The sequence below is a fragment of the Cynocephalus volans genome, chromosome 2, assembly GCF_027409185.1.
Source record: "Cynocephalus volans isolate mCynVol1 chromosome 2, mCynVol1.pri, whole genome shotgun sequence".
Lineage (NCBI taxonomy): Eukaryota > Metazoa > Chordata > Mammalia > Dermoptera > Cynocephalidae > Cynocephalus > Cynocephalus volans.
The window spans coordinates 177,147,270-177,288,869 of NC_084461.1; the positions used below are offsets into that span (position 1 = coordinate 177,147,270).

General features: G+C 56.3%; 1 protein-coding gene across 14 annotated transcripts; it reads right to left on the bottom strand.

Annotated features, from left to right (window-relative positions):
- Window positions 1-20,906: 20,906 nt before the first annotated feature.
- On the bottom strand, window positions 20,907-113,761 carry FBRSL1 (fibrosin like 1). Of its 14 annotated transcripts, XR_010022441.1 has the most exons (21): window positions 113,382-113,761; window positions 95,529-95,729; window positions 77,316-77,420; window positions 75,011-75,046; window positions 55,317-55,346; window positions 35,576-35,621; window positions 34,620-34,950; window positions 34,244-34,464; window positions 33,401-33,469; window positions 33,004-33,230; window positions 32,089-32,139; window positions 31,750-31,845; window positions 30,311-30,379; window positions 30,166-30,195; window positions 29,962-30,033; window positions 28,358-28,577; window positions 25,540-25,617; window positions 25,214-25,297; window positions 24,790-24,994; window positions 21,780-23,145; window positions 20,907-21,549 (listed from the first exon to the last, which is right to left on the bottom strand). XR_010022441.1 is itself a non-coding variant. In XM_063084773.1 (20 exons), exons 1-20 carry the CDS (start codon window positions 113,670-113,672, stop codon window positions 22,305-22,307), a joined length of 3,300 nt encoding a protein of 1,099 aa, XP_062940843.1. In that variant the 5' UTR covers window positions 113,673-113,761; the 3' UTR covers window positions 20,907-22,304. The 14 variants fall into 14 exon arrangements, 13 of the variants coding, with proteins under 13 accessions (XP_062940843.1, XP_062940888.1, XP_062940836.1 ...); XM_063084773.1 differs by having other exon boundaries at window positions 20,907-23,145; window positions 34,244-34,461; XM_063084818.1 differs by having other exon boundaries at window positions 20,907-23,145; window positions 28,358-28,487; window positions 29,962-30,030.
- Between the last annotated feature and the right edge of the window lie 27,839 nt (window positions 113,762-141,600).

The following is a 141,600-nucleotide window of genomic DNA, read 5'->3' on the forward strand; positions in this document are numbered from 1 at the left end:
TACACAGACCAGGCATCCATCAGCACAGTTTTAGAACATTTTCATCACTCCAAAAAGAAACCCTGCCACCCCCAACCCCCCACACGCCCGTCCTCTGCGAGCACTAACCTGCTTTCTGTCTCTATGGATTTGCCTGTTCTGGACATTTCACATGAATGGAATCATCCCATATGTGGCCTTTGTGTTGGCTTCTGTCACTCAGCATGTTTTCAAGGTCCACCCATATTGTAGCCCATATCAGTGCTTCTTTCCTTTTCCTGGCTACATAATATTCCACTGTACAGATGAAACACGCTGTGCTAGTCTTCCCCAGTGAATGGTCACCTGGCTGTTCCCGCCTTTGGCCCCTATGAATCATGCTGCCATGGACATTGGTGTGCATGCTTTTATGTGGACACAGATTTTCAATTTTCTTGGGTTTATACCCAGCAGTGAAATTGTTGAGTAATTCTAAATTTTCTAGTAGTCACATTTAAAAAGTAAAAAGAAACAGATAAAACTAATTTTTGCAATATATTTTACTTAACCTAATATATCCAAAATAGTATCACTTCAACATGGAGTCAATATAAAAATTATTAATGAGGTAGTTTACATTTTTTTGGTAGTAAATCTTTGAAACCTGGTGTATGTTTTATATTCAATTCAGATGCTTAATTTTCATCAGAAATATTTGATCTATATTTAGGTTTCATAAAATGCACAGTTGAAAAGTGAATTTATGTACTCAAGTTGTTCCATATATACTTAAAAGTATTACAATAATTGAATGGCAGCTTTTAAATTTAAATTTAAATTTAAATGAATTAGAAGCAAATAAATTGAGGAAACCTAGTTCCTCAGGTGCACTGACCATGTTTCAAGAGCTCATAGCCATATGGGGTGATGAATTCCTCTTCTGGGTGGGCCTTAGGGTGGGCAGAACATGGGGCCAGTGTGAGGTCCCAGGTGGAACCCCCCCCCCAGCTCCTCATCCAGCCCTGATAGGAAAGGAGTCGTGGCCAGGAGCTGGGGGGCCTGTGGACATGCCTCCTTGCATCGGAAGTCCCAGGACAGACATGGCCCTGGGAACAGGAAGAGCCAGGGATTCATTACCCCCTGTGCAGCCATAACAAAGTCCCACAGATGGGGACTTAACAAATCTATTTTCCCCCAGTTCTGGAGGCTGGAAGTCCAAGGTCATGGTGTGGTAGGGTTGGTTTCTCTCCTTGGCTTGCAGATGGCATCTTCTCCCTGTGTCCTCACATGGTTGTCCTCTGTGTGCGTCTGTGTCCTTGTATGACTCCGTTTTTGTTGCTTATAACAAAGTACACTGAACTAGGTGATTTTTAAAGAAAATGAAATTTATTGCTTCCTGTTTCTGAGGCGGGGAAGTCCAAAGTCCATCTGGTGGTGGTGACAGTGACCCAGGGGACTGACATTGCAAGATGGTGGAAGGAGGGAGGGAGGGGAAGAGAGAGAAAGAGAGAGGAGACGTACTCTCTCTTCTCTTAAAACCCTCAGAACCACGCCCCTGATGACCATTTTTAACCCATTCACTACTGCATGGTCCTACAATCCAATCACCTCTTCAAGGCCCCACCTTTCAATTACCATAATAGGATTTCTCACCCTCTTAACAGTCACAGTGGCGGCTAAATTCTAATACATAAAACTTGGGGGGATACAGCTCAAGCTTCAATGACTTTTGGGGGGACATAATTCAATCCACTACAGTCCTGATCTCCTCTTTTTATAAGGACAACAGTCCTGTTGGATTAGGCCCACCCTAATGTCCTCATTTTAACTTGATCACCTTTTTTTAAAAAATTTTTTTTTAAAAAAGATGACTGGTAAGGGGATCTTAACCCTTGACTTGGTGTTGTCAGCACCACGCTCTCCCACATGAGCTAACCGGTCATCCCTATATAGGGATCTGAGCCCATGGCCTTGGTGTTATCAGCACCACACTCTCCCGAGTGAGCAACGGGCCGGCCCTTGCACTGAGAGCTTCTTACGGGAGGAGGCCCAGTGGGTCTGATCCCCCTAGTGCCTGGACCTGACCCAGAGCTGGAGGAGGTGACTGCTGGATGGGTGGATTGCAGGACAAGGCTGTGGCGTGGCTCCATCTGTGTAGACTCGGTGGCTTTCCGAGGGTTTCTTCCTCGTGTGCGTCACCAGTCCACGTCACTGGACATAGCTCTGTTCCGCATGGCTTTGCTGAGTCCTAGGCCCGTGGAACGGCTGCTGTGGGGACGTTGCTGCTGTGCCAGAGGCAGGGAGGAGGTGCGTACCACACTGGCTTGGGAATTTCTGCTCAGAATTGACACATGTCGATTTTGCCCATGTGTCTTTGCTGGTGCCATCTGAGAGGGACAGAAATTCCCCTCTACTGAGGCTTCCAGTGTTGTGAGAATAATATGACCTGCCAGGACACAGAGATCCACAAATGCGTACAGAGCCATGCTAGCCCCAAAGTTAAGATCTCTCAGCCCTTGAATGCCCAGGAATCCCTGACTGTGTGCAGAAAGTTTATGTGTCCTTTTGCCTTTTGGGGAAAGAAACCTACAATTTTCCTGAATTTTTTTTTTTTGCAAAACTGCATTTTATTTTGTAGTCATAGCATGGGATTTTTAAAAATTCTGGTAAAATACACATAGTATGAAGTGTACCACTTTAGCCATCTTTAAGTTGTACAGTTCGATGGCATTCCGCACATCCACGTTGTTGGGCAACTGTCATGTTGTCCATCTCAGGACATTTTCCTCATCCCTGCTGTGCTGAGTCCTCACCCCCAAGGTGACGTGTTAGGAGGCGGGGCCTCTGAGAGGTGATTAGGTCAGCGCCCTTATAAAAGGATGTCGGAGAGGTCTGCCCCTTCCACCAGGTAAGGACACAGTGAGAAGGCGCCATCTGTGAACCAGAAAGTCCTCACCAGACACCACAGCTGCCGCATCTTGATCCTGGACTTGCAGCCTCCAGATCCCCAGGCTGTGATATTTGTGTTGTAGTGGCCTAAATGGACTAAGACCATCCCAAACTGAAACTCTGTACGCACTGAACTCCTGATATTTGCAAAGGGTTCCAGGATAAGAACCACTACTCTGTGGTGGCCTTGGCCCAGGCCCGCTGCAGGGACGTGGCACCTGTTTCTGTGACAAAATCAAAGTGGGGAGGGGCGAGGACACTGCTGCGCTTGGGGCATGGTCTCCTTGGCTGGAGGTCTGCTTGATGCCCTGTTGGTTTTCTGTGCCAAGCAGCTGCGGCTGAAGCCCGGGGATGAGAAAACACACCCAGTTCTCCAGGATGTGAAGCTGAGATGGAAGGGCTTGGCAGGGGAGAGGAGGCAGGGACAGGGACGACCCCAGACGGGGCCCATCAGCCCTGCTTTGGGGCACCCCACTCATCGGCCCCCAGCATGGGAGCCCCCACTTCCTCTGGACCCCTGAGGTCAGAGCCTGGGGGGTGGGGGGCTCTCACGTGGCTGTCACTGTAGGAACTTAGCCCACGAAGTCTTTTCCCCGTCCCCCCAAAGGACAATCTAATAAGAAATAAAGCAACAGGAAAGGTTAGTTTCCTGTTTTTTTGAGATGTGACCTCTCAATGCTGCTGCTCCCCGGAGGTGCCACTGGCGCTGTGCCCATGCCTCTGAAAGTGCTTTATGGCTTTAATAACGCGGCCGTGGGTGTCGCCGCGGAAGACGAACGTTTGCAGCTGGAGGAGGCGGCCACAGCTTCGGCAGAGCCGCCTGGTCCAGCTCGTCCTGGGGTTCCATCCGCTGTCTTCTTGAAGGCCCCTGTTGCAGCTGGACAGCGAAGCAACTGCAGGGTCACAGCCCCCACAGCAGCGGCAGAGGGAGCCCGTGTCACCAGAGAGGTTTTCCTCAGAGCCTGGAGGATAAAACGGAGCAAGAAGCCAGGCAGCACTTTCTGATTCCTGACTGTGGGGGGGACACGGCACAGAGTGAGGTGCTTTAGTGGACGCTGAGGGGTGGGGGGTGGACAGGGACACAGAGAGAGAGACAGAGACAGAGAGACAGAGACAGAGAGAGAGACAGAAAGAGAACAGAAATCCAAAAGTTTGGTTTTTTTTTGCAAAAAGATTACAGAACAGACAAAAGAGATGAGTCTGATTGACAAAAGGGGAAATACCAATAAGCATTGGAAATGTAACAAAATCACAGATAAAAAATGGGTTTTATTAATTTTTTTCCAAATTCTAGTTTTTTATTAGCATACTTTTGATATTAATGCCTAATTTTTAGGAAAAAAATATTTTTTCAATTTTTAAAAAAAATAAAACATCTTTGGGCCGGCCCGTGGCTCACTGGGGAGAGTGTGGTGCTGATAACACCAAGGCCACGGGTTCGGATCCCATATAGGGATGGCCAGTTGCTCACTGGGTGAGCGTGGTGCTGACAACACCAAGTCAAGGGTTAAGATCCCCTTACCGGTCATCTTTAAAAAACAAAAACAAAAAAAACCCCCAACATCTTTTATATAAGCTTTACTTACCAAAACTTGTCTTAATTTTCTCACAAAAAAGTGATTTTAATGATCATATATTAATAATAATAATAATTATTATTATTTATTTATTTTTTTAAAAGATGACCAGTAAGGGGATCTTAATCCTTGACTTGGTGTTGTCAGCACCACGCTCTCCCAAGTGAGCCATGGGTCGGCCCTAGAATTATTTTTAAATTAAATCTTTTTTATCTTAACACTTACTTGTACAATTTTGTGGGGTAGAGTGTGTTGTTTCAATACATGCATATGCTGCACAGTGACTCAGGGTAGACAGCACAGTTTTGTGCCATGAGACCACCACTTCTCGTACAAGGGTTTTAAGAATTACAAGAAGAGCATTGTAGCTTACTTACTTCTGGTAATGCATTTAAATATTTTGGAAAGCAGATCGTTTCCCAGGAAGCTATAAATTGCTCAAATTGTCTCTAAAACCAGGTAGTAATGCTGAAGGGTCTGGCTACCTCTGAAAATTAAAGAACCAGTGGCTGGTACTGGAAATGGGCCCTGTGCTGTGGTGGGTGTGCTGGGCTTCCCGCCTCACAAGTGTGCCCAGAGCACAGAAGAGGGTGCACGGCTTTCAAACCCTCCCTCGAAGGGGCATTTTTGTGGTGTCAACACCAGACCAGGAAATCACAAAACGGACGTGCCATAGGCCAATCTCACATGCACGGATGCAAAGTCCTTAAAAGATGCAAGCCAGATTCAGGTCCATGTAGGCTTGGGAGAACTAAGTCTCAATGTTCCCACTCAGGATTAAGAGAAGTGTAATAAAATTTGGTTAAAGGGGTCAAGTGCGCAACTTCAAAAAATAGCTTTTAAACTAAGGGCGCCTAAATCGAGGCTGTGATTGAAACGCGTGAGTGGACTGCACTTTGCTGAGAGCAGACGTGAATAATTTGATAAAACTCTAAGGAATGAATGGAGAGATGGGTTGACACTGGAAGATCTGTTTATATAGTTGGCGATAGCAGCAGACTGAAGGAGAAAAACCACACATCAACTCCATAGATATTGAAAATGTCATAAGATGAAACACCCATGCCTGACTTAAGAGTTAAAAATGGCAGAAAGCCTAGTAATCAAGTATCAAACCATTCACCATACACTTACGGCAATCATTGTACTTAATTGGGAACATCGAATCAGTCCCTATCAAAAGCAGGAGCAAAGAGAGACATGCAGTCCCTCCAGGACTCACCATCATCCCGGAGTTCCCGGCTAGAGCAGCGACACAAGCAAACACAGCGGGGTGTAAACACTGCTGCTGTTTGAAGATTATTCCATGGTCTGCCTAGAAAATAAGAGAATCAACTGAAAACCGGTTGGCACTCGGAAGAGGGTTCGGTAGCTCTACCTGTCAGGAGACACTGTATGTAATCAGCAAGCCCTGACTCTCAGGGGCTCACCTCTCACCGCGCTACGTAGGGGCTTGTTGGATTCTCTGCTCTGTTCCCTCATCCAGAGCCAGACTGACAGAGTAGCCACCCTTGGAATATCCCTGGTGGCTCCGGCAGAAAAAATTAGAGGCTCTGGAGGATATCGCACCAGCAACGATATGCTCCAGCTCAGAAGCAATCACTTCTCCTTAATAACTGATCGACCAGAACGAGTCACGGAGCCCAGCCGACCATAAAGGGCCGGGAAGCGCCACTCCACAGTGTGCCTGGCAGTGTGAAGAGCTGGAAACACCCAGCAAATAGCATGAGTGGCTCCCAAAGTCAAGGAGCAAGATACAATCAGGCAGATATATAAAAACCAGGAGCTGTTCTGTACAATGATAATAACCAGTGAGAACACACAACCTCATTAAAAGTTTAAAACACATAAACATAACAAGAATCTCCAAGACTTAAAGGGGAAGAAAATTAAGGCGATTACCAAACGACAGAAAGGGAAACCTAAATAAACTGTGAGCGTCGTGTGGTGGAACCAATACTGTGAAATGTTCCTCCCCAAATTAATCTATAAATCCAGTGCTATCCCAACATTAAGGTCACAGCAAAAAAATGTAACAAGCTAATTCTAAAGCTCATATGAAGAGAAAAATCTGCAAAAACAGCCTTGAACTTCATGCTGCATAATTTCCCCACCGTCTTCCCTGGGCGCGCAGTTCTGTCCCGTGGGAACAGTTCCTCTTCTAGCCACCAGGCGGCAGTCGCCTGGAGCGTCTCTTTTCAGTTCTTATTGGTTTACATTCTTATTTTGCTTAAATGTTTCCTCTAGTTCTTTCCAAGGAAAAGATGCCGAGAATAAACTTGTGTCTAATCCTTGCTCTCCTGACAATGTCTTTATTCCTATTTGGCTAGGATTTTTTTTTTTTAATCTCACTTCTTTAAAATGTTCCCACTTCCATTTAGTTTTCTTTTTTACTGAAAATTCTATTCATCGGATGATGGACATCTGGGAAACATTCTGTAAGTCTCTCACCTTTTCTCAATTTTCAAAAAAAAAATTATTTTGTTTACTCTGTCCCCAATGTAAACTTCACAAGAGCAGGGATTTTTGTTATAAGGTATCCTGGGACCTCATAACAGTGCCTGGCACATAACATCCTAGGGGTTCAATAAGTGTTTGCTAATGAATGAATGTTGGGTGTGTGAGGCCTGGGTGGGCTGCATCAACAGTCCCCACTGCAGCGAATCCTCGTCACACCCCCCAGGAAGCGCTGCTCACATCGTTACCCTGTTTTACAGATGAGGTAACAGAGGCTCGGAGAGGTTGAGCCATAGTGAGTAAGATGTGGGGACAGGATTGGAATCCAGGTCTCTGGCTTCAGGGCTGTGTGCTTTTCTCCCAAGCACATAGCACCAGGAGAGTCCTGTCTTCAAGGCAGGCTGCAAGTGAGATCAGATGGGGAGGGACTCTGTTTTGTGTTGATCTGTGCCCCACAACAGGTCTTAGGAGATCTTGGTGGTGAACAGGGCCCTAGAATAGGACCCAGGACATAGTAGGTTCTCAATAAACATCTGGATGGATAGATGGGCAGACAGATGAATGGATGTGGATGAATGGTTGGGTAGATGGATATAGGTGGATAGATGGATGGATGGATGGATAGATGTGAATGAATGAATGGGTAATTGGATATGGATGGATGAATGACAGATAGATGGATGAATGAATGGGTGGATGGGTGGATGGGCAGATGGACAGATAGATGATGGATGGAGGAACAGGTGAATGGATGAAAAGTGGATGGACAGGTGCATATGGATGGATGGATGGGTGGATGACTATGTGGATGGACAATGGGTAGGTGGTTGGCAGATGAGTGAATGGATAGATGGACAGATGGACAGACAAGAGGGTGGACAGGAGCATGCATGGTGGGTGGTGCAGAACCAAGCCTGAGAGGAGAAAAGGTGCCGGCCCAGCCTTCCCTGCTGCCCTGAGAAGCACAGCACAGGGGCCACAGCCTCTCCTGTGTAACGGTGGCATGGCCTGCAGTTTGGCTCCGACAGCAGGAGTGCTGTGGGCACTGCCCCGAGGCAAGGGGCAGGCCCAGGTGGGGGTGGGGACATGAGGCAGGAGCGTGGGTGGGGGCTGGCATGTCCACCTGCCCCAGAGAGAGACGGACACTCGGGAGCTTCCAGCCACAAGTGGCCAGAAACTTTGGTTTGTGTTTGTTTTCAAGTTTCTGTCCCCAAGGAAGCTTCCCAGAAAGGGAGACCATGGGGCTGCTTCCTGAGGGAGCAGAGCAGCTGGGGCTAGGGGCCAGGAGGAGCGACGCCAACCAGAGATAATGCCCGGGTCCCGGTACTGCAACCTCACCAGCTCCAGTGCCACCAGTGGGAATGCGCTGGGAGGTGCGGACTGGAACGGGTCCCTCCTGCCCCAGAGCCCAATCCCAGGACCCCTCCCAATCCGTCAGGAGGGAGCAGCACAAAGGGGGGGGCCCACAGATGGGAGAGAGACAGAGAGAAAAAGATGCAGAGAGAGGCAGAGGTAGCCCGGATGCTGTCACCCACTGTCACTGTGGGGGGATGGTAAGGGCCAGTTCTGAGCCCCGTCCCATCCCGGGAGGAGACCACCCAGACCAGAAAGAACAGGGCACATTCAGATCCCAGATCAGGGTACAGCAGGGGGCAGCATCCCCCAGCCGGGGGTAAGGCGGGAATCGGGGTGGCAGCGGGTGGGGGTGGCCCCTCTGGGGTCAGCAGGGGCTAAGGCAGCTGAGCAGGGGTGAACTCAGTCCCATGAGACCTCAATGGGTGAGAACCTCCAGAGGTCAGGCTGGCCCAGGGGCAGCAGACTGCTGAAGGGCGAGGTGCTGCACTGGAACCGGGGCAGCTGATCCCACATGGGGCCACTGGCTGCCAGCAGGCTCAGGGCCTTGGCCAGTGACATGCTGGTCACCTTCAGGTCAATGCCCCCATGGGAGCACTGGTGCAGGGCCTGGAAAGGGTAGGAGCCATCAGAGAGGTTGAGGTCAGATGACATTCTCCCCATTGGGGTGGGGGTTGCAGGGTTTGCAGAGTGATAGGGGGACCTGGAGGAAGTCACTGTATCTTGCCAGCTGCACCATGGAGTCGATGTCATGCACTAGTGACTGCTTCTGCTGGAAGATCTGCCCTGGGGATTTCCATTGTTTTGTGGCACCAAATAACTAAATTAATTAATTAATAAAAAAAGATAATCACTGCAGCTTTTTAAAATTATTATTGTTTGCGTGGTATATCTCTTTCTGTCCTTTCACTTCTAACTTACTCGTGTCTTTACATTTAAAGTGCTTTTCTAGCAGGCAGTTCCTATCGGGCACAGCTATCTCACGCGGTCTGACGGTCCCTGCCTGCGGGTTGTGGAGTGCAGACTGTCCAGCTTTAACGTGACTGTCGTCGTCTCACCGTTTGCTTCTGTTGGTCTCCTCTCCTCCCCCCTCCCCCTTTCTTCCTTCCTTTGCATTGAGGTGGGTTTTTTTCAGAGGCCGGTACAGGGATCGAACCCTAGACCTTGGTGTTATCAGCACCACGGAGAGTGTTTTTACGCTTCCCATTTTATCTCACTTGTTGGCCCATCAGCTATAACTTTCTGCTTTGTTACTTTGGAGGCTGCCTGGGGGTTTACATTAAGCGCTGTCACAATGGACCTGCCAGTGACGTCTTACCGCTTCACCCATGGCAGAAGAGCCGGGTACACGTCCCTCTCCTCTCGGCCTTTATGCTACTGATGTAATATGCTTTACTGATAAACGTGCTACGAACTCCACACTACATTGCTATTATTTTGGTTTAAGCGGTCAGTCACCTGTTAAACACATCCACACAGCAGGAACAAATGTCACTCCTCTGCTCTCGCGGTCGCCCTTCCCTCCCCGTGGAGAACCTCGTTTCACCTGGTGTGAGCCGCCTCCTGCCATGAGGTTTCTTGCAGTGTGGCTTTGCTGGTGACAATATTTCTCAGCTTTCATACATTTGAAAACGTCTTTGTTTTGTCCTTGTTTCTCAGACCTCGTTCCCTTCATCTCTCAGCAGCGTTTGACGACACTGATCACCACTTCCCTGGGGACCCCTTTCTCCACTGGGTTTCAGGAGCCACGTGCTCCTCATTTTTCTTCGTGCTCATGTGCCCCAAAAAGTCAGACTGGCTCGGGGCTGAGTGCTGGGACCCATCTCTACCCACACCACCTTCTGGGTGATGCCACCCAGTCCACAGCTTATGTGGTGACATCATTCACACACACGTCCCCTGCTCAGATCTCTAGCTGGGACCGCTCCTCAAACACCTTAGACTCAGATCCCCGGTTCTTGCTCAACTTCCCCCCCGGGCATCTCAACTGTGATGTATCAAAAGCTAAGTTCCTGACCCGACCCCTCAGCTCTGAAGTCACCCATCTCAGCATATGGATCTACCTTCAAGGCACACAGTGACCCCATCCTCTGAGTGGTCACTGAAGTGACAATGGGGGCACTGGCAGCCTCTGGGCTCTAAGGAGGGGTGGGGTGGGGACACAGGGGCTTCCCAGAGCGGGTTTGTCCCTTTTAGTCCATGTTTCCACCTCCCTCAGCACAGTCACTCAGTTGACGCGTTGGTGGACACCTTCCACAGAAAACCTGTCTACTGGAGATATGAGTGTCCCCTCAAAGAGTTGGGAGGAAGTGAAGATACGGCTGGCAGGGGGCTGAGGCCACCCATTTAGTGAGGTCATGGAAAAACAGCTCTGCTTTTATCTCTGAGCGTCTTGGACGAGCGGTGAGGAAGGGCAAGCACCTGCCGGCCAGGCAGGCTCAACCACCTGCTGTGCCCGAGGCTGAGGCTGGGGAGAAAGGACCTGCTCTGCAGTTAAGAGAAGGGCGGCCGAGGATGGACGGGGCCAGCATGACAATGCACAGACTGGGCTGCCCTGAGTCCCGGGGCTGCGGGGCGAGGGTGTCCTCTCTCCACAAGACACACGCTCCTGTGCCCTATGGATGACATGCCAGCCCTCTGCATGGCCTGCGGTGTGCTCTCAACCCTGAAGCGACGGCCTTCAGTCATATAGGTAGCCCTGCACCCCAGGACTGGGCACTGGTGGGGACGACCAGGCCCTAACACGAGTGGGAAGAAGTGGTCTGACCCTTTCATTAACTGGCCCTGCAGACGTGTAGACCCGTGGAGAGATCCAGTAGAACTGTCTTTTTGTTTTTGCTGTCTGAGTATAGATTGCCAAGATTCCCCCTAATTTCTTGATTTGGGGAGGCAAATGTGTCAGAATGGGAGCAGGCGTGTAGGACTTCCACAGAGAGGAGCTTTGGCTCGGTGGGATCTGCAGCCCGTGTGCCCAGGAGGCACGGGCAAGCTCTGTTGCTTCCGAAGTGCCGCTTGGTCTCAGCTGTTTCCAGGAGGGCGAAGGCCGGTGTCCCAGCCCTGGGGGCCTCCTCGGGCCCTGAGCGGCTGACCCTGAAGGGGCATCTCAGAGCCACGCCAGACCCGAAAGTGGAGAGCAGGCTGGAGTAAGGCTGTGTTCTTGGGCATCTGGCCCCAAGATTCCACTCCTGGGACACACCTGAGAGAGGCGGGAACAGCGTGCACACAAATACCGGGAACTAACGCTCACACTTTGCACCACTGCTCTCATGCCCACCAGCCAACGCGCAGATCAACACAACATGGTCCATCCACATGGTGGACCGTGGTTCAGCCACAGGAAGGAAGGAGGCTCTGACACACCACAACGCAGAGGCACCGTGACACATGGCGCTCCGTGAAAGACACCAGGCACAAAAGGCCACATCTTGTGTGGTTTCGTTTATAAGAAATGTCCAGAACAGGCAGAAAGGAGATTCGTGGTTGCAGGGGATAGGGTGTGGGGAGTGACTGGGATGGGGTTTTTTTTTTGAGGTGGAAATGTTTGGAATCAGAAAGAGGCGGTGGGTTGCACAACGTTGCAGATGCACTAAACGCCACCGAATTGTACACTTTAACATAGCTCATTTTACGTGATGCAAATTTCATCTCATAAAGGAAAATAATTTATTTATTTTTTCATGCCATATTATCTTTCATTAAGTGCACAGACATTTCTAACACGTTGCCCGGAGACATGTCACCCTGCTCTGCCTGGCTGCCAGCCTCCTATCTCTCCCTTCAGCAATGGTAAGGCGGATACCTTTTCCTTGGGGAAGAGAAATCTATGGTTTGTTGCCTTTGCCAATAACAAAAATGTTGCAGAGCCGGGAGGTAAATCTGTTGCCATTGGCATCTTTCACATGAAGCACGTCTAGAGAGCAAGGATGTCTCTCCGTTGGTGATCATGCCAGTCCTTCCCAGGTTAGCACCTCTGGCCACCATACACAGGTTACCAGTGTCGAACTTGATGAAATCTGTGATCTTGCCAGTCTCCAAATCAATCTGAACGGTGTCATACACTTTGATGAGGGGACCAGGGTAGCAGATGGGGGGAGCATCACGGGTCACCAGGTGAGGGATTCCTTTTGTGCCTACAAAGATCCTTCTCACTTTGCACAACTTGTACTTGGCCCCCTCTGGCGCCATACGACGAGCAGCATAACCACCCTTGGTGTCACAGATCAGACAGAAATTCTCTCCAGTGTTATCAACGCTGATGACATCCATAAACCAGCAGGGCAGGTGACATCAGTTCGGACCTTGCCATCTATCTTAGTGAATCGCTGCACGCAAATCTTCTTTACTTCATCTCCTGTCAGAGTAGACTTAAGTCTGTTCCTTAGGAAAATGATGGGAGGAAGACAGCTCAGCTTGCAGGGACCGGCGGATGGACGAGGGGCAAACACACCGGTCAATTTATCCAGTGTCCAAGGCTTTGGATCTGCTGCCCACTTCAATGTTTCTTGGGACCATGAGCCACGGCTGTGCTAGGCATGGAAAGAGGAAGAAAAAGAATTTAAATGTGTCCTCTGGAGCCCTGAGTGTCCACACCAGGGAAGATTTCTGTCGTGATGTCTGAGGGCCATTCTAGGACTGGAAATGGGGCAAGGGTTGGGGGAACACCTTGGAAATAACCATTTTATTTCTGTGACTTAAAACAGTGCTAGGCTTGTCTTACGAACTCAAGAAATGTTCACTTGTGGTGGCAAGACGGCTGCTGTGGTCTGGGGATCACAGCCACTTCCAGGAAGGAGTTGGGAAGAGCTCTGTGGCTGGCTGAATAACGGCCACCAAAGATGCCCATATCCTAACCCTGGGACCTGTGACTGTGCCTCGTGTGATAACAAAAACTGTGCAGGCGTAATTAAGTTTCTAGAGATGGAGAGACTGTCCATCCAGGTGTCCTTATAAGAGGAAGGCAGCGGGAGATTGGACGCACAGAGGGGACCGAAGGCGCTGCCCTGCTAACCTGCTCCGTCCCTTCCTCCCTCTCGCCTTCCCTTATATTTCCTTTTGGAAAGATTTAGTCCTAAAACCTTCAGGTGAGACCAAGCAGAGAGGAGTTGTCTTGAGGGATGGGTGGCCCAGGGAGGGTGTCTGAGCCCAAGTGATGTTGGGGGCCTCCTGCACGGGGACAGGGGTACAGCCGTGATGGGGCTGATTTCTCCTTGTGGAGATGGCAGCAGTGTGGAGGCGGGGGAGCTGAGACGCACCTGTGGTGTCCTGTTGGATGTGGAGGGATGGGTGGGAGCCCGTGGTTTTCAATACACATAATTTTAGAAGTAAAGAAGTATAGATGTAAGTAAATATAGACAAAGTTTCCAAGAATAATAAGCTCACACAGCCCCCAGGAAAAGCATCCAGGGCTCCTTGGAGAAGGGACTGGGGCAGGGAGAGTCCCTGGCAAGTCATGGCATCTTATGGTGCCAGGAAGCAGGTGCCCGAGGATGGTGGGGATGTGGCCACAGTGGGGAGCATGTCGGTCTGCAGCGGGAAGGCTGAGCCCCTCTCATCTCTAAAGAGACCTTTGCACAGGTTCCAAGTGCCTTCCCCACAGCATACTTCTCAATTACAAAGCAGGGAATAACCCCAGCACAGGGCCTGGCGGGCCCCCGAACATTGCCAGAAACCAGACAGTCAGCATCCTGCACTGACAAGGCTGGCAACAGCTCTTCACATTTCCTGCCACAACAAGGCACACGCCCCCAGAGAGAGGGGCGTCCTACCAATCACTGTCCGGACTCTTCCACGGCATCAAGGTCATAAGGATCCAGGAAAGACAGGGGCTCTTCCAGAAGTAAGGAGAATAAAATCTTGAGGCCCCTGCTGCCAACTGCCCTGCAGGACACTGTTGGATGCTGGGACATTAGGGGGCTGGACAGTGGAACTTGTCTGATCTCGTGGTGGCCGCAGCGAAGTCACCTGGAAAACAGCCCTGTCTGTAGCAATGGACACTCAAGGATCCGAGAGTGGAGGGCGGCTGGAAACTTGCTCTCAGATGTTCAGGAAAAAGTTCTTTGAACTGGACTTGCCGCTTTTCTTTAAATTGAGAAAGTTTAAATCAATAAATACAAATTAGAGACAAGGACAGCCTTTGAAGGAGTCCCACGATGGAGAGTCTATCCTACAGAGCGGGAGGCTAAATAGGCAGGGATTGCAGTCGGCCCAAACTGGAGACGGCCAGCAGGTGCGTTACAGGGGCAGCACCACCTTGGGTGGTTCCAGAAGGAGTGAATGGTGGGGATGGGGGGCATGCAGAGGAGGCCACATGCACGCCTGAGCTCAACCCCACCGTGCTGATGGACAAGCTCAGGGGTGTCTGCACCTGCTTGGCTGAGCATGGCAGGGAAGCCCACAGAGTGGGAGGTTAATGACGTTTTCCTGACACACCCATGTATTATTTCATTTGTTACGAGGAGCATGAATCACTTCTGTAATTTCTTTTCCTAAAATCTAATGACAAAAATTTAAAGGGCGGAAATCCCAGCAGATTAGTTGCAATTTCCATTTATAGCCTTGAGCTTGACAGCAAGGCAGGAGAAGTCAGATCTGTTTTGTTTCTGGGAAAAGGTGCTGGGTGTGCCAGGCCCAGGGGCACCTCAGGCTCCAGGTCTCCCAGCTGCACACACCTGGCTCCTGTGGGGTGAAAATGGCCTTTGCTCCTCTTTTTGAATCAGGAAGGCTGTGCCCTGGTGGCCTCATTAGAAGGTAGGGACAGTGGATCACAGCTTGGCAGAAAACAGTTGCAGGATTACGAGAGAGAGGCCTCAGACCCTCCCCATCCCCAGACACCCTGACTGGGCAGCCGCTGAGCCCCTCATGTGGGTGGGGTCAGGATTTCCAGGTGACCACACAGGCTAGGCTGTCTCTGTGAGGCCCCTTTTCCTGTCTGCTGCCATGCCAATGCAGGGAGCTGGCCCATACTCAGTAACACACCGCTCCCCCCCACCCCCATGCAGCTAAGAGGACCTGGTTTAGCTAAGAGCAGCCATGAGCCTACACAGGGAAGAATCAGGATTTGTCCAAGCCAGTGAGTCTAAAACCCTTTATGGCAAATATTTATAATGTCCCCTTTTCTGCTTGGAAATGAGATTCATAGGTATTATGACCTACACATGTAATTTGGGGGAAAAATATATAATGCCCAAACTGGTATAACAGAAAAATGAAACTAATTTATAGCGAAATATTATGTATTTCAAATGTGTAAAGGCTTGGGCCTGCCAGTGCTGGACATAAAGAGGCACCTACAGATTTCCAAAGCACCCCCACCGAGAACTCAGGATCTCAGCCAGCATGCCTGCAATTCCCACCTCCCTTGTTAATGAGGGGTGCCTGTCACCCAGGGTAGCCAATGAGACCTGAGTAGAAATCCTCTGTGGATGAGGAGGACACTCTGGGAAGGTTCTGTCCTTCCAGACAAAAGGAGTAGACAAGGTTGGGGCTGACCCTTTCTCCCTTCACTGTTCTCTCTCCTTTAAATATGGAAGTGATGCCTGGAGCTGCAGCAGCCATTTTCTTATTATGAGGTAACCAGCAAGAAGGAAAGGCTGAGAGAATCACAGAAATGCCAGGCCTGACGTCAAGCCCCTGAACCAACTCAGCACCCCTCTGCCTCCAAAGAGCTTATCTGAGAAAAATTACACATCTGCTGGCAGTGTGTTAAAGGTATTGTGGGCAAGTTTCCTCTCACTTGCAGCCAGACACACTCCTAGTGTCTCACCACAGTCTTCCTCAGCATGTGCAGAGCTCTGTGGGCACAGAAGCACTGGCTGCCTGACCTGTCCTGGCAGCACCATGCTCCCTCGGGCTCTGAGAGGATGGACCCCAGCTAATGGCAGTACATTCTGGGGCCCACATTCCCTTTCCTAAGGCCCCAGAAATCTCTGCATTGTCAGCTGTGAAGATGCACAGCCTGTTGCAAGATCCTTCAAGTTCCAAGTTAATATCAGTGGTCAGCTGAAAATGGCCCCCAAAAGATATCCACAGCCCAATACCTGGAATCTGTGAATACACTACCTTATATGGCAGAGTCTTTGCAGACTTTGTGATTGTTAGGGATCATGAGATGGGGAGGTTATCCTGGATTACCAGGGGAGCCCTGAATGGAATCACAGAGTCTCTAGAAGAGAGAGGTGGAGGGAGATTTGACACACAGAGGAGAAGCCATGTGAAGACGGAGCAGGGAGATTTGGTTCAGGTTTTGGCACCAGGGTGTCCCTTGCTGGTGACGGCTTAGGCATCGGCCAAGAGGAATTCTGCAGGAGACTTCTAGGAAGGGGTCCTCATTCCTTGGTTCTTTTGTTTGTGCAGGAATTATTTGGCTTCGGCTGTGTGCTGTGCGCTAAGGTCTCATAACAAACAAGACAGACTTTCCTCTGCCTCTCCTGGGTTGTTTAGGGATCTCTTCAGCCATCTGACAAATATCACATGTACTGAGTTTTTAAAAACCCTATGCCTATTCTATGAAGGCTTACCTTGAACACACATTAAAACCTTGGGGTGGCAGGTTGCACGGGCTGGGAAAGACTGCTCACCAGCAGGTCAGATGTGACCTCATAATTGGTCACCTCCCTCCGCAGCGTTAGGGCCCAGAGCGTGAGTTGTCATGTTCTTTTTCTCTGCACCCATAAGCCAGCAGTGTCCGAAATGCTCCGTCAGGCTGTGTCTAGTTGTGAAGACACTTGGATGAGACACCCCTGCTGCCTGGGATGTGCACTTGGTGCAAGAGAACATACAGGTTTGTTGGGATGGCCAAAGTGGGGAAGACATACCATGACCCCCTCCGTTCCTGCAGCTGGTGTGGGAAGGGTCCTGTGTCTCTCCTGAGTGTCTGCCACCAGGGCTGGTGTGTGTGCAGGGGTCTGTAAACTCCTAAGACACACAGTGATGAGATGCTCAGACCAGGACAAACATGAGGGATTGAGGCTACGGAAGGAATGAGGGATTCAGGTTTCTCCATCTCAACTCTTTGAAGCAAGCACTTTCTGAGCATATGAACAAACAACCTGAGTAATTTAAACCATTTTCCACTAATAGCTACCCACCCACCCACCCACCCGTCTAAATCCCTTTGGTCAAGCCACTACAGTTGCTTATATATGAGCTATGCATGGGTAAGGCTTTTGGCAGTATTCATCTATTAATCTTTCTTTTTTTTAACCATGATACCTTTTATGTTTTAGGAAGGTTTTCTTACCACTTGCACTAAATGTCAGAGCCACTTTGCGACAACCGTCTAGGCTGCAGCAGACGCTCCTGGACTGTCTGCGCAACCTCTCCCCTGGCCCCTCTCACCCCTCACCCTGGAAAACACACAGCTCCTTGCTTGGGTTGGCCCCATCTCCTGTCCCCTGTTCCTGGCGACCTTTGATGTATCTGACCTCCCAAAGTCCCACAACAAAGGAGAGGTCTTTGCTCCCCAAAGCTGGCCTGTGGCTCATGGCTGGAGTGTGGAGAATCACGGTAGGCAGCAAAGAATTATGCAAAACACCAAACCAAACCAAACCAAAACAAAAAAGGAGCTTGTGAGTTTATCAGGTGCCCAATGAGCCAGGGACAGTTGTAAGTACAGGAAGCTGCCCACAGCATGTCCGCAGAGCAAACTGGGAAATATCTTGGGTCAGACCTCCTGTGTGCTTTGAGGGGCCCTTCTTAGTTAGCCGTAAGCCACCCCTTCTCAGGAGGGTGAGGGGCTGCCCTAACCTGCTGTGTCTCCCATGAGGAGGGTGACTCCACCTGAGCAGACACTGCAGGGCACCCAGGGCCCTCCTACCCCTGGCACCCACTTGTCCTGGTCTGCAGAGCACGTGCCCCGTGGGGGATGCCGGTGCCACAGTCCCTATCCCAGAAGCAGCCTCAGTGACAGCAGGTGCCGGTGGACATGCGCCCAGCCCTGGCTCCTCAAGGAGAACGGCCATGGATGGTCTATGTGCTCTCAGGGGAAGAAGGTGCTGGGCATGTCCAGGTTGGCTGAGGGAGGCCTCTTGCTCATGGGCACCTGGCCCTGGATCCTGCTGTCCACTGGGCTGTGTTGGGTGGTGACTGGCCATTGACAAGGTCCCTTCCCCTGGGGCCATGGCAGGCTGTGCTTCCCAAGATTCTCAGGCAGCATACCTGTCCATTCACCTTCTGGATGTTTCCAGGCCCCGTCAAGAGAAGGCAGCATCCCTGTCCATTCACCTTCTGGATGTTTCCAGGCCCCTTTGACCTGTGTGGGCTTTGACATGCTTGTAAGCACCGAGACTCCGTGGACAAAGCAGAGCAATGCTCACCTGGTTGGCTGGAGTTTTGAACCATGGCCATGGACAGAGCCCCAGGCCACATGTGGGCAAGAAGCCGGGTCATGGGGATCCGCAGGAGGGGCCCAGGCTGGCAGTCCTCCCACGAGTGGGCAAGTAGACACTCAGGTGGCTCAGACTGCCATTGGGGCATGCCCAGCCTTCACATTTCCCCAGTGGAGGCCCAGACACGAGGGCAGAGGCAGCCACCCTGATCCTGGCCCACAGTTCCTGGGTGCAAAGTAAGGCCATGTGCTTGGGTGTTGGTTATGCAGCAGCAGCTGGGCCAGGAGTGTGGAGGGGAGATACCCCACTGCCATCACTACAGCTAGCTCTCTGCCTCCAAGACCTCGTGTATATTGTGGTTCTGTTGGGAAAGCCTTGCCCTGTGTCCTGGCCCACCTGACCCCCAGCATGAGGTTGTGTTCCTTCCTCGAGCTCCTCCTATATAGGAACGTTCTGCAGTGTCATCCCAGCCCACACCCCTGTCTGAGACCGGCCAACCCCCTATAGCCGTAGGGGTGGGGTGCGGAACATCTGTCCACTAGATGACCCCCTGGATGTCATCTAGTTCAGATGGTGGGACTGACCTGTGTCAGTTGTTTGGCCTCCAGCCCCCAGTGCCCTGCATGGGGCCTGGCCCACGGGAGTCCAGTAATGGCAGTGAAGTGGATGAGGAGTCAGTGGAGCCATCAGCAGGGCCTCTCTCGGGCCGACCCTGCAGTGGCTGGTCTGGCAGGTCTCAGGAGCTCCTCTCCTCTGATTCTGAGACGCTTCTCTGGACAGTCCTCCATAGTTTTGTCTCAGGGCCCCTCCTTGTCCACTGAGCTCTCTTGCTCCCAGCCCCAGTCCCTTCCACTCCATCCATCCCACTGTAGGTCCCCCATGGCTGTGATCTTCCTCTGCTGTCCTTGAAGGTGGTGGAAGGGAGGGGTCAGGCCTGTGGCCGGCACTGTTCCTGCAGAGACAGAGACTCCATTGCAGGTCACACTGATGCTTCCTGGACGACTGTGCTCCGCCCCAAATTTGGGTCCTGGAGGATGGTGCTTGTGGCCACCAAACCCTGCAAACCTGCAGGCAGTGTTGTGCTTGCTGCCTGTCCCACGCCAAGGTGGAGTTTATCCCTCCACCTCCTCACAGACTGGCGAGTCTTGTGACTGGATCCGGCCAGCAGAATGTGCTGGAAGGGATCATTGCAGCTGGCACATCAGAGACGGCAGGTGAAAGTCAGAGCCTCCTTCCAGACCTGTGAGGCTGCCTCAGCCCATCAGGCTGGTTGAGTCCCAGATCACACAGTCATGAGCCAGCCTGAGAGGCCAGCCCCACGGTTGTTACTGCAAACCACTAAGTTTGGGGGGCAGTTTGCTGTGCTGCAGCAGATGATTGATACATTGCTCCTGCCAGGGACACCACCCTTCCTGAGGACAGCCACCAGCCCAGGCCACGCTCCTGGGGTGGCGCTGCTTGGTGGACAGTGGAGCTCCCTTGAGTAGGCTTTCTCCAGGATGCGGCTCTGGCACTGTTAACACTTCCACAGGCTGGTGCTCAGTATGGACCTTGGTTCCTAAGAGGTCGGTGCTGCATTTACAGACCATGGTCCCTGTGGGCCACCCTCCCTGAAGGACAGTGCTCTATTGTGGATTATGATCCTTGGTATGTAGGGTTCCCTCACAGGGAATGCTCCCAGGAGGGTGACTCCTCCCAGGAAGGTGATTGCTCCCAGAAGAGGCTCCCAGGAGCGTGATTCCTCCCAGAAGAGTGATTCCTCCCAGAAGAGGCTCCCAGGAGGGTGATTCCTCCCAGGAGTGCTCCCAGGAGGGTGATTCCTCACAGGAGTGCTCCCGAGAGTGTCCCCTCACAGGAGTGCTCCTGTGAAAGCATCCCCTCAGAGTGCTCCCCTTCACAGAGGATGTTCCTGAGAGGGTGAGCCCTCAGAGAGTGCTCTCCATTAGGCAGTTTACTATGGATCTTGCCCTGTCATGGATCATCCCCTGCATGGATGACACCCCATTCAAAAGTGACAGCCTGCTTCAGTGCCAGTACCAACATTACAGCATGGACACAGCCCCCAGGTGACGATCTATCAGAGACCTTGCCTGGGACAGGGCCTTACTTTCTCTCTTCCTTATGGTTCAATATGGGCTGTGTCCCTTGGGTCTCAACTCAGATATTTTACTCCTTCACATGATATCCTGGGGCTCCATAGCCCTCAGGGGAATAAACGTAGAGTGTATGGGGTGTCAGCTTGCATGCACATCACCTGCCTCGATGCCACACAAAAACTCGACCACAGTTTCATCCAAAATCAAGGCTGTATTTATCTTCATTGATTGACATGAGAACAGAATGTTGAAAACAACTGGAGTCCACAGTGGAAAACGGTTGAAAATACAGAACTGAACAAAGCAAATGGCTGCAATGGCTGAATCCACAAGGCACAGAAGCCCGGCAGAGACACAACCCAAACACCAGGACAAACTGACAGCAGCACGCGGTGATGAGCCAGAACCAAAGCCAAAAGGAAACCATGCTGAGGTACTGGGAGGTGGAGGGACAACACCAAGACAAACGTTTGCTGATGGCTTCACACAGGAGAGGAAATGTACAAAAGTTATTAGTTTTTTTGTAATCAACCTTTAGACTTTTGCACTTCTAAAATTCTACTTGTCTGGTATACAGATCCCAAGAACACTGCACGATTAGCACAAGGATCCACAGAATTGTCCTTGCGGCAGGAGCCGGCCAGTCCTGGGAGGACAGGGCCACTGCTGGGAGGACAACCACCCTCCGTGGGCAGCCTCTGCCGCAGGGTTGCAGGGGCTGGGAAATCGCTCATGGAACCTTCTTCCCCCAGACAGCTGAGCGTCCGCCTGCCCCGGAGCGCTTGCATAGTTGAAGGGTAGCTGCTGCAGTTCAACTTCTGAGGGTGTTTGCAACTGACAGCGGGTGGGATTTTGTGACCATGTTAAACAAATAACCAGAGGGGTTTCTGGAAACTGTTTTTATAAAGTCTACCTAAGAATTTAACGTCATATATTTATATCAAGACTATTTACACTTAAAAAAAAAAAAAAACAAAAAAAGAAATCCTTTTACACTTCTGCATAATAGAATAAGGCAAAAACACAATGTTTTATACATTATTATTAATTATTTTAATATATACCTGTAACTTCGGTTCCAAGTACCAACGGAGGGCCAGGCCAGGCCTGCGTGGGGAGCCTCACAGTGCGTTGGACAAAATGACCGTTTTTCCTCTATAAATAAGACAAAGAAACCCTGGGGCTCTGGAGAGGGATCTGAGGCCATTAAATTGCAAAGCCCAACAAAAAATCAAGGAGCAAAAAGTTTCTTTTTTGGTCTTTTAAATGTCTAAAGAGCACAGAGTTAAGAAAAATACAAATCCACTAAAAACGTTTCTCATCTGTGGGGAAAATAGTATAAACTTGAATTTGTTTTTTGCCAGTAGCCTAATCTCAAGCCTGGAAAAGCAAAGATCACTCCCAGAAAAGCTGTATATTGATTCCCCGACTCCGCAGGCTTCCAGTGGAAAAGCAAGGGTCACCCAGGATGTGATGGAACTGTGCTTAGGGTCTAGAAATTTACACTTAAAAAAGTTTACAGCAGTGCATTTGTAAAAGGGTCTCTGTACACAGTTCGAGCCTCCTCCGCCGGGGCGGTCTCGCGGGGACTACCGCGCCTCTACCTCCTGGGGGTTGCGGGATGGGGAGTATTCCCGCGCCTCGCTGGGGGCAAGCGGCGTAGTCCTGCTGCGCGCGGGAGGCGGCGGCCCCGGGGGCGTGGGGGGCCCGCCCGCGGCCACCAGGGGGGGTGGCGCGCCCAGCGCGGCGGCAGCGGGCGGGGTGCGCGCCAGGAGCCCGTTGTGCAGTGTGGCGGCGGCGGGTGCCAGGCGCGGGTAGTGCAGGGAGCCCAGCGCGGGTAGCAGCGCGGCGTCCAGATGCGGGGCCCGCGCACGCTCCAGCTCCTCGCGGCGCGCCTCCCGCAGGCGCTCGGGGCTGTAGTCGTGCGGCTCGCGGTCTCGGTAGGGGCGCTCGGGGGGCTCAAAGAAGGCGGCGGGACCCGGGGCAGGGGCAGTGGCGGGCGGTGCGGCGGTGAAAGCGCGGCGGGGCAGCTCCAGGCTGCGGTAGGCGTCGCGCAGCGGCTCCCATGCAAAGCCCGGTGCGCCCAGGCGATCGCGGCCCAGGCCTAGCTGCAGGGGCGCGGGCAGCACGCGCGGGCGCTCAGTGGCGCCCCCTGGGAGCTCGGGCACCTCGTCCTCCCTGCGCTCCTCCTTGACCTTCACGTCGCCCTGGGCTGCCGTGCTGTAGGGCGACGGCGGGCGCACGGCCAGCTTGGCGCCATCCTCCTTGGCGGGCGAGCAGCTCTCCTTGACCCGGGGCTCGGCCTGCTCTGCAGGGACCCCGGGCCGGCCCAGCTCACCCTGGCTGCGGAGCAGGAAGCTGCTGATGGGGTGGCTGGTGGGGGCGGCCGGTGAGGCCCGGCTCAGCAGGCGCGTCTTCTCCAGGAGGTCCCTGGGAGGACAAGACAGACGCCGTCACCCCACCAAGACTACTTTCCTACCAGGCAGCCCCTAGAAAGCTGTTTGCTCTCATCTCAGCACAGTCCATCACCCGCTGGGACCCCAAGTTCCCTCAGAATGCTACAAGCACTCTGTCAGCACTCTGATGACAACAGAAGCCCACGCACCACACAGGTCTCCAAGCACTGCATGCTTTCCCTTCTCTGTAAACCATCTGCAGCTGAACCACAAAGCTCTCTGCACACACTGAAGCTGCAGAAACCAACCCAGGACAAACCGGCTGGAGGGGCAGTGGTCTCACAGCAGAGGCAGGCTGCCACCCCTCACCTCGCAGGGAATTCCTTCATCAGTGTTTTCAGCCCTGTGTGGAGCCTGGGTGTCCAGCAAATCCTGTAGATGATGTGTCCCCACCCGTCCCAGGCCCGCCCTGCATCTGTAGCCCCCTTTGACTTTGCCCTTGGAGGAAAAGATCTCAGGACATGTAGCCACCCTTGGGCAGAAGTGGGAATTGGTCTGGAGCAGATGAGGGGTCTTGGCAAGGGTGCCCTCCTCCAGGTCTCTGTGCCAGGTGGCAGGGGTCCACTGCTAAGTCTTCATGGGGAGAGGATACTGAAAACATTCATCAGGCACAGTCCCCAGCCCCAACACACATCTGCTGGACCCCTCCCTCTCTGCCCAGCCTTGGGTTGGTGTGAGCACTGCAGGGACCACCCTGAGGAGGGGCTGTGCTAGCAACTGGGCCTGAGCAGGTCGGGATGGAGGAGCTGGCTGTGGCCTCCCGTAGGGCATGTTTGGGCCTTGAGGGTCCACAGTGGTGGTGACAGTGCTCCCATTCCCCCACTGCCAGACTCTCCAGGCTGCCCTGACCCCTCTGCACGTTCAGCGAGCTCAGGCTGTTCACAGCATAGGGCCAGGAGCTCTGCCCACACATCTGTGCTCCTTACCCTGTGCCCACGTGGGACCCCAAGTGGTTCCTGCTCTGGGCCCTTTCTCCTGACAACTGCAGGGCAGGTGGCTTGCTCAGGAGCCTTCCTGACCTGTTGAGTGTTGCCATGAGGACAGTGTCTACCCACCCTGCCATGTGCACCCTGAGGGACGCCAGCAGTGCCCGGCACCCAGTGACACTCATGAGAGCCCATCTGTCGCTCCTGTGAAACACCCCAAATTCATGGAAGAGTGGAGGAAGAGGATGTGGGGTTCTGGCCTAAAGCAGCATGGCGAATGTCCCTCCCACACAGTGTCATGGAGTCCCCAGGCTGGACCTGAGCAGGGCCTGCATCTCCTGGGTAGGCTTGCGGGCAAAATTTGTGAAAGGTTTGGAGGAGGGTTTGCGGCTGCTAACTGCTGGGGGGAAAATAACGTGTGTTGTATTGTTTTTGTAGCTTCTAAATTTCCCAAATACAGACATACAAACCAATGGGAGCCCCAATGACTTGCATGGTCACCAGACTCCAACCACACCCTGGCAACTCCTGCCCACATCCTGGCCCTGGTCACTTGGGGCCCCCCATCAGCAAGGTGTGGGGTCTGACCCACTGATGCCCCCCAGACTCTGCATAAAGCTGGGTAGGAGTGGGGGAAAGGAGAGGGCAGGAGGAAAGATGGACTGGGTGGGAAGTGGGGGTGCTCCACTCACCGCTCCCGTTCCTCCCTGCCCTTGTCTGGCTCCCGGTCATGGTTGGTCAGGGCTGAGACCCGCTCGGCATCCACAGGCTTGGGCCATGGGGGCGGCGTGGGGAAGGAGGGTGGTGCCCGGTGTAGCCGGTTCCAGGCCTCGTGGGGGCTGGGCAGGCTGTGCATCGTGGAGCCCTCCTTGGGGGCAAAGATGCTGCCGCTGGGAGCTGGGGGCAGAGGCCGGCAAGTGTGAGGCCAGGACTCCCCACCGCCAGTTATCTCCTGGCAGAACCACAGGGGCTGCTAGCAGGAGCCCCACAATTCATGGGATCCTGGGCAGTGCCCAGGGAGGCCAGCCCGGAGGGGGAGGGAGGGTCGGCCATGCATTAGTTTGCCCACAGGAGGACGTGGTATATGGGGGGAGGCCGTGTGGCCAGGTCACTCACTCAGCGCGTGGCTGCCCAGGCCTCCGAAGGCGTGGCTGCCCAGGCTCCCCAGGCCCCCGAAGGTGCTTGATCTGCTGAAAGGGTCTGTGGGGGCAACCAGGGCTAAGGGTCTGCATCTCTTGGGCTGGGGCTCCCACCTGACTTCCCTGGCCCAATGGGGTGGCTCGAGGCTTCCAGCCTGGCAGGTGCCACCGATGCAGTCTGTAGGGTGCCCTGGAACTCGGGGTCCCCTTCCCACCCACCTATGTCCCCTGCCCTGAGGAAGTCAGACAGACCACACAGACCTCAGGGGGCACCAGACCGCACAGACCTCAGGGGGCACCTACCTGTCAGGTGACCAGTGGGCAGGAAGCTGCCATGATGGGGTGAGGGTCCGAATGGGTTGGTGGTGGGATGGGCGGCACCTGGGTGTGGGGGAGCCGGGTTGACAGGGGCCTGGAGAGTGCACCTGGGGCTTTCTGTCTGTGGTGCTGTCCACGGGGTGGGGGGCCCTCAATTTCCTTTGGGAACCCCTACCTCCCGTTCTCCCATCTTTGCCCAGTGTGTGGTGAAGGTGTGTACACTCAGACTAAGGGGCGGAATTTACTTTCTTCACCAAAATCTGGAGGGTGTGATTTTGGGCTGCAGTGGCATCCATCCTGGGACCTCAAGCGGGGAGCAGGAGGGGAGGTGCCAGTTGCAGGGGAGCCCCCCAGAGGAAAGAGCCAAGACTTGGGCAGAGACAGAAAAGTTCCAAGGGAGAGAGCCTTGATCAGGCTGCTTCTGAAGCCATTACTTGGAATCTTCAACTGTGACAGCTAATAAATGATCCCTGCAATGGAAGGCGGGGGTGGGTCTTGGGCACTGAATGGACACTGGCCAGTGTCTTAGGTGATGAGCACAGCAGTCCCCCAACCCCCTGTGGTGTCCCTGGGCACAAGGTCTAGCCCACAAGCATCACCTCGACCTCTACCCCAACAACCAACATCCGAGACCCCCAGAACAAAGTGTGGGGAGCAGCTGCATGGGGAACTGGCCTTGAGAAGGGCTGTGGTGGACCCAGTGCTGTGACTGGGTTGGGGGCCCATTCTGCACACACGGTGTGCACATGCCCTCTATTCTAGATGGTGGGCTTTTGATCAAGACCAGAAGGGTGTCCAACTCTTAGTCACTCCAGCTCCCTCTCAGCCTTCACTTGGGGACCCCAACAGTGGGGCGTTTGTGTCCCCCCACCATGGAGGGCAGGGCGCACACACCTCACTCATTCTGAACCAGAGAGAAGAGCCGGCTAAGCTCAGGAGATACAATTTGTCCAGGCATGTGTGGTGGGACTAGAGGGAAGCCCTGCCCTAAATGCACACGCTGTGACAACGCTGTGACGACGGCCGAAGAGCTACTTTCCAAACTTCCTATTCAAGTAAGAAAAAGGACACCAAAGCAGCATAAAGAATGAGGAGAAACACACACTAGAGAGGGCAACAGAATTAAAAACTGTTTCTCTTTAAATGCTGACAACAGACAAACCTCTGGCAAGATTAAGGAAGGAAAAAGAGATGGCAAAGCGAGGAACCTGTAGAATTTCAGCTGTGACAAAAGATCACAAATTAATGTTAATAAATACAGAAAGTTACACCAAATCAACTTATTACTACAAAAATTCAAGTTACCAAAATGGACTCGAGAAGAAACAGAAAACTTGAACAGTCCTACACTCAATTAAAAAAAAAAATCTGTAGTTTAAAACACTTGGCCAGGCAGCTCAAAATTTGAGTCTGCCATGCCAAAGTAATGACGATGGAACCAAGATCTCTTGCAGAGAAGAGGAAAAAGGGAAAACTCCTTAACCCACTGGGGGAGGCAAACACAGCCATCAAGACAAACCCAGATAAAGAAGGTACAAAAAAGAATTACAGTCTGGATTCACTCAGGAAAACACATCTGGAACAAAATACTGGCAAATCAACTCCAGAAATATATTAACAGTTTGTACATCAAAGTAAGTTATCCACATACCGGCCAGCTGCCAAAAAAAAAAAAAAAAAAGATAAGCCATCCAGAGTTTGGCATTAAGAAACAAAACTATCATCATTTAAAGATACAACTTTCTACATAGAAAATGCAAAGGAATCTACAGATAAATTTCTTTGCATTCATAAGAATTTAGCAAGATTGCTAAGTACAAAATCAATAGATAACACACAAAACCTCAAAATCAACAAGCACTTCTATTTTCTAACAACCCATTAAGAAATATAATTTTTAAAATGCTAATCATAGTATTAGTAAAATATAAAGCATCTAGGAATAATGCTAAGACCTAAACAAATGGGAGCTATACCTTGTTCATGGATAGGAAAAGGATGACACAAAGACACAAATTCCTTTCAGGTTGACATACACTTTCAATCTATTCCAGTAAACACCCCGAGATTCTGTGGAACCTAACAGGCAGATTTAAAGATTACATGAAAGAGCAGGAAGAGAAACAGGCATCGTGAGGCTGAGGAAGGATGCAGCATTGGCCCCGAGATAGTGATGAGAGGTGGCGGAGAGCCCCACTTCACCACACAACACCCCAAAACGGGGGGTGGCGACCAGGGGGTGTCTGCAGAGAGGATGGGGGAGCCAAGCAGAGCCAAGCCCCACAATTAGCAGGTGTCCTAGGGGCTCAGGCCAGGCTGCTGACTGGAGGACCTCTACTCTCTGAGGGACCCAGGCCACTGGGAGACCCCATGGCCAGAGGCCATCTGGGCTGGGGACTGCCACCACGTGTGTGGGCCAGCCCTGGGTGTGTAGTCCACACCGTCACCCCACGGTGCTGCTGTGGCCTAGAGAACAGAAGACACACTGCACCCTGCCCTCACAGACTGCACATGTCCACGTGCTACGTGGTGCAACGGGTGGTGAGCAGATGGAAAAGACCGAGCAGGAGCAGAGAGCAAGGGGGCTGACCAGGGTTGGGGTCGGGAGCTCTGAGGAGGTGACGTGCCTTGGGACCTGGTGGCTGCAGAAGAGCATCAGGGGCGTTGCGGGGCTCAGGTTGGCTCTGGGGAAGAGTCTAGGGAGGAGGAGAAGCAGGGGAGCTGCTGGGGCTTTAGTGACGGGGCTCGGCTAAATGGAAAAGGGGCAGAACCAGCCTGTCCTGTGGGGCTGCATGGGTCTTACCTGTGCTGGAGAAGAGGGGCCGGGCGAGATCCTGTGGGTAGTGGAATCCTGCAAACACACCTGGGGCGGGGGGTCTGCTGAACAGGTCCAGCTTTGCGCCCACCTCCAGCTTGTGGGGGTCCAGCTGCATCTGCAGGGAGGACAGAGTGTGTCCAGGGGCTGCCGCCAGGCTGTGTTCTCCGAGGATCCCGCACCCGCGAGCACAGATGAAATCTTGCACCTTGCACAGCCACAGTTGAGGAGAAACAGGTGAAACTGACTTTAGTAACGTGGTATCTAACTCAGGATAGCCAAACATCACAACGTGTGACCAACAGAAAATGCCATTAAGAAGATATTTCACTTCTTTTTATATCAGATCTATAAAACCTGCTGCGTATTTTATACTTAAGGCACATCTTAAAACTTGGATGCTATATTTTCACTAAAAATACTTTACCTGTATTTAGATTTTGTAAAATTCAGTTTAAGAAGTATATTCACATACCTGAGTTGTTCTACGAATGCTTAAGAGTTTTCTAATGACTGAATTTAGGATCACTCTTAAAAGCTAGATTTCTTAAAATTAAATAAAACTAAAATGCCTGCCCCTCATGTGCACCAGCCACACTTCAAGCGCCCCACATCGGGCAGGGCAGTGGCAGGGTGTAAGGCCTGGTCGGATGCAGCAGGGCCACTGTGCCCTTGCCTGGGAGCAGAGGGACCCAGAGCTGAGGAGGATGCTGGTACCTCCTCCCAGCTCTAACCATGGTGTGGCCATGTGGCTAAGTGACCTTCCCACCACCATCCCATCCTGCCACTGACTGGCACTTAGGCCTGATGGCTCCCCTCCCACTGCCTGAAGCGTGTTCTGGCATCGGGGTTCTGTTGTCGGCCATGACGACACTGGGGGTGCTCTGGCATTAGGTGTGGGCAGGGGGAGGGCTGGGCAGACCCTACATGAGCACAGCCACCTGGATCTGTCCTGTCACAGGATCTGACCCCAGGGTGCAACCAGGAGTAATTTGAGATTGCTATGCATCACCTCCCAACCTCACCACCAGCTCTCACTGGAAATCCACGCTGTGGACAGACAGCAAGCCTCCACCCCCACCCCAGGGAGCCGACGGTGGCCCAACTCTCCACTGCCTGTACTCCATGTGGGGCACATCTCTGACTCCTTCGCTGTGTCTCCTAGGAGGTCCCAACCCAAGCATTTACATGTCAAAATACACGGTATTTCGTTATAAATCCTTTCCTGTCAATTTCTCCTTCAAAGTGTGTCTAGGACACAGCGGTTTTTAAGAACTGTACAGGGAAGAGGTCGAGTGCCCCCAACGGGCTGAGGCCACCCTTTCACTGTCCTGGCCTCCTGGAGGAACCCTCCTCTGCCCCCCACCACACCCCCCAGAGCTTCAGGCCCCCACAGGCCCTGTGCTTGCTCCCATACCCCCTTCCTCCTGTCTGTCCCAGAAGCACATTAGCTCATAAGTGTGATCCAGGCACACAGCAGTAAAATGCTTTTTACTGGAAAGGAGGATCGAGGGGAGAGGGAAAGGCAGGGTAGAAGGCCCACTGGGGACGTCGTCCCATATGGGCACACACGGGCAAGAGCTGGGCCTCACCTTCATCTTCTGCTGATGGTGGTAGATCTGCCAGGCGATCTGCACGTGCACTGCACACCACTTCCCTGGCTTCTGTGGCAGGACAGGCATGCTCAGTGCTGGGCCAGGCGCTCGTCCCACCCCTCTGCCCTCCCCAAACCCCAGCTGTCACCCTCCCTGACGTGCTGTCAGGCCTTCTTCCTGGGATACCCGCACACCACTCACCCTGACTGCTGAGCGGTATGGATCAGACACCTGTGGTTACAGAGGAAAGGCAATGTTATAACCAGGCTCTGCAGGAGCAGTCCTTCTGCTGCCCCACCAGCCTACGTGGGGCCATGGGGCAGGGGGTGGATCAGTTGACACCTACCCCAGGGACTTTCTGCAGGAGAGTGTGAACTGCACTGGCCCGGCCTGTGACCTCGATGGGGTTTGAATTCTGAAGGGAGAAAGAGAGAGCTTGCGGGTGAGCCTGAGACCCCAGTAGAGGGGCCCAGGCAGCAGGAGACCCTTGGGGCTTCCTGATGCTGGCGCTCACCTGTGCCCTGCCTTGCCCTGCCCCGAGGACCTGGCATGCTGTCACCCTCAGTCCAGGGGGTTCAGCAAAGGCAGGAAGAGAGGCTCTCAACAACCTAGTGTGTAAGATAGTCCTACTCAGGAGGCGGCAGAGCCAGCCGAATGCTCAGCCCTGGGCCCCATGGGGCTGCCGTGTAGACTTGCCCCTCCTACCCAGCAACCTGGTTCTTCTGCCTTCTTCCCTCCAGGGCAGTGGTGGGTGCCATGTCACGTGGCCACACTTGCTGGGCAAGTCCCCCAGGCCACTTCCCTGCCAGGAGCAGCCTTGCTCAGGATTTGGCCAGCACAGATTCCCTCCCTATTTGACTCAGGGTATCCATGTCCCAGGCTGTTGGCACTGAGGGCCCTGGGGGACCCTGCGTGACATCCATGAACAGGTACACGCATTCCTTCTTAAGGCACCAACTACCTCAACTATGGGTATTTTCGGGGCTCAGAGACCCTCTGGCATCCAGAATAGTCTCGTCTTTGGGAGCCCTACACACCCACCTATGATGTAGGGTGGCTTCTGGTGTGAGCTGGGGGCCCAGGTAAGCATTTTGGGGTTCTGCAGGGGTCAGGGCAGCTGTGGGCAGCAAGTGGTAGGTTGCTGGGATCCTTTGGGATCAGGTAAGGTTCAGGGCTTACATCTGTGTGCCCTCTGTGGCAGTGAAGTCACGACACAAGGCTAGAGATGGTGGGGAAGGGCTCAAAGGACTCCCCTCCCCTCGGCTGAGGTGGTTCACACCTCATGTTGTCACAGGCCTCCTGCAATGTACATGCCCTCTTGGGCTTCCTGCAGTGTGGATGGCCCTGTGCTGCCCCAGATCTCCAGCAGTGTACATGCTTGCTTGGGCTTCCTGCAGTGAGGACGGCTCTGTGCTAGCTGACGGGATTTTCTACAGTGTGGACAGCCCTGTCCTGCCCTAGGTTTCCTGCAGTGTGGATGGCTCGGTGCTGGCTGCTGTCTACAGCAGACGCTCCTGGCAAGGGTTGGGGTGTTCTTCACGGAGGCTGAAGCCCCTCCTGGGAGTGGGCAACCAGTGTGCTCTCCTCTGCACACTGCCCCACTGCTGCAGTGGCCACTCACACCACTGCCCAGATTACGACTCCTACAACCGAGTGGCAGTAGGGCCAGAGCTGCTCTCACAGGCAGAGGACTGGAGAGGGGGCAATCATGCATCCCCTTGCTGCCCCACCCTGAACCCCACCCACCTGCTGTGCCCACCCCCACCTGCCAAGAACATCTGCTACCTTGGGCTGAAAAGCACCCTGCAGGGACCCAAAGGGGCCAGGGTGTGGGAGCAGAGTAGGCAGTCCCGGGATGGCAGGAGGAAAGGATGAGAAGAGCTGCAAGAGAAGGAGAGGGGCTGCAGGGGCTGAGCCCACTGCCCAGCAGGGCCTCGAGTCCCACCTTGCCCCTCCCTCTGCACCCTGTAAGTGGCATGGATCACACAGGGGATGCTGGGAGAGGCCCCTGGCCAGGCCTATCCCCACCCCACCCACCCCAAGGCCTTCTGGGCCAGCTCTGTGGATGGGGGCAGTAGCAGCGGTCCAGAAAGCAGGGCCTGAGCTGGGGATGCTCACACTCACGTTGGAATGTCGGAAGTAGGAGCTGTCCAGCTTGGGAGCGTACTTGTCAAACTAGAAAGGAAGGAAGTGGGGGGTGAGGCCTCCCTGCACGTGCTGATGCCCGCCGCTGGGCCCAGCTCCCACTCACACAGGCCTGTTGGGTAGTGGCCAGGATGGCCGCTGTGCCTCCTGAGGCTGGCAGGCTGTGGCCAGCTGTGCCCACGCTCCTGGTAGGGGCTGGCCCCAAGCAGCCTCTCCCCACTTTAATGGTCCTCCAGCTGGAGGTGGAAACTTGGTCCAACTGGGCATCCTGTGTGTGCTGGGCTGAGGCCCCAGGAGAAGGGGGCTGGGGCTGGGGGAGAGGGGCGTGAAGCCCTGGCTGGTGGGCCAACCTATGGGACATGCCCAGGCTGCTGACGAACTGGCCAGCTTCAAAACAATGTGTGGGAGCCGAGGGAAACCAGCCCCGCACAGCAGATGTCCACGAGACAAGGGCTTGGGCCAGGGAACACAGGAGGGTGCACGCCCCAGTCCCTGTGGCCCTTTCAGTCCTGTATGGGCCTCCAGACCTGGCATCCTGCTGCAAACTGAGACACCGAGTACCAGTGTGGGTGCAGCTGGCCCCAAGGGGGTGTCCCATACATGTGGACATGGGGCAACTGCTCAAGCTCAGGACAACAGCCAGGATAGGGACCTCATGGAATGACTCAAAAAGGAACCAGAGAGTCGGCTGGGGGACAGCCCCCACTGTCCAGCAAGCACAGGCTTCAGGACCAAGTGGGGGGCTGGACGGACAGACAGACATAGACAGAGATGCTGCCAGCCCCGCTGCCTCCTTGGTGTTGACCTATGTGCATGCGGGAGTGTGTCTGTGTGTGCCTGCTGCGTGCCCCCCGTGCCCGCCCCCCCGCCCGGCCAGCACGCGGGCCTACGCACCGGCGGGGGTGCGGCGGGTGGCATGAGCGGCGTCGGGGGCAGCCCCGCGGGGAAGGGGGCGAATGTGTGTTGGTGCTGGTGTGTGTGCTGGTGTGTGTGTTGGTGTGTGTGCTGGTGCTGGTGGAACTCCGCCCGCAGCAGAGCCCCCGGGCCCAGGGAGGCGCCAGGCCGCTCGGCGCTCTGCACCAGAAACCGCGTGTTCAGCTCTTGCCTGAGCAGCTCGTGATCTACAAGAGAAAAAGAGAGAGAGACAGAGAGGCACGTCGGCCGCGGGCTCCCAGCGGGGCGAGGCGGATAGTCACCTGGCACTCCCGGTTTCGGCAGGCCAAGCCGTGGTGGCCGCTCACTACGTGCGGGCCCAAGGGTGGAGGTAAGAGAGGAGCCTGTGACCAAGTACCAATCAGAATCCCCGAATGAGGCTGGCAATACATGATTGGCTGGTTGAATGAGATCAACAGGCTGGCATCTAGAGGCAAGAGAGAACACGGTGAGCCCGGTAGGCGCTGCCGTCAGCCCCAGCCCCTCTGCCCCGCCAGAGACAAGGGGCCCTCCACGGCACAGCTCTTGGGGGAGGGGCTCCCAGAGATGACGCCCTGGGGAGCCTGTGTTCAGCCACCCCAGACCAGTGTCCTGGTCCTATCCCTGGACACTGGGCTGCCCCAACATGGCCTGAGCAAACTCAGAATTTTAGAAAGAATTTGGAAGCCAAGGGAGAAATCCTTCCTGACCTGAGAGGGCACCAGCCAGAAGCAAGGAGGAGAAGCAGAGGACAGGCAGGGGTGGACGAGGCCCTGTTCACTTTGGACCCCTCTACGCCCCAACCAGGTGGTGTCTGGTCATCACAATTCGGCCCTTCCCCCACCCCCAGAGGGTGGCAGCCCTGACACAGCAGGGATGAGAAGGAAGAGAAACCCCATGCAGGCTGCCTGACCAGATGTGGCAAGTGCTCAAGATGGGGCAGGTGAAGGTGGGAGGCCCCAGCCACAGGGTGAGGGGCCGCCTGTGTACGACTGAATGAATGTGTATGCCTGTGTGTGCATGTGTGGCTGTGTGTGTGCCTGCATGCACACAACCCATGGCTGGGCTCAGACTCCTGGGGAAAGACCCTCCTGTTGGAACCACGGAAGCCACTCGGGGACACTGAGGATGGGCCAAGCCCTGGAGCAGGCTGTGCACCCTTCCTGGGAGGCTAGGTTCCCCCACCCAGACCCGGGGGTAAGATCACGGGTCTGACACCTACCTGCGGGGTGTCCTGGGATGACCAGGCTGCTGGCGGGCAGCGCTGGAGGCGGGGGCAGTGTCGGGGGGGCAGCAAACATGGCTGCTGTGTGGTGCTGGTGCTGCGCCTGGGACCGGAGCGCCAGGTGTGAGGTAGACAGGTGGGGGCCTGGCCCAAGCGGGGACAGTGATACGTGCTTCGCCAGGCCGAGGGGGGCACTGCTGCCCGCGCTACTGCTCCTGCTGCAGGACAGGGGGCTCAGTGCCCGCAGCCGGACCTCACCGCCCAGCCCCTGAGGCCTCCTGGGCCATCCCTTGACCCCATCCGAGGCCATGCAGGCTCCTCCCCCCACGCCCACCTGAGAACGTGCAGATCCCGCCCCCTCCCTTGCTCCCACCTGAAAACGTGCAGGCCGTTGGGTGCCGCCTGGCCGGGACCTGGGCCCGTGAAGGCGCCCAGGGACGGAGGCACGTGTGTCGGGAGCGGGCCGTGGGACTGTGGGGGCGCGGGCGGCTGTGGGACGTGGCGGGGCGCAGTGGGGGCTTCCTTCTTCACCAGGGGGCTGGCGCGAGCTCCGGGCTGGGGGCCCGCAGAGGGCGCGGTGGCAGGTGTGGGGCTGGGTGCGGCTGGCAGGAGGGCCTCGGCGCTGAGCTCACGGCTGCGTTCCAGGCCCGACACCTTGGGCACCGCCCCGGCCTTGGCCTCGGACCTGTCGCCACGCACGGGACCTGCGAAGAGATGGCAGGTGTGTTCTTGCGGCCAGGAACTCCAATGTCCAGGCTCACTGAATGCTTTCAGCAACCTATGATCGTGTCCTATCACCCTCATTTCCGATGGGGAGATAGACTCAGAGGTCACACAGCTGGGGTGGACCCCCCTACCTGATGCTCCATGCCCTCCCTGTGCACCTGGTCTCACAGTGCCAGGGGAGGGCGATGGCTGGGGCTGCTGTGCCCACCTGGGTCCCCGGCCCTGCTGACCCCCCTAAGGTCCATCACAGGCAGGGAGTTGTGTGCCCTGCAGTAATCCCATGGAAGGGACTGCTGTGACCCCATTTTACAGACAAAATCAAGGTAGGTGCGTTCCTAATGGGTCTACTTTGAGAGCCACCGCTGCAGACTGCAGCCGAGGCCCCAGCCCCACTCAGCCGCTTCCTAGTATATCACAGCACCCTAAGCCCTGCCCAGGCTCTGCATTCCAGGAGCCCCACCCAAGATGGGACCTAACCTGGGCCCCATGGTCCTATCCATAGCAGGTGCAGTTGCCCGGCCTTCCCACTCTGACTTCAGGGTGTGCCCGTAGCCAAGGCAACATAGAGACCCAGGCGCTAGCTAGCTGAGGGGATGCACTTACCTTTATCAGCTGCTGGAGCAAAAAGCTTCTCAGAGCCCACTGATGCCTGAAGAGAGAGAAGAGGGTAAGAGGCTGGGTCTGGGGATGAGCCTGGCCCTCATAATTCCCTTATTCCTGGTACCCAAAACACAAGACCGGGCAGGATTTGTTCCCATGGGGAGAGCCCACCTGGCCTGACCACACATGCCCTTCTTCAGGTGCCCACTGATATGAGCACACTCAACCCTGGGCTCCAGGGATGCATGCACATGTGTTCATGCCAGCAGCACATGGGCTCCTCTCTGCTCAGAGCTGAGGTCTTCTTCAAAGTGGGGTCCGAGTAAGGACTGCAGGTGGGTGGTCAAGGAACCAAGATGCTGCCTGATCAGCAGGGTGCTGAGTGGCCACTGCTGGGGTGGCCTGGGGGGCGCTGGGATTCTGCAAATCCATGCCCCTCTTGGCGGAACCAGCGCTGGGAGCCTATGGGTGGGCTAGAGGGGGTGACAGAGTTTGGGATGTGCCTCCACCCAGGGCAGTGCACAGGTGCCTGGCTCAGTGCCCTAGCGAGGGTGAAAAAAACCACAACACCTAACAGGTCAGAGAAACATTGATCCATGCGGCCGCACGGCACTGTCTTCCATGCCTGGGACTAACCAATTACAGGTCTAGTAACCTGCGCCATTGTGAGGGGGGTGAGTGTCCCAGGATGCGTGAGCACTCCGAGGGGGTAAATTGCTACCACACTTGACAGATCTACGGCAACTCCTCTTCTTCCTCCTTCCTAGAGAATTGTGCCCTCGTGTGTGCAAAGGAGGGTGCAGGTGGCCAGGGTGAGAACGTGGCCCCTCAGTGTTCACCAATGTGGGCGTGCACAGCAAATGGAGGGTCCTGTGCTCTGCAGGACTTTGCAGAAGTTTAAGGGAATAAGCTTGGTAAGAATGGCCCTAGACAGATTTTTTCCCCTAGTTTTTCTTAAACAGCTTCATTGAATTATGGACTGAACGTTTATGTACCCCTAATTCATATCCTGAAACCCTACCCCCTAATGTGAGGGTGTTAGGAGGTGGGGCCTTTGGGAGGTGATTAAGTCATGAGGGTGGAGCCGTCATGAATGGGTCCTTATAAAAGGCCCCAGAAAGCCCTCTCACCCCTTCCACCATGTGAGGACACAGCAAGAAGGTGCTATCTATGAACCAGGGAGCTGGTTCTCACCAGACACTGAATCTGCCATGCCTTGATCCTGAACTTCCCAGCCTCCAGAACTGCAAGAAATAGATTTCTTTTCTTTCTTTCTTTTCTTTTTTTTTAAAAGATGACTGGTAAGGTGATCTTAACCCTTGACTTGGTGTTGTCAGCAGCACGCTCTCCCAAGTGAGCTAACCAGCCATCCCTATATAGGGATCTGAACCCTTGGCCTTGGTGTTATCAGCACCACATTCTCCCAAGTGAGCCACGGGCCGGGCCAAGAAATAGATTTCTGCCACACAGTCTATGGTATTCTGTTAAAGTAGCTTGAACAGACTAAGATGTTGAGAAATAATTCACATACCATATAATCCACTCATTTAAAGCATACAATTCAATGGTTTTTGGCATACAGTAGTCCCCCCTTATCAGTGGTTTTGCCATCTGGGGTTCTAGTTACCCACTGTCAACTGTGATCCAAAAATATTAAATGGAAGTTTCCAGAAATAAACAAAAAGTTGTAAACTGCATGCCCTTTGAGTAGTGTGAGGAAATTTCACACTGCCTGCTCCATCCTGCCTGGGACATGAACCAACCCTTTGTCCCCAGCATATCCATGCTGTATACCCTACCTGCCCGGTGGTTACTTAGTAGCGGGGCTCCTTGCACTTGTTTATTTCCCCTAATCTTTAATGTAACTCTTAAAAAGAGTTAAAGAAAATGGCAAAAAGATGCAGAAAGTTGGCAGGACACAAGGCAAATATGCAAAGATCTGAAGCTCTCTAACTTGCTAAAACACAAAACGGGGTGGGTAGGGGGCTGCTGTGGGAGGAGCTCCCCAAGGCACCAGGCAGCTGGAAGGAGGGCCTTGCTCAAGAAGATGTGTGCTCCCCACACCACGGTGTAAATTCAGTATCACCACAATCAAAATCCCAACAACATGGTGTCCGGCAGGCTGTGCTCCTGGGCCCACTCCATGTGGACAGCCCAGCCTGAGGGAGGCTGCACTGCTGCCCGGTGCAGAGAGGAAGAGCCTGATGACTGCCCAAGGCCCAGCGTGGGGCTGGGGGCGAAGCCAGGGCTCTGGGACTCCAGGCCCAACCTTCAGTGGGATCAGGCCATCCCACTGTCCATCAATAGGCAACTGGATCAACAGAGTGCATAGCCATGCAGCGGCTGCCTCAGCCACGAACAGGAGAGAGATGGACACATGATGGTGGGTGAGTCTCAAAGACATGAGGAGCAAAAGAAGCCAGACCCAAAAGGGTACCTGCTGCAGGAGGCTGCCCACCTGAGGGCCTGCTAACTGCGCATGCGCCCTGGGGCAAAGCCCCACAGCGCTCTAACCTGTAGCAACAGTAGCAGGTGGTAGGTGCACAGTCCTAAGTATTTGTCAAAACGCATCACACTGTACACTTAAATGAGGCACATTGTTTTGCAAATTAAGTTGGAACACAGAAATCAATGAAAAGATGTGGTACTGATGTACAGATGATATACGGACAAACAGAGGGATGGCAGCACAAGAAACAAGGATCCAAAACAGGGGAAGATGAGCCATTTACACATGGGCGTGACAAGCTAGCAAGACCCCACCTCATTTCCTACATCAAAATAAGTCCAGAGCGGAAAACAGAACCGTGAATGTATGACAAACACCATGGTGAGTAGTCTGCCCTTACTAGTTACAAGAGCCATGAAGAAAATGCCAGCAGATTCAATCCTATAAAACGACAAGTCGTGCAGGACACACAGGGCAGCTGGCAGCGGTGAGTCCTGCCGAACCCAACCTGGACCTGCTCGTTTAACCTGGACCTCGTCCAGTTCAAGGAAAGTGGCTGAATGAGGCTCTGCTTCCTCCTTTCCAACTGGAGAAGCCAGAAACGCTCCAAAAATGAAGGAGAGGACGGCACTGTTCAGGCACGCAGAGCGTCTCTTCAGGTGTGTGTTGTGCGCTGACAGGTGAAAATGACCTGGGGCTGGGGACTCGCATGGCTTACCAGGCCCTCTGGGCCACAGGCGGCTGCAACTTGTTCACGAGTCTCTGTGCTGCTTGTTTTCTCCTGATGTGTTCTACACACTGAACAACTGCTCTGGAGTTGTTTTGGTTTTGGGGGGATGACTGGAGTCCTAGGGTCACCTCTTTTCCTGGAGCTCCCCATGGGGGGCTGCAGCCCCACCTCCAGCTCAAACGCATGAATAGAGTAAGTGCTGCTTTAAGGAGGAGGGGGCTTCTGCCTCAGCCCCAGCTCAGCCATGCCCAAGTGCTCTCAGGGGTCTCTGCAGGTAATGCCGTGATGCCTGGGAGTCCCCAAATCACCCATGTGCGTGAGAGCATCCCTCCCCAGCTTGGTCCTCCTACCATGCACAGGATTCGGCTGGAAGCTGGGGGAACCCAGCCACACCCAGCACCCCACCCTTGTTATAAAGAAAGAAGAACGGCAAGAACCTACCACCCCAGGGAAGCCAGAGCGTCTGGAGGTTGGGAAGAGTGGTTCCCTTCCTGCTGCTCCCCTTGACCTCCCCCACCAGGGGTGTGGCCTCCTGTGGGCCTGACCCCCACCTCCCTTCCCTGCCCTGCCACTGTTGGGCAACTGGACACACAGTGACCATCCCAGGGTCTGCTGGAAACAGGGCTCAGACCTGAGGGCCAATGAGTCGGTGAACAGAAACGCCTCAGAGTGGGGGGCACATCCAAGGAAAAGGAAGGGGTCCTGCTAGGGTGGGAGGGAGACCCCTGCAGGGGAGGTGGAGGAGGGGAGTGAGCAGTGTCGTGGGCGGGGTGGGGGGGACGACGACCAAGGGACTGGTCACTGGGGCTCCCCAGAAAGGGCTGGGCATGTCCTCCCACGTCCCCGGTCGCTCAGCAGTGCCTGTATGCACGTTCCCATGGGCCGACCTCCACTGGTCCCTAAGCCCGGGGTCCTGGGGTGGAAGAGAAAGGCCTGTGGATGCTTCTCCTCTATGGGCGTGTAACAAGGCACCAAGTGGACAGGCCGGCCCACAGCCTTCAGTGCCCACAATCCTCTCTACCTGCCAGGACCTGCCCAAAGCCCCCCAGGTTTCCTGGGCTGCCGGCTGGACCCTCACCATGATCCCAGGAAAGCCCTGTCATCACCCCACAGTGTCAACGCCTGTCACTATAATTGTCACCTCGCCTGGTTTTGGTTCTTACCAGTCAATTCTCCGTTAACAGTTAAGAGTGGCTTTTAAAACCAAATCAGAACAAGTCATCCCGGGACTGACATTCCAGTATCTTCCCATCACCTAAACCGCAGCCTGAACTTGTCCACGGCCCCTTTGACCCCCGCCCCGAGGCTCCTGCATCCAGGGCTCCATTGGTCCCCATCTGTCCCCCCAGAGGCCTGCCCAGTGTCTCCAGTTGAAGCTGCCGCTTTCATCCACACCCCTCCCTGGTCCTCTTCACCTGCTGGCCTTCCTGTTAATGCCTCCTCTGTGCTCAGGCCCTGGGACAGTGGGAGGAGGGCTGGGTGTGCTGTGCTGGGCATCGGTGCCCCCAGCTGCACTATCATCCTCCGTATGAGCTGGCACGATGGCAGCCATCCTCCTCTAAGGAGGCCACGGTAAGGTCTTCATTAGCCGCTGCACTGACAGCCCCTCTGGGCTGCCAGGAGGGCGCTAGCTGCACAAGCAGCCTCGAAGGGCCCAGGGCTACCAAAGGGCTCCATGTCTCAGTGCTGGTGGCAGATTAAATAAACGAGTGGGACCAGGTCCCCATGGCCACCGTCATTACCTTCAGAAGGCCCAGGCAGAGGCTTGAGCTCCTGGTGGCACATCTCCCATGAGACAGCGCAGACTCGGCCGCACCCCACCCCACCTGGACACTGCCTCCTATAACACCGTATCAGCCAAAGAGGGCTGCTGGAGGGGTGCTGCTCTGAGAAAACCGTCTGTTCCCGAGGGGAGCTGATGCGTCTTGGTTCTCGACCTGCTTTGGGAGCCCTGGTGGGGGAGCCACTGGCTCCAAAGCTCTGCACCCCACCCCATCTGGGAGACCCCAACACTCCTGTGGTTTCAGTTCAACACTCTAGCTGAAGCACTGGGCTCCCAGGGCCACGAGGTGGCGCCCCAGATACCACGAAAGTCAGGGGAGCAGAGGGGCAGAGCAGAGTGGAGGGGAGCATTCTCCTGCAACCATGGGGCTCCCGCCCTGCCTTTGGCAAAGGCAGGAGGGCAGGCCACTCTCCTAGGTCCATTCGGTCTCCACACCTGGCAATGCCACAGAAGGCAAGTTGGCTCAGGGACCCTAATTAAACCCTGCCAGGGGTCCTGGGCACGGACCTGGCTGACCTCCAAAGCACAGGGAGGGCCTGAACACCTGGCCGGGCGCTGCCATGTCCACCACGGTAAGTCTCTGAACAGACACCCGAGGAGCCACCAGCTCCTAGGACCTCTGGGGGGACGTGGCACAGGTTCCAGCCCCCTTCCTAGTGCAGGCACGAGAAACGCGCCTTTCTGGACGCTCGAAAGGGTCCCTCAACTCTTTCCCTCCTACAACAGGGCTTCCAGAGCTGACCAGCAGACCCAAGGGAGGGGGGCTGATCCCAGGGAGGTATGGAGCCCCAGAGAGCCCACTAGATTTGAGCTAATAACTTCCTGGGAATTATCTACAGGGACATGACCCAGGCGCGCGCACAGCCACATCCGTCTCCAATCCTGGCACTGAGCCGATGCGGGAGTGGAAGAAAGGGGATCACTCCAGGCCAAGGTACAGGTGGGAGGTCCCCGGGCTGCAGGCTGAGGGTACCGGCAAAGGGACATGCGAGGCAGGAGAGCGTCAGGGTGAACACTACCCCCAGCCCCCAGGTATGCAATCCCGGCCGCAGGCGGAGGTCATGGCGCGCTTTGTCTACGAGGACCCGACCTGCAGCACAGCCTCCCCGAGCCGCGCCCCGCCCCAGACAAAGAACTCCTACTCCGGGCAGGTGAGCGTGGCGCCGGGGACTCGGTGGCTGATTCCGCGCCGGGACGCAGACAAAGGCGCGCGCCTCCCACGAGCCCGGCCCCGCCTCCGCCGTCGGCTTCCAAGCGCCCCAGCCGGGGCCCCGGACCCTCCGCTGGACTACATCCTCGGTCCGCCCGCCTGTTCTGGGTGGGCAGAACGCCCTGGGCCTCTCCGCCGTCCCACTCCTCTAGGAGAGCGGTTGCTCTCCCGCCCTCGGACCCCTTAAGTCCCGATTCCCTCTCCGGAACCCGCAGCGCGCACTCACCTCGCGGGCGCCCTAGTTCCGGCGCGCCCCGCACACGATCGCCTCTAGTCCTGTGGTCGGAGCCGGAGCCAGGCTGCACGGAGGCGGGCGGCGGAGCGCGGGCCCGGCCGGCCCCGGCCCGTCGAGGCGGCCCCTCTCCCGGGGCACCCAGCTTAGCGGGAGCCCGGGCCGGGGGCGCGCATGTCCGCCGCCGCTTGGCGTGCTCCGGGAGGCTCTCGGCGCGCTCTGGACCCCGGCGGCGGCGGCTGTGGCGGGCTCACTGCTGGCGGGCGCGCGGGCACCGGCGAGTGAGCGCGGACGGGCGGGGCGGGGGCGGGGCGCGAGCAGGCCCGACTAATCCAGCCCTGAGGCGCGGATCTGCCCGCGCGGGGCCCCGGCTCGGTCCGAGCGCTCTTGTCCGATCAAGGCCGCCAGGGTCAAGGGGCGCAGTGCCCGCCGCACTGAGCACTTTATGGTCACGACTCCTGCGATTCGCACAGCAACAAGTTATGGACAACCGCTACCCAACTTACAGAGGGGGAAACTGAGTCAGAAACCGCTACCCAACTTACAGAGGGGGAAACTGAGTCAGAGAAGCGCGGTCACTGCCACAGCCGAGGAGCTGGGACGTGAGGGGACGAAGGAACTTCACAGTTGTCCGAGTTCAGAGCCCGGCGCCCGGCGGCAAGCCCGCCCTCCCTAGGCTTCTGCTTCTCTGCGAGACGGATGCAGTTGCTGTGGCTGCAAACCGCCGTGCAGCGCCCCAACCGCGAACACCGCCCGGGAGCCACACGCAACTTGTTTACGCAGGAGGTGGCCGCGGGACGTGAAGCGCCTGGCTTCTCCGTTGGGGGTGATTTCGGATCCAGGCCGAACCATGGCTCCATGCAGACAGTGGTGGAGTTTGTGGGCCACACCGACCCAGCACGCGCACCGGGACCTTCCATCCCAATGCGCCCACAGGCAGAAAACCAGGACGCCAACAGGAGAATTGCCTTTCAAGACGCTGCGAGGAAGAAAACCTCGCCGGGTAAGTAGAGGGGGAAGTCAGGAAGAAGTTCAGAATCGGCGCCCCCCTCCACGATGCTGCAACTGGAGCCCAGGTTCAGGGACAGAGGCCAGGGTGTGGGGCCACACTTCTGTTTCTGGGCTGGAAAGAGCTGGCCCAGGCTGGGCAAATCAGCGTTTCCTCCGTGGGGGAGCAGGACCGTGGGAGCCCGCCTGAGATGCGCCCTCAGGCTGGACCAGCTTTTTCCTTTTCAAAGGCGGCTGAATAGCAGGCACACAGCACTTGCAATCCCACAGGAAGTCTCCAGTGGTACAGAAATCACCAACAGTGCCAGCCTCTAGGTGGGGATTTTAAGCCCCTTTGTTCTGTTTGAGTTATTTACCAAAGTATTCCCTTTACCAAAAAAAAAAAAAAAAAAAAAAAAAAAAAAAAAAAAAATCCCCCAAAGTGCTGCTGTTTTCCTGCCATAAAAAGAGCAAACACTTATGAAACACTTACTACGTGCCCCGCACTATTAAGTCCTTAGCCCAGTCTCTCCTTTGAAGACCACACATAATCCTCATCCCTATTTCACTGCCAATTGTGGATGGGCACCCCTGGTTTGTGGTGGCCTGGCTGCAGGGCCCATGCCTTAGCTAGCCGAGCTCATCCTCAGGGAGGGTGGTGGGGACACTCCTGAGATTTGACCAGGCTCTTCCACTCCAGATGCCTGGAGCCCTCAGGGAGAGGCCAGACCTGGGACTCTGAATCCTCCCAGGAGAACCCTGCCTCTGGGGGCTGGGGAGGGGGATTTGCCTCACGGGTGTTGGTAGGCCTGCCAGCCCCCTCCCTCACTTCCTCCCAGCAGTCTTGAGCTCATCGTGCCCTCGGCCACAGGCTCCAGGCCCCTGGTGGCAGCGGGGTCTCCCAGTCGTGCTTCTCTGTGCCAGCAGCACATCACCCCTACTTCTGGACCCTGGGAATAGTTATCCTGGATGATCCGGGTGGGCCCAGAGTAACCACTAGGTCCTTAGGCGTAGAAGAGGCTGCAAGATGCCACTGCTGGCTTTGAAGATGGAGGAATGCCCCGAGCCTAGGGATTGGCACTTCCAGGTGCTGGAAAAGGCAGGAATGGAGTCTCCCCTTGGGCCTCCAGAGGAACCTGCCCTGCGACACCTTGACTTTGGTCCAGGGAAGCCCATGTCATACTTCTGGCCCCAGGATTTTGAGAGAACTCACTGGAGTTGTTTCAAGCCCCACATTTGTGGTGAAATCACAGCAGCCACGGGAAGCTCGTGCCCTGAGGAGGCCACAGAGTGCAGAAGGACCAGCCATGGCACACACAGATGCCCCCAAGCTTGCAGGGCACAGTGCTCATCAGCAGGCTGGGGTCAGGCTCAGCCCCTAGAATGGCAGGTGACACAGAGGGAAACAGACGAGACATGTCCAGACAGGGCAGGCAGGGGGCCTCTGGATCTGGGCTGAGATCTGAGAAATGAGAAGCGCCAAGCTGCGGGAACACTCCTTCCAGGTGGGGCCAACAGCCAGTGCAAAGGCCCTGAGGCAGAACAGGGCCTCTGGCTATGTTGTGGTCAGGGGGACAGCAGGGCCTCGGGGGCCAGCAGAGGGGCCTGCGCCTCTGTGTGGTGCAACAGGAATAAGAACAGGGGCTGGAGGGCTGGGGGAAACTGGGAGCTGCTGCTGGGAGCCGGGCTGGGGACAGCAAGAAGATGGTGGAAGCTCTCCTGAGATGGAGATGGGGCTGTTCCCACTGTTGATGCCTGGAGCGGTGGGGAGATGTCAGGCTGGCTATAGGAGCTTGGAGCTCTGGGGGGTGGTGATGGGGCAGAGGCTAGCTTGGCTGAGGTTGGGGGTGGGGACAGTGGCCATGGAGGGGCCCTGTGTGGTGGTCATTTTTGCCCAATGGTGAGGTCTGCAGAGAACAGGTGGGGGAGGGGAGAAGAGGACAGGCCTGGGCCCTGGACAGGATGCCATCATTCCTGTCCCCGCCCTCCTTGAGCCCAGTAATGGGGACTCTGCTCAAATTGAGTGACTGAATCTCTGGCCCCTGGAAGTTCTGTTGTCATTGTCTCCTCCAGTTGAGAGATCAGGCATAGAGGTCACATCCAGCAACCCAGGGATACAGCCAAGCTGTGCCCACTCTGCCCCCTTAACTGGAGACCCCTGGCAGTAGTCTGGGTTCCAGGAGCCAGTGGGGGTGGGAACAGGAAGCTCCAGGAACCAGCAGGAGTGGGAGATGCAGGGTCTCAGTGCAGCCCCTCACTCCTCTCTGGTGACCTTGCCCGCCTACAAACCCAAACCACAGGAGAAGCTGTCTTCCTACAACATCATTCCTGAGGCCACCTCGGGCACAGCAGTCCTGGAAGAGGCTGCAGCCCTGGCACCATGTCAAAGAGTCAGGAGACACCACCTCAGAGCCCTGCCCCAAAGCCCTCCACCCTGGCTTGTGGGTAAAATTAGACGTTGAGAACCTGGGTCAGGTCTGTCTTTAATTTTGTTTAGAAAGGAAAGTCCCTGTTATATGAGAGATTTAACGAGGTTAGAAATCTAGAAGGAGATGGAGAGGGAATAGATTATCAAGAGAAATAAAGGCAGCTGGCGGAGAGTACACTGATATTAAATATCAGGCTTCCAAACCAAATATATATAATTCACTTAGGGACTTAATGGTGGTGTTCAGAGGCACATTTATCCAAAGCTTATGGTTCAACAACCAATATTATATCTGCATCTGTCATCGTTATGTGGCAGGAGGGGGGAGATGTCATCGCAGGAGGGTCCCTGGGAGGGGCTCTGACCAGAACTGGGGAACACTGGAGACACGAAGGGTCCTCTTGGTCATGCCCATCCCAGCCCCCCGGGGGCACCTGGACCTCGACATGCCCATGGCTAGTAGCTGGGCACCTCTGTGTGTCCATGTGCCTGGTGCTGGGTTGCAGTGGGACAGGCTGACTCCTCGTGGTTGCCACCCTGTGGGGGACCAGCCGTCAGCAGGCAGATGGGGAGTGCTGCCTGCTAAGCCCCAGGACAGGGAGGGCTTGGAGGGGGAGCCAGCAGCAGGGGCCAGTGTGGCTGGGGGAGCAGACCTCACGGTTCTGCTGGTCTGATGGGTGGACCTCTTAGCTGCAGTGAGGGTGAGGGTGTGATGGGGCTGTGCAGGAACCCGAGGTTGGGTCTCAGGGAGAAGCCTCTTGAGCTATGTATCCACCATCCCTCTCCAGAGTTCTGGGAGAGAAATGAGGGCCAGAAGCACCCAGAGATGCTCACTGAGGAGCCCAAGTGGCAGTCGGCCCTGCCCTCCCTTGCAACGACCAGAAAATGCAAACTCAGTGCAGAGCAGCTACGAGGCAAGAACAGATTGTGCAGAAGATGTGGAATTTTGTGAAATGGAGAAAACCCTATGGGAAGCTTCGGATGATTGAGGACCTAATTGGATGAGAGAACCCCTTGGGGAGAAGGGCTGCCGGACGTGGGGCTGTGGGCCATCAAGGCTGCCCTCAACGCCCCTTGTGGCTTTTGCTGCACATGGGTGGACGTGAGGAGGAAGACAGGCAGCCTGCTGGCCCCAAACCCATGCCCACCCTGGACTTCAGAACACAGCCTTATTAGGAAGTAGGGTCTTTGTAAATGTGATCAAGTTAAGGAGCTCCAGATGAGCTCATCCAGGATTGTCTGAGTGGGGCCTAGATCCAATGACAGGTGTCCTAAGAAAAGGGGAGATGAGAAGACAGAGCAGGAAGCCACATGACAACTGGGCAGAGGCTAGAATGACGTGGCCACAGCCCAGGGACGCCTGGAGCCACCAGGAGCTGGAAGCATCAGGAAGGATCCCCCCCAGTCTTCAGAGGAGTATTTTGGACATCTGGCCTCCAGAACTGGAAGAGCATGAATTCCTGATGTTTGAACCCACTCAGTTTGGGGTTGTTTGCTATGACAGCCACAGGCCACTGATAACACACTACTGTACTGCTTTGTTGGTAAAAGTATGGCCCTTCTACCAAAAATAAGCCACTGCTGCCCCCTTGCCTCTTTGAAAGAGCTTTGCACAGTTACGTATTTGTTAATATTTGTTAAATATTAAATAACAGGAAACATGTACCTCGCTGCGGGCTGTTCTATGCCCATTATACATATAACTTTCCCCTCACAGCCGCCCCAGGGAGGGGCTGTCACTGTTTCCATTTTCTTTTTCTTTTCTTTTTTAAAAGATGACGGGTAAGGGATCTTAACCTTTGACTTGGTGTTATCAGCACCACGCTCTTTCAAGTTAGCCACGGGCTGGCCCTACTGTTTGCATTTTATAGGCAAGAAAACTGGGGCTTGAAAGTCACCTGTAGCCCGAGGTCACCCCGGGGTGCGGGCCCAGAGTCCACATCCTCCAGCCTCTGTTAAAGCAAACTTGCCTTCAGAATTAGTTTCAGATTTCAAGACATGGTTCCAATTGCACATTTTAAAAAAGCATTAAGATCCATATATAACGTCAATTAAATTACATTAATTTAAACATATTCATTAAAATACATTGTAAGAAAAGTGTCTTTTCTGTGGCACCCTGGTCTGCTCTACATGGATTCACTCTGTGCCGCTGGCTTCTGATACCAATTCCTGTCAAATCCAGCAAGAATTTGCTAATTCCTGAGCTGCTGAGCCTTCATTGCTGCTCCCTGAGCAGAAGTGCCGCACTTTGCCTGTGTGTTGGGAGGCAAGAGTGTGTAAGCACGTGTGTACATGTCAGCACGTGTGTGTGTATGCGTGTGAGGGCAGACCTTGCTGGTGCCACCCAGAGTCCTATCTGCTACCCACTTGCCCACTTCCCTGTGGTGACAAAGGCCCTTCCAAAAGCTCTGATGATGGTCCACACCAGGAGACCCCAGCAAGTGTCAGAAGAGCGTAGCCCATGCATGTGGGACCCCTGAGGGTACCCCACAGTGCAGAGGGCTCCTGGCCCTTTCTCTGGATCTGGGCTTCAGCCTACCCTGAATCTTAGGACGCTCGAGGTGCTGTTCTCAGAGCTTCTAAGTGAGGCCTGGCCGTGGAGCGGCTGCCCAGGTGAACTGGGAGCAGGCCTGCCTCTGCACAGTTGCTTTTCAGTGAGGGAGGCCCTGCCCAGCAACCGAGGTCTCCAGGGCAGCGGGGGCCTTCTGGCCCTTTTCGCTTTGCAGGGAGAGGAGCCATCCAGTACATGGAGGAGGTGGGACAGAGGGCAGCACAGTGCTGCCCCTTGGAGGGGGTAGAGTCTGCAGACCTGCAGGGGAGTGGGCAGGCACAGTGCTAGAGAACCTCCCAGGGAGGGGTAGGAGGAACCCCTTCCTATGCAGAGCATCTGCTGAGGCTGGGCTGAGGGGTTCCTGGCCCTGCCCCCACTCCTGGGGCCAGATGCCCTCCTGGTCCAGCAGGGGTGGGGGGGGGCACTTCTGCTTGCCTGGAGCCTGCTATGGAATCTAATTGGCATTTCCAGGGCCCAGGTAGAACTCTCCAACCACTGGAGGCTCTGGCACAGGCAAAAGGCACTGAGATGTGTGGCCCATCAGACCCTGCCTCCTCTAGCCAGGGCTGTTGTAGAGCTCTGTGTCTGAAAGCGTCTTTGTTCTCTGGAGGTTTTGCCCAACTCCCAGGCAAAGAGACTTCCTGGATGACTGGCTTCTGCCCTGCGTCCTAAAGGAGCCCTGGCCCACCATGGTTCACCCCTCTCACCTGCCCTTGGGGGCAGGCCACCCACCCCTGCATGGCTCCATCAGGCCCCGGATGCCCCAGTCCAGGGAGGCCTCCTTGGAGGTCAGCAGGGTGGTGGAGTCTGGAGGTCTGAGAGGGGGCTGGTTAACCCCCTCCAGGCACAGGGGAGTGGACCCCTCCACGATGAACCTAGATGACACAACTATCTGGGAGGAGCTGGGGATGGAACCCCAAGCTGTGCAGCTAGCTCTGGAAAGGCCAGAGACCCACTGAAGCTGCTGGTTTGCCACCTCCTGGGCCACACCAAGGGTGGCGATGTCTGGGAGGAAGGCCAGCAGGGCACAGCCTGGCCTCTTTCTGCTTCCCCAGTTGTTTCTGCTTGGCTCCGTCATTTCCCACTGGCCATGGATGGCCAGGTGCCCCAGCTGGAGCCAGGTGGCCTGGGGGCAGGTTCTGGCTCTGCTCTGGGTGCTGTGTGACCTTGGGCAGGAAGTTAAACTCCCTGGGCCTCAGCTCCCTGCTGTACACAGTAGGTCTCAGGAAAGCAGGGCCTTTGGGTGGGGGTGGGGCACAGCTGAGGCCACACTGCTGGGCCCAGCTGCTGTTTCCAGGCAGTTCCTGCCCTGGACGTCACGCCTGTGCACATCTACACCCCTTGGGACCCTCACTCGGCACCCCTACCTCCTGGGCCCCTCCCTGTCCCCACGCTAATGTATGCCCATGAGGGCTGTGTCATAGCCAGGCCCAGCGGAACCATTGGACAGGCCCTTGCATGGTGGGAGGAAGGCTGGCCTATGCTGGGTGCCTCACTGGGGCCTGTCTAGAGGGGGACCACACTAAGCCGGCAGGGCTCGGTGTGATGCGGCCTCAAGGGAGCCATGTCCCGGGAAACCGCCTGCTCCCTCCGGCAAACCTCCCTAGTCACTGAGGCCATTCTGGGCTGGGCTTTTGTCACTTGCAACCCAAAGCCCCTCGGCCTCCCTCCTCAGCCCCTTCGTCCAGACTGCCTCTCCTTCCAGGCCTTCAACTCAGAAGCACACTGCCCGTCCTGTGGCTGAGACCCATGCATCGGCCCCACCTGTGTTAGGAAAGATGTCCACATCCCAATCCCTGGACCCCGAGCACACGCTCTTGATGTGGCACAAGGGACTCTGCAGATAGGCTGAAGCTGGGGACCCTGAGGTGGGGATTATCCTGGGTCATCTGGGTGGGTGCAGTGCCATCACAAGGGACGAGTCAGAGAGAGGAGGAAGCAGAGGCTGGGGTGATGCAAGGAAGGGACCATGAATCACAGAAGGTGGCAGCTTCTCAAGCTAGGACAGACAGGAAATGGACTCTCCCCTGGAGGTGGCACCTTGATTTCAGCCTGGTGCGACCCTTTTTGGACTGCTGACCTCCAGAGCTGTCATCAGCGTGTGCTGTTGCAGCAGCTGTGGGACACTGATACCACCCCCTGTGCCCCTGCACCTGCGGTGTCACTGACTCAGCCAGGCTCCTGTCTCCTACTGGGACTGGTGCAGTAGCCTGACTGCACCTGACTCTGATCCTCACTGGCTGTGAAACCTTTCTGTCCATCAGATGCCTCACCTGTGAACGGGAACAGATGCCACTTCAGAGGGTTATCAAGGCCCCAGAAAGTTCTTGCTATGTGGTGGTCATGGTCATGGACCTTGCTGAGACCTACATGTCCACGCCAACACCTTCCTGCACCCTTGGACGCTCACACCTGGCTCAAGAGCAGGAGTGCCCAGCTCAGGGTGGGGTCGTCATTCCCTTCCTGCCCCCAAGTCAGGTCAATGCACAGCAGGCTTCCCCCAAAATGCTGAGTCCAACACTTGGCAGCACAGGTCAGCAGGACTCAGAACACGAATCCCCCATCCCCAGGACCCAAATGCCAAAAGCCCCCCTGGGCCAACTCACTAATGATGCTTCTGGGCTCTGCGGCCAGGTCAAAGTGCATGGCTATGGCACAGGAGGGCGATGGCTTGAGTCCCCCACACCCCCTGAGAGTGGGGTTGCTCCCGTGTGGGTGCAGCCAGCATCATGGAGGGGTGGCCCTGGCCAGAGCTCGTCTGCAACAGTTATGTCCAGGAATGCCAGCCCACTGCCCTTTGGGCCAAAGGCAGGACAGGGCAGGCCTACAAAGACCCCAGGAAGATGCTCTCAGGATGGGGTCTGGGTGGTGGCCAGGTGGGCGTGAGTCACATGCACAGAGAAAAACCTCCGTGAGTGGCAGAGACTTGGAAGGCACTTCCTGCAGCAGCTCGCTAGAGCCAAGGAGACAGTCTTTCCTCAGAGCGCTCCATGTGACGGCAGCAGGGAAGAGTGGAGGCACCCAGAACCCACACACTGTGATGCACACCCACAGCTGTTGAAACCTCGCTCTGCCCCAGGACCCCCTGGTGGCCCAGCAACTGAAAGGCTAATGTGACAGCAGGAGGACCCCAGCCCTGGACTGCTGCTCTTTGTGGTCTGGTCTGTCCCTGTAGTTCACAAGAACGAGACCCTAAGAGATGGCCTCATGAGTGTCACTTCAGAGATAAGAAGACAGAGGTTCAGAGAGGACCCTAGTCAGGCACAGAGCTTACTTGGAAGAAGGGCCCAGTGTAGGCGTGGAAGCCCTGAGATAACCAACAGTGTCTGCATCTCCTCCCGGGACCAGTGTCTGCCTGAGCCCCAGGAGCCCTCCCTCTGCCCACGCACCCCTGTTCTGCAGACAGGAAACTGAAGCTGAGGGTGGAGGGCTGCCCAGGGCTGCTCCACTGTCTGTGTCTGGCCTTGTGTTGCTGCCCCAGCTCTCTCTGGCCCTCCCCGGGAGGGGTCCCTCGGTAGCCCTGTCCTGTCCCATCCTGTGGCTACAGACGGACAGATGTACCTGGAGGGCAGGGCTGTGGCCACGGGCAGTCGGCAGCAGTGCTGGCTGGCCCAGCAGGCTGCCTTAATGAGCCCCACACAATTTTTCACCCCATATTTTTCCAATAAAAAAGCAGTTAGACACTGACCGCAGACGTGCGAGGGGCCATCTGGCGGCTCCATTCCTGAGCCTTCTGGCAGTGCTTCTGCCTCCCCGCCAGCTGCCAATGGCGGGCTGCAGGGCTGTGGCGAGTGGCGGGGTCGGAAGCACGGGGGTGGGGAGGGGAAGCGGCACTGGGCAAAGCCAGCCAGAGCCCATGAGGTGCTAGCCCGGACCACAGGGAGGGGTGCAGAGAACTCTTCCTGTCTGTTTCTTCATCTCCTAAAGGAGGAACATCCCCAGTGTCTGCACCTTGACCCACAGCAGGGCTCTAGGTGGTCCCCGAGGGGTGGGTGGACTGGAGGGAGCTGGAGCCTTGGTCTGAGCTCAGAGGCTGGCGGGATTGGGAAGATACCCTGTCAGGAGCCTGGCCCCTTCCCAGCTGCCCACCCTCTGGGCATGCTGCCCACTGCCAGGCTCTGCCAGGACATCAGCTCCTGCAGCAGGGCTGTCCCCAGAGTCCAGCACACTGAGCATCCCGTAGCTTTTCTGTCCCCTGCCTGTCCTCTGGGTCTGGCTGCTGCTCACCACAGGTCTGTCCACCCAGAGCACTCTGGCTGCTTCCAGGCCACGTGTGCCTCTTGCTCAAACTGTGTGTGAAGCACACGATCCCCAGGCCTGAGCAAGAGTCTCGAGGGTCCCCATGGACCTGAGTGGCTCTTCCTCCCTGAGGTTCACAACTAGATGGCTGATGAGGGGCCTGACGGTGAGGCTGTGTTCTCTCCCTCCCGTGTTTTTGCTGGCTAATAAAGTGGGAATTTTGCCATCTTGGAAGTGCTGTGGGGCTCTTGCCTATCCTCCCTCCCCCCACTAGCTCCTCCTGCAGGGTGTGGACAGCCTCACAGGGTCGGTCTGGTTTCTGTTCCCGGTGCTGCCTCTGCCTCTGACCTGCTCTGCTTCTCCAAGGGCTCAGTGCTTGGCCTTGGTCTGGAGAGAGCCACTGATTGCCTGGAACCCAGCACCAGGGAGAGAGAAACAGAAGGGTCCAAGGCCTCCCGCTCTCCAGACACTCCCACTTACTGTCCCAAACTCAGGAACCAAATATCCGAGTACAGCCACCACTGCCGTGGGAGAGCTAAGAGTTCTGGACGAGGCGTTACTCATGGTCAGGATAGCTGCTTCCTGCTCTGAGCTCATGCCCTCCCTCACCCTGGACGTTGTGTTCCTCCTGGGCCATCCCAGGGTCGCCCCACCTCGGCTCATGGGGGCCACTCCACCTGCTCGGGCAGCCATGCTGCAGTGGTCCTCTGCAGGATCTCGCTGGCCCCGGGCCTCTGTCATGAGTTTGCCTGGAATGCAAGCTCCTCTGAACACACTGAAGTGTCACAAAGAGACAGAAAAGGCCAACTTGGGCTAACAGGGAAGAGATCTGTGTGGTTCTCTAGGCTCACCCAGCCCCTGGGGCTTTCTAAGTATAGCCCAGCTCATGGCTCCAGGGAACCCATCTCCCCCAGACAAGAGCAAGCCGGGCAGTGCCTGAGTCTTACTCTGCTGGCCTCTCTGTGCCTCTCGTGTGCACTAATCCACTGGGAAGGGGTGCCACCATCACCACTGACAGTGTCAGGTGGGTACACTGAGGCACGTGGCGGGAGCTGCCTCGCCACCCTCTAGGCCTCTGCTCTCTCCTGCCCTATCCCCATTGAAGTGCGGTGATGGGGAGGCCCAGTGCTCCCACCCTGTCAGTGGCGGGCCGTGACTGAGCCAGGGGCTGTCATGTGGCTGCGCTAGGGCATCGGTGTGTGGAGCAGCTCCCATCAGGTAAGGGCACGACCCCAAGCCCCCTGTGCAAGCCAGCCCAAGGCCCCTTCCCTGGCCCCACCTCCTCACTGCCCAGAGCCACTCACCCAGGGGAAGCCCTGGCAAAGAAGTCACCAAATGCTGCCCCTCCCTCCACACCTGGCCCTTCTGGGCAGAGGGCTCTGGAGCTCACTGAGCCTTGCTAACAACTGTCCAGAGGAGCATCCTTCCCCTGGGCTCTACCCCGACCCCAGTCTAGAGCTCTTGTTTAAGCTCAAGTTCTCCCTGTGGCCCCTCATCCCTCCAGCCCAGGCTGGTTGGGGGGTTGCATTGTGAGGGGTATAGCCCTGGGGCAACCGGTCAGAGCCTGGCAGTGGTAGACCTGTCAGGTCCCAGTGGGCTAGGATTAACCCCTTGGTTGCTGGAGAGTGGTGGAACAGCCATGGGGGGACATCAGCATCTCCTCCCCCGGCACTGTCATCGTGTGAACCTGCCTCTGAGGGGGTCAGCTTTGTTTTTCTCTGGAAGATGGGTGAGCGGCAGGGTGTGGCAGGAGCCCCCAGCAGCCTTCCAGGCTCCAGAAACCCCCGCCCCTATCCTCAGTGCAGCCCTTGGCTGTGGAGATCGTTTTCTCTGAAAATTGGTTTTAAATTAAAGGAGGTGCTGAGGGTATGTGCCGGCTCAGCACTTTCCCAGGTGTCCATAATCTAATTTCATTAACGAGATCAGGACGGATGTTGGCTCCTGTCAGAGCACTGCAGGAGGCTGGGACACCGTGGCTGGAGGCAGACGGTGCAGGCCCACAGGCGGACACCCTCCCTGACCGTCCAGGTCACGGTGCCCTGGGTTTCCATGACAACTCACCTTGGGAGTCTTGGGGCATCATCTTAGCCAACCTGCCCAAGCCCACTCCTCCCCAGGTCACCTCGATGTGGGCTCCCTCACCCTGGCCCCCACCCAGCCTGGGCACTGCCCCATCAGGTGTTCTTTCATCCACCACACAGACCCCCCAGCTGAGCTTCACTCCATTTCACAAAAACCTGACCAAAAACCAAATCCAGCGCTTAGCTACCACCCAGCCCCATGCGAATGCTGGCCTGCCCTGGGCCTTTGCATGTGTGGCCTGCCAGCGGAAGGCCCCTTGCCAGTGCTGTGGCTGCTCTGAGAATCCTGCACCCAGGTGCTCAGTACACAGCAGGTGCTCAACAGAGCTGCTCAGCTCAGTGCTGGGCAGCCTCTTCCCTCCCCTATGCCCACAGCACACACCGGGGTCCCAGCAGATGGCGACAAAAGCTGGCCTTGACCTTGGAGCTGCTGCATGGATGGGGCCCAGGAGACCCCAGGCGGGCTCTGGGATCAGAGAGGAGGCCTGCTGCGGTGGTTATTCCTTTGCTAACTACTAGAGCTGCATAAATCCTGGATTAATGTGGACTTTATCGTTCCTGAAAAGTGGAGGGTAATTGTGATGTGCTAATGAGCTGCTATTAGCGGAGTCTCTACTTTCTGGGGATGTTTACAGCCCAAGCCTGGAGGTTCCCAGCTCCTGCAGCTGCATGGCAAAGCCATTGACGCCCCCTGCCGGTCCATGCTGGGGCAGGGTGGGCCCTGCTCTGCCTGCCATACACTCCCTCAGGGCTGACAGAGCCTGTCTCAGGGCTCAGAGGCGCCCATCCTGGCGAGGGTGTCACAAACGCCCACCAGGCCTGCGATCTGTGGTCAGAGGGAGGCTGGGCGGCACCCATGGTACCAGCGCCCGTCACAGACAGCTCTTCCACTTGGTGTCCCCACACGTGGGGAGGCCACAAACCCCTGTACCCCCGGTAGGCAGAACCCCCACAAATGCCCAACCTTTCTGCCTGCTCAGGTGAAAGTCAGTGGGGGTGGGCAGGGCAGTCCCGGCCCACGTGCAGGAGAGAAGGAAAGAGCTGGGCTTACCTTGTCGTCCACGCCGCTCTCGCTGTCACACTGTGGGACAGAGAGAGAGAGGAGTGAGTCAAGCCCAGCGCCATCTGCCTGGGGCACAGGGTGGGGGAATCCCTGGCCACATGTCAGGTGAGAGCCCCCAGGCCTGAAGCCAGGGGAGAAACAAGACAGGAGGACCAGGCAGCCCAGGCTCAGGACTAGACCCTGATTGGGCCCTTGGGTGGGACAAAGGGCACAACCAGGTGACTCCCTCAGGGGTGAGCAGGACCCTGCACCCCCTAGGACCAGGCCTTGTAGCCCCAGATAGAGGCCGAAACTCCCCTCCCAGGTCAGCGTGGAACCCTCCTCACCCTAGATGATGCGTGGAACAGCCACACCCCCGTCAGGACCCCTATCCTACCGTGTTGAGCTCTCTGGGGGCCCATGGTGAGAGGACAGGGCCCCCCACACAAGGGGCTCTTGCTCCCGGGCAAGGGTCATGACCCCAAATGCTCTGTGAGCTCCCAAAAGGACTGGGGCCCAAGGGTGCTGTATGGGCTAGGAGACCTGGCAGACAAAGCTGCAGAGGCACAGCCCACAAGCACCCAGTCCCTTCCCCTGGTCCAGAATTTCACCAGTGGCCCTGGCACCCCCAGCGCCTCATGGCAGGAGTGGGGCTGGCCCGACCATGCTGTGCCTGTGCTCAGGGCAGAAACAATGTCCTCTGAGGACCCATGTGTTAGATAGCTGTTTGACGAAAGGTTGTGATAATTAAGAAAACAAATCTTTGTTTTCTACCTTCAGTAAGCAGAGCTTTAGAAAGAACACACTGCTCTAGGAACCACAGCAGTTCCCCCTAAAATAAAAAAAAAAAAAAATCCCTTCCTAGCAACTGCAATTATGATACGTTCATGTGAAATGAATTATATTGCTGAAAATAAATCTCTCCAAGACGCACATGAGGGTGATCCGGCTTCAGTCAGATGGGTGCGAGGCAGTTTTATGTGTTGTACTCCACTTGATTAATACAGGTAATCAAATTATACTGCCTTCCACCGTGCCCCCAAATTGAAGGCTATCATGTTTTCAATGACAAAGTTCATAGAGTTGTATAAAAATGTGCCTCATGCCTTTCTAGCCTCTCACTGCAGCTGGAAAGTGCCATTTCCAGCTCAGTGATAAGTGACCTGCAAAGCAGGCTTGACTGGTGAGACCCTGGCCCGGGAGCCTGGAAGACAGTGGGGAGCCCAGCCTGGAGCCTGAGAAATGGTGGGGAGCTCAGCCTGGGACCCTGGGGCGTGGAGAGAAGCCCAGCCTGGGAGCCCAGGGGACAGTGGGAAGCCGGCCTGGAACCCGGGGGACAGTGGGGAGCCGGCCTGGGAGCCTGAGGCACAGTGGGGAGCCCAGCCTGGGAGCCTGGGGGACAGTGGGGAGCCCAGCCTGGAAACCTGGGGGATGATGTGGAGCCCGGCCTGAAGCCTGAGAAACGGCAGGGATCCTGGCCTGGGAGCCTGGGGGATGGTGTGGAGCCCAGCCTGGAGCCTGAGAAATGGTGGGGAGCTCAGCCTAGGACCCCAGGGCGTGGAGAGAAGCCCAGCCTGAGAGCCCAGGGGACAGTGGGAAGCCGGCCTGGAACCCTTAGCTGGGGGACAGTGGGGAGCCCAGCCTGGAAGCCTGGGGGATGCTGTGGAGCCCGGCCTCAAGCCTGAGAAATGGCAGGGATCCTGGCCTGGGATCCTGGGGGATGGAGGGGAGCCTGACCTGGGAGCCTGAGGGATGGTGGGAAGCCCGGCCTGGAGCCTGAGAAATAGTGGGAAGCCTGGCCTGGGAGCCCAGGGGACAGTGGGGAGCCTGGCCTGGGAGTCTGAGGGATAGTGGGGAACTCAGCCTGGGAACCCGGGGGATGGTGGGGAGCCCGACCTGGAATCCTGGGGGATGGAAGGGAGCCTGGCCTGGGATAACAGGTGACAGCGGGGAGCCTGGCCTAGGACAGGTATGGGCAAGGACCTTCTGACAGGCTTTGCATCCCAGCAGCCCAATGGACCTGTCTGCCCTGACATTGCACTACCCCTGGAGGGATGGGCCAAGACTCCCATTTAGGGTGTCCTTTTCCACCCAGCAGGAGGAAGGTAGGATTCTCTCCTGGCTGCAGAGCCGTGGCCAAGCCCCCGTTCCTGGTCCTCAGGATGAGAGGCAGATGGGAAGCACCCCACATGCACCTGCCCCATGGGACCCCGACACACTAGCCAGCCTCATGGCCCTGGGGCCCTTGAGGCCTCAGTCTCCCCCTGCGATATGGGCAGGATGGAGTGAGAAAACATGCGACAGGCATCCATGTTTCATGAGGAAAGTCCTGGGAGGAAAACTGACCAGGCTCAGCTGGGAGAGAAGAAAATGAAGAGGATGTGGGTCTGGGAAGCACAGAGGGAAGGTGATGAGGCTGAGGGCGAGTGACTGGAATGTGTTGGGATCATCAAGGCTGGAAGAGGGAAATCAGGCACTTCAGGATGGCCCCTCTGTGTGCCTAGGACCCAGGAGAGAACGGGAGAGCAGGGGGCCTGGCCTGAGGGGGGCACACTGAAAAATGTTTGTGGGGGGTGGTCAGGTGCCCCCAACCTTGCATCCAGGGCTGCCAGGGCCCCCCAATCAGACCTCTTCCTGCTTAATTAGTGCCGCAGAGCGCTTGAGTTGGAAACTGCAATCCCATCAAACTGTTAGGGTGCCAGTGGGGGGATCAGGCCTTGAGGGCAGCATGCCTGTCACTTGGGGCCATGCAGATGCACCTACAGCCTGGGGCCCACCTGGGACACCCTCCATGCCTAGCCAATACATATGTCCCCATCCCCTAGAGCCCTGCTGTTGCGGGCAGCATGCCTGTCACTTGGGGCCACGCAGATACACCCACGGCCTGGGGACCAGCTGGGACACCGTCCATGCTTAGCCTCTGCACCTGTCCCGATCCTCCAGATCCCTGCTGGGCCTTGGCTGGCACCAGGACCCCAAGGGTTGAGCCAGCAGCTCACACAGGCCCAGGTCTGGTTGCAAATCTCCCCACAGCTTCTGGGTCTGTGGCTAGACCACACAGGCCAGGTGGTGGTTTAATGTACCCCACACCAAGGAGGGAGTGAGGGGTGCTTTCTAGCAAGTGCCTGAGAGGACAGCCATGTGGATACTATAATTAACCCAGCAGCACGGCACCACCAGTGAGTGCAGGCAGGTCGTAACAAATTCACATTATTAAGCCCTACTGAATTAATGTTTAACTGCAGTAGAGTTGGAACTGAACGAGTCAATCAATCAGGACAAGGAGAGAAAGAAGAGCCACATCTGTCTTGTGGGAGCTGCCTGCACGAGGCGAACTTCAATGGATGGGGCTGGGATTGCAGCTCTTGGGAGCATCACCCTGGTGTGGGACTGGGTGGTGTCAGACTCCAGACCCCAAGGGAATGTGCTGGGTATGGCCAGGATGCCAAGACACGGGGTCTGGAGGAGATGTCTGTTCTGACACTGCACTGCCACCTACACTTGACCTCTCAGCCTTGACTTCTCTGTGCCTCAGTTTAGGTTGTTGTGTGGTTTCAATGAATGAATACATGCAAAGCACTAGGACAATGCTGGGTATGTAGTCAGTGCAATATACATGTGTGACAGTATCACCATCATCATCACCGCCACCCCTATCATTACCACCACCATCATCATCACCACCATTGTCACCATCATAATATCACCTTCACCATCACCATCATCACCTTCACCATCATCATCACTATCACCACCATCATCACCATCACTGCCATCATCATCACCATAATCACCTTCACCCACAATCACCATCATCACCATCATCACCACCATCATCACCATTATCATCATCACCATCATAACCATCATGATCATCACCTTCACCACCACCATCATTGCCACCACCATCACCATCACCATCATCACCATCATTATCACCACCATCACCATTATTACCTCCACCATCATCACTGTCACCATCACATCATTATTACTACTGTCCCCTACAAAGGCCAGTACAAGGGGATACCCTCCATCCTGGAATAGTTAGATGCCCAGCCTGAGAATTTTAGGGAGATGTCTTTCAGCCCTGGAAGTACCCACTCTTGTCCATGACTCCGATAGCAAAGGCTGGAAAGGTGAGCACTCCCTTGGCCCCAGTGAGACCCTGACATCAACCCTTTCCTTCCCTCCTCACCCTAAGCTCCTACCCTACCCAGCAGGTAGTACCCTCCCACCCTCCACCATGCTGTCTGCAGGCCTACAAGCTCCTTCTCAGCCTGGCCTTGATCCAACAATGGCTACGAAGACAATGTGTCCACGTCTCCACCAATCCCTCAGTCACACCAGAGGGTCGCAATCCTGAGTGCACATCAGCATCGCCTTGGGGCTTTAAGCCAAACTGAGGTCTGGGACCCCTAGGCCACTTAAACCTGAATGCCTATTAGGGGGCAGTGACTCTCATGAGTGGCCAGGGGAGAGGGCACTGCCCTAAACCACAGGGCTCAGCTCCTCCCTTCTGCCCAGGGCCCCTGCAAATTGAGCATATGCTCTCAAGGCATGGGGTGGCCAGTGTAAGGCACCCTGCGGTGGTGGCTCAAGACCATTTATCAGTAAGAATAGAGGCTGAGTGTGAGCCCCACAACTCAGCCCCCTCTGGGTCCTGTGTGGCTGTATCTGCCCATGAGCTGCCCCAGCCTGCCCAGGCGGGGTGTGAGAGCCATATAGGGCTCAGGACCAAACCCACTTCAGCTCCCAGGAGCCTCGGTTTCTCCCTCTGTGCCACAGTGGGTTCCCCAACCACGCCAGGGTCACTGCATGTCACCTGTGTCCTGAGCCACATGGGGCTCAGGACCAAACCCACTTCAGTTCTCGGGAGCCTCACCTCTGAACCTCAGTTTCCTCATCTGCAGAGGCAGTAGTTCCTTCATACTACGGTGGGTGTTAGGATTAAATGAATCATGTGTGCAGTGTGTAGAACAGCAGCTGTCTGCAGTCAGGGTTCACTCAGTACATGTGAGGCGCTGTCATTGCTGTCACCGTCACCTTCTGCATCACCACCATCCACTCAGCCCCTTCCCTCCTGCCACCTGCCTTGCCCTCGAGCCCCACCCCCCTGGCCCAGCATGAACCCTCTCACCTACCAGTGCCCCCCTGGTTTCCAAGGAGCACCTGCTTAGGCAGTCAGGAGAACTTGGCCTTTACCCACCCAGCCTCCCCACACCCCTCTGGAAACCTGAGCGGCTGCCTGCTGGGGTGGGGGCCGCTCACCACCTCCCATGTGGGGCATTCAAGCAGCAACAGAAACACACTTTTCTTCTCTCAGTGTGATCGTTAATTACCGCTTCACAGCAGTGCTCAGAGGAGGGCCGGCTGTCTCCCATTGCTCAAAGGCATGAAAAATTCATGAGCTGGGAGACCCTGCCACCAAGGTCTGCTGCTCCTACCCAGTATTTCAGTGTCCTGGCCTGAGGTGATGCTGTGCAATCCAGAGAGCCCATTGGGCAGGAGAGGGGCGGGGACCCTGCTCAATGTGGGGCCTCTGTGTGTGACGGAGACAGAGGGGGTCAAGAGACTGTCCTGGGGGGACGTCTGGGCCCCACCCTGGAGGAAGGTGCTAGAAACCCCCTCCAGTCTCTGCTTCTGCCTTCCCAGCTCCCCAATCAGATGACCCCACTTCAGTCCAAGGGTCAGAAAGGGGCTGAGGGCAGGGCTGTGGGCCAGCTCAGGCAGGGCTGGTGTGGGTCAGGTTTCTGCCTGCTGCAGTGCACAAGCCGCACAACTGCCCATGGAGGTCCTGCTTGCAGAGTACCTGGGGCAAGGAGAGGGTCTGACCCCTCCTCACCAGCTGAAAAAACGCTCCTGAATACACTGCCACCTGCAGGGGCCCAAGAAGCTGTGCACTAACGTGATAAAGGAACAAGAACATCAGCAGAATTTATGGCCTGGTGTGAGCAGGAAGGCGATGCTGAAGCCCCATGACATGGCCCAAGGTGTGTACATGTGTGTTCCCCTTGATCCTGCTGGTGTGTTGATACACTTTTCCTGTGCCTGAGGACATGGGGAATTCCATGTGGGTACAAGTCCTTAGGCATGTGCAGCATCTGCTCTAGTGTCTTATGGCACATGTATCTGATGTGTGCACACGTGCCTTAGAGTGTCCTGACGCATGCCTGCATGGCTCTCACACGAGTGCCTGGGCATCCTGCTCAATGGGTGCTTCCACCCTCGGATCTTGCCACATGTCCCCCGCATGTGGTCAGGGGTGCCGCCCACGCTGACTGTGCTCAGGGCTGCTGGACTCCCACGGCTGTGGAAGGACAGAAAGTAACTTAGCTGCTCGACCTATCCTCTTTGCGCTTGCATCTCATAAACTCCAGCTCCCAAAACATGGCACGGTGGGAGCAGGTTTTGGAAGAAACCTAGGGTAGGACAGCCAGTGGCTGGCGGCCCTGCGGGAACCCGTGTTCCTCTGTCCATCGGGGCATGAAGGTGCCACTTTTGTGTGTGCTGTGCCTGCTCCATAGGGATGTAGAACACATTCCAATTAAGTGATTCAGCTAAAATAAGAAGCTGTGAACCAACGTCGCACAGGCGGCCCTGTGGCCAGGGGAGAAGCCTGGGGAGGAGGTAACGCACTGAGTTTAATACTGTGCGAAGTGTTCTCATGATAATCAGATTGTAAGATCATTTTAATATCTAGAGATGTGTTGAAAAGGTCATTTTCTTCCTTTTACGTCCATCTCAGTCATGTAAATTATCCCGCTGCTCCACAGCGCGAGGGTTTCAACCCAGGCTCCTCTTCCCCTCCCCGTCAATGGGCATGGGGAGGTTGGGACTGCGTGTGTCACCCACATAGGGGCTGCCCCCAGGGAGGCAGGTGACCTGCCAGCCTCACCCTCCCCTTAGGGCTGATGTACCCTCATGGGCCAGGGTCCCAGGGGTGGGGGTGCTGGAGCCGTGGGGCCAGGAGAGTCCTGACTCTGCCACTTATTGGTAAGGATCCAACGGAGGCTGGGAGATCAGTGGAGCTGGTTTATGCTGGCTGTGCCAGGGGAGCGCCAGCTCCACAAGCAGCACTGTGAGATAGGGGTGCGTGACACGGCTGGGCACTGTGGCCCCACACTGCACGCATGCTCGCAGTGTCACAAGCCCCTTTCACAGAGGAGAAAGTGGAGGCTCAAGGAAGAAGAGCAAAAGTGGGGCAGGAGAGGGGCCCTCCTGTCCAGCAGGGTGGAGGGAGGAGCATGTGGACAGAAGGGAGTTTGTGGTGGTGGGAGGCAGCCTGGGACTAAGGGGGGCCTGGGGCTGCTGAGAGCTGAGGTGGGAGCAGCAGGATGGCTCTGCGGGGTTTGAGAGCCAAGATCGGGTGCACTGTGTACCCTGAGGTAACCAATAGGGTTTGCTGACTGACTAGAAGTGGGCATACAAGTGAGAGTGGGCGTGATGCTAGGAAATGGGGCTGAGGGGACAGAGTGGGGTGGGCACCTCTGATCACATATGAGGCCTTTGCCTACTTCGGCCAGGGTGGGGGATGGGAGTGGGGAAAGAGCAGGCACCCCACAGGGGGGTGGGGGCACCCAGAGGTGGCTGGGACAGGTGGAGGGAGGCCAAGGGAGGCCAGGGATGCAGCTGGTGCTGGTTCACTCACCAGTGTCTCCATGAACCAAATGTGATGCTCCACACTCCAATCAGTCCCCACCACAGGTCCACCTGCTTGTTGAGGGGAAACTGAGGCGCAGACTGGGTGGGAGTCCACCCCCGGGGACAGCTGGAGGGTGGCCGAGTGGGTCTGAGTCCTGAAACAGGTGCTGGGACCTACAGTGCCAGGCCGGACCCCAGTCTGGGCCACATGCCTGGCCGAGGCCCCAACACACCTCCAAAGGGTCCCTGGGTTGAGTCACAATTGCACCTGATTAATTATGTAAGATAACAGGATGGCAGGTCCTGAAAATCCTATTCTTGTTTACTCGGCTAACTCAGTTTTTATGAGTGTTTAGGCTTTAAAGCAAAACAAAGCACTAATTACCCAATTAACAAGCAATTAAGTTACCCCAGTCTAAGAGCCCGTGCTGAGAGCAGACAGTGAGCGAGGCCCACTTAGTGGACGCACAGCTGGAGCCTGGAGCAGCAGGCAGTGGGCTGCTCCCTCGAGAGGCAGAGCCACTGGACCTGCTTCCTGGGTGTGCACGCTGACACCTGCTAATCCTCACTACAGTGGGGTGATCCTTTCCAGGTGGGGAAAGGGAGGACGGGTTGCCCCGTTGGCCATGTGCCCGGCAGGGAGAGGGTGTGCCTTATGCACTCCACGGCTGTCTCATTCCGGGAGGGATCTGAGCTCTGCAGTCGCCCCTGCAGGCCCATACCCACCCATGCATCTGGCAAGGTCCTCTGCTCACCTTGGTCCTGCAGGAACCCTGGTGGCCCTTGGCTTGCTGTCTAGTGCCCCCCCCCCCACGGGCAGGAATGGGAAGTGGGGTGCCCACAGGCATCAGCATCTGCTGCCTTCCTCTCCAGCCCACTCCGGTGGCCTTGGCAGAGAAGACACAGTTCTGCTGTGGGCGGCAGGCTCTGTGGGCCTTGCAGGGCCAGGGTGGTGGGATGGGGAAGCCCACGGGGATGCGGGGACCGGTCTTCCTGCCTCTGCCCCTGCATCTGCTTGTGGCATTTCTGGACCTGCCTTGAGAGCCTCAAGGGAGCCCATGTGCTCTGGCATGGTGGCAGCTCTGTCGGGGAAAAGCCACTCCCTCTTACCTCACCTTAAATCTCAAGATGACCTAGAACAAAACTCCAGCTCCTCACCACGCCCACCGTGGGACCTGCCCTCAGCTCTCCCCCTTCATCTTGGGGCTTCAGCCCCGCAACACCTGCGGTCACTCTGACAAAAGCTCTTTCTGAGCCCCCCTCCCACCCTTCATGCATGCTCAGAGTCCAACCTCCCCAGCAATGAATTGGATCAGCTCCTCGTTTGTCTATCGTTAGTCTCATCCCATCGAGAACAAGCACCCTGCTCCCGGTACACATGGAGGCCCAGACAGAATCCCTTCAGCTGGAGACACATGAACCCACAAACGCATGATGGGTGACGTGGGCTCTGGCCACCAACCCCTCAGCTGCCCGTACCCCTGCAGTGGTCTTGGGGGCATGGAACTCTCCATGGAAGACTGGGGGCACAAGGTGCTGGAGGCAGTCCTATGCTGAGATGCTGCCCAGCACCTTCTGAGGTTCTGGAACATTTTATCAGATATTCACAGAGCTGAAAACCTGCCGAGTATCACCTGAGCCTTGAACCTAACTCTAATCTACAAAAGACAGAATTAGTTTTAGCTTTCTGATTGCGATTACCACAAACAGCAAAACCAACGTGTACAGGCATTTGGTTGGCAACTCTTCTGAGTTTGCCATCCTGGACAGCATGTCTGGGGCCTGCTGCATGGACACACCCCACAGATCTTCCTGCCTCTGAGGATTCTGTGTTGGGACACCAGCCGCATCGTCCTGTCTCCAGCGGACTCAGGCCCGACATTCACTGAACCCGAATCACATTACTTGGAACAACTTCCTTTTTTCTGTGGATTTCATTGGGGTGTAAACTCTTTTATTTTGGTCTGTTTCACTGGTGACACAATCTATGGACTTCGTCCCCCACAGGAAAGGGCATCACGCAACCCTGCACAAGTAATGGGGCACAAGTTCCCCCAGCCCCTCCATCTGGACATCTAGAGGAGCGTGGCCTTTGGTGGCCTTCTGGCTCTGTTCCCCCAGAGCTGCTGGTCACACACTCCGCTCCAGCCCCTGGGCTTCACCTGCCCCAGTGCCCCCCACCCTGGCCTCATTGTGATTGCAATAATTACACACGTGCACACACACATTGCCACATACATGTTTGCACACCCACACTGTAAGTCACACATACACAGGTATGTGTGCTCCCGCCTGGCCTGAGTCTGCTGCTCCTTGTGGAACACCCTCCCCTCCCAGGTGCTCAAGCCCCTCCTCCAGCTCCCTGCTCAGATGTCACTCTGGGTATCCCCACGCCTGTGGGCCCAGAGTGTCCCCAGCACCCACCCTGCCCACGTTATCTCCTGGCACTTCCTACCTGTAACATGCGCTGTGTGTCCCAGCTCCTGTTCCTCACCTGTCCCCTCCCTCCGACAGTTTCCTTCCCCCTCCGGGCTCAGGGCTGTGCCATTGCCCTACAGGCCTGTGCACTGGCCAGCAGTTGCCCCAACAGGATGGCGTGTGGGTGCTGGCTCCCTCGTCCTACCTGCCCCCGGCACCGTCTGGGCGACCCACTGCCTCTGTCCACGTTCTGGGGCCTTACTGGGGTTTCCTTCCACTTCTTCCTGTAAGTCTCTGCCGCGGACAGTGTGTGGATCTCAAACCCACTCTCCTTTTTCTCATTAGCGTCTCTCCCCGCACAGCCCTAGCTGGGCTGGAATAATTAATGAGCCCATGTCAGATTATGAATAAAAGACGGCCCCCTGGCCCCATCGCGCAGCTGACCTTTCTCAGAGTCGACTGTATTAATATATTCTCGTGTTGTCAGACTCAAAGCGCTAACTGCCTCATGAATTATTTATCAACACAAAAAGTCTTAACCAGAAACAGTGTTAACATTAATTCCCAACCTTCTGTGTCACAGCGGCCAGCCTGTACTGCATAATTGAGTTTCAGTTTCCAAGGGCCCTAGGGCTCCAGCCCACCCTGTCGCCCACCTCAGCTCCCAGCCTGGCCTCTCCCCAGCAGGGCCAGGGCACTGCCACCTTCACTGCGGACACCACCCACCAGTGCACCCCCACCCCGCCTGCCCTACCTTGCCCTGGTGGCTCGCCATGGCTCCAGGGCAGTGGAGTTGTCTCCAACAACCACAGATCACAGCCTGGTCACCGATGGACAGGAGTTGGTCAGCTCAGGCTGCCTGGAGGTGCGTGGGGTGGGGTCGGGGGCTGGTCCAGCAGCTGGGCCTGGACATAGCTCAGCAACACGTGGTCAGGGTGGGACTGGGCCTAGTCAGAGCTTGGCAGGGCTGGGGTGTGACTTTGGGCCTGGAAGAGGGCCTCTCTGGCTGAAGCCTCAAGGAGCCACCTCCTCAGTGACCCATTAACCAGTCTGCAGAGGCTGGAGGGCATGAGCCCTGGGCTGCAGTTCCTGTGATACAGGGTGAGGTCACATGGGTATGAGAGCGCCACCCCCTGCCACACCAGCCCCAAGAGTTCTGCCCCAGGGAAGCTGCACTGTAGGCGAGGGAGGAGCTGGTTCCGCCACATCCAGGGGCAGAAGCCGTTCTGTGGCCTGGAGCTGGTGGTGCCAGAGAGGTTTCTAGGGGCCCAGGATAGGAAGGGAGTGTGGCAGCCCCAAGATGGCCCCATGACCCCTTCCTGGTGTCCAGCCAAGAGGACAATGTGGAGCGACCATGGCTGACGTCTGAGGCTTGGCCACAACAGCCACTGTAACTGCACACTGCACATGCTTGTTCATGCTCTGGAGAGGTCCATGGGAGAGGAGCTGGGCGTCCAGCGCAGGGCATAGGAGCTCATGGAGCCCCCACCTCCTGCTCAGCTGCTCCAACTCCCAACCTACAGACGCTGTGGGTGTTGAGTGCTCATGGCTCTGGGCAGGCGTGCCGGGACCTGCTCCAGAGCAGTGGGCAGGAGTGCAGCAGCCTGGGCTTCCTGGGCCATGTGGCCACCTGCGGTGCCTAGAGAGTGGCAGGAAGCCATTGTGCTGTGGGTTAGGGACAGCAGCACACTCTTGGGCACCCCATATAGAGGCTGGGGCCAACCCCTCCCCTTGACCCTGGCTGTCCTAAGATAGCTCTGACCAGCAGGATGTGGTAGCTGTGACCCTGTGGCTCTAGGAGGGCTGGTGGACCCCTTGGTCTCCAGGAGCCCCAAGCCAACCAACTTACCCCACTGGGGTGACCCCGTGGAAGGCCCTGAGCCATCATGTGGATGGCCCAGTAACCCAGCCCAGCGTCCAGCTGACTGTCCCCAAATGACCCACTGACACCACCTGGAGAAGTCACCACTGGTCGAGCCCTGCTCACGACATGGTGAGAAAATAAAACCCTTGGCAGGGGAGTGAGCCCTCGTGTGAGTGCGTGAGGGGAGGGGGCTCCATGCAGGGAGACAGCAGGAGGGGCTGTCGAGCCTGTCCTGGCAAAGTGTGGTTTCCCAACTCGGCCCTCACAGGTACTTCCCTGCATCCGTGATAACACACTGTGCGCTATGTGCCTCAGTTTCTCCATCTGTAAGTGGGGTGATGCCTCTTCCATGGGACAGTTGCCAGTTTGAAATACAATAATGTGAAAGTAAAAAAATTTTTTTTTTAAAAGTGAAATAAAGGAATGGGGGGAGGATTTTAAAGATGACTGGAACATGCCATTGGGATGGGAGGTGTCCTCACATGCAACACTCTCCTTCAAACTGAACCTGCACAGGGCCAAGGGTCCCACGTGCCACCATGCCCCCACCACAGCTCTGCTCCAGGCACCACCTGCCCCTGCAATGGCACCTTAAAGCTCCCATGAGGGGGATCTGCCCAGGCCCAGAGGTGAGCCATGTGCTGCCGTGCTTGGGCTGCTGGAACAGGACCTGCCTGAAGCCTGCTCCCTTCCAGCCACAAGTCGACCAGTTAACCTGCTGTGGGCAGGTGTGGTGTCTGCGCAGCCCCTCATCACTCCCACAGCCCCCCTCTCCTGCTCCCACCCCCAGCACCCTGCACACTCTGCCCTGCACTCTGCCTGGGGGGCGGCCCTCGCTGACCTCACCTCTGAGACCACCTGCTGCTCACTGGTCACTGCTCTCCCGCCTGTCTCCCCACTGGGGTGGTGAGTTCCTGCGGCCACTGCCCTTAGCCACCCTACTGTGCTGGGATGGATGGTGGGCAGGCCCCTGGACAGGAGGCGGCTGTCACTCCTGCTGTTCTCGCACAGCTGCCGCTTCCCCAGCAGCTGGCCTTACACATCCTCCTGTGTGCAGTGGTCGGGAGGAGAGTGTGGCTCCTGACTCCAGGGAGAGGATGACGGGTTTTTTATTGCTTTTGTACAAATTATGGTTGCTCGGAAGTGGCCCAAGGAGCAGTGTAATGAATATCGTAAACCTGCCTCGTAAAGACAGAGCCTGTGCCGCAGAACTGCTGGTGTGGAGTGGGGGTGGTGTGACCCCCGGCGGGCTGTCTGGCACTAGCAGCTGTCCATTGGCCGGAGCGAGATCCCTCTGCCATTCAAGGGGGGCTGCCAGTGGGTCACTGGCGGGGGGAGCAGGCTGGTTTCAGGATGGCTCAGGGGGTACCCTCAGCTCAGGAATGGGTTAGAGGGAGCCCTCCCTTCACATGCCACTGCCAAGTCAAAGTGTATTGCTGGCCAGGGCTCCACGCCCATGCCCATCCCTCAGTCTGCCCCCACCCATGCAGCACCTGTCTTCAACTACGGCTGTCCCCAGTTTGCAGGGGCACTGTGGGTGAATGCCGAGGTGCGACCCCCTGTTGTGCCCCGTCCTCAGGGAGATGCCTGCTCGGCCTTCCAAGGTAAGAGGTCCCCAAGCACTGGGCCCACCTAGACTCGGTCCCCAATTCTGGGCCCCTCTTCCTACTGCCAGTGTCCTTGAGCACTGAGAACACATGATAGAAACAATGATGATGCTGCTGACCTCTGTACACCATGTATGCTCACAACACCCCTGGAGGCCCCTACTACAGTCCAGCAAACAGGCTCAGAGAGGTTGGATCAAGAGCCCCGGGCCCCCAGCAGGAAAGTGGCAGAGCTAGGTTTGGAGCCTGGCAGCTCAATGCCTGGGTGTGTCCACCCCTCGGTACCCTCCTGCCTGCCCTCCATGTTTCCTGTAGTAGGCAGCTCCTGCACCTTCCAAGTGGAGGCTTCAGATCTGCACCCCAGAAGAGCAGGAAAGCTCTATTGGGTGGGAATGTGGGAGGGAGCCACAAGCTGGGCTTTTCCATGGGGGGTCCCATCCCCTGCAGGACGCCGCTGCACACCCAGCAAATTCTGGAACATAACAGTCACTGGGGGCCTCAGTGTGCACTAAGAGACCAGGAGACAGCTTGGTGGAAGACTGGGCTCCAACAATCCCCACAGCGGGAGCCAGGACCCCGGGAAGGGGCTGACCACAGACCTGGGAAGTTGGATCAGAGGTGCTGCCCACCTGGCAGGAATGAGAAGAAGGGGGGCCCACAGACGCCCCTTCCCTTCCCGGGCCTCAGGGCAAGGCAGAAAGGATGGCCTGGGAGATGATCTTCTCGCAGGCTGGAGGCAGAGGTCCAGACAATAGAGAATGGGGTGAGACAGAAGGGGGGCAGCAAGGGGGAAGTGAAATGGCAAATGACAGCCCCTAGGAGAACCTGAGCGGGGATTGCCCACTCCATGCTGGGCAGCTGGTGAGCCATGTGTGGGGCATGTTCACCCCAGACATCAGCAGGGGGTGGCAGGCCTCCCCTATTCCCCAACCACACAGGGTGGGCATAGGGAATGGCAGGGGCTGCCTGGAGCCTGAAGGATGCTGAGATGGAAGAGCAGGGCCCACGCCATGGGGGGTGAGGCCATGCAGCACACTGCTTCCTCTGGGCCCTTGTGGCCCAGCTTCCATGCCCTGAGGAAGCCCAACCAGCCCATGTGGGGGAAACTGGGGCCCCTGACCAGAAGTTGGCACAGGGCACCACATACAGGTGTGATGAGCTTTCCATGATTCCTGCCCGGGCCTTGGTGCCTCCCCAAGGGTCCAGATGTTGGTGCCACCTGAGTCAAAGCTGAGCCTTGTGAAGGCTGTACAGCCTTGCCAGCATTGGGGCGATTTGTGACACAGCCACACTCACTGCAACACCTTCCTGTGCGGCATGGCTTCCGACATAGGACACGAATGTTTCCACTGGGTAGAAGAGCCCCCACCCGGAACCCTCCAGACTCCCCAGGCTCTGCCCAGAGCAACAGTCTCGCCTGGGACCAAAGGTGCTGCCCTGGTTCCAGGTACAGGAACAGCGACGGGCACCGCAGGCTCAGCCATCCGCCTTGATGGTGCCCCTCTGTGTAAGGCAGATGTGGGAGGTGCTGGGAGATGAGTAGTTTCTTCAGGAAACTAGTGGTTTGCAGCTCAAGCCACAATTGAAGATCAATTTTCAGAAATCCCTCAAAAGCAACTGAGCCTATTAGCTAATTACACCGTGTGCGAGGGGGTCTCCCTGGTGAGCATGGCAGAGGCCGCAGACTGATCCAGGAGAGGCAGGTGGCGTTGCTGAGCCCTCTGCTTCTGGCATTGCCCCTGGCCTGTGGAGGAGCAGGTGCCGTTTCCCCCAATCATGGCCCACCCGGCTGGAAACGCTGTGCCAGCCCCCCTCACACTGCACCAGAGCAAGAGCCTTGCCTGGACCCCTGTCCACTGCCCCTCTCTTCCCTGGACCCCTGTCCACTGCCGCCTCCCCCACCTCGCCTGGACCCCCATCCACTGCCCCCTCCCCCACCTCGCCTAGACCCCCGTACACTGCCCCCTCCCCACCTTCACCTCCCACAGCATCCCAACCACACTCTACCCCGCCTCCCGCCCCCTGCTGTTCCTCAAGCATACCTTGTGTTCTCCTACCCCAGGGCCTTTGCACGGTCGCTCACAGCCACACTGTTTAAGCTTATGCCTGCGTGTACCTTGGCCTTGACCCTTCCCCCTGACTTTTCTCAGGCTGTGGCAGTTACTCCTTTGCTCTATTTATGGTCTCTGTCTGTCTATGAGCCGTGGGCACATTTCCAGCCATGTGACTGGTGCATAGTAGAAACTCAGTGAATACTGGTTGAAGGGAGAAGGAAATGAGAAAGTGGACAGATTTATTTCACACCTCCATCTGTGTGTGGAGAGTGGTGCCCAGACCCTGGGATGGTCAGGTGGTTGGTGGCCTCACTGGAGGAGGCCTGGCCAGTCGGGGGTTGGCAAAGGCTCTTGAAGGCACTGGGCCACAGGGGCACTATTAGGACCAGAGTTGGGCTGTCTAGGCAGGGCCACCATGGATGGAGGCTTCTCCCTGACTGTGACAGGGGTCAGCTGCTGTGTGGAGGATGGTCCAGGGTGGCTGGAACACGTCCAGGGGCGGAAATGGATGGCTAAGGGTCCCAGCCCCAGTCTTGCATCCTCACTAGGCTGAGTGCCCATGGGCAGCCACCAGCCTCCCTGTGCCTCAGTGTCTCCATCAGGAGAACGGGTGATCCTAGCAGCTGACCACCCACTACACGGGATCAGCTACACGGCTACTGTCCTACCTCCCTGCCTAGTCCCAACACCCACCACACCTGCTGGGCACAGCCCCCTTCTGGAACATTCTGCACATTGGGTGGGGGGAGGGTGGGGCCGGCGTCCTTGTCTGCAGGAGCAGCTGCCACCCCAGCAGGTGTTTACAGATTCTCATTTCTGTTTAATAAAGGAAACTCCAAGCTCCCTGCTTCGCGGGAGACGATTGTCATGTCCTTGGTTGCAGGCAGCCAAATTAAGAAAATTACTTTCTAACTAATTTCATGGTGCTAACGAACATCTGATGGCGTGCTGGGGAGGTCGCCGAGCTTCGGGACAAAAGCCGTTGAGGATGAGCAATAATTGGGGATTTGCTGGGGATATATCTTGGCAAAATCAAACCACTTTAAGTGTGGTCTATAAAGGCAGGTCAGATGATAAGCGCCCCTTGCCACTTAGCACAGCAGTCGCTGTCGGGAGAGCCAAGGACAGGCTGTGGCTCCTCAGTGGGGCTCAGGCCCCACCACAGACATGCACAGCAGCAAGGAGTGCTCACAGGCACAGGGGCACACCCACACTCAATGCCACATGGACACACACATGTACTCAGGGTGCCCTGAGAAGCCAGAGGGCACACTGCAGCGCGCGCGCGCGCACACACACACACACACACACACACACACACACACACGACACAGAGACACATGCAGACATACACATAAACGCATAGACAGACACAGAGACACGGACACACACAGACACATGGAAATATACAGACAAAGCACACACAGACACACACAGAGACACACACAAAGAAACACACAGACACAAACAGAGACATGCACACAGAGGCACAGAGAGAAACATGTGGCATGTCTAGACAAGGTGTGCACAGCCCCACACAGGGCTGTACCCATGGACACGCATGTGTGACACAGACGCATATCAACACACAGGTACACACAGAGAGAGCCATACATGAGTTAACACACTCCAGGGCCAGGGCTGGCCATCTGCACCCTGGACCAGGGACCAAGGTACACACCCAAACATAGCAGGGCCCTGGAGGCCTGTCTGTACACACCAGAGTCTGCCACATACACCTGCATGTGCTAGGGCCCAGTGAACACACACAGGACCATTTGCAGACTCAGGGCCCTCCTGGTCTCCTGCGGCTCGGACAGGAACCCTGTGAAGCCCGTGCAGCAGGCTGCCCCCCTTGCCACCATCTGTCGCTCCACGCAGTGGCCATGAGGGGTTAGGTGCAAGCAGCTGGCAAGTTAATTGCAGGTTTTTTCAGAAAACATTCAAAGCAGTGTTTTAAGAAGGCCTGAAAGACGAATGAGGATTTGGAAGGAGGGCAGGGGGACCTCAGTCGTCCTGGGGGTCTCAGAATGGCTGGGTGCCACCCAGGACATCCCTCGGCCCAGCCAGTCTGGCCCTGCCAGGACATGTTCATGCCTCACTGGCTCTGCCCCTCACCCTGACCCTGCAGAGCCACAGGACCCCTGCCTGACACTCAAAATGTCACACAGACCCACACAGTTCAGGCGCCTACTCCTGCCTGGCCTCAGGAGCCCAGGAGGGTTGTGAGGACTTGCTTGTAGAGCACCCCTACCTCCCCCAACATCTGGGGTTTGGAGATAGGGCTCAGGTTGCCACTCCTGCTGCCCAAGTGCCTTCCCTGACGCTGGGCACCAGTTCCGACCACCTCGGCCCATCTAGTGCAGATACCCGTGGAGCTCTTGGCCACTTCCATGCTCTGACAAATGAACGCCACTGACTGCTTTGCTTGGTCCATGGCTGCAGTCCGACGCCTGGCGTGGCTCTGTCAATATTTGTTGAATGAAACATAATCAGAGCTGCGGCGCATCGGGATGCAGCCGACCATACTTCCCAGGACACCACAAGGAGGAGGGAGCCCCACATAGGACGAGGGGCCTGTGGCCATGACGACGGCGCTTCAGGGCATTACAACCACCCTGTGTGGGTTACACAGCTGCAACAGGGACACAAAGTCCTCCTCAGGAAGTGTACCTTGGGCTGCTGCCACCAGGGACCTCCTCCCAGAAGTGGACCACAGCCCCCCAACCCCACCCCTACCTCCACCCCCACTCTCAGAGTCAAAGGCTCAAAGCCACTCCGGCCACACCCAGGGTTAGAGGCTGAGGCAGAGCCCAAGGTCTTAGAGATGAGCCCTGGGCTCAAACAGACCCTGGGTTCAGGAGGCAGTGTCATAGGGGTGGGAGGGGCCACACCAAGCCCTTCCTCCTCGACCCAGGCACCTGGCCCCATTCCTGCCTGGGACTCCTCGAGGGTCCGGAGGTCACAGGGTCCACTCACAGACCGTGAGCTGGCTATCATCACACACACTCACAGACTTCCATTACAGCAACCAGTAGAAGTCTCAGGACGAGAACACGGGGGGCTGTCCCCACCAGGCCATAGTTCCCCCTGGGCCCAGCCATGCTGGATAATTAATGGGTTAATTAAACACCCTATAAAAAGCCACTGTGATTTAGAGAGAAAGGCTGCCAGACCCCGCAATCCACAGTAAATCAGGGGCTGCAGGGATGAGGCGGGCGGAGTCCAAGCCCCAGCCCTCCAATGAGCCGAAACGACTCTAAATCTGCAAAAATGGCTTTTATGGAGCTCTGGGTTTTATGATGTCATTAACATTCCTCCTGGTACTTAAGGGAAAATGAAATAAAGTCATGAGGAGGGGGCAGGGGTTGCTCCTGAGGGAACAGGGAGTGCTGGGAGCCAGGAAGCCTGAGCCCCGCCCCCAAGGTTGTTCCTGCAGTGTCACGTGGGGCGGGGGCGTCAGGCTACAGCATGCCCCAACAGGGTGCCCTGTAGGCACAGGATGACCAGGTGTGTTTACAGGGAGCCCTCAGCCGTGTCCCCTACACCTGTGGGGATGCACCACAGAGACACATGAACCCACCACTTAGGCTGCATGTGGAGCTCCCTGCTCAAGCCTGCCAGGGGTGGTACTGGCTCCCTGGGTGGCGCCCCACAGTGTATAGCCTGAACCCAGGCCTCTCTGGCCAGGCGAGGGCACTGCTCACACCCTAGGCACCTTCTACACCAGATGACTCCCAGGGTCTCAAAAGGACCCCAAGCAGCAGTGGCCCCCCCCATGTCCTGGTGCCCTTGCCCATGTTGGTGTCAGCAGACCACTTCAAGGCTCCTGGCAGAGGTCATGGCTACAGGGCCAGCCCGTCCCCCTGTGGGCAGCATGTCAGCCTTGGGACCCCCAAGGGCATCACTAACAGGACACTCCCTCAGTGTCTCGGCCCAAGTGCATGTCCACCCTTCACCCGCCCCACAGTTGTCGGGCCAGAACCAGTAGGGGGCTCCGAAGAGCCAGGGCGCATGGAGTGGGGGCCCTTCAGGTCGGGGGGCCATGTGGCAAGTGAGGTGGGGACCTAGCCCAGTGGACCAATACAGCAGGGGAGGAGGGGCCAGGAGACTTACGGAGTAGCCTCTCCCTGAGACCGCCTGCGCCGAGCTCTGCAGGAAGGAAGGAAGGAAGGACAGTCAATGGCTGTCACAGCCCTGGCGCCACCCTCTCCTCTGAGGCCCCCCCCAGCCCTGAGCAGTGGCGAGGCACCTTTTCCAGGGTGACAGGTCTAGCTGTGACCCAAGACAGGCCCAGTCAGACTCCCTTGCAGGCAAGAGGAAGATGGCTGAGCTTCGCAGCCTGGACCCTGACCCTGGGGCCTCCTGGGGACCTTCCCCACAGCACCGCGTCCCCTTTGGGATTGGCCAGGTTAAGGATTTCATGCAGCAGTTTTGGGGATGGGCTCGGGAAAGGGTCCAATTGGGGGAGGCACCCCTTTGGCCAGCTCTCAGAGGGCAAGGCCCCCCCAGAAAGGGACTTCACCTGTATGTCACCTGCCAGTGGGTCAGTGGAGTGGAGGGACCAGCCGAGGGCACGAGCCTGGCCAACTTCCCTCTGCTCATCTCCCCAGAGGAGTCTGCAGCTGGAGGACCTTGGGGAGGATGCCCTGGTGGGTCAGGAAAGGCTTCCTGGAGGAGGAGCTGGATGGAGGCCTTGAAGGAGGGGTCGCTGCAGGGGGAGTCCTGCTGGGGACCCCAGCAGACTTGGTGGGACCCCCTCTGGCTCGAATGGGCACTGGAGGCCTGTCAGGACAGACGCCTTAGGGTTGGTGTCATACACCAGGGCTGGCCACCCTGAAGCAGAGGCTGTCAGGAGGGGTGCAGGGGAGGGGCTCAGAGCTGCTACTGACAGATGGGGCTTGGTCACAGCAGGCAGCGTGGGGCACTTGGCGTGGTGGGACCACAGATGAGGGTCTGGAGCACGCTGGATGGTTTCCTAGAGCAGTTGGGGAGGGCGTGGAGTGCAGGAGCTGAGTGGGAACTGGTGGCACCTCTGAGGGGTAGGGTGGAAGAGGGTGGGTGACCCAGGGGAGGGGCTGTGGACCAGTGCAGGGCTGGCAGCTGGTGTGGCTCAGCCGCACCCCCAACCGCTCTTCCCCAAACCAATCCCTGCCCGCATTGGGGGCAGAGACCCCCCCCCTCTGCTTCCTCAGACAGACCCTCACCAGGGCCAGGTCAGTTCCTGGGGGGACTGTGCCAGGCAGAGCCCACCCTGGATGGGTCCCCACCTCAGGGCAGTTTGGAGGACAGAAGACAGAGCCCTCTGGGGCTGCCCAGCCCCAGCTCTGGCCCTGCAGGCTGCATGGGGTGGGGGCCATAATTGCCCCCGGGTTTGCAGCCTCACGGCCTCAGCTGGGCTGTGCTCGGAATACATCTTCATTCATCCAGGGCTGGCAATTAGAGAAGTGCTAACTAGGGCAGCCCCCACAGCCCCAGACAATTACCGGCCTATTTTCCCATCTTGTGGCAACAAGATAGGGAGCTGGGCAATTACACCTCCTGCGCTTCCCTCCCACGCCCAGGATGCCCTCCCCCAGGACCCCATTTAAATGATAACGAATCACACATATTCAATTTAGTTCTTCGGAAAACCCATCTGGCCCTGGGCGACCCCAATCCTGAGCCGTGGCCCCTCAGCCTCCACCCTAGCCCCTTGCCCTGGCTGCTCCCACACCGTGATGAAGGGGATGCAGAAGCCCTGACTGGGGCCTGCCCCCATCACTGGCCAAATTCTGAGTGTGGGGGTACCAGCGCCCTGGCTGCGCCCTGCTGAGCCACCCCCATGATGGGGTTCCGAGGCCACTTCTAACTGACTCCATCACTGATTCCCACAGAGACCCTCCCTTGGGGACACTAAGGTGTGTCCTGGACCCAGGCCCAGGCCAAGCCACCGGACCTTCAGGGGCCCATGGACTCCCCGTCAGTCCCAGACCCCCTGGACTGGAGAAGCACCTTCTGCCGATATTTTAAGAAACACCTCAGCTGCTAAGCACGCCCTCGCCTCCTGACCCTGCAAGGGGGTGTCCCCGTGGTAGACGCTGTGCTCAGGGTGCCCACCCTGAGGCTACGTCAGCTGTCCAGCCTGCCCTCCCCACCACAGCCGCTGGCACATGGGCTGCCACCTGGCAAGTTCAACATTTCAGACAGGCTCCTGCCAGCTCCTAATCGTTCCTCCTTAAATCGCTCCTAATGGGAGGTCCTGATTAGTAAAAAATCATGCTGTGATGAAGGCAAAATGCAGATCACTAGCAAAGCTTTCATGTGAAATTGCCAGGGCCCCAACAAACAGCTTCCCGGACGCCCTTCTGCAGGACGTACTACGGCAGCAGGCAGCCGCCGGGGTGGCTGTGGTGGTGCCCTGGACCGCAGAGGTACTCACGTCACTGAGCTGGTCCCGAGGACTGCTCCTCCGGGAGCTGGTGGCCTCAAGGACGCTGTCGTCGTCACTGTTCCGGTCACCCCCTTTGGACAGGGTGATCTTCATCTGAGGACAGGGAGAGACACTGTCTCAGGCAAACATAGACCAGGTCCCTTTCACATCCAGCCTGTACCCTGACCTGAGCCACCCAGGCCCCAGACCAGGCCTCCATGCAGCTGCTGGGCTCCTCTGGGAGATGATATGCCACTGTGGGTAGATCCTCACTTCTACATGCCCTGAGGACCTGGGGTCTTGAGGGAGGGGTGGAAGGAGGGACAGAGCCCCGCAGAGCCGGGAATCCAGGGAATCTACTGAGCAGACTGCTGGCAAGCCGATGGAACTCACTCACACTAGGGTGGGGAAGAAATACCCAGAAAAGCCAATGGCACAAAGTGACATTAGAGCTGCTGTTAGCTGTGTCCTCATTTCTCGAGCCACTGACTTTAAAGACATCCTGGTAGGATGGGGCGCTCTTCCTGGCCCTGACTTGGGCAGCCGCTCATCCATCGGGATATGAGTCCTCCACCAAGACCCAGCAGCAAGAATCCTGTCCCCTGTCTGTGCCCGTATTGCCTTCTGCAGTTGGCACAACAGTCCTGGAGCAAGCACTTTGGCTGGCAGTGCAGCCTGCTGCTCCCTACGGTGCGCCCTTGGGCCACAACTCAGCCCTCTGTGCCTCAGCTTTGTCACCTGCCAAACGAGTGGACAGGCTGTGAGGACTCCCACTACTGACGTCACCATACACTGTAGGCTGCTATGCCCAGCTCTGCAGGTGCTGAGTGTTTGCGCGCACAAAAGCCCTTAGTAGAAACTGTTCTTGTTACCATTTTACAGATGAAGAAACCGAGGCCCAGAGAGGTTTAAGTGACTGGGTGGTCTGGACCCAAAGTCCTGCAGGTGTTTAATTTTTTATTTGGAAATAATTTCAAACCTGCATAAAGTGGATGGAAGGGAGAAACATGAGCACCTCTGGCCCTGGCTGTGCCTGGCCAGTGTGGGCAGCAGTCTCTCTGGCCTCCTCTGACCTGGAACATCCTGCACCTTGCTGTGATGGCCAGGCCTCGTCTCCTCACGAACACACTGAGGTTACAGTTCTTGGCCAGCACTCGGGACAGCCTGTGGGGGATGCTCACCACCCCCCAGACCTCACATCCCAGAGCCCTTGGTGAAGACTCAGCCAAGTCTTCAGTTATTCCATCACAAGCATGCTCCTGCCTGGAGACCCCTGGTGCTGGCTGTGAGCCCCTTCATCTGCCCCACCTCTCGGCAGCCCCAGCAGAGCCCCCATGGGCCTCCGAGGGTCCAAGGCCCCTTTCCTTGTGTGGCTGACAGTACGAACGACAAGACCCAGAACTGGTGCCAATCAGCACCAGATGACCAGTGGGGGCTCACCCGGGTCCCTGCGGCAAATGTGCAAAGCCCCAGTGAGGTGAGGCTTGCAGGGGCACGGCCCAGGCCACACCCAGGCCCCAAGGAGCTCTGCCCCGCAGTGCCGGTAGGAGGGCAAATGACCTGCTCAGTTGAGTGTGCCCCCCACAGACCCTGCACTGGCTGCTTGGGCCCCAGTGCTGCCTCTTCCTGGCCATGTGGCCTCGGGCAAGTGACTGGCCTTTCCTGAGCCTCAGTTTCCTCATCTGTAAGACAGGTACACTGACTGTACCCCTTGCAGCACGATGAGGGTTTAGATGGCGGTATTGTCTGTGCAGCTGAGCCCAGGGCCGGCACCTAGAAGCCACCAGGGGTCACTGTTGTCACCAGCTGGACCCTGACAGGCCTTCCCAGTCATGCTTGGAGGTCAACTGTGCCTGCTGGTCCCCTTTTGCTGCCTTGCCGGGCAGTCCCATGTCCTGTCGCCCTCTGTAAGGAACCAAGTGCCCTACCTACTCAGTCCATAGGTTCTTAAAGTGGGGCCCCTGGCCAGCAGCCCCAGCACCACCTGGGAGCCTGCTGGGAATGCAAGTTTTCAGTCTCCACTCCATGCCCTGGGAGTTCTGGTGCAGCTGCAGTGGAGGTTGGTGCCCTGACCCTGACCCTGACCGTCTGTCATCACCCTGTGAGCCCTGCCCTTACTGCTGAGGAGAGACATTGAGGGACAGGCAAGGCCTGTGAGAGGGCTGCTGAGTACAGTGGTGCAAGTTGCTCAAGGCACAAGGACATCCAGTGAGGGGGGAGGGAAAGTGGGGGCTGAAACACACCCACACACCACTGAACCGTGTGGAGGCAGGGCACGCTTTCTACTTCATGCTCTCGCACAAAAGACATCGCCTCTCTGAACTGGGTGCCAGAGGGAATGTCTTACCCAATCTTCACCAAAGTGGAGTCTGTTGGGGCTGCTCTGCTTTAGTTTCTCCCTGACCCAGAGGTTCCGAGAGGCAGACCTGAAAGCCCTATTTCCTGGAAAACCCTGAAGACCTGAGTCCCATGTCCTGGGAACCACCCCCATCCCAGACACGCAGAACAGCTGGTCACCAAATTCTGTCCCCAAGCAGAACCCCATAGCCCAAGCTGGCTGCCCCTTAGCTCTGCCTGCTTCTTGGCTGTTCAGAGATGTTGCCCGCCAGCTATGCTGGGGGCCAAGAACGCCATGCCTCCATTTCCAGATCAGAGTCCCTGGACCTCCAAGTCCATGTCTGGAACCAGAGGGTGCCCTGCTTGTCCTGGGGGGGCACCTCTGGGCCATGTATCCCACCTACCTGTCTATCCACCTGCTCACTCACCTGACCATCCATCTGTTCATCCGTCCATCCATCCATCTGTCCATCTACACATCCACCTGCTCACTTACCTGCCTCTGTTCGTCCATCCATTTGTCTGTCTGTCCATTCATCCACCCACCCACCTGCCCACTCACCCAACCATCTGTCCATCCACCCATCCACTTGTCCCTCTGTCCGTCCAACATCCAGCATTATTGAGCTCCTATGAGCTGGGTGTTCTGGGCAGTGAACAAAACAGACTTAAGTCTCTGCTCCCTGGAGCCTACAAGAAAACAATTGTTCCCAGTACATGTAAAAACACACAGGTGCTAAGAATGAAAAACAGGGCAAAGAGCACAGGATCACTACGCAGCCCCTAGGGCTCTGCTCAGTTCAGCAAGGCAGAGCCCTGAGATGCCACCATCACAAAGGACCACTGTCGTTCCACCCAGTCAGCCTCCCATTCTGTCCATGGTCTGCCTGCTGTTCTGCCCACGGTCTGTCTGCTGTTCTGCCCACAGTCTGCTGTTGGCAGCACAGTCTGGGGCAGGCTGTTGGCAGTACAGGCGGCTCATGGGCTGGTCCAGGTGGGAAGTGCTTTTGCAGGGCTAGCATGGAGCTGAGAGGCAGTGGTGGGTTCTAGACATTTTAAGGTTCACCCTTGTAGTGTGCCTGGCTCAGACCACCATCCAGAGGCCAGATTGGCGCCCTGTGCCCCCTCAGATCCTGGGGAGGTTTGTAGGTGGAGATGCGACAGGAAGCCAGGCCCCTGTGGGAGCTCCCAGACTGGTGCTGGGGGGCCGCCCACACCCACAGCCTTGGAGAATGAACAGTGGGGGGAGGGGGAGGCAGGAGTCGTCAACCATGACTAAGGTACTGGTGAACCCAGCAGTGTCATCCTTGGTGTCCTTGTGGGTCTGGATTATTCCTTATCTGAGGGGTCCTCCCAGTGAGCTCCTGGACCAGCAGCTGACCTACCAGGCAGAATCCGTGCTCTTGCAGCCCCAGATCAGGACAGCTAGCTCCACGCTCAGCCCAGGCTTGCCCGTCCCCAGAGGGGCAGAGAAAAGGCCCTGCTGGCCACCAGGGGCTCACCCCTGACCCTGGGCTGTCTGCTACAGAGAGAATGGGGGAATTAGGGGTGAAGGGTCTGGGAGAAGCTTGCAGGGAGATACAGCAGAGCACCAAGAATTCAGGCTGAGGGGGCCACTCTCCTAAGCCTCACAGAACTGATCCCAACAGGCCTTCCTTGCACCAGTCCTGTGCCCGGCCCAGCTGTCCTCACAACGTGTCCTGGCCCATAGAGTGCAGTGAAGTGAGTGGGGACCCAGGACTTGGCCCCGCCACCCCAGCTGCCATGCCCAGGGCGTCCCTGAGCTGCTGCCTCTGCCTGTGGCTCAGCTGACTGGTGGTGCATGTCCTAGGCCACTAGTGTGCCACCCAGGACAAGGACTGGGCGGGGGCACGAGCAGGTGGCCCTGAGGGCCACAGGGGACCCTGGGAGGGAGCGGGACTCAGCTGGTCCTTCCTGACCCGGGAGAGCCTGGCTGGGACACTGGAGAAGGGGTGGAAGGGATATGGGTGTGTGTGTGTGATGAAGATAGCAGCGCTAACAGTGACTAACAGATAGATGCCATAACTGCCACCCAGTTTCTCCAAGCATGTGGCTGGGCAGGGCCGACAGGTGCATAGACAGTGCAGCATGGGACTTGCACCAGGTTATCTGTGGGCACAGGTGATGGGCCTCGGGCACCCATCCCTGCCAGGTGACACCCTCCTGGCAGAGGGGGTAGCTGGGGGAGGCCCAAGGGGTCTTTCTGCCAGATGTGCTCAGATCCAACTGGTTCCTAGGTGGGGAGGGAGGCCAAACTCATCCCAATCAGCAAGGGTGGGGTGTGGAGGTACCCAGCTCCCTGGGGGAGGGGAAAAACCCACCTAGTAGTGCCTGCCAATTCCTGTGGTGCCAACACTCACACCACAGCAGATTCTAGCCCCCAAGAGTTTAACACCCGGCTTAAAATTCCCTAAAACTTCACAATGCTCCTGTGAGCTGGCAAGCTCTGAACACCACCCTCAGACCAGCAGACTAGAGCATCAAATATTCTCAGTGTCCAGCCCTCTTTCCAGACCCCTCTCCCCAGAAGACCGCCCTGAACCTGTACCCCCCAACAGGTCCCCTCTGCACCCCTCCCCCCAGCAGACTCTATCTGCTCCCTACCCCCCAGGGCCTCCCAGTTCCCACTGTTGGCAAGCAGGAAGCATGTGGTTCCACACAGAGGCTCAGACCCTCTGGGTGGGCGTTGGGCACAAGGCTGGCCCTTCCAGGACATAATGAGGCTTGATCCACCTCTCACTCTCAGAAGCAAGCCCACTGGGACATGCAAACCCCAGACCCGCAGGGAAACACAGACCTGCCAGCACAGGCACACACGCCACCCTGGACTCACGTGGACAGGTATGCCACCACACACAACCCAACTTGCCCAGCTGCCTCCTCCACCACGTGCAGACACATGAAACCTATGGACACCACTTCTGGCACCTCACCCTGCCTGCTCCCAAGAAACCTGCCCCAGTGCACACTATCCGGTCTAGACTGCACACCGGAGTGGGGCACACATGAAACCCCCACTCGCCCCCAGAACACCTGTGTGCAAACAGCAGAAATCCCCTTCCCTCAGCACACACAGACTGTCACAGCAGATGCACACACCACTTATAGGGATAGCAGGAATGGTGGTCCTGGAGTGCTGCAGTGCACAGCTTGAACAGCTGTACATGGCAGCCCTGGCAAGTCTCACATAAACTGTCACACCTGTACTGACAGGCCTGGGAAAGAGGGTGGCTTGGGGGTGCTGCCTGTTCCCTGGACTGGGGGTAGGGGTGGGGGGGTCAGCCTACTCCCTGGATTGAGGGTGGGGGGTGGGGGCTCCTGGGCTGCTGTTCTGCTGCAGATCCTGGGAAATCCTGAGAAGGGAGCTGTGGCTTCCTCAGACCCACCAGGCCCAGGACAGACCCCTGGGATGTGGGGTGGAGGTCAGGTCCCCCACACTCCCATCCAGCTGTGCCATGGTCCCTGCAGGAAAAAGGAACCAGTGCCCCCCATGGCCAACTCCAGATGCCTCTGCAGAAACAGAGCACAGGCTCCTAGTAGCCCAGCTCCTGCCATCTTGTGTCCACGTGGAAACACACATGTGCACACACACTGCATCCCTGCTCTGGCCTTCCAGCCTCCACTCCTTCTCTCACAGCAACCCAGTTTCCTCTTAGGGAAACAACTCCCCATGCCCTCAACCATCCAGGACATTGGCTCTTGGCCCTGCTGCAAATGGTGGTCACCTGGGGGGCTTTAAGGACTCTTGAGCTTCCCTCAGGGACTGGACTTCAGGAGTATGGGCTTAGAGACTTTCCTCAGCTCCTCCGGTGACTTTTATGCACACCAAAGGTCAAGATGCCCCTGCCTAGCAGGACTGCAATGGGTGGCTGAGCTTCCTGGTCGAAGGTCCAGTACATGACCCTATGTTGGCTCAGGACCTCTCTGAGCCAGAACTTGAGCTTTGGGTGGATTGAAAAGATGCTGAAGGGGCTGAGCTGTATTTATCCACAAGAGATGCCCTGCTTTCCCATCTCCCACAGCCCTTGCCCATTCCCAGGCCAGCCCCCAATTTCCAGTGTGTCTGTGAACCCCAGAAGCTGCCCAGTGACCCCTGGAGCAGGTGCCTGGAACAGCTAAGTGTGGGCCCTGGCTCCCCTCACTGGAGGGGTCTCTCCTGTACCCCTAAAGCCTTCAGTGCAGGGTCCCAGGCCAGATGGTGGGCGCTCCCACACCCCGGACCTCAGGGCTATCCGGATCTGTCTCAGGGCTCTGCTCGGGAAGCCCCGTGTATGTCTCCAGGCTTGGCCAAGCCCCTGAATCCTGACTACTGGCCTTCCCCACATGTCTAGCTGGCCCCTCCACTTAGCAAGGACAGAACCCACTCTACGTCTCCCTCCACCCCAAACATGTCCCTCCCACAAGCAGGGTGACTTGCTCCCTGCTCCACCTGCTCCCCTTGCCCTGCCCTTAGTAGCGCCACTGCTCCGCTATCAACCACCCAATTTCTGTGGACCCCAAGGGCCACGTGGTCACCTTGCGCTGGGGTCAAGGGTCCTCTGGTCAGGCAGGGGGCCAACAGTGCACACCACCCAGTCTGGAGATCCGCTCCCCTGCAGCTCTTCTTCACAACATGTGGCACTGGCAGACATGTCCTGCACTGGGCGACGTGTCCTGCACTTTGTTTCTGGTTGCTGCCACCCCCCCCAAACCCACCCATGCCCAGCTCAGATGAGTTTTACTCCCAAGTGACCCAGTTCTGTGGTCAACATGGGCAGGGCTGCCTCAGGGAACAGTGTCACCTGCAAAGAAGGGCAACCCTCCCACAGATGCTGCTGGGGTACAAGAAAAGCTGTGTACCTCCTTGTGGGGGCACTGGAGGGGTTCTTGGCTTCCTTGCCACCTCATAATCTGCCTGCATAGCCCCTGGGCTTTCTTCTATGCACACTCAACCTACAACACTTAGAGTGCAGAGAGCTGGGCCACTGCCAGGGCCCTGTGGGCTCAGCTATGGGGAATGTCCAGGCTGGAGTCTTGTTGTGCTGATGGCAGCACCTGCTGGTGGGTCTGGCACTGCAGCCCAGCTGCAGCGGGCGGTCACCACATGACATGTGGGCAGGAGAAAGGCCCTGTCAGAGGCTCTAGAATGAGGGAAAATCAACTGCCTACGAGACCCCAGGGCTCTCTCTCCACTCTCCTCTGGGCCCACACCTACCCAGGGCCTTACTTCTCCCAGAAGCCCTTCTGCACACTCCATGCACTCTCCATGCCAACCAGGCTGGGCAAGGCAGCCCTTCAGTCTCCTGCCATCTTGAGTGTCCCTCTGAAGGTGAAGCAGGGTTGCTGTCTGTCCATCCCCGTGTAAGACTGTGAGTGCTAGCAGGCAGGGGCTGTCTCATCACCACTGCCAAGCACAGGTGGGCACAGTGGAGAGGAGCTCAGGCAGGTCATTTGCAAATGATCCAGAGTTTCTAGAAACCGCAGCCCCCAGTGCTGGTCACTCCCTTAGGCTGTTCCACATTCTTCTGCTGGGGTTCAGATGGTTGGACAGATGGACAGACAGGTGGGTGGACAGATGGATGGATGGATGGACAGATGGGTGGATGTAAGGGTGGATGGGTGGATGGATGGGTGAACAGATGGATGCACAGATGGATGGGTGGACAGGTGGATGGACAAATGGGTGGATGGGCAGATGGATGGACAGATGGGTGGATGTAGGGATGGATGGGTGGATACATGGACAGACGGATGGATGGAGACGCACAACAGATTGTACAGGTGATGCTGGCTACCCTAGGAGACGTGCTGCCAGCAGGCTCTTGGGGATGGGGACTCATGTGAGCGCATGCAGCTGTGCACATGTGTCCGCAAGGCCCTGCATCTGCACTCCTGCTTGCTGGGGAGGGGCAGGATTGGCAGCCCTGTCCTGCCCCCAGAATCAGGCACACACCACCCAGGTCCCGGTGGCTATGCCCTCTGCACAAGGGTTTCTGCTTGGCCCCCTATCTTCCCCTACCCAGGCAGGACTGTGGCCACACTCAATGCAGTCCTCCTAGCCACACTTCACTCCACAAGAGCAGATGGTGATATGCCTCCTTCGTATTGCATCCAGGGCCTGGAACGGGACTGAGAAAAAGCTCAAAGAAGTATGTGCCCAATGACTGCACCATACCATAACTGGCTGGGCCTGAGCCTATGGAAACAGATGGGGCGTGGCACCTGCCAGGCTTGGGTGCCCAGGCTCCCTCCTCCATCCTCACTGAACAGTGCCTTCACTGGCAAGACCCTGGGCCCTCCCAGGATGCCCTTCTCCTGGACCCAGCTCACATGAGGGCCATGTCTGGTGGAAGGCTCCCAGCACTCAGCGACCCAGCCTGCTGCTCCCTAGGATGGCAGACCCAGGCCCAAGAGTCGAAGCCACTGACTGGCATAGTGCTCTGCCTGAAGGCCCCGCCATGACTGCTGCTGCATGAGGGACTTGAGAGCTCCTGATAACAAAAGCAGAAGCCATCACCACAGTGGCAGCCTCGTGAGGGGTACACAGCTGGCACATTAACTCATTTTACCATCTCAACAAACCTGAGAAAAATGTACTATTAATAACATTGCTACTTTATAAATGAGGAAACGGAAGTCCAGAAAGGAGAAGCCACTTTCCCAAGGCCACCCTGGAAGAGGCAGTAGTGGTGAGAAGGGCAGAGCTCAGCTGCAGAGCCCACGCTCCTGACCCCTGCACTGGGCTCCTGATCCTTGCGCTGGGCTCCTGACTCCGTACTAGGCTCCCGACCTCCGTACTGGGCTCCTGACCTCATGCTGGCAGCGGCTCACAGGGCAGGGCCCAGCTACACAAGGGTGGCTGCCTCCGAGCCGACTGGAGCGGGGGAACCGCAGGCCGCGAGGTCCTGTTTGCCAAGTGTGGGATGCAGACCCCACCTCCCTCGGCAACCCCCCATGCCAAACACTCAAGGTCCCGTAAAACCAATGACAGGCATGGCCATATGGAGGACTGCAGCGTGATAGGGGAGTGGCTCCTGGGGTGAGGGAGAAACCACTGGTAACAATGGTGGCCAGGCACTGCCAGGGCTGGCTGTGGACCTAGTGTAGTTCCAACACTCCAGGTCCTCCTCACCCGTGAACAGACAAGGACACCAGGGCATGAAGGCCACACAGCTCCTAAGTGGCAGAGCATGCTCTCCATGAAGCTCAGCTACTAGGAGATGAAGAGTGAATCTTCTGGAAGGACTCTATCCAGGCCAGTCTGGCAACCTTTTAGTTGTTTAAGTGACTAGAAAACCCCAAATGAACAAGCAAATGACAAGGACACAACTGGCATTGTGGCTTGGCATGAGCAGAGCAGCAGGGGGCAGCCACTCAGTGTGGGGGAGCATGAGTGCGGCACAGCGCACAGACAAGAACAGGGGCATCAGAGCTGAGGGAGGGTGAGGGCAGGCCACAGAGGACCTGGGGCGGGGCACATCAAGGAGTCTGGACTTTACTAGAGGGAACATTCCAGACAGCTTTTAGTAGGGGAAGGACATGCTCAAATGGGCTTCTGGGAGGAACCTGCACACAGGCTGGCAGGGAAGGCAGGAGTCTTCCAGGGCATGGCTCCTGGGAAGCTTCCACAACATGCCTGGGTTTCAATCTGGGCTCAGCCACCCACTGTGCTGAACTTGGGCACCTTATTCAGCTCTTTCTTTCCTCCCCTTCAGTATCCTCATCTGAAAGTGGGAATGACAAGAACATGCCACTGCATGGGGTGTGGTAAGGCTACACGAGTTGGTGCATGTTGACCACATGACAAAAGACAAGCTGATGTCAGGCTGGAGAAAGGCGGAGGCAGGTCAGCCTGGGGAGGTGGCGCTGAAGACGGGTAAACTTGGACATCCAGAAATCCAATCTAACATCTAGATACAGGACTATTCATGGTCTATTTCATCTTCTGACAGCCTTGGTAAGTTGTACTTGCCAAGCAATTTGTCCATTTCAACTAAATTATTGATTTTATTGAAATGAAATTGTTTCCATATCATCCTTTTAATGTCAGTAGCACCTGTAATGTTTCCTTTTTCATTCCTGACGTTGGTAATTTGTGTTCTCTTTTTTTCTTAATCAACCTAGCTAGAGATTTCCCAATTTTCTTGATGTTTTCAAAGAAACAACTTTTGGTTTTGTTCATTTTCTCTTTTGTTTCTCATTTCATTAATTTCTGCTCTTATGTGTATCATTTCCCTCCTTCTTTAGGTTTATGTCCCTCTTCTTTTTCCAGCTTCTTAGGGAGAAACCTCAGGGCTTTGATTTCAGACATTTCTTCTCTGACATAAGCACTTAAAGCTAGACATTTTCCTCTAAGCACCACAAAGTTGGATGTATTCATTATTTTCTCATGAAATTCAGTTCAGGGAAACATGGGGGGCAGATGCCAAGCACTTGCCTGGGTGCACAGTGTGTGAGGGTTGGGGGCTGAAGAGTGGAAGGTTCCCAATTTCTGGCCCAATCATCTGGGTAGAGACTAGGTTCATTCCCTGAAATGGGGGAAGAAATTCAGAAGCTCGTGTGTTCTGGTTTGTTCATACTGAGTGAGAGGGAGCCCTATGTCTAGGCTGACACATGTGGGTGCTCAGGCACTGTGTGGGGATGAGCTGCAGAACAAGAGGACCACCCGCAGAAGCCCAGGAGTGACAGCAGGACAAGAGGAGAATGACCACAGAGGACTCATCATTCCAGCGTCCTGCATAGCCCCCCAACAGCTGCCTGCTCCGAGCCACGCACGGCCACTGAGCACGTGCAATGTGGCCACTTTGAAGTGAGCAACACCGTGAATACAAGGCACACACTGCTTCCCAAGACTTAGTGCAAAAAGAACGTAAAATGTCCCACTGATAATTTTCATATTGATTACATGCTGAAAAGATACTATTTTGAATATATGGACTTAAATAAAAACATATTAATTTCATCTGCTTCTTTTTACTTTTTTAGTGTGGCTACTAGGACACTTAAAATTCCACAAGTAGCTCACATGAAATTCCTATCAGTGCTCAGGCCTGCCCACACCCGCAGGGTCACAACCTTCACCTGGACAAGGCCCTGGTGCCCTACGGGAGTGTGCGCCTGCTCCCTCTGTACACGGCCCCACCCAATCCAGCCTTGGCAGGGGCTTCTTGCTAATTCCCCGAGAATTTCCCCACAGCTGTGCAAGCTACTGGGCATGTCCCACCTGTCACTGCAGCTTCTGGCTGGAGGAGGGCCGGCAGCCTCTGCCTGGTCAGTGTCAGTGCAGCCCAGAGCAAGCTTCAGTGTCTGAGGGTCAGGGTCTGCCTGCTCTGGCATGGGATCCTGGCCCACCTTGGAAGATGCCAGGTGGCCAGAGCCAGAGGGATCCCAGGTCAGGCTGCACCCTGCTCAAATCCCTCCAAGACCCTCTCATCTCACGCAAAGCAAAGCCACCATGGCCACAGGCCCTCCCCCAGGCTCTGAGGCCTCCCGTAACTTCTGGACAGGCTCGCACTCTTCCTTGGTCACCTCAGGTGTGGTCCTGCTTCCTTTGCACGGCTGTTCCCTCCACCAGGTGCCCCCGTATTTGCTGGCCCCTCCTTTGTGGTAGCCACCCACCAATCATAGCATCTCTGTTAACCCACTGAGGATGGAGGCGTGGTGCCCAGGGCTCGTGATGTCTCTAGAGGCAGCTCCGTCTGCTGAGCTCCCCGAGGCGTCCACTTTGCCCAGGTGGCGGCTGCGTGGGCAGGTGCTCAGGAAACCTGCCATGTGAGTGAATGGAGAAGGTTCAGACGGTTTTGTCCTCCCAGGTGGCATTTCCACCATGAAGCGCAGGCCTGTGGGAAGCCCAGTGGAACACACTCACACACTTGGCAGAGCTTGGGTGGGCACATTTGTGCACACCAAGACATGGACACTGGATATACCACCCAGACACACTTCAGGGGAGGACGGGGTGCCCTGGTGGCTAGGTGATTGCCCACACTCACATCCCCTCCCCAGGGCCACCCTGGTGACTCAGGACCCCCTGAGGCTTGTCCCACCTCCAACCCCCTCAGTGGGCCTGCCCCGCCTCCCACAAGGCACAATAAATGGCTTCAGTTTGTTGTACAGGAACCCACTCCAACATCCCCTCCTCCACCCCCTCAACAAACCACAAAGATCACCCTTATCCATTAAGGGCTCAGCAGAGACCAGGCACAGCCCATTCTACAGAGGGGGAGAGACCACCATGCCCAGGAGGGGAGCTCTGTGCTGTGCCGTCCAGTGCAGGGTTGGGCACAGGAGGCCCCAAGGGGGGACCAAAGGGTCAGTGGTCACTTGGGCACTGCACCAGATCTGGCCTCCAGAGGGGTCCCTGAAGCAGCAATAGGGTCTTCATAGTTGGGCAGTGGGTGGCCCTCCACACCACCCCATCCACTCACTCCACCCCCTGCCTTCAGGCTGGGCTGGCCCACTGTCTCTCTTCAGCTGCCCAGACCCAAGCCCACCCCCACCAAGCACCAAGCCCCTCCCAGAAAGAACAGGCTGCACCCCTCACACCACTCAGGGCCCAGATCTGCTGCCCATGAGAGGCCCAGAGCCCCACTACAGGAAAGGCAGGGCTCCCACAGCTGTGTCCTTTGGTCAGCAAGGCAAGTCATAAAAACTAGAATTAGCCAACATTTCAAAATTGCAAATCCACTGAAAAACTCATGTTTCTTGCTGCTCAGAAAATTCAAAGATCCAGCCACAAAGAATGGCATTTCCCAGAGACGATACCTGGCAGCAGGATTCCCCAAGAACCCTGGACCCCCAGGACACAGAAGGCGTAGCTGACACATGGTTGGCCCCTCAGGGTCCTGAAGGCTCCAGCTCCACCCTCCCCAGTGGCACCTCAGGCCTAAGGCCAGCTGTGGACATCTCACCCAGGCCAGGTTCCCAGTGGCGTACTCAGCAGGTGTCCCCCACATCCCACCCCATCCCTGGGCCATGGGGACCTGGGTGGGGCCAGCCTAGGTAGCTGCAGTTTCCACCCGCCGCCCCGCAGTCTGCCCACTGTCAGTCTGGTCTCCCCCACTAAGGGGCAGCCAAGCACTTCAGTCAGTACTCCTAGCCCAGAAAGTCTCTGCATCCAGACGGCCTCTTCCCCCATCTCAACAGACATGCACACTCAGAGGGCCCCCCACCCCCCCAGCATGCAGGGATGGACCTGAACTGGAGGGATGGCCCGTTGGAAACAGCAGGTGGGGGGAGTGGCTTAAACCACCACCCCCCTCAGTGTGTAAGCACAGAGAATGCTGCAATGTGACCTCAGCCCTTTCACAAGGCAGAGGAGCCTGCAGGGGCACCTCAGTGATGCAAAGAAGCTGCCAGAGCAACTTCACGGGCAATTATGGCAAGATGGGAACTCCCCTCAACCCCCCGCGAAATGCTGAGTCCAGCTCAGCAGGACTTGGGCCCTAGATTTCCTTCCATGGAGGACAGGAGCGCCCATGGCAGGCGCCCTGCACACGAGCAGTGCCAAGCACTGAGGGTACTGCCCTGCTCCCTCCCTCTGTGCCTGTCTAGTGAGGGGCAGAATCAGAGTGGTTTCAACTCTTGCAGGAGCCCCACACTCCCTGCAGGGAGGTGGATCTCCAGAGCACCCACCCCAGGGTGGATGGCCCCCCACAGGATGAGCCTGATGGGAATCCTGACATATACCCCCTCCCAACCCCCAGACATGCCCTGGGCAGGCCCAGAGGCCCCTGAATTAGGGGTCTGGAGGACAAAGCCCCTGCCATGCTGAGCACAGTCAGGACAGGGAGGGCCAGGGCAGGCAAGAATAGGCTCCCAGGCCTCCCCTCTGTTCAGCCAGAATTTAATAATCGAGAGCCAAGTCCAGATGTATAAAAACCACTTGTTGAAACAAATCACATAAGAGACAAGCTTATCTGTTTAAATTATAAATGGAAATACTAATATAAAAAATAATGCCACGGCACTTTTTATTTTCTTTTATCAGAAAAATAAGCCCGCATTTCCAGGATGGAGGCCCTAGGCGAGCACCAGAGGAGGGGCCTGCACCAGGGTGGGGGGCTCAGATGAGGGTGCTCAGAGCTGCCCTGGCGGGGGTGGGGTGGGGGAGAGGGCCAGGGACATCAGGCTGTGGCTGGTCAGAACTTCCCAGAGCCTGGTCAGGACCCCTGGAGAGCCTGTGGGGGGCTGGGAGCCAGCAGACAGCCTAGGCCTAGAAATCAAGGGTACCTTCCTCCCTCCTGTCCATGAGCAGGTAGTTCGAGTAGTGGCCATTCAGCCAGATGAGACTAAGTGCATAAAGCACTGTGCAGGTACCTGGCCGAGACCTCCTGGCTCCTCAGCCCAGGTGGCCAGCGTTGCTCTCTGGAAATGGCACCTTGATACACAGGGTCCCTGGAGGTCTGGAGACAAAGTCATTGCCAAGGCTCTTCCCCCCTCCCTGGAGACACCTGCTCCTGTGCCTGTGCCTCCAGCAGACTTGAGACCAGGATCTGGGGCGAGGGGTGGGTGACCCCTAACCACAGGGGAGCAAGGGAATGGGTGGAGGTGAGGCCCAGAGGGAGCCCTGTAGTGAGGTCTGACTGGGATGGGGTAGCCAACAGCCAGACAGAATGTGGCCAGGGGCCATGGGGAAAGGGCTTCCCAAGCATGGCCCTGGACACCCAACCCTGAAGCTCTCCTTGTCTGCAGACCCAACAGCCCCCCTTTCAGTACATATCCACAGTGGGTGGAGGCAGAGCCCTAAGAGGTGGGGGTGGGAGCCTCCGCTCACCAGCAGCTCCTAATCCACCAGCTGGCCCTGTCTGTGCTCCTCCTGCAGCTTCAGGACCCTGGAGTGGACACCAGCCTTGCTCGACTGCCAGAGGGGAGAGGCTGGAACCCGAAGTCCAGCCTCGGGGGAACCCACATCTTGACAAATCTGCACTAGGGTATTCTGCCTGGGTGTAGGGGATGTGTGTTGGCCAGATGGGGTGGGGTCCAGGAAGAGCAGGGCCTGGGCCAGCCCTCCCATTCCCCCACAATCAAACATGCCCATGCAGAGGCGCACACATGTCACACACAGTGGCACACGTGCCACATACACTGCATGCACATGTGTACATGCATACCACACAAAGGAGCACATGGCATACACTTGTACATATGTGCACACCACACACAAACACACCCACACATGACAACTGCACAGGTGGTTTGCCTGGGATGGGCGTGATGGAGACTCAGAAATGCAAGGACAGTGTTGGCAATTTAGAGGCACAGAAAGACGCTGAGGGACCCCCCAGCAAGCTCCAAGCCCTTGGGGTAGCTGTGTTCCCTCTCCCAGGGGCATGTACAACACAAAGCAGTACAGGCATGTGGGGGCATGGTGACACCAAGAGGCTGGGACACCAGTGGGGGGGGGCATGGCAGGGTGGGAAGATGCCAGGGTCCGTGTCCTTTCCTCCTGGTGCAGTGGGCCTTGGCCTGATCATGGCACTGCGGGGGCTCCTGCCTCTGGCTGAGCCTCGGTTTCCAACAGCAAACAGCCTGGCCCTGTCTGAAGAAGGTCTCAGCCCAGTCCGGCAAAGCCTCCCAGGCCCAGAAGCGAAGTGGCCTTGGCACTTGGGCCCTGCCAGCCTGCTTCCCACACTGGGGAGGTCTAGAAATTGCATCCAGGGAGGTACCTTCAGGGCATCACGCTCCAGGGCTCACAGACGGGGCATGGCGGGCCACCCCAGGGGCAGAGGATCGGGTCCAACGTGACCTTAGGGGCCGGCAGGGACGGCCCAGGGCCAGAAGTGAAAGCTGGGGTTGACGGGCTGGCACCAAGTCCAACAGGGAACGCCGTGGCTGGCATGGGGGTCCTAGGAGAGGCCGGCGGGGTGGACCCAGCTGTCCCAGGAGTGAAGGGCGATCAGGGATGGGAAGTAATGGCTGGGGTTTGCAGGGCTGGCTTGGGCCCAGAAGTGACCGCAGAGGCTGGCAGGACTGTTCTGGGCCCATGAGTGGTCGCTTTTGTTGGCATGGCTGTCCTGGGCCCAGCCGTGAAGGTTTGGGTTGGACAGGCTGCTCTGGGGCTTCGACTAATTGCTGGGGCTGACTTAGGCCTAGGAGTGACCGCTGGGGGCGACTGGGCTGGCCCAGGAGGGACCTGCGGGGCTGGCTGTGTGGAGCTACAAGTGCCCGCCGGGGGCAGCAGCACTGGCCTGAGAGGGAGCTGGCAGGCCGGCGGCGTGGTCGCAGGGTGAGGAGTGACCGTGGGGGCTGGCACTGCTGGCACTGGGCTAGCAGGGACCGCAGGGGTCGGCGCTGTCCTGAAGAAGCCCTACTGGGCTGGCCACAGAAACATGGGGTGGACCATGACCGCAGGGGACAACAGTGCAGGCACGGGGCCAGGAGGGACCGCAGGGGCCGGCAGTGGTGACATGGGGCCAGGAGGGACCGCAGGGGCCGGCAGCGGTGACATGGGGCCAGGAGGGACCGCAGGGGCCGGCAGCGGTGACATGGGGCCAGGAGGGACCGCAGGGACCGGCAGCGGTAACAAGGGGCAAGGGGAGACCGCAGGGGTCGGCAACGATGACACAGGGCCAGGAGGGACCGTGGGGGCCGGCAGCGGTGACATGGGGCCAGGAGGGACCGCAGGGGCCGGCAGCGGTGACATGGGGCCAGGAGGGACCGCAGGGGCCGGCAGTGGAGGCAGGGGGCCAAGAGGGATCGCAGGCGCCGGCAGCGCTGCTTGGGGCCTGGGAGAGTCCAATGTGGCCGGCAGGGCTGAGCCAGGCGTGACCGCTGGGGCCGGCAGAGCTGATCTGGGGCCGGAGGCAACCGCTGGGGCCGGCAGGGCTGACCAGGGCCCAGAAGTGACCGCCGGGGCTGGCAGGGCTGTCTCAGGCCCAGAAGTGACTGCTGAGGCCAGCTGTGCTGACCCGGGAGTGGCCGCTGGGGCTGGCAGGGCTGCCCGGGGTCCGGGAGTACCGACGGGGCTGGGAGGGACCCCTGGGGCTGGCTGGGCTGGCTGGGCTGGAGCTGCTGCTGGCGTTGGGCCGGGCCGTTCTGGTCCCAGTGGTTGGCTGGGAGCGGCCCCCCTTCTGGGGAGCACACCTGCATGGAAGAAAGAGCACGTGTCCACCTGGGCAGGTGTGCCTGCGGACCCCCCCATCCAGCCCAGGCCCCTGAGACATGCTGCCCCCTCTCCAGCAGCCCACTTCCCAAAGGAGCTGAAAGTGTAGCTTGAAACACCAAGAAGAGCCCCTGTCTGAAAAGAAGGCGCAGACCAGTGGGTCCCCAAGGAGGAAAGCAGCTGATGGGTCAGCCAGGATAGAACGCCACGCTTGGGGGAAGCCTCTGGCGCCAAGCTTCCACCTGCTCTGACCCCATCCAGGCAGGAAGGTCCCCAGGCAGGGCAGGCAGAGCCCTGGACCACCAACCACAAGTCATGTGATTGCGGCCACCATGGGACTGAGTGCTCCCCTCCCCATGTCGCGTGGTATAGCAGACAGTGCTGCATGTGCAGCAGGAGTGCGCTCGGCACTCCTCACGGACACGCTGGACACCCCACGGTCGGCGGAACCTGACAGACGCAGCAGGGAAACGGGGCCAGCCTACCAGCTTGGCATGTCTCCGCCCAGAGCCCAGCACACGCCCCTCACCAGTGTTCCTGTTCCTGGGAGAGGCTCAGCACTAGCCCCAAGCAGGCCTCTCTCCAGCTGCAACTCCGCGGGCAGCCGGCACCTGCCCCTGCTCTGCCCCATACCCCAGCCCAGCAACGATGGAGGGCGTTTGCCAGGCAGGCCACATGGTGATGGGTGGTGTCCAGGTGTTGGTGTGGTCCCTGGGGCGCCTGGGGAGGTGGGTACAGACCCTGTAGCAGAGTTCCCGAGTAGGGGAGGGTCCCATGCTCACCTGCTTGGAGGGCTGCAGCGGGACCTTCTTGGCCCCCCCAGCACAGGCAGGCTCTACGTCCTGCTCAGGGCTGCCTGCCTCCAGGGGCCGCCCATTCTCACTCGGCTCTGCAGATGGGCAGTTTTCTGACTCCCGGGGCTTCTTGGTGAGGCGACGTTCCCACTTCTCCTTCCGCTCATGTGGCTTCAGAGCCATGTCCTTCTGCAGGGAGAGGAAGAGAAAGCCCGTTAATTGGTGGGGACACTCCACAGGACCACACTGCGCTGAGGGCTGGGCCCTGGGCTTATGGCAGTGCCTACATGGAGGTGATCCCCTACCTGAGCAGAATATCAGGCTAGGGCCACACCTCAGTGGGAAAGAGCCTCGAGCCTCCCCTCAAAGAGGAAATGAAGGGAAATAGGTGAGAGATGGCTGGTACAGGCCTGTCACCACTGGGGGACAGGAATGAGTGAGTCTCCCAGGGGCCCAGCCAGTAACAGGGTAGAGGCCAATTCAGCTCAGTGTGGAGCCTCATCAAGTTCTAGCAGAAAGTAGGTGCCAAGCCCTTCCTGGGGCTGCCCTTGAAGCCCTGCTCGGAGACCAGGACTCTCTTTAACACTGAGTGTCCTGGGCTGGGGGCCAGAGACCACAGGAGCCTTCCCCACAGGAAGTGCTTCCCAAAGTGACGCCCTCCACCCCAAAGGAAGTGGTCCCCCAGGTGACACCCTCATACCTCATAGGAAGTGGCCCCTGGGCGACACCTTCACATGCCACAGGAAGTGGCCCCCAGGTGATACCCCATACGAAGTACCCTCCAGATGACACTCTCATACCTCACAGGAAGTAGCCCCCCAGGTGACACCCCACACCCTACAGGAAGTGTCCCCCCTAGGTGACACTCTACACCCTATAGGAAGCGCCCCCCCGAGGTGACACCCTCACACCCTACAGGAAGAGACCCCCAGATGACACTCTCACACCACAAAAGAAGTGGCCCCCAGGTGACACCCTCACACCCCACAGGAAGAGACCCCCCCAGATGATACTCTCACACCACAGGAAGTGTCCCTAAGGTGGCACCCCACACCCCACAGGAAGTGCCCCACAGGTGATATCCTCACACACAGGAAGCACCATACAGGTGACACCCTCCCTGCTTTTACAAGGGCCTGAGGGGATCTGGTCAATGCTCCAGGATGGGCCTATGGGTTTGGGACAGAGACCCTTCTCCACACTCACCCTTCAAACTATCAGACATGCCGCAGGCCACCTGCAATCCCGCTGGTCTCTTTTGGGCCCCTTGATCAGCCCCTTCCCCCATACCAGATCCTTCAGAGGTCCGGCTTGTGCAAGCCTGTGGGCAGCCCCAGATGTCCCAGCCCCCTGCTGTGTTGTGGGCATCAGGGGTTCCAGTCTCTGGGGGTCCCATACCTCTGCATTCAATAAACTGGCAATGAGTACCTACTGTGTGCCAGCTTGGCTCCAGGCACCAGCAACCAGAGCAGAAAGGAGACAAACATGGCACATCAAATTTAGGTTCCACGAGAGGCAGCCGGCCAGTGAGGAGAGCCCACCCAGGGACAGAATCCTCTCAGAGGGGGGAAGAGCTGGGAGAACACCAGCAGGGACGCCCGAGGGAAGGGGCCACTTCAGAGCTGCCGCATCTGCCTCCCTGGAACAGGAGCAGGCCTGGTGGGAAGACCTGCTGCAGTGTAGGGCCATCGGTGTCCCTGGGGAGGAAAACCTTGGCTGTCCATCCAGTGACAATGCAGACAACAGTGACAGGAAAGTTCTAGTGATGCCAGCCACTCCCCACCACACAGAGTCTGAGTCCCTGAGATGACCAGCAGCATTCCCTGATCATCCTACCTGCCAGGGCAGAGCCCGTTGCTCTAACTCCTTGCTGTCTTAGGCTTAACATGCAGCCTCTGGGCTCCTGTCCTGGGTCACGTTGGCAGGGGGGTGGGGAGGTGGGGAGGGCTCGCCTTCCCTTGGGCCCACTCCCCTGCATCTGCTCTCCCCAGACCTAACATGCGACCACCAGAGCCTGTTCCCACACAGGCCCTGAGAGCAGTGAGGCCCTGAAGAGCCCCTACTCGTACCCCCAGAATCCTCCAGGCTGTTTTGGGAGGCTCCAGACCCAATCTGCTGAAGTCAACAGAAACGGTTCCCACTCCTGCCTGGCTATGAGGGTCTGACTTGGGACACATCAAATGCTGCAGCAGAGAAAATGGAGCTGACTGCAGTGCGCAATCAAAAGTAGGAACAAATCAAGGTGCTAACTTTCACTGAAACCACAAAACCACAGCCTGCCACGCAGGACACCCGGCTGAACTGGGATTTGTCTTTCTAATGAGCAGAAAAAGACAGAAGGGGACATACGGAGAGAACAGACATGCAACAAGGCAGACAGTAGAATGTCAGCTGGAGAATCAGGTGGTGGGGGCGGTGAAGCAGACCCTTCCTCCAGGCCCTGTCCCAGCCTCACGAGGCGATTCAGGCAATCTCTCCAGTCACCACATTATTTACATGTGGCTAAAAAGATACATTTGCTAACTGCAAACTGTTTAAATTTACCACATTTCCTGTAAACCTGTTTTGGCTTTTCTTTGCTTTTAAAAAAATAAAGATTGCTCCGGACCCTCCTCCATTTCCACAGACCAACCCTCTGGCCTCACCCCACCTAAAGTCACACCCAGCACAGGGCCGTTTCCTGGTTCAGCATCCATCCCTCCCCTCTGCTCAGCCCCAGGGCAGGGTCCCAGATGCTGCTGAAGAGCAGCAGCCAGGAGAGTCCCACAGGCATCCTGGGCTTCAGCAACAGACCCTGTGTCCACAGGGTCCTGAGTGAGAACAAGGAATTCCCGTGGGGTACCAGTGGGACCATCCTCTACACCCTATTCTGAGTTTCTTGAGGCAAGAGAGCAAGCCAACTGTCTACCTGCAGCCCTTTGAAGACAGGAAAAGCACCTAACCTGGGACAGGGCCAGCTGGTCTTGCCAGCAATGATGAACACAGCCGCGCAGCCGGCCATTCCAGGCTTTCCAGGGCGATGGTGAGCCTGCGGGTTGTATCTGGCTGGTTTCAGAGACCCCATGACCACACCACAGCACTGCCCCACAGGGCCTGACAGCAGGATGCCACACGGCAGGACCCTTGCTGGCCCCATCACTGAACCCAACACACTTGCTCAACCCACCAGGACAGGCCCCTCAGTGCTGCATGCCACGTGGAGCACAGTCACTTCGTCACCACACGTCCACCCTGAGGGATCAGCAATGAAGCTCAGAGAGGCTGTGTAGCCACCCCTCCAAGGCCATGAACAGAGGAGTGGTGTGGTGGTCGTAGCATCCCCAATGCTTGAATGAGGAACTGATCCATTCCCAGAGTATACTGTTGGGTGGGGTTGGGACAGGAATCATGGCCTGAGAGGATGTCCTGGATGGCCTCACCCCTGAACTGGGGCACCTACAGTCCTATCCACACAGGTGGTGCTCAAGCAATTCCAGGGAAGGTGCTGGAATTCCACCACACAAGGGTGCAGGATCCATGAAAGAGCCTGAAAGGTTCACATCAGGGGAGTGAAACTGGAGGTCCAGGCCAGGAACTGAGCCGAGGCAGGGGAGCCGGACATGTGTTCTACGTTCAGCACAGGGAGTGCTGGGTCTATGTCAACTGCCCCGCAAAGCTCCCAACAAACATCTGCTCGTCAGATCCACACACGACCCCATGAAGTCAGTGCTGTGACTACCCCAGAGTCAAATGAGGAAACTGAGGCACTGACAGGCCTCAGTTGTGGTCCAGGATCTGCGTCCTTAGGCACCACTCACCACCCAGCCCGGCCCTGAGGGCCCCCAGCTCCCAACTATCACTACAGGCAATGGAGGTGGCTGTGCAGAGAGGCCGAAGGCAGGGAGTCCTGCAGGGCTGGTGCAGTGGAGGCCCTGAGCCTCATGTTCCCTTCTGTGGTGCACACCTAGGTCAGCGCATGTGTGTGAGTGCCAGACCCCATGCCTGCATGTGCAGGGCCCTGCAGGAAGGAGCCAGGAAGCCCTCTCTGCTCGAGGCGAGGGCTCCACAGTGGTGGTCAACACCTTCCAGCACAGCCAGGCTCCCAAACCTCTCTACTGCCCTCCCAGGATGACCACTGAGGCTGGGTGCTCACTGCCGAGAAATCGCTGACTAGATTTTCCTGTAGCCATTTTACCTGTTTTCAGCTCCCCTAAATGTCATTACTATGCAACACCATCAAAACCTCTAATTGCAGGGGCCGGCTTGTGGCTCACTCGGGAGAGTGCGGTGCTGATAACACCAAGGCCACGGGTTCGGAACCCATATAGGGATGGCCGGTTGGCTCACTGGGTGAGCGTGGTGCTGACAACACCAAGTCAAGGGTTAAGATCCCCTTACCGGTCATCTTTTAAAAAAAAGAAAAAAAAAAACAAAAAAAACCCCTCTAATTGCACCACAGTAAACCAACTACGGAGATAAAACTGTAAGTCAGCAAGAAGATCCCCAGTCTCCCCTCACGGGGCAAGGCTGCTTACTCCCTCCTAGCTTGGCCCACCCCCTTCATCCAGGCTGGCCAGCGCTCCTGGAACCATGTCAGGGCCTCTCCCCCAGAGCCCTTGTCGGGAGCACGAGGCTATCGGGCTACAGGAAGGCCTGGCCCTGCGGATGGGGCACTTGAGATCTCCCCTTCACTTCCTGCCCCATGTGATGACCACATCACCCCCAGGCAAGGTCAGGCCTGGAGCCCCCAAGGGTCCTATCAGGCAGGACAGGAAGCCGGCTCTCCAGCTGACCTGTCTCCCAGGGGCTCATGCAGAGGCTCATGTCTCCCTTACTCCAAGAGCTCAGGCCAAAAACTCAGCCTCTGCTTCTCACGCCCGTGTCAGGTCTGGATGCAAACTCCACAGCTCTCCCTGCAGTGGCCTCCAGGCCTGCTTGCGCCTGCCCGGGCCTAGGCGCAGCCGACCCTCTGCCCTGGCATCCACGTGGCTCACTCCCCAGCCTGCACAGGTCGGCTCAACTTCCCTAACCACCCTAATTAAAAAAGCAGCATTCAGCCCACTCCCTCCCCAGCACTCCTGGCCCTCCCTCCTCACCTGAACCTACTTGTTCACAAGCTGTGGTTGTCCCCACCCCGCCCACTGCACCCACCAAATCCAACCCAGCCCAGCCCAGGGTCTCTGTGCAGGCAGCACCCCAAGTGCCCACCCCACTGGGTCCCTCCGGCCACTTCAGACACCTGCAGCCAACTCAGAGGCCCCCATACTGGCCACTGCTGTCCATCTGCCCCAGGCCACAAGCTGGATGGGAGCTGACAATGGAGACCACTCCCGTGTAGCCCCCACCCCCCACCCTGGCGTGGGGACCCTAACTGCCCCTCCAGCTATGGCCCCTGTGTCTCTCCTGCCCAACACATCTGTCAACTTGACCGCCTGAATTTTTTCTCATGGCCCACCCCACACGAGCCTGAGGTCCTGTCCCCAGCAAGCCGAGCTGCCTGGAAGATGGCTGGCTGCACCCTGGCAAGGCGCGGCACCCGGAATTCGTAGGCCACCACAGGGCTGCCACCAGCATGACGACGTGAAGACCACAGACCTCCTTGGTGCTGGTCAAGGCTCCAAGTGACTGTTGTGTGGGCTGCCACATAAGAACCCAGGAGGCAGGAGGGGCTGCTGGGGTGGGGTGGAGGCTGGGCGCCAGGAGGCCCGGGTGTCACCAACTGACCCAGCTTGGCTTAAACATCCCTGCTTTACTGCCTGGGCAGAGTGCTTTGAACACCTGCTGTGTACCACCCTGGCCCTGTGGGGAGACCTTTGTGGAGCCCCCACTGTGTGACCAGCACTGTCACCTGCGGACAAAGCAGACCCCACCCTGTGGCGTGGACAGCTCACAGGCTTGAGGCAGACCTGGCGGGTGCGGCAGCACTGCCCAGGGAGAAGCCAGTGCCGCGAATAGGCGTGTGGACAGAGGGCCCATGTGAGGGCTGCATTAGGGGAAGAGGGGGCCCCTCACTACCTACCTGACCCACCCTCTGACCAAGCTCAACTAGATTCCACGGTCAACTGCCGGTCTCTGCTGTGCACTGTGGAGCCTAAGTGGTGTCTTCTTCCCTCCAGCTCCAATGTCTTGGAAGGCCAGGAGTCACACTCAGACAAGGCCTGCAGCCTTGCTCCTCCTCCAGCAGGGTTCCTCTGGGCTGCATGAGGACCCAGACCCAGATGCGGCAGGACAAGAGGAGATGGCCCTGGGGCAGCAGTGTGCCAGGAAGGAGGTAATGATGTCCCCAGGCCTCAGCCACCTGGGGGTCTGCTGTGGATTCTAAAAGACTCCTTGGGGACTGGTCGGCACCCACGCCAGCAGGTAGGACGAGGGGCAGGCAGCTAGCTGCCCCTGGTGTTTGTTCCCCAAGGAGTACAAGGACGTGTCACACCACTGCCCATCTGCCCTGGGCCACATGCTGGATGGGAGCAGCCAAGAGAGACCACCCCTGCCCAGCCCCCACCCACCACCCTTGTGCAGGGACTCTAACTGTCCCTCCAGCTCCTGGGCCTGCTGGGGATGTCACATGGGCTCACTCATGGTCAACGCTTTAAAGCAGACGTAGGCTCTACACATTCTGACCACATGATCTTTTTCACAATTAAAAAAAATAATAAACTAGGTCATTTAGATGTAGATGAAAACAACCTAAGGGAGCTCGGTGCTGGGAAACACCCATGCAGGTGACACTGTCTCAGAGGGTCAGGGGCGCAGGACAAAGCAATGCAAGCTGAAAAGGGGAGGAGGCCGTGGGCCTGGGGACTCCAGGACAGGGCCGTGACATCACGGCTGGGGGAGGCATCCAGAGCACTAGCCCCCTCACCTCAGCCTGAGCCGGTCCCTGGGGCTCAGGGCTGGGGAGCCCAAGGCACCTGAGCAGTTGCTGCTCAGCGGCCAAACATGGGCCCGGCCCACCTGAGCCTCTTCTGCAGCCCTGGGTGGCCCAGGGCAAGCCTGGTGCCATGGACATGGGATGTGGGAGGACCCTGGTGCAAGCCATGGTCCAGAGGTATTAGGGCGGGAAGAAGTATGTGAGGGCAGGCACCCGAGTGCCAAGCCTACCCACCTGGCTAGTCCAAGCTGGCCCCTGCCCTCTGTGCATCAGCCACCACCACCGGCCAGCATGGTCTGGACAAAGGACCCAGCAGGACACGGGACGCACCTGGGTGTGAGGGCTCATTCAGAGCAGGACTGCTGGGAGGAGACAGGGATGGCACAGAGGGACCCTCACCCTGGTGCTGGGTGGCTGGGAAGCAGTTGCACTTACCTCAGCACCCCTGCAGATGAGGAAATGGATTGTCAGCCATGTGGTGAGGAAGAAAAGGGAACTGGGACACCTGAGCTGGGGCAAAGGCAGGTGCAAAGGCCCTGAGGCAGATGTGCACAAGTGGAGGAGGGAGGCAGCATGGGCAGGGCTGGGCCACACGGGCTTGTGGGCCTGGGAAGGAAGGGGTTTTATTTCAGGATGACAGACACCCCTGGGGTCTGGCCCAGGCAGCAGATGAGATCTACGAAGCCAAGTTCATCCAGGAGAGCTGGTCTGTGTGTCTCTTGGAGAACAAAGTCTGTCTGACAAATCCCAGCTAGCTCTAGCAGGGGAAGCTGAGCCCTGAGGGTGATCTAGGCTGACACAGCCTTGGCACAGCCGGTCATCAAGGGGTGGATGTGGCCACTGTCCAGCCTCGTCCATGTCAGGGCCACCCCTCCTAGGCAATCACTGTAGGCTGCTTGGGCTCCTTCTCTGCCCAGTTCTCTGCCACAAGGTCCCTGGGGACAGGCAGGGGTAAGGGGCGAGTGAGTGTCTGGCTGAGGAACAACTGCAGTGGGAAAGGTCGGAGAGGTGATGGGGGTCCCATGAGGACCCTGAGCTATCAGCATCCACAGCCCCTGGATGGAGGACAGCCTGCAGGGAGGGTGCTGAGCTCCTCAGCAGCAACTAGCAGCAGGACGTGGCCAAACTCAGGGTGACAGAGGGACTGAGTAGGGAGAGGAGTCAGGATGAAGTACCCTCGACACAGAGCTGGGTTCCAGGGGCTGGTGTGCATACCATGGCAAAGGACAGGAGGGCGGGGAAGCCAGACACATGGGCCCATGCACAGATCTCACCCCACACCTGAGTTCTAATCTTGCTCTGCCATTCGCCAGCAGTGGAGACACTGCCTCAGTGTCCTCATCTGTAGGATGGGGACAGTGCAGCACCCACTGCAGGGGCCACCAGGAAGATGGATGAGCTAATGCACATGAAGCCCTAGGAGATGCCATGGACCGGCCCTGACCACCACATTCCCGTTTCCATATTCGAGCATTATGGTTACAACTGACTTTGCTTTTAAGCAAAAAAGCTATGGGTGATAGGGTTGGGCCCTCGAGCAGGGGCCATCCCATGGAGTCACACTCATGCCTCGGACAGCTGCAGGGCGGACACCAAGTTCTCATGAGAGAGAGCCTGGCCTTGGAGGGACTGGGTCAGTGCGTGTGGCTCCAAGTCTTGGGGCTGCGTCTGCCCCACTGAGCTGGCCGGGCCTGACGCAGCTGCTGCAGATAAGAAGCCAAGAGCTGGGTCACAGAGATGGGCATGGAGCCCACCCAGCCCTCCCTGATGCTGAGCAAAGCACTGGGGATTCCCAGTCAGCTCTCTCCACGCCCAGCTTCCCACAGAAATCAGACAGCTCCTGGTGATCTGAAAAACGCTGGTTAAACTACTTGGGCATAGAAGAGCGCTGGAACATTCTCCCCACTAACGTAGAACCACACACCCCGTGTGCCTGAGTCCTCAAAACCTTGATTTCATGCAGGTCTTGTAATACAGCTCCTGAAGGAGAAGGCACCTAAGATGTCCTTGGGGACCACCCACCATCCCAACCCCTCCTCCTGCTGTCTCTCCCATAACAGCCCCCAAACCTTCTCCAGATGACCCACTGCCTGCGGACTCAAATCCTGCCCCTGGCCAAGCTGCTACCCACTGTGTTTGCCCCCCTCAATGGGCTCCCACTGTGGCATGTGCCTGGGCTGGTCCCAGAACTCACCTGGCCTCCTCATTCTCCTCAGTGATCACCAGAGTCCAATGACAGCCCCTTTATGCTGTCCTGACACTGGTGACCGGGCTCCTGGGCATATCCCCCAGGGCTGCACAAGGCCTGGCACACAGCTGGCACTCAATGTTTGTAGAGCCAGGAAATGAAGGACAGGTCAGATCCCCTCCCTGTTGGCCAGTCTGTCACTTCCAAAGGTCAGCACCCCATGCCTGGGCCAGGCTTGCCCCTGGGGAGGGGTCTGTCCACACACCAGCAAGAGAGCCCACAGAGCAGAGGTCTGGGATGCCAGTAGGAGGCTGCCAAGGGCTGGATGGGGCCTACAACTCTAAATTTACCCAAGGAGGTGGGTCTGGCTGCCCAGGCTCTTGAAGGCCTCACGGAGGCTGCCACAGGGCTGTGTCCTGGCTGGGGAGGGAGGGGTGTAGGCGGTGACCCCAGGCCTGGGTGGTGTCACTGGCCTCTGTGCCCAGCCCCTGGTGGGGTGAGCACAGTGTGGGAGCTTTGGCCCTGTTGCTGACCGCTGCCCTTCAACCCTGTAAGAGGCTGGTGTCTTGGTTTCCCAACCAATCGCACAGGGTGGCCACTGTTGTTGTGACTCTGGGTGTCCCCAGCCCACAATGATGCCAACTCCGACAGTGAGGGTAGTTTTTCAAACTGGGACTTCCTTTCTCCAGAAAGGTGGTCATTGTCTGCCTGGAACTGCACACCCCATCCAGCTGCCAGCTCCCGTCCTTGCTCACACATGTCTACACAATGGGGGGCCTGGGCCCAGCTCTGCACAGTCCACTTGTGTGGTCCACCCCCAGGAAAAAGCACAGGTGATGATCCCATCACAGGGCCTCCCTGCTGACTGTGATGGGGAGGGGGTCACTCTGAGCAGTGCTGTCCACAATAGCCCTCAACACTCCCAGAACCTTCCAGAACACAGAGCACCCACCCAGCCCTGAAAGGCACCGACACCTTTTCCAGCTCCCAGGGATCCTAACATTCCGAGCTGAGAAGCAGACCCCAGACTTACAAGAGCCATGACCCCCACATCAGGGTAGGGGAGGTGGGGGGCGTGACCCAGGACGTGTCTGGACTGCGGGGCTGGCCCTCATCCCACCAGAGTCTCAGACAGCCCACCTCCCCATTTCTCTGGAGAGTCTTGCAGATCCATCAAGCGGGAACCCCACATGATACCCGGCCTGGGGCTATCTGTGGAAGAATGGCAGTGGAAGGGTGGGGCCACCACGCTCCCCTCCCTGAGCCGGATGGGAATGACCTGGGAAGATCTTCTCACCATAGCCTCCAAAGAGATGCAGGCTTGGCCTCCAGGGCTGTAGGCTGCCTTCTTCTTGGGGACCAAAGCAATTCTCAAGACCAGGGAGAAAGGCAGGGGGCAACTGTCAGCACCTCCAGAGGGCAGTAGGGATGGGGCTCGAGGTGCGAAGCCCCACGCAGGTGGCCAGAGGGCTGGGGGTCCTCATAAGCTGGGCACTTGCTGATCCCCACTGGAATGTCCTCACCAACGTCACATCCTCTGTATTTCCTCCCCAGCCATGAATGCCCAGTCCCTGGTCACAGCCCTCAGGACCCCCAAGCCATGGTGTGACTCAGACTCCATGAGTGCATGGCACTGAGCATGCAGTGTGAAAGGGGCCCTGAGCCTGCCAGAGGTAGCTGTGGGGTGCTGAACAGAGGTGGGTGGCCCTAGCCCAGCTCACCCTGACCTCTCCAGGTTCCCAGAGACAAAACTGATAACTTCCCAGAGAAACGAGAAGGCCCTGAAGGCAGGAGGAAGAGGGGCAGGTCAGCGACGGCCCCCTATCTGGTGCCACATGACCTTCTTGGACATTACATGCTCCTGGGTGCTGAGGGCCAAGGGAGGAGCCTCAGGCCCTTGGGGTATCTGGGGGAGGAGCACACTCAGGCACGCGCGCGCACACACACACACACACACACACGAACACACACACACAAACACACATAACAAACCCTGGCCCTTCCTTGGGGACCTGGAGCTGCCTATATGCTGTCCCTGGTTTAGGGACATATGGCTGTGTCATGGCCACGTGTGGGGAGTCAGGGCTGGACCTCAGGTCATGGGGAAGTGGTCGGATCCCCAGGCCAGGGCTGCCCCTGCAGGTGGCAGGGTGCCCTGCATCCCTCCCGGCCAGTCTTGGGGCTCGGGTCCTGGCAGGGGTGACCCACTCAGCTCATCTTGGCAGGGGGCCTGGAGGCAATGAGAGGTGATTGAGTCCTGTGAACTCCTAAAATATGCAGGAGCTTAGGCCAGAGGAGGTCCCAACGGGGTCTGGTTAGAAGGGGTACAGAGGGTGAGCCCAGCCTAGGTCAGGGTGGTCACAGCACCAGGTGGTCCCTAGAGGGACGTGGATGGTCTGGGCTCCTCCTGACTCAGCCGCCAGGCTAGATCCACCTCAGGGCCTTTCCCGCGCCTGGGAGGTTGTCAGCCAGATGCGTCCCTTCTCGTGCTCTTGGGTCTAGCTTGCAGGTCCCCCTCCACAGAGGGACCTCCTGACCCCCACAGTCCAGCCAGGCCCACCCCAGGACTGTCAGCCATGCTCTCCCCAACTCGCGAGTCAGCTCCTTCCTGGCCAGGTGGTCCCCTCGTCTTCTTCCTCATTACCTGTGTCCCCACCCCAAATCATGCTAACGGAGCTGGAATACCAGAGGAAGTAGACGATTCTTATGCCATTTCCAGTGTTCCAGAGTACAAAAACAGACAGAAAAGTTCCCAATCCAAATGTAGCTGAACCTGCAACAACAAGACAACCACAGCCTAATTTTACTAGGAGTTCAGTCGCAAAAATCTCAGCTATCCACAAAGCCACTTGAAATGAAACCCCACCAACACAGCCAGTCAGGGCCCACTCCCAGGATTCAGGACAGTCCTGCAGTGCACAGTATGGACCTCACCAGCCCAGGGAGAAACACAGTCTCTATGGGCAAGGCCCCATCCACCTCTGGTGCTGCACCAGAAAAAGGAAAAGCCTCCCTGCTCAGAGAAGGAGGGATACAGACACAGACAGCACTGTCAAACACACGCTTTGGAAGTGCTAACAAATGCGATAAGACATGAAAAGAAACTGGCAGCAAGAAAAGCAGCAACATCCTGGTTACTTGCAGATGCCACTTCAGCCAAGAAGAAACCCCACAAAAAGCCCTAAGGGAAACGTCAGCAGTGTTGAGGAGTGCAGCAAACACAAACTGTGACAACCAATTACAAAACAACGCTTTTACTCTGAGGGACAAAAACATAAAACAGTGCAAGCAACCGAAACAGGAGACTCCTAGCAGGGAACAGCCCCCCCCCCCCCGCCCCGCACCACCTCCCTGAAGTGGAACTGGCTTGCTACTCATCAAAAGCTTTCGAAAGGCTACAGGCAGACTCAGCACTTCCAGTTCCAGGTGTTTCTGGTGTTTCTCTCAAGGAAACAACCACACGTGTGCAGGAGGTTTGGGTCTGAGTTCTCAGTGGGCGGGGGTGGGGGGGGGATCAAAATGGACACCTCCTGAGTCTCCTGGAGGGGCAAAGACAACCCAAATCAGGGACGAGCTCTGGGGACAAGAGCTGAAAAGAAATAACTCAGTGGGTCAGAGGGGCCCAGCAGCAGGGCTCCTTACTGCAGGATTTCTGAGTGAGTCACTGGGATGCTTGGGGAAAACCTTCCAGGAGGAGGGCAGAGCCCAGGTACAGAGTATGACATATATACAGTGATATGTGGGATCCACAGGGAGGCGGGGTGGCCACAGTAAGGCCTCAGAAGGATCCCAAGAAGCTGGAGGGGCAGGGACGAGGAGGGAGGAGAAAGGGTGACCATTCTGCTGAAGCAGCTCAGACCGCAAAGCCTCCAAACCACAGGGTGGGGGGCTGCAAGGGGCAGGAGGACAGATGAAGGCCCCTAGCCCACAACTTCTGGGAGGAACTGAGGTCAACACAGCCTCTCAGCAGCCCAACACCGTCCTAGAGCAGGTTCCAAGCTCAGCTCTGCACCCTGTCTGGTGACTGTTGGTGAAGCACTTCTCCTCTCTGGGCCTCAGTTTCCCCATCTGAAGACCAGGAGGCAACCATGCAGAGGTGCTCTGGGCCAGAGGTTCAGACACTCTTGTGGTGAATGACCTCCTTGCCCCAGGCTCTCCTCACTGAGCCCAATCGTCTGCACGGCCTTAGCCCCCATCCCTGTCTAAGGAATGGGCATGGGCAGATGGGCCCCTAGCACAAACTTGGCCCCCAGAGGCAGGACCAACAATGTGGGCTTCAGTGGCCCCTGGAGGTCAAGTGATACTGCTAGGCCCCTGCATGCAGCGCCCAGCAGGGCTACATCCCAGCTCCCCATGCAGCTGGGCCACACTCCCAGCCCTGAGCAGCAGTGAGCCAGCCTTGACCCTTGTGCCCTTGCCCCTGGGGACCCTGAACAATATTATGAAGTCCCCCACCTGGGTTGCAGAGAGACCACCCACCTGAACCTTTGGGACGTGGCCCAGGGTGGGGTAGGTCCTGGGCAACCCACCACATCCCCATGTCCCCCACCATGGGGCTGTGCCCTGAGAACTTGCTACCCTCCCCTTAGCTACAACCGCAGAATCCAGGCTCACGCCCCCAGCCTGAGAGGCTTCTGTCTGCAGCTGAGACGAGCTTAGTAATTTTCAGCAAAAATCACTGCTCACCCCTGGACAGCCCTGGACAGCCCTGGAAGGCTGGAAGCGGGGGTGGGGGTAGGGGCACACATGGTCACTAGCCTATGGATGTGAGGAGGCTGGCACTGGGCTTCTAAAGCACTACTCTGACTGTGCATAGTGGGTCCAGGGGGTTTTAGGTACATGATATCTGTGGATTATCAGTCATATGGGCTGACCAGAGAATACGGAAACACAGGAACTGAAGAAAGGAAGTCGCTGGTCACAGCTCGTGTTTCAGGAGTTTTCCTTTCCGTCCTCATTCCCAGCACGCACAAGTACAGATATGAAGAGCAATCCTCCCTTCTGAGTAGACTGTATGTCTGTATTTGGTTATATCTCCAACACGAAGCTCTAGAAAGACCAGAAACCAGTGAATGCAGTTCCTGTAGGAGGTTGAGGTTGAAGCCGAAACTTTCCAACATACACCTTTTTATAGAGCTTGATTTTTGAACCAGGTGAAATGGAATTGCTGTTTTAAAAAAGCAAATTAACAAAAAGTCACACAGATGCCAAACCAGAATAACAGACATGCACACAGGTGCTGGCCACTTCCCCGCTGCAAGGATCACAGCGCCAATGCCAAGTGGAGTGCTGGAGGTCGCAGGGGCAGCACATGGGAACAGAAGGTGGTTTGTGGCCTACAGGGGCTCTGCCTGCAGCTTCTGACCTATCTCTCAAGAGACACAGGGACCGGCACAACCTGTTCTGTGGCCTGAGGTCAGGCAAAATAGGTCTTTGCCACAGGGAAGAGGGGCCTAACATAGCCCTGGACACTCCTCCTGGCCCCGCACACAGGGGAACTGGCCTTCAGGGAAGGACCCTGGGCATCCAGAGAACAGTGGCACCACTGGGGTGGGGGGCTTCCCATCACCTCTGGTCAGTTCAATCAGGAGACAGAGTTGTCACAGGAAACAAGAGGGTTGCATCCCTGGTCAGAGTAACAGCAGAGGAACGAGACCCGCAGGGCTTCCTTGGATCCCGTCTTCCCCAAACCACAAGACCCCACTCACACCCCCAGCCCGCATTAGAGAGAGAAACAGAAAGTCAAAAGGGACCAGGCTCAGGTCTGCAGACCCCTGCCCAGCCCTGCCTCTCCGCACATACTTGGCTCCACCACAGGGATCCAGTCTGAGTCTGTGGTTGATCATTAACTGCCAGTGGAGATGACTCTGTCCCCAGGGCTGAGGACATGCCCTGAGCCAGGCCAGAATCCTGGCCCCTCCTCAGCCAACAGCCACTACTGCTAACATTTAGGTAGTTCCTACCGTGCCTGCAGCGCACACAGAGGCACAGGCGGGTGATCTTCAGCCACCCCATGACAGGGGATGTTCCTCCTCTGCAGAGGCAGACACAGGTATACAGAAGGGGGTGTGGGACCTGCCCAAGACACAGGGGAGGAGGGCACGGGGCCTGCCCATGGCACAGAGAGGGGTCATGAACTTGCCTGGGGCACAGAGTGGGTGGGGGGCCTATTTGGGCAGGTGTGGGGGGGGTGCAGACAAAGGTAATGGGACACGCTTCTGTGCGCAGGCTACACCTCCTGAGCAAGTCCACACCTGCTGTTTGGTTGTTTATGCTCATGTTGTGCCTGGCAGGGGTTATGTGGCCTCTGGGGTTATGTGGGCTTCTCTGACACTTAAATGTCACCCCTAGAGGGCAAGGGCTTGCTGTCGCCCCAAAACCTGGGGGTAAACTGATGGCAAGTAAAGGCTCCATCTTTGGCTGGAGTCCTGGAGACCCTGGGCACACACCCCAATCCTGGGCAGGCTGGGACAATTGACTCCCTTTGCTGCATGCTCAACACCAGTTAGACATACTGTGCCTCAGTGTCCCCATCTGTGGAGTGGGGGCAACCAGCCTCCCTGGTGGGTCATCTGAGAAGAAAACAAATTAATATCTATACAGAGCAGCTCAGATTAGTGCCTGGTAGAGTGAATGTTCACTGAACCGGTCATTTTTATCAATGTTGATTACAAGTTATCTGAACTTTGAGGAAAAACCACTACACCTCAGCAAGAAATGAGGCCAATGAAGATACACTTCTAGGCCGTTCTAGGTTATGACTTGTCCAGAAGTCCCGTACTTTCCAAGGCCCTAAGGATGCCCTGGTTACGTGAATGGCAAGCAGAAGCAGGCTAGTCTCGCTATGACCTGGTGGGGCTGGTCTGAGCCCACACAAGTCCCCAAAACCCACTGCCTGCGGCCTAGGGAGGTGGTGACCCTGATGGAGGAGGTAGACAGCCAGACAGCTGAGGGCAGAGCACTGGGACCCAGCAGGGCTCGGTGCGCTGTGACTTTAGGCATGAGACCAGGCTTCCTGAAACTCTGCTTCTCTCCTCGCTCATTTACTCCACAAACATATGTGGGGTACTTTCCACAAGCCGAGCTCTGTTCTGGGCACTGGGGCCCCACAGGAGACCGGAGACAGACATGATGCCCACTCTTTTCCAGCTTCCAAGTTCTCGTGGGGAGAGGACGAAACCAGAGGGCAAGTAAGTCACAAGACAGCTTCACGTAGTGCAAGGACAGGAAGGAAGGTGGGGGACAGACAGCTGGGTGGGAAGGGATGTCACTTCAGACAAGGGCCAGGGACAACTGTGTGGAGACATGCAGGCACCAAACGCTGGCCAGTCAGAGAACAATAGGTATGGAGGCTGTGAGGCAGAACCCAGAGGGCTGACATGTTGGGATGGAAAGGGGAGGAGGCTGACAGGTGTGCAGGGCCTTTGAGGCCACATTTAGGGTTTTTATTTTTTGCCCTCCTGGCAGAGGACACAGGAAGCAAGGCAGGCAGGGCAGTTACAGATCTGGAATCAGTCTTGCACGCTGCAGTGTAGGAGCTTGGTGCAGGGCCAGGCTTGTAGAAAGTGCTCACTAAGTGCACGTGTCATTATTATCAACAAGAAGCCAAAAAAACTGCTGTGGAGCCATCCCTTCCGAGTACAGAGCCACGGCATAGGCCAGCACTGGAGATAGTCTTCCAGCCCCCACACCAAAGCATCTTGATGAGGACCCCTCAGACCAGAAGCCACCTCGGGCCCCCAGGTGGGCACAGCAGAGTATCTGCAGGCTGTGTGGTGAACACAAGCTAAGGGGATCTGTGTCCTGTGCTCATAGGTGCCCCACCACTCTCCACCCATCTGCTCACATAGAAAGCAGCATGCCTGTTCCAGGGCTACCTCTGCTGGCCACCGGCACCTGACCCTGAGGTTCTCTCCAAGCCCTCACAGACCCCAGAGTTGGAATGTGGACTTGGAAAGAACTCACTTCAAAGACCTGCAGGAGGCATCTTCCCTTACCCCAAATTCAGCATCTGAGACTTGGGGATCCCAGCCCACAGGCTCCTGAGTCCTTGAAAAAAGAGAGGTGCCAGCAACAGTGATCCCTGGGACTCAAAGTAAGTGCTGATGGGGCACACCTCGCTGGAATTGTCTCCACTTCGGGAGGGCAAAGGAGCTGGCTGAGGCTCCCAGGACACCCATGCCAGTTCTAGGGAGACAGCAGCGCCCCACCCAACCCACTTGCTAACTCTGACAATATTTCATTTCCTTCTCTGCTCACCTGGATTTGGGCAAGAAAGGTATTTGCTCAGCAAATATCGTCCTTTATATATCAGCCAGACAAGCAATATTTTTTGCCAGCCTACTAACCATGCAGCAAACGGTGGTCACCAAGACCCTCCCTCTGCTCCACTGAGCAAAACCGTCAAGGGGGAGAGGGGAACAGAAAAAAACCCCAAGTATCCACTTTATCATCGCCTCCATGAAGTCCAGCACTGCCCAGCTCCCTAGTACACTCTGAACCAATGATGTTTTGGCAACAGAAACACAAGTGAAAAAAGGCCGATTGTGTTGTCAGACAACCTCCGGTTTAGACGGTGTCATTTAGATATTTTCCCCCCGCAGCTCACAGCACCTCTAAACCCACCCGACGCTTCTGGCTCTCCCAGATGCGACCGTCGAGGCCCACAGTGGGCGCCCACGGTCCCCGGAGAAGGGGGCCTGGGTGAAGGTGGGCTTCCCCTCGCGGCGGCCCGCGTGTCCGGGGTACGGGGACGACGCCCGCCGCGGCGGGGGTCGCCTCGGGCCCCGCGCTCGCCACCCACCTCCAGGGCCTCCAGGGTGCTGAAGCTGGCGATGGCGAAGCCGTCGATGACCTCCTCCTCCTGTGAGCTGGACTCGCGGCGGCGGCGGCGCGGGGGACGCGCGGCGCGGGGCGCGGGGGCGGCGCCTCTTGGGGGCGCGCCGCGGAGGACCGCGTTCTCCTTGCCGGGGCTGGGCTCCGGTTCGTCGCCCGACGACGCGCTCTGGGCGCGGGCGTCGCGGACGGCCTCCCGGCGCCGGCCGCGGTCCCGCTGCGCGCGCGAGCGCCGGCTCGGGCGGACCTTGGCCTCCATGGCGCGGCGTGCGCCCCGTCGGGCCGGTGACCTTGACCCGGCGCTGCTACGCGGCGCCGCCGGTCTGCGGGAGCGCCGCGCGAGCTGGGGGCCTGGGCGGCGGCGGGCGGAGGGCCGGGCCGGGCATGCCGCGCGCGGGGGCGGCTCAGCCCCGGGCCCGGCGCGGCCTGGGACCCCCGGCGCGGGCGGATGGGCGCATCGGCGGGGCGGGCCCGGCGCTCAGCGGCCCTTCGCCGCCCCTCCGGGGGAGCGGCCCATGCGCGCGGCGGGCGATCGTCCGGGAGGCAGGCGGTGGGCGCGGGGAGGGCGCGGGGAGCGCGCGGACGGCCGTGCTCCGGGCGCCGGGCTCGTGAGGCGGCGGCGGCGACGTCTGCGCCCGAGCGGATAACAACTGACGTACTTCCGCCCGGCCGCGGCCGCCAGAGGAAGTGGGCGCTACAGCGGGAGCCCTGCGGCCCCGCCCCGCCCGCTCACCCAGGCTCCGCCCCCTCCTCGCCCCCATGGTCTGCTCCGCCCGGTCCCGCCCCCTCCGCTCATCCAGGCCTCGCCCCATCCGCACTTCGTTCTGCTAAACCCCACTCCCGGTCAGGCCCCGCCCCAGCCCCGCCCCGCCTGCGAAATGCCCGGCCCCACAGACCCAGGCCCCGGCCCCGCTGGCCGTGCCCCCTGAAATTCCGAAGTCCCCCCGAGAGTTCGCTGTTGTCCTTTCAGCCCCTTCGCGTAGGGAGCTGGAAGACCGCGTTCCTTCAGCCCCTCGGCGGGCGCCTGCGGACAGGCACCTTCCACGTGCGCGGTGTGGGGGCGGGAGCACCGCCCTTCTCCGGGGTGCGGGGGTTTGTGCGCCCGCCCAGGTCGCGGCCTGCTTCCAGAAGAATCTTTATGCGAGAGCACAGGAGCAGAAGAGTGGGGGCATGTCCCGCGGGGACGCAGGGGTACGATCGTCGTTACTACCGCGGGGATGTCGGGAGCAATGGATAGGGCGTCGTCGCCGTCGCCCCTGATACTGGGCGCTTGCCCCACTAGTTTTCCAAGGCCCCGAAGTCCTGCCCACGTGCGAGTGTGGGAGGGGGCGGAGAAGAGGCGTGTGGGGTCGAGCGAGGGTCGCCACGCACCCGGTGCTGCAGGCCGTCCTTTCGCCCCTTGCACCTCTCCCCCGCAGTTCGCCCCGCAGGCTGGCCCCGACCCTTTCCTCCGGCTCAGGTTCCCCAGGTTCGGCAAGAAGTCAGCTCTCCTGAGACCAGAGCCCTGGGACCCAGGAATGCGCCCCGTGGGGACCCGACTCTCCCCTCTGGTCGGGACTAGGAGCTGCCTGGTTTGCATTGAGCCAGCAGTGTGGGCTGTGGTGGGGCAGGAAACGGACGGGCAGCGGGGCAGCTGGAGAGTCAAAAGCTAGACATAATGGTGAACTTCCTTTTTCACCAGTGGGACAGTGCTGAGGTTAGGAGAGGCTTGCTGGGTAGGGTTTCCTGTGCATAGGGCCAGGGCACCTGTGGGGCCCAGGGTAGGAAGGCAGTAGGGTCCTAAGGTCGTTAACGCATTCAGCACACATTTACCAAAAGCCAATGTCCAGTTCTGTTTGTGATGCAGTAATTGATGAGACAGAGGACCCTTTTAGGAATGGGAGGCAGACCTTGAACACACTCCAAATAAAATACAATCCTGTGCCCTGGACGTGTTTTGAAAAAAGTGTGAATGCCAGGGAGTGCACTTACACGATCCCAGGTGGAGCAGCCTGCTACACACCTAGGCCATATGGAATGGCCATTGCATTCTATGACACACTGGTCACATATGCGGTCCATCACTTACTGAAACACTCTTATACAGAGCATGGCTGTAATGTCAAACAATAATAGGAAGAAAATTGAACGGGGAGGTATCACAGAGAGTGGTCAGAGGGCCTCTCTGAGGAGTGACGATTTGAACTGATGCTTCAGCTGAGAAGGAGCCGCCGGGCAGAGCAGTGGAGGGCACAGCTGTGCAAAGGCACTGGGGCAGGGACTGACTGGCAGACTGGAATAGGACGTGTGGAGAGTACAGTAGATGAGTTGTGGGAGGTGCTTCCTTGCTCAATGGGGAGGAGCTGCTCTGGGCTGTGCTTAATGGGGACATATCCACTGCCCACCCCCCATGTGGAGGCTGGGGCTTCTGTCCACATCACTCTGCCCCTCGGAGGGCTGCAGGCCCCAGTGTGTGCAGGGTAAGGAGGGTGTGGTCTGGGCGTCACAGCTGTTGGCAGGGCTGTCCCTAGGGGCAGTTGGGAAGGTGGCTCTTTGGGGGGTGGGCTTTCTGTCCACACAGGCCCCTCCCTCCAACCTCCCCAGGGTGGGAGCAGGGTCCCCCTCCCCTTCTTCCCATTTTAGGTTTTGTTATGAAAATGCTCTTTCACCGCCCAGTATCCCCGCTTTTGATTTCTGAGAACCTTTTTGGTAACCAGAGCAGTTTCTCTGTGCATACCTGATGGTCTAGTTTCCAGAAGGAGGAAAGAAGGCCAGAAAACGTGGTGAGGATCACATGGACAATATTTCAACATTTCAGACTCTCATTTGGATACAAGCCTCTTCTGGGAGCCGCCTTGGAGTCCACACCTGCTCAAGAGGCCACCCCTCCCCCAGCCTGGACCCAGTCAGACAGCAGGGGGCTTCCTGCCAGCGCCTTCTTGCATCCCCCCTTTCCTGCCCCCGCTCAGAACAATTGTTTAGGGAGGTGGGAGTTTCTGGTTTTGAAGTTTTCAAATATAGAAATATACTGTTTCTTTGCTCATCTAGTTCCCAAAGACACTCAGATGTGTGAACCCAGTGAAAGACAGGGTCCCTGGAGACCCCCTAAGAGACTGCCATTCTGGGTTTCTTCCAGGTTTCCTTAGCTCTCTACGGGGAGGAGCCCCCCAGGTGTTTTCTCTCCTTTGATTCATTTCTAGGTGGCTAGGAGGTCAACTTGGGGACCAGCTGCCATCTCTCTGGCAGGCTTACTTTGGGGAACCTTCCTTCTGGGAGAGAACATCTAGGATGGGACACACCTGGGAGAGGCTGGAGCTGAGGCTGTGCCCTCCACTGCTCATTCATTCCAACTAAAGCACATCTTAATGACTGAATACCCGACCTAGGATGTGAAACTTCTTGCCCAGGGCTTGCAAGCATCCTGCCAGAGCTTGCCCCTAAACCTCTCTGTGTCTCCTGCTGATTCTCAGGGCTTCTTGTTTTGATTAGTGTAGCATGTGTGCGCACATATGTGCCCTCTCTGCCTGGAGATGGATGGGGGTGCTGGCGACAGCTGGGAAGTTAGGCCAATGAGGCCCACAGCCTTGACAGTTCTGGACTGTCTAGAACAGTGGCCGCCAGCCTCAGGTGGCTGTCAAGGTTTTGAAGTGTGGCAAGTGCAACTGGACAACTGCATTTTACATTTTATATATTAAGTTTAATCTAAAATTAGATAACCCCATGAGGCAGTGGCTGCCAGTTTGGACAGGGCAGTTCTAAATCCAGATTGCCTGGATTCCAACCTCAGTTCAGTCAACGCTTACAACGCTGTGGGCAAAGGAGGTAACTTCTCTGTGCCTCAGTTGTCCCACCTAGAGAGTGGGGGTGATGCTACCCCCATGTCCACCTCCCACCGTGGAGGGCCTAGAGGCTCCATCCCAGGGCCCACCCCTAGAGTTCCTGATTCCTGGAGAATCTGCATTTCTAACAGGGTCTCTGGGCTGCTGGTCCAGGGACCACTGGGGATCATGAGTCTCTGTGCCACCACAGTGCCTTTGCTCGCGTTACCACCCAGGGGCCGCTGGAGTCCCTGGACCACCACTCCCTTGCCCACCTGCCCACCAGTCCTCATTCCCCCGGCTCTCTGTGAGCATGAGCCGGGTCCTCCCTCTTCTCTGCCCTCAGTCCTGCTCCCCACAGCTCCCTCCCTGGCCTCTGGGGCTCAGCTCTCTGGTCCCACGACCAGCCCAGGTCTCTCTCCCGCCTGAATCACACCCTTAGGACTCATCCTCCCATCAGACCAGGGGAGAAGGGGGTCATTCCTGCACTTCCAGGAACCCTGCAATCAGAGGAGCCTCCAAAGCACAGCTGAGTCTCTCCACCCCAGCCTGTCTCGGAGTCAAGGGCTCATCCCTGTGCGTCCCCTAGCCAGGGACCCACCTGGCCACCACCCCTACCCCAGGCTGTCACCTGGCCATCACCGTCCACCAGGGCCCCACCTGGCCACCACCCCTACCCCAGGCCCTCACCTGGTCTCCTCCCCCCCAGTCCAGGCCCTCACCTGGCCACACTTCACAGCCCAGGGCCTCACCTGACCACTGCTGCTGCTCTCTAGCAGAGTGTCCTCCCTGGCAGAGCTCTGAGAGGCATTGCAAGTACTTGGTTGCTTCCAGGATGGCACCTCAGCCTCATCGATCTTAGCCGTGGGGCTTTGCTTTAGAGAATCCTTCACTGTTCTTCTGTAAGACTCTGTGCAAAGTTAGTTGACATGAAATCATATTCAAAATTCAGTTTGCTCCAATAGATCCAAATTAGGCTGTATAAATCAGTGAGCCATCTGTCCTTTGGGGTTCAAGCATGCTTGCAGGGTGACAGCCAGGAAACTTGTTCCATTTGTAACAGACCAGCCCCAGTGCTCTATCTGTGAGCCCACTGATTGCTCTGCCAGTGAAACAGACACTTGAGGGTTCTGGCCCTTTGACATCCGGCCCCTCCCCATAATGGCACCTTGATGTATTTTGGGTACTCGGCCTACTTCCATGGATACAGTCTGGTGGGAAGGCCAATGAAGAGGACCCACCCTCCCCAGCCAGAGAATTAGTTATCTCCTGCAGCAGTAATGCTGCCTAACTAGCAGCCCCCCAAACTTCAGATTGCACCGCATGTTGTGTTCCTGTGCCCAGGCAGCAGGTTAACTCCGCTTCAGCCCATGGTCAGGTTTGGGTGCATGCCACGGTCTTTCTCTGGGGCACAGTCTGTGTAAGAGGGGCTTCCGTTGTGTTCTCTTTTTGAAGCTCCCAAAGTCATGCCACACGAGCCCAGCTGTGGCATCCCGTCTGCCATCCTGGTCGTTAGGCTGAAGCCACCCTCCTGCTGGGGGGTGGGTGGACATGTGAATGGAAACTACACTCCACTCAGTCACAACAGGCGACCCAGGGTGCACCAGCCTGTCTGTTCCCAGTGTCAGAACCTGCCTTGAGCAGAGCATCAGGTGACTTAAAATTTGGCCTATCCACATGGAGTGTGGCCCTCAGCTCACTCTTGCTGCTGAGATCTGCTCCTGGGATCTGCTCTGTGGCCTGTTTCTGAGCCTGTGTGTCGGACCCCATGCTGCCCCCTCTCTGCTCGCCACGGGTAGGACGTGCTACCTTGAGGATTTGAGCCTGCTGTAACCTCCTCGTCAAGCTCTAACTCACGTGTCACCAGAGGCCAACTGTGGCTTTGTACTGGGTGGGCTTGGCTGAGCAGGAATGACGTTTCTCAGAATCCTGCTTGCTGCACGGTCTGGGTTAGGGTTGACCACGTGAAACATCAGTGTGCACTTTGGAAGGCAGAAGAGAAAACCGAGAGTCGCAGTGTTTGCGCTCTAGAGGCTGTGTCGCTGCAGCCATGCACACTGTCATAGATTTGCCAGCCCTGTGCCATGAGCTCGTGTGGAACAGCCCCACAGGCTCCCGCCACCAGGAGCCAGCACCTCTCCAGAAGCATTTGGTTCTGCAGGACAGCTGCGTCACCAAGGGGGGAGGTGGACAGATAGGTGCCACTCCATCCTGCAAGTTCTGGCATGTCTGGCCCTCCCCATCATCACCTACCTTTCTCTTCCAGCTGTCGGCCCAGCCACTCTACAGAGACTGAACACACAGGAGCACCTTGTAGGAAGGTGCCCAGCAGTCCCCTGTCCATTGCATAAGGTCTCCCTGTCCAGAGGGAGACTGGCCCTGCCAGTGACACCTTGATGTTGGACAATACATTTCTGTTGCTTTAAGCTGCCCAGCTTGTGGCACTTCGTTACAGAGTGCCAGGAAGTGACTACTGGCTGCTACCCTGAGAGGGAGAGGAGGCTCCTGCCCTGCCCAGAGGAGAGCCCAGCAGCGTGGCCTTGAGGAGGACAACTGTGCGCTGGCACAGCTGCAGTGGGGGTGCCTCTGGGTCCTAGTGAAACCACCGAGGGAGCTGCCACGGCCAGAAGGCCCTGGACTCCGGCTGCAGGGGAGATTGGTCATGCTGGGTGCAGACAGCGTGTTCAGATATGCGCCCTGCACGAGAGTGATTTTGGGCAGGCTGCCATCAGAACAGGGCCTCGGGCCTCCTGATGGTCCGGAAGTTTCTCTTTTCTGAATGCACAATCAGTCCTGCCAAAGGTCCCATGAACCCAAATCTTCACCCAAGGACACCGAACATGGGCACCAGCCAGCTTGGCACACATTGGACAGACTCATGCAGCTTTGGGTTCCCAGAGGGAATGTTCCCTGAAGCCTCGTGTCCTTCCTAGAGAACACAGAGTTCTTTCCCAAGTGAGACCCACGAATTTATTTAGACCAGCCACCCTAAGAAAAGAGCAAATGCATGAAGATACACGAACAGTGATCTGCACTGAAGCATCATTTGTAGGAAAAAATGAGAAATAACTTGTTTGTCCATCCTTAGGGAAAAGACATGAGAGCTGCGGGTTAGCGTATATGGGCTTGAACACTATGTTCGATGGGAGGAATGAGGTAGATCTGAGAGCAATGACATGGAGGGACCACCAGGATACCTCCAGTGAAGAGAGGTGAAAGGCGGAATGATCGGGTCAGTAAAACAGGTTCAGCCATTTATGCGAGAGGGAGAAAACCCCACAGAACAATGCTGTGTATTCCGCAAGGGTTGCTGAATGCCCGTAAGTGTAGAGAGAAAGGTCTAGAAGGTGTGCTCCACACTGCCAACATGGTTGTCATCTTCCCACAGGTGTGAGGCTGGCGGTGCAGTGGGACATGGTCTGTGTTTCTCTCCCAGATGCCGTGAGAGGGGCTGGAATTCTGGTGGTCTGGACCTTTGGAGTTCAATCCTTGGGAGTGGCCAGGGGTCTGAGGCAGGGCCCAGAAGCCTAGGGGCCTGTGAGGCAGGGAAGGCAGAGCCAAGCTCCCCAGACCCAGTCACCTCAGGACACGACTCCTCCCAAAGTTGTTCAGTGTGCAGCCTGGACAACCGTCCAGAGAGGCCTGCTGAGTCCCAGCCTCCCCATTTCTGCAGCCTAAGTTGGGGGCAGGAGCGCCATCATCTGACTTGCATTAGAAGGGTTTTTCTGCTACTGTGTGGACAGAGATGGTTGGGGCCAAGGGTGGGATGGAGTGCATGCAACGAGGCTGCTGCAGGTCCCAGGAGGGGTGGGGGTGGCCTGCTCCTGCCTGCCGTAGGGGGTTTGATTTGGGGTACAGTATGAGGGTGTTGGCTGAGGTGAGGGAGCTGGGAGGGGCAGCAGGGGGGTGAGTGGTGAAGTGGGTGTCATGCATGAGCTGCATCACAGCAGTGTGGCAGGACACAGTGTGGTGGGGACCTGCCTTGGGCTCTGGGAGACCTGGCTGGGGACACGAATCCAGGATCTGCAGTCGGCTGAACACAGCCCCCCAGGATGCCACGTCCTTATCCCTGAAGGCTGTGAATGTGTCACCCCACAGGGCAAGGGGGTCTTTGCAGATTGGATGAAGCTGAGGATGTTGTGGGGAGAATATCCCGGCTTACCTGGGTGGGCGTGAATATATTCACAGGGTCCTTACGAGAGGGAGGCAGGAGGGCCAGAGGCAGGGGAGGCTACGCTGCCAAGGGGCTGCGGTACCTCCAGGGCTGGAAAGGCAGGAGTGGGTCTCCCCTGGGGCTTCCAGAAGGGACCCGCCCTGCGACTCCATGACATCAGCCTAGGGAGACCCATTGTGGACGTCTGACCTCCAGGATGGTGAGAGAAACATGTGTTGCTTTAAGTGACTAAGTTTGTGGTAACTTGTCACAGCCATCTAAGAAGCAAACATTGGCGCAGAGGTGGTATCTGAATGCTCACGCAGAGACCACACAGGCACGGTGGGGTGTGAACCTCAAAGAGCAGGCCAGATGAAGACGGTGGAGGGATGAGGCACCCGCCGTCGCCTACCCAGCCCCCTCTTCAGCTGGGGAGGGTCGGGGATCACACAGTCTCTTTCATTTTGAGAATCTTACTAGGGCCAGGCTTGATGGCACCAGCCTCAGGGCCCCAGCACCCTGGGCTGTGGCCTCCCCTCCCCTCCGGTCCCCCACTTGCAGATGGTGTCCTTCCAGCTGCAGGCTCTGTGCAGTGCTGAGGGAGCAGGCGAGGTCATTGCAGCCCCCTCATGAGGCTGACCTGGGCCCCGGGTCACCAACAGGGGCTCCTGGCAGAGTCTAGGAGGTCACATGACACCAGTCCACAGTGCCCCCGGAATGCAGGGGCTGTTTTCATTCTTGAATGTCATTCAGGAATGTTCATGAGTGAGATGCCAGGACCTGCTTAAATGCCTGGGTCTGGCCCCACCCTCTGCAGCTGCCACTCTCTAACACAGAAGCCAGACCTCCTGGTGGGACATGTTCCTCGCCCACTCCCAGGTGTACACCTAGGAGAAATGAACACTCACGTTGAAACAGATGCTGGCAGCAGGGTTCATAACAGCATGAAGGTGGAAACCACCCAATGTCCATCCACTGACAAATGGGCCAACAGTATGCTGTGTGTCCATCACTGGATAAAAAGGGTAACACTTCCCCCCCTGCCCGCCTTAGAAGTAGGTGCTCACTCCCAACCACAGCCTGAGTCCTGTGTGACAGGTGCTGCCCACCTCTTCCACTGCCCAGGGTGTGTTCCTGCTTTAGGGCGGTAGTGGATTGAATTATGTCCCCTTCAAACACATTGAAGCTAAAATTCCCCAAACTTTATGTATTAGAAACTTAGCCCCTACTGTAACTGTTAAGAGTGTGGGAAATCCTATTATGGTAATCGAAAGGTGGAGCCTTGAAGAGGTGATTGGATTGTAGGACCATGCCATAGTGAATGGATTAAAAATGGTGGTCAGGGGCATGGTTCTAAGAGCTTTAAGAGAAGAGGGGAGTCTGTCTCTCTGTCTTTCTGTTCTCTCTGCTCTCTCTTGTAATGTGAGACCCCTGTGTCACTGTCACCACCACCAGATGGACTTTGGACTTCTTGGCCTCAGAAACTGTAAGCAATAAATGTCATTTTTCTTTATAAATCACCCAGTTTCAGGTATTTGTTATAAGCAACAAAAACAGAGTAATACACAAAATTGGTACCAGTAGTGGGGTGTTGCTTATAACAGATACTAGAAAATGTGGAAACAGCTTTGGAACTGGGTGTCGAGGAAAGGTTGGAGGAGTTTGGAGGCCTCAGAAGAAGGCAGAAAGATGAAGGAAAGTTTGGAACGTCTTAAGAGACTGGTTACGTAGTGGCGAGCAGAATGCTGATAGAAATATGGACAGTAAAGACTGTTCTAAGGAGGTCTCAGATAGAAATAAGGAGGAGTTCACTGAAAACTTGAGAAAATATCACCCTTGCTGTGAGCTGGAAAGAAACTTGGCTGCATTGTGTCCATACACTAGGACTTCGTGGAAGTTGGAACTTAGGAGTTGTGATCCAGAGTATTTGGCCAAAGAAATTTCTAAGCAGCAAAGCATTAAGGAAGCTGCATGGCTAGTTGTAATAGCCTACACTGAGTTATGGTGGCAAAGGCATGACCTAAAGCCAGAATTTAAAAGGGAAACAGGGCATAAAGATTTGGAAAATTTGCATCCTGGACAAGTGGTAGAGAAGCAAAAAAGCATTTCGGAAGAAAAATTCAATGGTGTTAAGAAGATTAACACAAAAGTACGGGATTATCAAGAGAAGGGGAAATGGGCCCTGAAGGCATTGCAGAAGCCTCTGGGGCCAACCCTTCCATTTCAGGCCCAAAGGCATAGGGAGACAGAATGGTCTTGGGGAACAGGCCTGAGGCACCCTCCACAGGCTCACTGCTCAGGATCACCTTGGGAAGCTGCTTCCAGCACCAGCACCCCAGCTGCTTTGGCTGCTCCAGCTTTGGGGAAATTGGCCCCAGGTGTGGCTGGATGTGCAGCTTTGGAAAATACAAGCTGGAAGCCTTGGCGGCAACCACATGGTGTTAGGTCTACAGGCTCACAGAATGCTGGAGGTGTGGAGGCTTGGGAGCCTCCACCCCAATTTCGGAGGATGTATGGAAAAGTCTGGGGGCCCAGGAAGAGATCTGTTCCAGGGGGAGTCACCGCAGACAACCTTTGCTACAGCAGTGCCGAGTGGAAGCATGGGGTCGGAGTTGTAGCAGAGAAACCCCATCAGCGCCATGCTTAGCGGAGCTGTGAGAGTGGGACTGCAACGGAGACCCCAGACTAATGGAGCTACCAGAGTGGAACACCAGCCTGGGAATGCTGAAGTGTGGCCTGAGACCAGGAGCCATAGGAGCAGAGCTGCTGAAGGACTTGCGGACCCAACGTCCACAGCAGCATGCAGAGGACGTTGAACATGGAGTCAAGGTACATGATTCGCGAGCTTTGAGATTTAATACCTGCCCTGCTGGGTTTCAGACTTGTTTGGGACCTGTTACCCTTTTCTTTTGGCTTATTCTTCCTTTTGGAATGGGAATATGTACTCCACGTTTGTCCCACCATTGTACCTTGGAAGTAGATACTTGTTTTGAATTTCACAGATGGGACTTTGAACTTTGGAATTTTGAGTTGAAACAAGTTAAGACCCTGAGGATGAAATGAATGTATTTGTGTTTGAAAGACATGAGTTTTAGGGGGCCAGGGGCAGAATGTAGTAGATTGAATTATGTCTCCCCAAAACTCATTGAAGCTTGAATTGTGTGCCCCAAGTTTTATGTTTTGGAAACTTAGCCTCTACTGAGACTTTTAAGAGGGTGAGAAATCCTATTATGGTAATTGAAAGGTGGAGCCTTGAAGGGGTGATTGAATTGTAGGACGGTGCAGTAGTGAATGGATTAAAAATGGTGGTCAGGGGTGTGGATCTGAGGGTTTTAAAAGGAGAGTCTGCCTGTCTCACTCTGCTCTCTCTGCTTCCACCATCTTGCAATGTGAGACCCCTGGGTCACTGTTGCCACCACCAGGTGGACTTTGGACTTCCCAGCCTCAAAAACTGTAAGAAAGAAATTTCATTTTCTTTATAAATAACCCAGTTCAGCGTACTTTGTTATAAGCAACAAAAACAGACTAATACAAGGGCCTTTGCATGTGCCCTTCCTTCTGCTCGAATTTCCTTCCTTCAGACATGTGTGGCTGCTGCCTTCTTTCATGTAGCCTCTGCTCCCGCCTTGCCTTCTGGGAGGTCTTAGCCAATGCCCCCCCCACCAAGAATGGGATGGGGTCACACTGCTCCACGCTCAACCCCAGCTGACACGTGGTGACTGTCCCTGGTTCATCATGGTGTCCCCATGGCAAGGCCGTTCCTCCTGGGGGCTCCAGAGGAGATTCCACCTCCTGTTCTTCTTGCGTTCCTGGCCCAGGGGCGGCCTCCTCCTCCTTCAGGATCGAGTCTTTCTCCTGTCCCATCTTCTCTGACTTTGACCCTGGTGATGAAGCAGAAACCCCTGAGGTGAGGAGGTATGTGAAGACCTGAGAGATGCATCCCAGGAGGAGGGACCAGCAGCATCAATGAAGATCTGAGTGTCAGAGAGATGTCCTAAGGCTGGGCAGGGCCGGCCCCCATCCTCAGCCCTGGGATGCAGCTGGCACCATTGCACGTAAACTGAGGCCAGGCCTCTTGCCACGGGAGCCCACACAGGCAGGACAAGCAAGAAGTGGAGTGCCCGGGCCAGGAGATGACAATGCTCCACTGTGGGTGGGAGGGAGGAGGGATGGCCCTAGGGCACTGACCACAGCTCCCAAGGCCAGGAGACAGGTCGGCTGACAGTGGTCCATCGTGAAGATCACACAAGGTATCAGGCAACAAGAGGGATGTGGGGGTATCTGAATTTGGTTTTGCGAGTTTGTTTTTGCCCCATTCACAATGTACAGTGAGGGAGAAGGCTGTAAAAATAGAGGGAGGACAGGACTGAGGTCATGCTCCTGGCCTGAGAGGCAGAGAAGCTAGGTTCCCACGACATCGTTTGAGCCCCTGGATCCACCTATGCCTGAAACCACACTCCGCCAGGACTTTCTGGTTATGTAATTCAGTAGTTTCTCTCTTGGCCTAAGCCAGTTTGTATTGCTTTTTCTGTCATTTGCAACTCAAAGTGCCCTGACCCATGTGGGCTTGTGTGGCCAGGAGAGAGGGCCAGGTGTTGTCAAGAAGGAGGAGGGAATCCTCAGGGCCAGAGCTTGGTTACTGGGTTCCCAGCCACCAGTGCCAAGTGTCTGTGGACTGAGCCCAGGATCAGAGCACCATGCTGCCTGGGGCGTGACCCTCAGGCTGCCACGGGTGGGAAGGTGTACGTGGGAACAGGGGGTAGCCTGCGTTAGGACCCACCTCCTTAGGGCTGTTGACCTAAAAGAAACTGAGGCTGACATATAAATCACAAGATTTATTGAGCCAATGCCACGATTGCGACTGGGGAAATGCATGGTCAGTTCGCCCTGAGGAGTGCGCTCTGACAGGCCAGCAAAGCTCAGTGCCCTGTAATCTCAGGAAAGGGCAGAATGAAAGGGAGTAGAAGCAGTCCCTCCCTCATCATTTTATCGGGTTTTCTGTTGGTCATACCGGACACACAGGCTTGGAATTGTCACTAGATTACATCCTACCTGCTCCATAAGGGATACAAGAAGCATTCCAGGTTATTTTGTGACTTTCCTGGTGCCATCATGTCTGCTTCTAAGCTAAAAATGGCCTTATGCATTTTCCAGGATATGGGACACACAACTTTGGTCTTATCCCAAATCTCCCACAGCACTGCAACTTAGCTGACATGGTCAGAGCAGGCTTTTTAGTATTCGTGGCCTCTCTCTTGTTGCTGCTGTGCCACCTGTCTGCCTCTGGGCCTGACCATGCCTTTTGCCTTGTGTAGGTCCACTGGAGGGGAGGAGTGGCCACGCCAGTGTCAACCTAGACTCAAGACGCCCATGTGTTTCTGCCTGCTCTTGCGCTTCCACTGTGACCATGAGGAGGATGTGCCAGCCTAGCCCACTGGTGCCAGAGGGAGGGTGGTGTGTGAGGTGCAGGGGACAGAGTGCTTGGCTGTGGTGCTGGGTCCACTCCATCCCAGAGCGAGTCCAGCTGACTTGAGCAGACCCAAATCTCTGTCAGCTGACCTTCAGTCACACGAACCACGAGCACTCCAGCCCAGCACCGCTGGGGTCTGGGCTTGTTTGTTACCCAGCAATTTTGTGGTAATGGCTGATGGAGGAGAGATGAGGACAGGGAGGGGAGAGGCAGCCATGCTCACAAAGACCCCACACGGCCCCAGCTGCTGATGGGTGCTCTTGGGCACCTGAGTTGGGATAGGCCCACCACAGTCAGGAGCCGCAGTGCCTCTGCTCCGCCAGGCTGTGTGAAAACCTCTGGGGAGGGTGCGGTCAGGTTGTGGGAGCAAGCCATGGGTTCCACAATGGCGCTCAGAGCCTCTGCAGTGGTGGCAGTGCTGGGCAAGGCAGGTGCAGGCCCCGCGCCGGAGCAAACCCTCACACCACAAGTTGCTGATTCTGAATTGCAGCAGATGTTAAGAAGAAAAAGTGCTGGGGCCATGAGAGCTCCCAATGGGTAGGGGCAAGGTGGATTCTAACTTCTCCGTGGGCTCTGGAGGCTTCCCCCAGGAAGTGGCATTTGTGAGGCGGGCTCTGCGGGCCATGGCAGGGGAGTCCCCAGCAGGGTCCCGGCACATGCATGGTGAGGCTTGGGGAGCAGAGGGCACTGTGGCCTGGGGCCCACAGGTGGGAGGGATGAGGCTGGAGGCCAGAGAACAGAATGGGGGAGGCTCAGTCACTTAGATCAAAATGATGAGATGTGGGGTTGCTACCTGCTACTGGCAGGGTGATAGAGGACAGGGGTGGATTCCTGTCTGGGCTGGAGGGCACGCAGGGGCATCCTCCTGTGTGTAACTACATGGCTGTGAGGGCCTCTTCAGGGTGGTCGCTGGGACACAGACTGGCACGTCTTTGGAGGAAAGAATAGTGGTGTGAGAGCAGCCTGGTTTCTGTTGCTAGCAGCTGGTGACTGGATGGTGGATTCAGGTATATTGGGTGACACAGGAAGGAAGGTTTGGAGGTCAGTTTCAAATGCATGATTAGAGGACACCGGGAGATGTTACTGGGAGCTTGGAAGAGACGTCAAGTTGGGAGCTGTATGGGCTGAACTGTGTTCCCTGAATTCACATGTTGCAGTCCCAAGCCCCAGGACCTCAGAATGTAACTGTATTTGGAGACGGGCCCTTTACAGAGGCAGTTAAGGTAAAACGAGGTCATTAGGATGGGCCCTCATCCAGTCTGACTGGAGACCTTACAAGAAGAGGAGATTAGAAAAACAGGAGCACTGAGGGAAGCCCCAGAGCTCAACAGCAGGAAAAAAACAGAAGAGATCAGGACACAGACACACGCAGAGGGACAGCCATGTGAGGATATGGGAGAAGACTGCATCTACGAGCCCAGGAGTGAGGCCCTGGAGGGAACTGACCTTGCCACACTGTGTTCTTGGGCTTCCAGCTTCAGAACTGAGAGGATAAATGTTGGGGTTTAAGCTACCTGGTCCCTATCGCTCTGTCTTGGTGGCCCTGGGGAACTTGCACAGTAGCCAAGGGTGTATAGATGGAAACTGAGCCGCAGGCGTGAGACTCCTTGTGGGGCCAGGCGGTAGTAACCCCACATCTCAGTGGCTTAAAACCAAGGGTCCACAGTGGGTCCATGCTGTGCAGTCACTCGGGACCCAGGCTAGTGGAGGACCCACCGTCCTGCAGTTGCCTCTGGGCCTTGTGGGCTCCTCAGTTGCCATAGCAGGGGAAGGAGAGGCCAGAGGGTGGACATGGGCTGTGCCTGTCTGACACAGGCCACTCTGCTCACAGTGCACCGGCCAGGATCAGTCTCACAGCCCCTGCTGGGATCCAGGAAGTTTAGGGGAGTATTATTCTGCCACACCCAGGGAGACTGTCAAAAGAAGATGGGTGGATTGAAGCCTGAAGGATCCCAACACTACAAAGTCAGATGGAGAAGGAGGAGGAGCCCGGGCGAGGAGGGAAACCACAGGAATCGTGCAGGACCTGGCAGGGTGTCCCCAGGAAAGGTGAGTCGGCCTTGGCCAGGGTGAAGTGGAGGGGTGGGAAACACATCCAAGGCAACTTGGCAAAATCTATCGGGTCACAAAGGCATTTTCCTACAGAATGGAGATTGGAAGTAAAACATCAACATCTAACAGCATGGAAGTGGTTAAATAGTTACAGCTCTTCTTTTCCATATGGCTCAGAGATATGAAAGGAAGGGCAGGCCCTTTATGTGCGACAGGAACGTCTCCAGGATACCATGTTAGATGTTGGGTGAGGAGGCGTGATTACAGGATGCCGTCATTGTGGAAAAGATGGAGGGAGTGTGTGTGTGTATGTAGATGGCCACACAGGACGCTGGCCATGTGGAGAAGATGCCTTGCGCAGACACTATCCTGTCTTTTGAAATTTGAATGTTGAGAACATATTTCTAATTAAAACATACATAGATACAATTTAGCGTTTGTAAGTGTAGGAAATAACAAGAAAACAAAAGTGCCCGTATGGTCTCAGAGTTGATGCCAGTGGAGGCGGATTTGGTGGTGGGGGGTGGAGGGTGGACTGGAGCTGGGAAGGGGGGGTGGGGCGAGGAAGTGAAGGCAGGGAGCGCCCAGGCCTTTCTGGACAGAGGCCGTCTGCAGGTGGCCGGATGGGAGGGAGCATGTTTTAAAGGATGACACGATGCCTCTCCTGGCGTCTGTCCGAGAGTGTGAAGAAGGTGTGCACACAGAAACCTGAACACGTGTTCGCAGCAGCAGGATTCACGGATGCCCAAAGGCAGAAGCAACGCAGCTGCCCGTCCGTGGATGAATGGAGAGGTAGTGTGGTCCACCCACACAATGGGACGTTATTCAGCCTTAAAAAGAAGGGGGCTCTGACACATGCTGCAACACGGATGAGCCTCAAACACATCACGCTCGGTGGAAAATGTGACACAAAAGGCCACATAGCATGTGATTCCATTTATGTGAAATGTCCAGAAAAGGGGCATCCACAGAGACAGAAAGTGGATTCGTGGTTGCCGGGGCCTGTGGAGGGGAAAGGGGTTTCTTTTTGGGATGATGAGAAAGTTCTGGAATTCGATAATAGTGATGGTTGTGCAACCTTGTGAATATTCTAGAAACCACTGAATTGCACACTTTAAAAGGGTGCGTTTTATGGTATATGGATGGTATCTCAAATTTAAAGAGCAGTGGGAAGGAGACAGAGGAGAGGCTGCAGGTGTGGGGAGGGCCCTGGGTCGTGGATCCTAAAGGTGCCGCCGGGCCCTGGGCTGCCTGTGGGCTGGAGGATGGCAGAGTCTTCAGGCGACACCAGGGGATAGGCAGAGGTGGGCGGGTGGCCTGGGAAGGCAGACAGAAAGTCAGAGGAAGTTCTGTTGCAGTTATGGTTGTATCTTTCACGCGAAAACAGGAGGCAGAGTCATTCCCTAAAGGAGGGAGAGGGCGGGCGGGGATGAGGCTCGGATCCTGAAGCAGTTGCAGCTGCCTTGCAGTTTCACACATTCTGCACGCTGGGTGGGGGGTATACATGCTGTAGAGAGCGTGACTGCACAGTCATCTGAGCTCGGCCTCCAGACTCAGACCCGCTTCTTTAAAATAATACACCAAATGCTATTTGCTTTCATTAAAAAAAATCAACGAGGTACTTGGGGAGTGGGATTCTGAGCTATCTTCCCTTTTATATGACATTCTGCTTGGAGGGGAGTGGGGTTGGGCAAGGAGGTGATGTTAACAGATGCTGTGGAGGAAGGGGGGTGCTGGGACTTGAAGGGACGAGGGCACTCTGGGAGTCTCAGGGAGGGAGGAGGAAGGGTGGTCTTTCCTGAAAGTCCCAGCGCAAAGCTCCGAGAGCAAGGACCAGTGATGTTCCAGCAGCTCTGAGGAGTACCGTGAAGGTTAGGGGCTACTTCTCAGGCCCTGAAAGGTCACCATTGTGTGCCCACCCGTGAATCAGGGAGAAGACGGAGCCCCTGGCTTCCAGAAGCTCACCCAGGTTGCAGCCCTAAGGAAGGATGCCCACCTGAGGGGCACAAGAAGAAGGAGGCCGCTGTGTTAGCGCCCTGGGCTGCCGCCACAAAGTAAACCTGGTGGCTTCAACAACAGACATTTACTGGAGTCCAGAAGTCTGAAGTCAAGGTGTGGCAGGGCCCTGCCGCTCCAGAGGCTCTCAGGGAGCATCCTTCCTGCCTCTTCCTGCTTTTGGGGATCCAGGTGTTCCTTGGCTTGTGGGCACATCACTCCAGTCTCTGCCTCCATCTTCACATGGCTTCTCCTCTGTGTGTTTCTCTTATAAGGACTCCAGCCATTGGGTTTGGGGCCCATCCTAATACAGTGTGACCTCATCTTAATTAGTCACATGTGCAAAGACCCCATTCCAAGTAAGGTCACATTTTGAGGTTCTGGTGGACATGAATTTTGGGGGATGCTGTACAACCCACTACCCTCACCTGCTTGGAGAGGGGTTTGGGGGGGTATTTGCTGACTTTTATCCTGGGGTACCCCTCTTTTGCCTTCCCATGCTGCCTCCAGAATGTTCTTTCTTCCCGTATTACTCCTCTTAATGTTTCTTTCCTTTTAACTCTGTATCCCACCCCACCCCATTCCAAAGGCGCCCTTGTAATGCATTTAATGTGAACCTTCTTGTTTGTGTGTGTGGGCTGTGTTGTATGCAGGTGTGTCTATTTACATGGATAGGGTTGCGTGGCCCATCTTGTTCTGTTGCCGGCTTTTCCCACCCTGTGTCGTTTCTAAGGTCCTGCCACATTGCTGTGTGCACACTCGGGTACGCGTGGGAGACTGATGTTCCCAAATGTTGGCTGTCCCTCCCTGGGGAAGGGTGGCCCCTCCCTGGCCCGTGGACATCAGGTGTGGCCAAGTGATGTGTTCACCAGCAAGGTGGGAGCAGCATGGTGCGAGCCCCATGCAACCTGAGCTTTCAGTGCCTGTGGGCGACTCATGGAGCTATGCTGCCTCCATGTCCTGCTTCCCTCTGACAGGAGACAGGCAACATTCAGGTAGGGGGTGCCCTGTCCTGCCCAGCTCCTGGGATGGAGATGATGAGGACCAGAGCTCTTGATGACCTGCAGAGGACATGACTCACGAGTGAGAAATGAACCTGTGCTGTGAGCGGCTCAGTGCCAGGGCTGTTTGTTACTGCAGCAAATGTGGCCTGTCCTGACTGATGCACTAAACTTCCTCCATGAGCCACATACACCCTCTCCCAGGAGCAAATGGACCCCCAGGTCGGGGCTTCTGCTGGCCCACGAAGTGCCTTTGTGTAGATAGGGAAAAGATCAGAAAAAGGTGCTCCTCTCTCCAGGCTGGTTTCAGTGGAGCGTGAGCTGGATTCCTGCCCACCTTTCCCCTGGCGGGACTCCCCTGGGCCGTGGACAACCTGCAGAACCGCAGGCAGCTGCCCAGCCGTGCTGCCTCCAGCCCCCAAGCCCACGGCAGTGGAGAGCATCCTCAGACACATCCTGCCGGGGGCCTGGGTGGGGATTTCCCCAGAAGAATCCCCAGTGCCGCAGGGCAGAGTTGCTGGCAGGACAGCTCCTCCAGGGCTGCGCCTCCCCCTTCTCGGGTTTCTGTGCTCCCACATCCCTACCGGTGTGGGGCATAACCCACACAGCCAAGTAAGTGAAGCGATCACTCGTGGGGGCTTTAATTTGCGTTTCTCTGATCACCAATGATTTCGAGCATCTCTTCATACGCTTGCTGGCTTTGGGGATAAAGAGTGTTCTTTCTAATGCAAAACCCGATTCTGTCACTCCTGCTTAAAGATGTCTGTCCACGATCCCACAGCATCTGCAGGCAGCACACGCCCTCGCCTGAGCACAAGGAAACCGCAGCTTGATCCCAAAAGCCCCCTCCCAGCCCTGGGTCCCCTGCCTCAGGTCCCATGCTTCCCATCTTTGTGGACGTGGACCTGTGAACACAGGGACAGCTGCCCTTGTTGAGTGCCCTCCCACCCTCCCCCAGGCCTGACCACCCTTGCCCCCTATGGCTTCTGGGATCCTCCCTTTGCCCCGCTCATTGGGGAGGCCCCCAGCCCTGTCCACACCCCACCCACCCTCTGGCTGCACCTCCCCACACCATCCTCCTGCTCACTCCTTCCTGCAGGCTTCTGTTTCCTGCTGCCTCAGGGCCTTTGCTCTTGCTGCTTCCTCTCCCTGGGGGTCCCCTGGGTCCACTCTCTCAAGATCTTTGCTCAAATATCAGCTTCCCAGGGAGGCCTTTTCTTTTCATTTTTCCTTTGGCTTTATTGAGGTATAGTTGACACTTGAAAGTTGTGTGTATATAAAGTGTACAGTATTATGATTTGATATATGCATACGTTGTGAAATGATTCCCACAATTAAGCTAATTAACACATCCAGTACCTCACGTTGTTACCTTTCATTTTGTGGTGGGAACATGTGAGATCTACTTTCAGCAAATTTCAGGTATGCAATACATTAACTATAGTCACTGTGCTGCACATTATGTTTCGAGAACTTAGTCATCTTATCACCTCAACGTTGTGAATGTACTTTTTGACCACCATCTCCCCATTTTCCATCCCCAGGCTCTGGTAACCACCCTTCTACTCTGTTTCTATGAGTCAACTTTGTTAGGTTCCACAGGGAAGAGAGATCATGCGATATTTGTCTTTCTGTGTCTGGTTTATTTCACTTAGTGTAATGTCCTCCAGGTTCCTCTGTGGTGTCCTGATGGCAGGATTTCCTTCTTTTTTATAGGCTGGTTAGCTCAGTTGGTTAGTGCGCAGTGTTATAACTCCAAGGTCAAGGGTTTGGATCCCCATACTGGCCAGCAGCAAAAAAAAAAGAGAAAAGAAGAAAAGAGCTTTCTTTTTTATGGCTGAATAACATTCCATGATGTATATACCACATTTTCTTTATCCATTCATCTGTTGGTGGACATTTAGGTTGATTCCATGTCTTGGCTATTGTGAATAGTGCTGCAGTGAACATGGGAGTGCAGGTATCTTTCCACCAAACTAATTTACATTCCTTTGTGTATATTGATTTTTTTAAAAAAAAATTCTCCTTTGTGTATATATCCAGAACTGGGATTGCTGGATCTTATGGTAGTTCTTTTTTAAATTTTCTGAGAAACCTCCATACTGTTTTCCACAATGGCTGTACTAATTTACCTTCCCACCAACAGTGCACAAAGATTCCGTTTTCTCCACATCCGACACTTGTTATCTCCTGTCTTTTTGATAATCACCATTGTAACTTTGTAACTGGGGTGAGGGGATATCTCATAGTGGTATTGATTTCCATTTCCCTGGTGATTAGGGATTTGAGCATTATTTCATATACCTGTTGCCATTTATACATTTTCTTTTGAGATATGTTGATTCAAGTCCTTTGCCCATTTTCAAGTCAGGTTATTTGTTTTCTTGCTATTGTTCGTGTTCCTTCTATATTTTGGATATTAACCCTCATCAGATGTGTGACTTGCAAATATTTTCTCCCATTCCGTGTGTTGTCTTTTCACTCTGTTGACTGTGTCCTTTGCTGTGCAGAAGCTTTGCAGTTTCATACAACCTTATTTGTTTATTTTTGCTTTTGTTGCCTGTGCTTTTGGGGTCATATCAAAAAAATCATTGCCCAGCCCAATGTCACGGAGCTTTTCTCCCATGTTCTCTTCTAGTAGTTTTATAGTTTCAGGTTTTTAATCTGCTTTAAGTTGATTTTCATACACAGTGTCAGATAAAGGTCCAGTTTCCTTCTCCTACGTGTGGATGTGAGGTTTCCCCAGTGTCATTTATCGAACTCTCCTTCCCCTGTCGTGTGTTCTTGGTGCTTCAGTCAAGGATCAGGTGACTGTAAATGTGCACAGTGGGGCCTTTTCTGCCCTCACTGGTGCCCCCACCCACAGCAGGCCCTATACCCTTTCTTAATTTTTCTCCATCACTCCATATGAACTATATATATCTTTAATTTTCATTTTTCCTTTGGCTTTATTGAGGTATAGTTGACACTTGAAAGTTGTGTGTATATAAAGTGTACAGTATTATGATTTGATATATGCATACGTTGTGAAATGATTCCCACAATTAAGCTAATTAACACATCCAGTACCTCACGTTGTTACCTTTCATTTTGTGGTGGGAACATGTGAGATCTACTTTCAGCAAATTTCAGGTATGCAATACATTAACTATAGTCACTGTGCTGCACATTATGTTTCGAGGGCTGTGAGCTCCTGAGGGAAGAGGTGTCTGTCTTGTTCATTCACTGCTGTATCAATGATGCCCAGAACAGTGTGTGGCACATAGTGGGTGCACAATCAGTGTTTATGGCAGGGATGGATGAGTAAACTCACATGGTGCGCATTGGACTAAGGGCTTGATAAGTACATACTCATTTGGTCTTTTTATTTTTTAACAGCCCCACTGAGATATAATTTATATATCATAAAGTTCACACATTTATTTAAAGTGTATCATTCAAGAGCTTTTAGTATATTTACAGAGTTGTGTAAACATTACTGCAATCTAATTTTAGGTCATTTCCATCATCCCAGAAAGAAACCTCAGACCCTTTAGCAGTCTGTCCGTTTTCTTCCCACTGCCCAGCCCCAGCCCCTGGGGACCACTGATCTGCCCCTGTCCCTGTTGTGGACATTTATATAAATGGAACATACAGTGTCTGCTCTTTTGTGACTGGCTTCATTCACTTAGAATAATTTTTTAAGGTTCATCTGTGTTGTAGCATGTGTCAGTATTTCATTTCTTTTCATTGCTGAATAATTTCCCATTCTATGGATCCCACTTTTTTTTTTTTTAAAAGATGACCGGTAAGGGGATCTTAACCCTTGACGTGGTGTTGTTAGTACCACGCTCTCCAAGTGAGCTAACCGGCCTTCCCTATACAGGATCCGAATCCGCGGCCTTGGCGTTATCAGCACCGCACTCTCCTGAGTGAGCCATGGGCCGGCCCTGGATCCCACTTTTAAAAAAAATTCATTCATCTGTTGATGGTCATTGTGGTTCTTTCAACTATTAGGCTGTTACAAATTATGCATGAAAGTTCATGTAACAGTTTTTGTGTGGACATAATGTTTTAATTTCTCTTGGTCATATGCCTAGGAGCAGAATTGCTGGGTCATATGGTAGCTTGATGGTTAACCTTCTGAGGAGCCACCGGGTTGTGTTTCACAGTGACCACACCATGTTACATTCCCACCAGCAATGGATAAGAGTTTGAATTTCTCTGCATCTTCGCCAACTCTTCTTTTTAAAAAAATTATAGCCATCCTGCTAGGTGTGAAGGGGTATCTCATTGTGATTTTGATTCACATTTCCTTCATGGCTAATGCTGTTTGTATTAGTCCATTTCTGCTGCTTATAACAAAATACCTGAAACTGGGTGATTTATTAAGAAAGTGAAATGTATTGCTTATAGTTTCGGAGGCTCAGGAGTCCAAAGTCCAGGGAACACATCTGGTGAGAGTCTTGGTGGTGACTTCAGTGACACAGGGTATCATATTGTGAAATGATGGAGCAGAGAGAGCAGAGAGAGAGAGAGAGACAGACAGACAGATTCTTCTCTCTCTTCATTTAAATCTCTCAGAAGCACACCCCTGACTACTATTTTTAATCCATTTACCAGTCACAGTCCTACAATGCAATCACCTCTTCAAGGCTCCACCTTTCAATTACCATACTAGGATTTCCCACCCTCAACAGTTACCGTGGGGATTAAGCTTCTAATATATGAAACTTGGGGACATAATTCAAGCTTCAGTGACTTTTGGGGGCACATAATTTAATCCACTACACTGTTTGAGCATCTTTTCATGTGCTTTTTGACTATTTGTATATCTGCTTTGGAGAAATGCCTATGCAGATCCTATGCCCACTTAACTGGGCTGTTTGTCTTTTCATTTCATTTACTACTACGACAGCCCTTGCGTGGAAGGATTTTGTTTTTTCTGGTCCTATCACCCCGTGGTGCAAACTAAAACTCCAAGAGGTAAGGCCAATTGCCCAATGCCTCACAGCTCTTAGTGGGGAGCCAGGACATGGAGCTGCCCTGAGCTGGGCAAAGTCAGATGCCTGGAATCGGTCCTTGGTGCCTTGTCCTTCTTGAGCTTGCTCCTTCCCTTAGGACCTGGAGCAAATCCCACTACCCCTGCACATCCTGCCTGGTGGGTGCTTGTCCACTGCAACCAGGCATCTCTACATATAGGTATCCCCAGCACCAGTGTCCCCAGGAACACATGTCCCAGAGCACAGGCGCCCCTGAGCACAGGTGTCCCAAACATAGGTGTTCCCGAGCACAGGTATCCTGAACACAGGTGTTCCAAAGCACAGGCATCTCAGAGCACAGGTGTTTCCTTCCTTCCTGGATACTGGGATGCTTCCCAAGGAGCACTCTGGGCCTGTTCTCCCTCCCCCCAGGCTGCTTAAACTCCTAGTTCTGGGGAAGAAGGTCAGGGGCTGAGCTCCCCCTGGTAGGGGTCCCTGGTCTTGGTGAGGTGTCAGAGACCAGCAACCATTGGTCAGTAGAGAGGCTCCAGGGGATGTCCACCTGCCAGCAGATGGGCGGGCTTAGGCTGTGGCCAGAGCATGGCTAGCTGGAGGCCAGGCTGAGATGGAAACACAGTGTGTGGCTCCAAGCTGTGGAAAACAGCAAAATCACAATAATAAATGGTTGGACACCAACTGGGCACAGGATGATGTCGAGTGTACTGGACCCCAGTGAACCTCCATGGGGAGGACCCACTCAGGCTCCCTCAGGCAGCTGCCTGGTTGTGGCCACAGGAGGTGTGACAGAGGTCAGAGGGGGAAGGAAAGAGGTCGAATATTTATTCCCCCAGTTCTTCTCCAGCCAGGTGGCCTTGTCTGTGTGTCCACTTGAGGCCAGTGTTCCTCTCCACCTCCCCCAACGAGCCCCACCTGGGCCCCCATGTGAACTGTCCTCACAGCACCCAGTGTGACGTGGCTGATCCCACACTGCTGCATAAAACTTGTACTTAAGGGATGAAGGTGAATTTTACTAGCTTGGGGTGCTGTGGGTGGGGGGTGTCCAGGAGGGAGGAGGACATGGGGAGCTGGGGTGGAGATTCAGCGAGCTCTGGGCAGCGGCCACAGTTCCCTGCCCCTGGGAGCAGGGCCGGACACTCATCTGCCTGACTCATCTCAAGGTAGCAGGATCTGGAGCTCTGCGCAGCCCACCAGTGGGCTCCCTGGATATTCTGCTTCTGGGCCAGCACTGGCAGGACAGGTCTGGGCAGGTCTGGGCTATGCCACCTGCAATCTCTGTGGTGCCCAGTGCCTCTCACCTTCCTGCCTGGGGGACAGGGCCTGCTCCTGGGTGCCTCTCCTGGTGATTGAAGACCAGCCTGCCAGCTGACACCTTTGGGAACCCCACCCCTGACCCAAGGTGGGGCATGGCCCCAGACTCCAATACCTCCAGGGAATGATCTGAGCCATTTACACTGATGGGAGTGCACCCTGGCCTGGCCGCTGCGAAGCTGTTGGGCAGCATCTACTAAGGTAGGGCCTATGCCTGCCTGGATGCAGAGTCCACTGTGAGGAATAGGCCTGTTTTCACCCTAAGTGAGAAGGTCCAAGCAGCACTACTCATGTAGTCCAAAGCTAGGAAGACTCCAGCCTCCTCCAGTGGTGGGATGATAAACAGTGGCTATTTATCGAAGGGAAGGAAGGCATGCTCAGCCTACAACATGGTGCTCAGCTGCAACACAGTGCGCCTTACCAACGCATCTGTGTGTGGACGAAGAACCAGCTAGAGAAGGCTTCGGAGCCAGGGAGATGGGCTGACAGTGCTAGGTGTTGCTTTGCCCCCCACGGATTTGTCACCCCACTTCCCCTGGGTGACAGAGCCATAAAGGATTACTCAAAGCCCATCTCTTCTGAGCAGTGAGAGACCCCAAAGTGGTTAATCTCCCCTGGAACCTTCAAGTGAGAGGCATCCCTTCCTTGGGAAATTAACCCCCTGAATTGGGGTTCTCTTCCTGCATTTATTCTCCAGACCAGGAAGTTACAGGAAGAGAACATAAGTGGGATTATAGTTTAACAATATAGGCTGGTAACTTTCAGTGAAACAAGTCAGATGACATTCCCTTAGACAATTAAGTGATCCACCAACAAAAGCTTGATCTTAGCAAACATTCCTTCTCCCTCCAGCAATTTTCCAGTATCTTCACATATTATCAATCAGTAACCTGTCTGTCCTTGAGCCAGCAACCTTGCTGTGCCATAAATCTTTATTTTACAACAGAGACTTTAATAGCCTGAGGAAAATTTCCAGTCCTCTGCAAGGTCAATATTTGAAACTGCAAGGCTTTGGAAAACCAGGCCCTGTGATGTACATTTGCTTTAAGAATCCTCTACACTAGGTGTGGGAGATCCGGGCTCCAGGTGAGCAGTGGCTGGTGGGGCCTGTGGGGGTCTAGCTGACCCTCAGGTTCCTGTTGCCTTATCAGGGACTGGTTACATGGGAGTATTTTATTTTGGAAAATTCACTGAGCTGTGTGACTGGGATGTGTGCACTTTTCTATATGCAGGTTATACTTCAATAAAGTTTGTTAAAATGAAAAAAGGCTTCGGGGTCCAGGCACAAAACAGACCAGGTCAATCACTCAAGGAGGAAAATCAGGAGCACAAGCCTCCTCCTCTCCCCTCCCAAGGCATAAATTCTGGGTTTGGAGCATGAAAGGCTTTCCACAGGGGCTGACCCAAGTGCACTCCTGGCAGCCCCCAGGACCCCTTCAGGGTTTGGCTTTTATTCCAAGGTCAGGCTCCAGAAGAGGGGCCCAGGAAGGGGAAGGGAGCCTGACCTAGAAAAGGACCCACTGCCTGGCTCTCTCCTGCTTAGGCCCGGCCTGCTTGGGGCCAGGTGTCCAGAGGTGTGGCTGAGCACCTGGGTGCTGGGTATGGAGGTGGCCTCTCACTTTGGGACCTGCTGTCCAGCCCCACCTCCAGCTGCTGGTCTCCCTCTAGTCACTTCCTCCCTGCAGCCACCTGGTGCCACCCACCTTCTAAGCAGCCAGTTCCCAGGCTCCTACCAAGTCTGCTCCTTGGCTGCAGCCCATCCAGAGAACACGCCATCAAGGTCCTTGTCAGGGTCCACCATCCCTGGCAGCCCCATGCCCCAGGGGAGCAGGGCTCTGAGCCCCAGCTCCAGACCGTGCCTCTGCCTGTGGCCTTCAGTAATTCCCCATTGCCCATGGGAGCAAATCTAAATGTGAGAGGGCGGGGGTGGGGGGTTCACAGAGAGACAGAGACAGGAGAGAGGGACAGGGAGGGACACAAAAAATAAGGAAAAAGAAAGAGATGAAGACTGTGGTGGGTTGAATGGGGGTCCCCAAAATATACATCACATCCCACCCCTGAACCCGTGAATGTGACCTTATTTGGATAAAGGGTCTTTTCAGATAGGACTAAGTTAAGGATCTCAAGATGGGATCATCCTGGATTACCTGCATGGGCCTTGGATCCAGTGCAGGGTGTCCTCAAAGAAGAGGGAGATTTGGACGCAGACATTGAGGAGGCCACATGACGAGGAGGCCACATGATGAGGAGGCAGAGACTGGAGGGGCAGCCACAGTCTACAGAAGCCAGAGCCACGGGAGCTGGAGGGGGCAGGAAGGACCCTCCCCTAGAAAGACGTCTGTGAGAGGGTAAAGTCTGTTGTTTAATCCACCCCATGTACGCTGCTTTGTTGTGGTGTCACAGGAAACTGAGGCAGGGCATCAGAGATGCACAAAGAAGGAAGGAGAGGTGGGAAAAGGAAACAAATGGCTGAAGAAAAGCTGGGGAGGCAGGAAGGGGGCCCAGGCAAGCTGCCGCTCACTGGTGGTGTAACCTGCGCCCTCGTGCCCAACTCTGTGTCCTCGCCTTCCTGGGGAGTCTCGAGGGGACAACGCCCAGGGGGGTGGGCCAGACCAAGGGAAGGGATGCTGGGGCCCTAGGAAGGGAATGAGCAGATGGCACGTGAGGGATAAATCCTCTGACCTCTGACCTCCCCCTGCTCCTGCTCCAGGCTACTGCTGTAACCTCCCAAGGCCAAATCCTACAGGAAGTTTGGGGGCATGGGCCTGGGTGAGGTCTGTAGTCATCCACCAGGGCACAGAATAAGGTGGACGAGGGGAGAAGGGCCCTCTCTTTGCCTCCTCCCTGTGCACCATGCCCACAGTGGGGCCTCCACCAGCTCAGCCCCCTGGCTCTGCACACTGGGCATCCATCCACTCTCCCGTTGGGTCACACCCTGCATCCTGGAAGCTCTGTGGGTAGCAGGGAAGGGGCTGGCTCAGAGTTCCGGGCCGTCACCTCTTCCTCCCTGGTCCCGGGTGGCAAATCCAGGGTGTGTCACCCCCTGGAGGGAACAGCCTGCTCTCCTGCATGGCTGACCGCTTCCAGCATGTGCTCTCCTGAGCACAGATGACAAAACTGAGCAATAACTACTTCTGGGGGTCTTGGAGGCCTCGGGCAGGATGAGCCCCCTGCTCTGTCTCCCCTGCAAGGCAGTCCGGGATTGGGGGACTTGTCCCAGAGAGCTGGGGTGTGCAGCTTCTTCCTGTGAGCTCCCTGCTCCTCTCCAGCACAACCAGCCCAGCTGCTGTTCCCACCTGTGCCAGACACAAGCCCGGGCCCCACCCCCATCGGCTCAGGTCCACACCAGGGCCTGAGCCCCCTCAAGTTGCCATGATGGATGCGCAATGCGCTGCTCAGTGCCTCTCTTGTGGGCGTTTCCTACACAAA

Bases quoted from the DNA above. Each gene is read 5' to 3' on its own strand.
- FBRSL1 (XM_063084755.1), bottom strand. From the start codon at position 113,672: ATGGAGGCCAAGGTCCGCCCGAGCCGGCGCTCGCGCGCGCAGCGGGAC. The intron at 32,140-33,003 runs GTGCGTAGGCCC...CTTCCTTTCTAG, and splicing joins CACCCGCCGCACCCCCGCCG to TTTGACAAGTACGCTCCCAA. The intron at 28,578-29,961 runs GTGAGGCCCAGC...TGGCTGTGCAAG, and splicing joins ACCATCAGCAGAAGATGAAG to GTGCAAGATTTCATCTGTGC.